This window comes from Lepidochelys kempii, chromosome 23 (assembly GCF_965140285.1).
Source record: "Lepidochelys kempii isolate rLepKem1 chromosome 23, rLepKem1.hap1, whole genome shotgun sequence".
In the NCBI taxonomy this organism is placed as follows: domain Eukaryota; kingdom Metazoa; phylum Chordata; order Testudines; family Cheloniidae; genus Lepidochelys; species Lepidochelys kempii.
The window spans coordinates 5,770,124-5,910,134 of record NC_136402.1 but is presented as its reverse complement, the minus strand read 5'-3'; the positions used below and the strand labels follow the sequence as shown (position 1 = coordinate 5,910,134).

The following is a 140,011-nucleotide window of genomic DNA, read 5'->3' as shown; positions in this document are numbered from 1 at the left end:
GCACTTCACACACTGGTGTAAAGATTTTAAGTGAGGTTTTAGGTGTGGTGGCTAAGGACAGTCAGGAGGAGGCTACAGCTTTGTTATTTTCTGTTTGCTTATTTTGGGAAAGGGAAGAAGGGACAGAAAAGCAGGAAAATGAGTGAAAGAAGTGAAGCCATTACGAAGTTGGAGTTTTTGGAGTGCAGTTTGCAGAAAAAGAGAGAGAGGACCAGAGACTATTGTAACTGAAAGAACTGGAGATAAAAACGAGAAGGGAAGTGAGCAGGAGGAAAGAGAAAGACAGAAGGAGGAAAGAGAAACAGGGCAAAAACACCAACTGGACCTGCTAGAGAAACAGACCCAGAATCCACCAACTCCAGCGATTCCCATCACACCAAAAATCCACAAGTGGAACCATTTATGTTTTGCATACAATGAGGCGGACAATATTGCTGAATATCTGACTACTTTTTGAAAGGCTATGTGCAGTGCATGAAATCCCTGACGCTAAGACAGTTCCTACCCTGATTGCAACCAGTGGTTCTCAAAATGTGGATCGGGACCCCAAAGCGGGTCACAACCCCCTTTGAATGGGGTCGCCAGGGCTGGCTTACACTTGCTGGGGCCCGGGACTGAAGCCCGAGCCCCACTGCCCAGGGCCGAAGCCAAAGCCCGAGAGCTTCAGCCGTGGGTGGCAGGACCCAGGTTGCAGGCCCCCTGCCTGAGGCTGAAGTCCTTGAGCTTCAGCTTTGCCCGCCCCCTCACCCGAAGCAGTGGGGCTTGGGCTTTGCCCCCTCCCCGCACCTGGGAGAGTGGAACTCAGGCAGTCTCGGGCTTCGGTCCCTGCTCCTGGAGTCATGAAGTAATTTTGTTGTCAGAAAGGGGTCCCAGTGCAATGAAGTTTGAGAACCCCTGTTTCAGACTATTGTAAATTTAAAACCACTGTTTTACAAAGAAAAGGAGGACTTGTGGCACCTTAGAGACTAACCAATTTATTTGAGCATGAGCTTTCGTAAGCTACAGCTCACTTCATCGGATGCAAGCTTATGCTCAAATAAATTGGTTAGTCTCTAAGGTGCCACAAGTCCTCCTTTTCTTTTTGCCAATACAGACTAACACGGCTGCTACTCTGAAACCTGTTTTACAAAGGTTTCAGATTACCCCTGAAATGTACAGAGTTAAATTTAGGACTCTTAAGAGGGATATGTGAACAAAATGAAAGATTCGATGGGAAAGTGGGTGAGGGACAAAGGTGTTACAAAAAGAAAAGGAGGACTTGTGGCACCTTAGAGACTAACCAATTTATTTGAGCATGAGCTTTCGTGAGCTACAGCTCACTTCATCAGATGCATGCCGTGGAAACTGCAGCAGACTTTATTTATACACAGAGAATATGAAAAAATACCTCCTCCCACCCCACTGTCCTGCTGGTAATAGCTTATCTAAAGTGATCATCAGGTGGGCCATTTCCAGCACAAATCCAGGTTTTCTCACCCTCCACCCCCCCACACAAATTCACTCTCCTGCTGGTGATAGCCCATCCAAAGTGACAACTCTTTACACAATGTGCATGATAATAAAGTTGGGCCATTGTGAGTATGTGTGTGTGGGTTTTGGGAGGGGGGTGAGAGAACCTGGATTTGTGCAGGAAATGGCCCAACTTTATTATCATGCACATTGTGTAAAGAGTTATCACTTTGGATGGGCTATCACCAGCAGGAGAGTGAATTTGTGTGGGGGGGTGGAGGGTGAGAAAACCTGGATTTGTGCTGGAAATGGCCCACCTGATGATCACTTTAGATAAGCTATTACCAGCAGGACAGTGGGGTGGGAGGAGGTATTGTTTCATATTCTCTGTGTATAAATAAAGTCTGCTGCAGTTTCCACGGCATGCATCCGATGAAGTGAGCTGTAGCTCACGAAAGCTCATGCTCAAATAAATTGGTTAGTCTCTAAGGTGCCACAAGTCCTCCTTTTCTTTTTGCGAATACAGACTAACACGGCTGTTACTCTGAAAGGTGTTACAGGCGTTGAAGGAATGTTGGATCTTGTTGCTCAAGAGCATTTCCTAGGCGTATGTAAGGCTGATGTAACCAGTGTCTATGGGACAAAACGGTAAAATCTGGGAGGAAGCAGACAACCAAGAGCTCCTGTTAGTTCCTGTCCTCAATACAGACACCCCCCACAGGTGATCAAAACCTGTGATATTGGTTTTGTGAGATTAGCCTCTGCAGAACCAGATATGGAGCACGTTCAGGTTGTCCAAATTAATCGCAGGGAATACTTGTGGCCGAAGGATACAGGGGCCCAGATCTCTCTGGTGAAGCAGAGTGTGGTCCCAAAGGCTACTATTTACCTGGCCAAATGACAGAGATTGTGGAGGGTGGGCAAAACCAGATTCCTCATACCCCTAGCTAAAATCCATGTGGGGCGGGAAGATTTGGAAAGTGTTTTGACTGTGTGGGTAATAGAACACCTCCTAGTTGAGATGCTTCTTGGTAATGATTTTTTCCATGTAGCTCAGGTTAAGGTATTTGCCTGCAGCAAGAAGGAGTTTTATGCTGGGACCCCCTGAGGGAAAGGGTAAGGTCTCAGGAACTGCTGAGAGAATGGGAGACAGTGTCCTTGATTCTTCTGCAGCAGGGGGAAGCCACATGCTTCCAGGTGTGGGAGTGGTTGAGACCAACTCCTGCATTGCAGCTGGTGACAACACCATCTCAGGAAGGGGTGCGGGTGTAATGCCTTCCAGGGAGAGAATTCTCCAGGTTGTTAGCTGCCAGCAATCTGCAGATGAACTAGAGACAGACCCTTCTCTAGGGACCATAGGGAGATGTGTCCCAGAGGAGAGCCCAGGGAACGGTGATGGAATCTCAGAAACCACAGGAGTGGGTGAGGATTCCTGGGACATTGTAACACCGGGAAGCAGGCTGCTTCCAAGTATGGGAAGGGCTGAAACTAGCTCCTTTCCAAAAAAAGGCAACACACCCTCAGGATCAGGGGCAGGAGAGATGTTGTCAGTGATTAAGGAAACTATTCCAGTTGTTAGCTGGCAGAATTTTGCAGATGAAGAAGGGACAGATGACCGACCGCCCCTGGCTTTAACAAAGGGTTTAATTAGCCCCCACAACCATCTTTTCCCCACCTGCAGATTAGTGAGCTCAGCCCAAGCAGCCCGGGAATGCAATTCCTTCCAAGGACATGCTCAGTTGAGACCTAATGACATTGACTTGGTGGGCAACAGAATGTAAAGAAGAGCATGGCATGGATTTTATTAACACTACTGAGTTGCTTGTCAATGATCTTGTGACTATACCTGCCTGGGGGCACACATACGTAAAACTCCTGGGGGGGATTCTGGGCGACTGCGGGCATGCATAATTAATGAGGCAGACTTTTTTGATTTTTTGAGCCAAAAACAGCTTCGGCCGAAATGTTGTTGCAGTTCTGCCTTTTGCCCACCAGAGGACGCTGTGTCTGATTCCTACATAAAGAAACAGCGAGGCGGCCGGTGGCCCCTTAAAGACGACCAGATTTATTTGGGCATAAGCTTTCGTGGGTAAAAAAAACAACCCACTTCTTCAGATGCATGGAGTGAAAATTACAGATACAGGCATAAATATGCTGGCGCATGAAGAGAAGGGAGTTACCCTCCAAGGGGAGAACCAGTGCTGACAAGGCCAGTTCAGTCAGGGTGAATGTGGTCCACTGCCAATAATTGATGAGGAGATGTCGATTCCAAGAAAGGGAAAATTGCTTTTGTGGTGAGCCAGCCACTCCCACGTCCTATTCAAGCCCAAATTAATGGGGTTAAGTCTGGGAATGAATTGTCACGCGGCAGTTTCTCTTTCTCTGGTTTTGAAGTTTTTTTGTTGAAGGATGGCTACTTTTAAATCTGTTCTAGAATGCCCAGGGGGATTGAAGTGGTCTCCTTCTGGCTTTTGTATGTTACCATTCCTGATGTCTGATTTGTGTCCATTTATCCTTTTACGCAGAGACTGTCCGGTTTGGCCATTGTACATGGACTAGAGAACCAAGTGTCAACCCTCCATTGCAACAGAGAAAATGAAGATTTTCTGGGTAGAAGTCAGTGTTTGGTTCTGGAAGCACAACATGCTGAAGAATCAGAGAGGACAGTGCAGAACGGGGAAGAATATTGGCAGCATGTGACCTCCAGAGGAAGAAAGAGGAGAACCTATGAACCCCCAATACAGATAGAGGTGTGAAACCGTTTTCAGGCTCTCTGCACAGTTACTACTGTGGAGAAGGATTTGGAAGAGCCCTCTGGGGGAAGGGATCAGAAGGAGACCCATTGGCCGGAAGGCATGGGATGCATTGTCCTGGAGATGCGGGTTCCATGACCACCACTCCCAAGAGGAGGACACGGGTCGTGGTGGTGGTTGGGAACTCCCTCCTACAGGGGATGGAGTCATCCATCTGCTGACCAGACCAGGAGATTCGAGCAGTGTTTTGCTTGCCTGGAGCTAGAATCCAGGATATGACAAAGTGTCAGCCAAGACTGATCAAGATCACGGACCGCTACCCCTTCCTACTTCTCCAGATGGGCACCAATGATATTGCCAAGAATGACCTTGAGCGGGTCACTGAGGACTACGTGGCTCTGGGAAGAAGGATAAAGGAGTTTGAGGCGCAAGTCGTGTTCTTGTCCATCCTCCCTGTTGAAGGAAAAGGCCCAGGTAGGGACCGTCAAATTGTGGAGGTAAATGCCTGGTTATGCAGGTGGTGTTGGAGAGAGGGCTTTGGATTCTTTGACCATGGGATGCTGTTCCGGGAAGAAGGATTGCTAGGAAGATATGGGATCCACCTGACGAAGAGAGGGAAGAGCATCTTCACAGGCAGGCTTGCTAACCTAGTAAGGAGGGCTTTAAACTAGGTTCGCCAGGGGATGGTGACCTAAGCCCAGAGGTAAGTGGGGGAGTGGGATACTGGGAGGAAACACAAGGAGGCGGTTTCAGAGTGGTAGCCGTGTTAGTCTGTATCAGCAAAAAGAATGAGTACTTGTGGCACCTTAGAGACTAACAAATTTATTTGAGCATAAGCTTTCGTGGGCTACAGCTCACTTCATCGGATTAATGCAGTGGAAAATACAGTAGGAAGAAATATATATACACAGAGAGAACATGAAAACAATGGATGGTGCCATACACACTATAGTGAGAGTGATCAATTAAGGTGAGCTATTATCAGCAGGGAAAAAAAACCTTTCAACGGGTCACTTGCTGGAGGATTCTCTGCTCCTTGAAGTCTTTAAACCACGATTTGAGGACTTCAATAGCTCAGACATAGGTGAGAGGTTTATCGCAGGAGTGGGTGGGTGAAATTCTGTAGCCTGCGTTGTGCAGGAGGTCAGACTAGATGATCATAATGGTCCCTTCTGACCTAAATATCTGTGAATTTTGTAGTGATAATCAGGATGGCCCATTTGCAACGGTTGACAAGAAGGTGAGAGTAACAGTGGGGCGGGGAGAGGAATAAGCATGGGGAAATAGTTTTACTTTGTGTAATGACCCATCCACTCCCAGTCTTTATTCAAACCTAATTTAATGGTGTCCAGTTTGCAAATTAATTCCAATTCAGCGGTCTTTCGTTGGAGTCTGTTTTTGAAGGTTTTTTTGTTGTAATATTGCCACTTTTAGGTCTGTAATCGAGTGACCAGGGAGATAGAAGTGTTCTCAGACTGGTTTTTGAATGTTATCATTCTTGATGTCCATTTATTCTTTTACGTAGAGACTGTCCGGTTTGGCCAATGTACATGGCAGAGGGGCATTGCTGGCACATGATGGCATATATCACATTGGTAGATGTTCAGGTGAATGAGGCTCTGATAGTGTGGCTGATGTGATTAGGTCCTATGATGGTGTCCCCTGAATAGATATGTGGACAGAGTTGGCAACGGTTTTGTTGCAAGGATAGGTTCCTAGGTTAGTGTTTTTGTTGTGCTGTGTGTGGTTGCTGGTGAGTATTTGCTTCAGGCTGGGGGGCTGTCTGTAAGCAAGGACTGGCCTGTCTCCCAGGGTCTGTGAGAGTGAGGGATCGTCCTTCAGGATAGGTTGTAGATCTTTGATGATGCGCTGGAGAGGTTTCAGTTGGGGGCTGAAGGTGACGGCTAGTGGCGTTCTGTTACTTTCTTTGTTGGGCCTGTCCTGTAGTAGGTGACTTCTGGGTACTCTTCTGGCTCTGTCAATCTATTTCTTCACTTCAGCAGGTGGGTATTGTACTTGTAAGAAAGCTTGATAGAGATCTTGTAGGTGTTTGTCTCTGTCTGAGGGATTGGAGCAAATGCGGTTATATCTTAAGACTTGACTGTAGACAATGGATCATGTGGTGTGGTCTGGATGAAAGCTGGAGGTATGTAGGTAGGAATAGCGGTCAGTAGATTTCCGGTATAGGGTGGTGTTTATGTGACCATCGCTTATTAGCACTGTAGTGTCCAGGAAGTGGATCTCCTGTGTGGACTGGTCCAGGCTGAGGTTGGTGGTGGGATGGAAATTGTTGAAATCATGGTGGAATTCCTCAAGGGCTTCTTTTCCATGGGTCCAGATGATGAAGATGTCATCAAAGTAGCGCAAGTTAGGGGACCAGAGCTGAGGAAGCATTGTTCTAAGTCAGCCATAAAAAAGTTGGCATACTCTGGGGCCATGCGGGTACCCATAGCAGTGGGAAGCCTCCTGATTCATACTGAGAAAGTAGGGCAATCAACAGGTTATCTTAGGTGCTTGTACATGAATGCAAGAAGCCTGGGAAAAAAGCAGGAGAACTAGAAGTTCTGACACAGTCAAGGAGCTATGATGTGATTGGAATAACAGAGACCTGGTGGGGTAACTCACTTGGCTGGAGCACTTTCATGGATGGGTACAAACTGTTCAGGAAGGACAGGTACGGGAGGAAAGGTGGAGGAGTTGCATTGTATGTAAGGGAGTGGTATGATTGCTCAGAGCTCCAGTATGAAACTGCAGAAAAGCCTGTTGAGAGTCTTTGGGTTAAGTTTAGAGGCGAGAGCAACAAGGCTGATGTCGTGGTGGGCATGTGCTATAGACCAGTGGATCAGATGAAGGATGAGGTAGACGAGGCTTTCTTCGGACAACTAACTGAAGTCTCCAGGTCACAGGCCCTGGTTCTAATGGGGGACTTCGATTACCCAGACATCTGCTGGGAGAGCAATACAGCGGTGCACAGACAATCCAGAAAGTTTTTGGAGAGTATTGGGGACAACTTCCTGGTGCAAGTGCTGGTGGAACCAACTAGGGGCCGTGCTCCTCTTGACCTGCTGCTGACAAACAGGGAAGAATTGGTAGGGAAAGTAGGAGTGGGTGGCAACCTAGGCAGCAGTGACCATGAGACGGTTGAGTTCAGGATCCTGACAAAAGGAAGAAAGGAGAGTAGCAAAATACCGACCCTGGACAGAAACCCAGACTTAGACTCCCTTAGGGAACTGATGGGCAGGATCCCCTGGGAAGCTAATATGAGGAGGGAAAGGAGTCCAGGAGAGTTGGCTGTATTTTAAAGAAGCCTTATTGAGGGTGCAGGAACAAACCATCCCGATGTGCAGAAAGAATAGCAAATAGGTAAGCTTGACTTAACAGTGAAATCTTTGGTGAGCTTAAACTCCAAAAGGAAGCTTACAAGAAGTGGAAATTTGGACAGATGACTAGGGAGAAGTATAAAAATATTGCTCGAGCATGCAGGGGTGTAATCAGGAAGGCCAAAGCACAACTGGAGTTGCAGCTAGCAAGGGGTGTGAAGGGTAACAAGAACGGTTTCTACAGGTATGTTTGCAACAAGAAGAAGGTCAGGGAAAGTGTGGGCCCCTTACTGAATGGGGGAGGCAACCTAGTGCCAGATGATGTGGAAAAAGCTGAAGTACTCAATGCTTTTTTTGCCTCTGTCTTCACAGACAAAGTCAGCTCCCAGACTGCTGCACTCGGCAACACGGTATGGGGACGAGGTGAGCAGCCCTCAGTGGTGAAAGAACAGGTTAAGGACTATTTAGAAAAGCTGGACATGCGGAAGTCCATGGTGTGATGGGTTGGATCACAGAAACCCCCTTGGGAACAGCCAACTGATGTGCCAAGACTATGTCTGCCCCTGCTTTCCCTGCCAGCTTGGGACTCCAGCACCCTGTCTTGTGGAGCCAGACACACCAGTCTGCTCCAGCACAAACCCAGGGTCTGATCCACGTGCCCCAAAGCTGCAGACTTAACTGAAAGCAGCTTAAGAAGTGTTCCTGTCTTTGAAACTTAGATGCCCAGCTCCCAATGGGGTCCAAACCCCAAATAAATCTGTTTTACCCTCTATAAAGCTTATACAGGGTAAACTTATAAATTTTTCGCCCTCTATAATACTCATAGAGAGATATGCAGAGCTGTTTGCCCCCTCTGCCCCCCAGGTATTAATACCTACTCTGGGTTAATTAAGAAGTAAAAAGTGATTTATTAAATACAGAAAGTAGGATTTAAGTGGTTCCAAGTAGTAACAGACAGAACAAAGTGAATTACCAAGCAAAATAAAATAGAACACGCAAGTCTAAGTTTAGTACAGTTAATAAAACAGAAAATAGATAAAATCTCACCCTCAGAGATGTTTCAATAAGTTTCTTTCACAGACTGGACTCCTTCCTAGTCTGGGCACAATCCTTTCCCCTGCTACAGCCCTTGTTCCAGCTCAGGAGGTAGCTAGGGAATTTTTCATGATGGCCGCCCTTTGTTTTGTTTTACCCACTTATACATCTTTTGCATAAGGCGGGAATCCTTTGTTCCTCTGGGTTCCCACCCCTCCTTCTCAATGGAAAAGCACCAGGTTAAAGATGTATTCAGGTGACATGATCACATGTCACTGTAAAACTTCATTACCCACTTGCCAGCCCATACAGGAAGACTTACAAGTAAACAGAGCCATCTACAGTCAATGGTCCTGGTTGATGAGAGCCATTAAGATTCCAAACCACCATTAATGGCCCACACTTTGCATAACTACAATAGGCCCTCAGAGGTATATTTCATATTTCTAGTTTTAGATACAAGAGTGATACATTTATATAAACAGGATGACCACACTCAGTAGATTATAAACTTTGTAATGGATACCTTACAAAAGACCTTTTGCATGAAGCATGTTCCAGTTACATTATATTCACACTCATTAGCATATTTTTATAAAATCAGATAGAGTGCAACGTCACACCCTCCTCCTGAACTTACTGCCAGAGGCTTGGACACTGATCGTGGCAGAGGCAGTTTACCTGAAATTTGTTTTTGGGCTCCTCTCTGGGGCAGACACTCCTATGTCCCCCAAAAGGGAAAGAGACCCTGATCCAGCTGTGGGCTCATAGCTACCAGCTATGACAGAGCTTTCACTGGCCAGCAAAATCCCACCCCTCTTACACTGAGGTTGGGCTTGCTTTTAGCTACAGAGTTCTTGGGCTTTGTTCCCACTGCAGCAGTTACCAGAACCCCCACTTTCAGCTCCAGGATACATGTCTCTATGCACCTTTTCCACTCCATTACAGCCAGTTTGTGCTTCTGGGTCTCAATTTGCTTTGTTTTTTAAGTCCAGGGTTTGCTGGTGGGCAGCCTTTTCTTTTCTCAGGGCAGCCTTTTCCCAGCCAAATTGCCCATCAATTTCCATTTGTTTTTCCTTTAGACCGTCACTCGATGAGCTGGGATACCACAGAGAACCCCCTGCTGCCAGAACAGGCACCCCTCCACTCCTGTCTTGCTAAGTTAGACACTCCAGTCAGCTTCAGCACAGACACAGAGGTTGGGCCACACCCATCTGCAGTTTGCTGAAATTGAGATGCCCTCAGCTCAGGGCATTCTTAGGTAACAGAGATTTTCCCAGTGCCCCATGTTCAGCCTTTCTGGGCAATTTGCAACTTGTGTCATTCTAGCTTCCTCTGATCTTCACTCTTACTTATTTTGCTTCCTTTTCTGTCCCTATTTCCCTTACCTGAAATAAGCCAACAGAAAATAACAAACCGGTAACCACTTGGTCTGTTTTTCAGCCACCACACTTAAAACTCACTTAAAATCACTACCAGTATCTTAAAGCAATTAGCTGTGCACAGATCCGGCCGACTTCGCCACTGTGACAGGTTGGATCACAGAAACCTCCTTTCAGAGTAGCAGCCATGTTAGTCTGTATTCGCAAAAAAAAAAGGAGGACTTGTGGCACCTTACGGACTAACTGATTTATGTGAGCATAAGCTTTCGTGAGCTACCGCTCACTTCATCGAATGCATAGAATGGAACATATAGTAAGATAGATAGATATATACATACAGATAAGTTGGAAGTTACCATACAAACTTTGAGAGGCTAATTAGTTAAGATGAGCTATTATCAGCAGGAGAAAAAAACTTTTGTAGTGATAATCAAGATGGCCCATTTAGACAGTTGACAAGAAGGTGTGAGGATACTTCACATGGGGAAACAGATTCAATTTGTGTAATGACCCAGCCACCCCCAGTCTCTATTCAAACTCAAGTTAATGGTAGCTAGTTTGCATATTAATTCAAGCTCAGCAGTTTCTCCTTAGAGTCTGTTTTTGAAGCTTTTCTGTTGCAAAATTGCCACCCTTAAGTGTTTTACTGAGTGGCCACAGGGGCTGAAGTGTTCTCCTACTGGTTTTTGAAAGTTATGATTCCTGATGTCAGATTTGTGTCCATTTATTCTTTTGTGTAGAGACTGTTTCTAGTTTTAGATACAAAAGTGATACACTTATACAAATAGGATAACCACACTCAGTAGATTATAAGCTTTGTAATAATACCTTACAAAAAACCTTTTGCACGAAGCATATTCCAGTTACATTATATTCACACTCATTAGCATATTTTAATAAAATCATATAGAGTGCAACATCACACATGGGTCCAGATTTAATGCATCCGAGGGTGCTGAGGGAGTTGGCTGATGTGATTGCAGAGCCATTGGCCATTATCTTTGAAAATCTGTGGTGATCAGGGGAAGTCCCGGATGATTGGAAAAAGGCAAATATAGTGCCCATCTTTTAAAAAGGGAAGAAAGAGAACCCGGGGAACTACAGACTGGTCAGCCTTACTTCAGACCCCAGCAAAATAATGGAGAAGGTCCTCAAGGAATCCATTTTGAAGCATTTGGAGGAGAGGAAGGTGATCAGGAACAGTCAACATGCATTCACCCAGGGCAAGTCATGCCTCACCAACCTGATTGCCTTCTATGATGAGATAACTGGCTCTGTGGATATGGGGAAAGTGGTGGTCGTGATATATCTTGACTTTAGCAAAGCTTTTGATACGGTCTCCCACAGTATTCTTGCCAGCAAGTTAAAAAAGTATGGACTGGATGAATGGACTATAAAGTGGATAGAAAGCTGTCTAGATTGTCAGGCTCATCGGGTAGTGATCAACGACTTGATGTCTAGTTGGCAGCCGGTATCAAGCGGAGTCCCCCAGGGGTCAGTCCTGGGGCCGGTTTTGTTCAACATCTTTATCAATGATCTGGATGATGGGATTAATAGCACCTTCAGCAAATTCTCAGCTGACACTAAGCTGGGGAAAGAGGTAGATATGCTGGAGGGTAGGGATAGGGTCCAGAGTGACCTAGACAAATTGGAGGATTGGGCCAGAAGAAATCTGATGAGGTTCAACAAGGACAAGTGCAGAGTCCTGCACTTAGGACAGAAGAATCCCATGCACCGCTACAGGCTGGGGACCGACTGGCTAAGCAGCAGTTCTGCAGAAAAGTACCTGGGGATTACAGTGGACAAGAAGCTGGATTTAAGTCAGCAGTGTGCCCTCGTTGCCAAGAAGGCCAATGGCATATTGGGCTGTATTAGTAGGAGCATTGCCAGCAGCTCGAGGGAAGTGATTATTCCCCTCTATTTGGCACTGGTGAGGCCACAGCTGGAGTATTGTGTTCAGTTTCAGTCCCCCCACTACAGAAGGGTTGTGGACAAATTGGAGAGAGTCCAGCAGAGGGCAACGAAAATGATTAGGGGGCTGGGGCACAAGATTTACCAGGAGAGGCTGAGGGAAGTGGGCTTATTTAGTCTGCAGAAGAGAAGAATGAGGGGGGATTTGATAGCAGCCTTCAACTACCTGAAGTGGGATTCCAAAGAGGATGGAGCTCGGCTGTTCTCAGTGGTGGCAGATGACAGAACAAGGAGCAATGGTCTCAAGTTGCAGTGGGGAGGTCTAGGTTGGATATCAGGAAACACTATTTCACTAGGAGGGTGGTGAAACACTGGAATGGGTTATCTAGGGAGGTGGTGGAATCTCCATCCTTAGAGGTTTTTAAGATCAGGCTTGACAAAGCCCTAGCTGGGATGACTTAGTGGGTGTTGGTGGGATTGAACTAGATGACCTCCTGAGATCTCTTCCAACCCTAATATTCATTATTCTATTCTATGATTCTATGGTAGAGGGGCATTGCTGGCACATGATGGCCTATAACACGTTAGTAGATGTGCAGGTGAATGAGCCCCTGATGGTGTGGCTGATGGGGTTCGGTCCTATGATGGTGTCGCTAGAGTAAATATGGGGACGGAGAAGGCAATGGGGTTTGTTGCAGGGATTGGTACCTGGATTAGTCTTTCTGTGGTGTGGTGTGTAGTTGCTGGTGAGTATTTGCTTCAGGTTGGGGGGCTGTCTGTAAGCAAGGATTGGCCTACCTCCTAAGGCCTTTGAGAGTGCGGGATCATTTTCCAGGATAGGTTGTAGATCGCTGATGATGTGCGGGAGAGGTTTTAGCTGGGGGCTGTACATGACAGCCAGTGGTGTTCTGTTATTTTCCTTGTTGGACCTGTCCTGTAGTAGGTGACTTCCGGATACCTGTCTCGCTCTGACAATCTCTTTTCTCACTTCTCCAAGTGGGTATTGTAGTTTTAAGAATGTTTGATAAAGATCTTATAGGTGTTTGTCTCTGTCTGAGGGATTGGAGCAAATGCAGTTGTATCTTAAGGCTTGGCTGTAGACAATGGATCGTGTGGTGTGGTCTGGATGAAAGCTGGAGGCATGTAGGTAAGTATAGCGGTCAGTAGGTTTCTGGTATAGGGTGGTGTTTATGTGACCATCACTTATTTGCACTGTAGTGTCCAGGAAGTGGATCTCTTGTGTGGACTGGTCCAGGCTGAGGTTGATGGTGGGGTGGAAATTGTTGAAATCCAGGTGGAATTCTTCAAAGGCCTCCTTCCCATGGGTCCATATGATGAAGATGTCATCAGTGTAGCACAAGTAGAGGAGGGGCGCTAGGGGATGAGAGCTGAGGAAGTGTTGCTCTAAGTCAGCGATAAAAATGTTGGCATACTGTGGGGCCATGCGGGTACCCATAGCAGTGCCGCTGACTTGAAGGTATAAGTTGTCCCCAAATCTGAAACGGTTGTGGGTGAGGACAAAGTCACAAAGCTCAGCCATCAGGTGTGCCGTGGCCTCCTCAGGGATTGGCCTACCTCCCAAGGCCTGTGAGAGTGGGGGATCGTTTTCCAGGATAGGTTCCTAACAGCTTGTAGTCCATCCTCATGTGGAATGTTAGTGTAGAGGGCTTCTACATCCATGGTGGCCAGGATGGTGTTTTCAGGAAGATCACCGATGCATTGTAGTTTCCTCAGGAAGTTGGTGGTGTCTCAAAGATAGCTAGGAGTGCTGGCCACGTAGGGCCCGAGGAGAGAGTACAAATAACCAGATAATCCTTCTGTAAGAGTGCCAATGCCTGAGATGATGGGGCATCCAGGATTCCCAGGTTTGTGGATCTTGGGTAGCAGATAGAATACCCCCGGTTGGGGCTCCGGGGGTGTGCCTGTGTAGATTTGTTCCCGTGCTCTAGCAGGGATTTTCTTGAGCAGATGGTGTAGTTTCTTTTGGTACTCAGTGGGATCGGAGGATAGTAGCCAGTAGAATGTGGTGTTGGAGAGTTGTCCGGCAACCTCCTATTCATAATCCGACCTGTTCATGATGACTACAGCACCTCCTTTGTCAGCCCCCTTGATTATAATGTCAGAGTTGTTTCTGAGGCTGTGGATGGCGTTGCATTCTGTACGGCTGAGGTTACGGGGCAAGTGATGCTGTTTGTTCACAATTTCAGCCTATGCACGACTGTGGACGCACTCTATGTAGAAGTCCAGTCTGTCATTTCGACTGTCAGGAGCAGTCCATGCAGAATTCTTCTTCTTGTAGTGTTGGTAGGAGGGTTCCTGTGGGTGAGTTTGCTGTTCAGTGGTGTGTTGAAATATTCCTTGAGTCGGAGACAGCAAAAGTAGGCTTCCAGATCACCACAGAAATGCTTCATGTGCATGGGGGTGGTGGGGCAGAAAGAGAGTCCCCGAGATAGGACAGACTCTTCTGCTGGGCTAAGGGTGTGGTTGGATAGATTAACAATATTGTTGGGTGAGATAAGGATACCACTGTTGTAGCCCCCTGTGGCATGTAGGAGTTTAGATGGTTTACTGTCCTTTTCCCTCTGGAGAGAAGTAACGTGTGCATTGTAAATGGCTTGTCTTGTTTTTGTAAAGTCCAGCCACATGGAAGTTTGTGTAGAAGGTTGATTTTGCTTACTCTGTCCCCATGTCTACTCTAGTAACACCATCATAGGACCCATCCACATGAGCCACACCATCAGGGGCTCATTCACCTGCAGATCTATCTACTAATGTGATATATCCATTGTATGCAGGCAATGCCCCCGGCCATGTACAATGGCCAAACCGGACAGTCTCTACGTAAAAGGATAAATGGACACAAATCAGACATCAGGAATGGTAACATACAAAAGCCAGTAGGAGACCACTTCAATCCCCCTGGGCATTCTAGAACAGATTTAAAAGTAGCCATCCTTCAACAAAAAAACTTCAAAACCACAGAAAGAGAAACCGCCGCGTGACAATTCATTCCCAGACTTAACCCCATTAATTTGGGCTTGAATAGGACGTGGGAGTGGCTGGCTCACCACAAAAGCAATTTTCCCTTTCTTGGAATCGACATCTCCTCATCAATTATTGGCAGTGGACCACATTCACCCTGACTGAACTGGCCTTGTCAGCACTGGTTCTCCCCTGGTAGGGTAACTCCCTTCTCTTCATGTGCCAGCATATTTATGCCTGTATCTGTAATTTTCTGATATATAAAGAAAGAAAATTAAATAAATAGACCCATTCAGCCTGAATACTAACATGTTCTGATACCTTGTGTCAAGTCACTTAAGGGACCCTGGTTAGGTTTAACATTGGAAAGTCTATTCTTACTCTTCAATACAACAATTGAAATCGGGGCTCCAGTTTCTGGCGTATTCTGAACAGGGCTGAGCACACAAATGATGCCCAGTGAACAATCCAAATGGAAGAGTGTGTTGGCATGCTGGCTCTACGTTCAGACAGATTAGGGGCAAAGGGGGCACAGGAGGCGGGCAGGAACACAGTGCAGGGGTTCGGGAATCCATGGGGGCCAGGGGGGTGCCAAAATACAAATTTGCCCAGATGCCATTTTCCATAAGGCCGGCCCTGATTTCAGCTGGCCATGCGGGAGCCTCCCTGCTAGCGTGGGCTGGGCAGGCTCTGTCACCAGAAACACTGTCCCACGGCCGCTGTAACGCTTCGACCCGGTGACCAGCGATCTCAGCTCTACTGAGCTGCAGCAAAAGCCTCTGGACGGAGGCTAATCAGCTTAGTCATCACACACTGGAGAAAGAGGGTTCCGAAGTTGTCTAGGACCCTTAGGCAGAACCCACAGCCCCAAACACCTGCCAACCTCTCTGGCTCTCCCTCCTCTGGGCCTGCCAGGCATCACTCCCTCATCCCAGGGAGTAGCTGTGGCCTACTTGCCTCCAGGCCTAGATTGTTGCCAGCCTCCTGGTTATATAAGACCCTCCAGCTGAGCCTCCTACCAGTCAATTCCCTACTCCCTGTCTCCTTCTCCAGGTGCAGCCGGTGCAGTTAACAGGGCCTCATTTATCCTCTCAGGGCCAGGTTAGCCCCCACAAACTTCTTTTCCTCGCCTGCAGATGAAAGTGAGCTCAGCCCAAGCAGCCCGGGAATGCGATTCCTTCCAAGGACATGCTCAGCTGAGACGTCATGACATTGACTTGGTGGGCAACAGACTGCTGTAAGAAGAGCATGGCATGGATTTTATTAACACTACTGAGCTGCTTGTCAATGATTTCATGACTATAGATACTGGTGACTTCTTTCTCTAATTGTCACTGTAATTGGCAGTGGAAGTCACTAGATTTGTCACTGGAGACTTTGACACTTATTTTCTCACTAGCCAAACCAAAACGTCAGTCAATCTAGTGACAAAGTAGCTAAACTAGAAACACCCAGTGAGATGGGAGAAGCTGGGGCAGACAGAGTTTGTCAGGCCCATCTAGCAGGGAGGCTCCCCCACGACCAGCCGAAATCAGGACCAGCCTTATGGAAAATGGGCACATTTGTATTTTGGCGCCCCCTGGCCCCTTGGGTCCCTAACCCCTGCCCCACTCCTGGGCCCCCTTTGCCCCCAATCTTAGAGACAGCATGCCGACACACTCTTTCCCAACACACACTTTCTCTCTGTCGCTCCCCCCCACACACACACTTCAGCTGAAAAGCGACTGGCAATCTAGTAGGATGCCCATGGAACGATGGGCTCAGGAAACCTGCAGCATGTGACGCTCTGCCTGCCCCATGAGGCATTGCAAACCCTTCTCAAAGCAGCTGCAGCCAGTTGCCCAGTGGGATAGCTACCCACCGTGCACTGCTCTCTGTGTCGAACGATGCAAGAGCTGCTAGTGTGGACGGGCTCTGCCGACACAAGGGGCACAGTGTGGGCATGTGACAGTGCTTTAATTACAGCACTTTCATTACACAACGTGACTTTTGGTGACAAAACTCTGCCATGTAGACATAGCCCAAGAGAATAATGGAAGGAAAAGCCAGGGGCCCATTTACGGGGCACCTCCTAGCCCCAGGTGGGGTCTTCGCTGGGTGTGAAATGTGAGCACTGCAGAGGACAGGGGCTGCTCCCAGCCTGTGCCAGGGAGTCAGGATTTTGTTTGCACACAGAGGCCGGGTGATGAAGATAAGAGAGGGCTGGTGATTATATTAAGGATCTGGAAGCTTTATATGAGGCTGTGACACAGGAATCCCTGGGCGGGAAGGGGAGGGGTTTGGAGACAGATCGCAGGGGACTCAGAAGACCTACAGCCAAGGCTACGATGAGAAAAGGGGGAGATTTGGGGGCAAAGGTGAAAAGAAGGGGCCAAAGCCCAGGGAAGGGTGTCCCGTGTATAGAGAAGTTCCCACTCTGCCTGTTGTACTTATGTGGCCCCTTCACAGTAGTATCTGAGCCTCGCAAGGTCTAACCAATTTCTCCTCCCAGCCCCGGTGAGGTCGAGCCGGGCTGCTCTCCCCATTGTACAGATGGGGCACTGAGGCACACACAGACTAAAGGCCAGATCTTCAAAGGTATTTTGGCACCTAGTGGGATTTTCAAAAGCACTTAGAAGGTTTTGGTGCTTTGTAAACCCCACTAGATACCGAGCTGCATCTTTGGTGCCTAAAAGCCTTTGAAACTCTGCCCTTAAAGCCCTGGCCTGAGCTTAGACAGGAAGCCTATTGGAGAATTAGAACCAGGTCTCTCCACGCTAGCTCCCTATGCACTGGGCAAGCCTCTCTCTGCTGCATGCTGCAAAACAAGGACTCGGATAGATGGGAGCGAACCCAAGGTGGCCAGGTCTCTGAGCCTGCAGCAATCAGCGTGGGGCGATTGGGAAGGATGTCGTGGTTTACAGCGTGAAAAGCAGCCCAGATGTCAGAAAGGATGAAGAAAGAGAGAGAATGATAGTAGATCACTGAGCCCCCCACGGGTGGCAGGTTCTGCCTCAGGCCTGGCTGCAGAGCAATGGCTGTTGTGCAATTTTCCATTTACCTGAAAACCATTGTGTTTTTTCATTCTGTGTTGTGAGTGTGAGAGATGGAAGGAATGAGAAGGTGCCAGATGAGGATCAGAGGTGATTATGCCTCAAATTCTCAGGGTTTCTGCTGTATTCAGGCCAGTTCCAGAACAAAGACCAGAAATTGCATCCACAGAGTCCACAAAGTCAATGATTATTGTCATGATTTGTGTTATTCACTGGGCACCATCTGTGTGCTCAGCCCTGTTCAGAATACGCCAGAAACTGGAGCCCCGATTTCAATTGTTGTATTGAAGAGTAAGAATAGACATTCCAATGTTAAACCTAACCAAGGTCCCTTAAGTGGCTTGACACAAGGTATCAGAACATGTTAGTATTCGGGCTGAATGGGTCTATTTATTTAATTTTCTTTCTATCTATAGGAATTAGATATAGTGCTCCTTTCAGCTCATTTCTAAGTTATTCTCTGCAAAAATACCAGAGTTTTCAGGTTCCTAAGTAGCCCTGGAATCAGAGTTAAAGTTGCCCCCCAGATCCCCACCTACCAAAATCTGAAATGGCGACCCTGGGAAAAGTGCCTCGAATAGACGGAGGAGCTCAGTAGAAGTATGGGGGGAGCGTCACCTGCCCAGGAAATCCCAGCGAGCAGAGAGGCAATTGTGGGTGGCTGCCGTGAAGGAGACGCTGTGACGTTATTGACAGAATCTGTAACCGTATAGATCACTGTTGCAACCACTGTTATATATTTGCAGCGAATATTGTACAAAGGTTGTCGTGTGAGGTGTCTATGGGAAGGTTATGATTTGCTGGGTATAATTATGCTATCTGTATGTGTGTATCATTTTTGTAGTTGAAGTTATGAATATTGGTTCTATACTGTCTGTATTTCAAACTTATGCTATGCTTCTGGGTGACACCCCAGACAAGTTGGTGTCAGCTCTGCCTAGCCTGCTTGATGGCCCATTAAGGACCATCAGCTACACAACTGACCCACTGAGAGAAGGCAGACATGCCTTGGGACTCAGGAAGGCCTGCAGGGACCTGCCTATGGACAGAAATCTAAGGTTTTTTCTTGCTATGTGCCCGAATGCTTGTCCTTGGAACAAAGAAAGCAGAGGCCACATGACAAGAGACTATAAAAAGCTACTGCAGCTCCTCCATCTTGTCTTCAATCCTGCTTCATTGCTCTGGAGGGACTTTGCTACAAACGGAAGCTCTGTACAAAGGACCGAATGACCCATCCCAGCTGTGGATGTTCTCCAGAGACTTGATTTGAACCTGCCGTTTATTCCATCACTGCTACAAGCCTGAACCAAGAACTTTGCCATGACCGTATGTCATTGATTCCATTTAACCAGTTTTAGCTCTCATCTGTATCATTTTCCTTTTATGTGTAACCCTTCTGCCCGTCAGAGTTGGCAGCAACAAGGGCCGGGTTCAATATCTAGGGGATCCATTCCAATAACACAATGCAAACCGGCTCGAGCCCCCACCCAGTGACCTGGGACAAATATATACCACCCCCGCTGGGCGCCTCCAAGAGGCAATACTTCCCCTCTCGCAAGCACCTAGTCTGAGTGTAGCAAAAAGCCTTTTAATAACAGAGAGAAACAATGTGGCATTATGTTGGGGAAACACCATGAACAGGATTCATAACACAACCCATGAGCAAAAAACCCACCCCAAGCAAATTGGGGCACGCCCCTTTCCCTTTGGTTCTTGAGTCCAGCAACCCCAAATCACCCAAAGTCCCAAAAGTCTCTGTCCCTGGTCAGGGCAGCCCCAGAGTTCGAAAGTTTATCTGTGGAGCTTTACCTCCCAACCTGGGTGGAGATGGGACGGGGGTAAGAGGCACCTTACATGATCTGAAGCTGACCACCCCACAGCTCCATAGGCCTTCGCTTCGCTCCACTCCGCTCTGCCAGATGAACTCCTTCGCTCAGCTCCGCGGCCCACAAGCAGCTCCCGCCGTCCCACGAACTGCTCCACCAGCCGGTCCACAAGGCACTCCAGCCATCCCGCAAACTGCTCCACAATATATCTTCAGGCTCCCCCACTACTTAACACAACACTCAGTGATTTCAGCTCTCAGTCAGTTCAGCTCTTTGGTGAATTCAGCTTGCAGTAGGGGAGCCTCAGTGCTGGTGCACCATTAGCCCAAAGTGAGCTCAGCAGCCTGTAACTAGACTCCTAATAGAATCAAAATTAGCTCTGATATTCCACAGTGGAGAGAGGAGGAAGTGCAATTAGCATGTAAGGCCCTCACCAAGGGGCCCATGCCACAAAGTATTAATACTTGTCCCCAGCCTCTCTCCATTCACAGAGTTTTAAAACCCATGACCCTTGCCTAGCGAGTGCTACTTAGTTGATGGTGAGTCCCTCCATCATAACAAAAGGCCCAGTACAGTTCCAAGCACAGTTCCCATAATCAGGGTAATAACAATTTATTCTTCCTGCCCCAATAACAGAGACACTGGGGATCCCACAGCAGCCAAAGTGATCATTTGGGCAGCTATGGCCTAATTCTAGGCAGGGTGGGTGTGCCTATGCAAATGAGATCGGCCCCTCAAGTTCTTTTCCACAACTTGCCACACCTCACCACCAGATGTCAGGGTGGAGCTCATCCTGACACTGCTTACATCTGAATAAAACTTTAGATTTTAGATTCTAAAGGATTGGCAACGGCATGATTTGTGGGTAAGATCTGATTTGTATATTGACCTAGGTCTGGGGCTTGGTCCTTTGGGATCGGGAGAAGCATTTTTCTTTTACTGGGGCATTGGTTTTCATAACCATTCACCCCCATAACGAGTGGCACTGGTGGTGATACTGGGAAACCGGAGTGTCTAAGGGAATTGCTTGTGTGACTTATGGTTAGCCAGTGAGGTAAAACCAAAGTCTTCTCTGTTTGGCTGGTTTGGTTTGCCTTAAAGATGGAGAAACCCCAGCCTTGGGCTGTAACTGCCCTGCTTTAAGCCGTTTGTCCTGAATTGGCACTCTCAGAAGTGTCCCACCAAGGGCAGCATCGTTACAGACATCGAAGAGGAGAAGTAAAATGAAAGATTCTCTGGAGAAACTTGGAATAAAACCCAAGCCAGCCCGATGGGAGATCCAGAGACAGCTCCAAGAAGGAAGCTGTAATATTAACCCTCTCCTAATGAAAACCATTAGTGTGACACTTCTATAAACTCTTCCCAGGCAACCTGAAATCAGGGTTAACAGTCAAAACTCCCCGAAATGTAACCACTGCTGGGAAACAGGCAGAAACAACGTGCAGATAGTCAGTCAGGGTTTGATAGAAAACCTAACAGGGCTGGAATGGGAGCAGAGGACAGGGATCGGGTCCAAGCGGAGACCCACCCCTGGGAGGGGGGACACCACCTCTGAGAAGCTCTGGGGTGGGCAGAGCAATGTGCCATAAGTGGCCCCTGGGCTCGCTTTGCCTGGGGTTGCCCCAGAGTCCTGACGCAGTGCTGGGAAGGCTGGCTGCCCCCTGTTCCCACAGCGTTCCCCATGTGACTGAGCCTCCGGAGTGAGGGGTCACCCAGCCAGCTTGACAGTGGTGTAGGTTTCCGAAGCTGAGCTTTCACACCCCAACCCCCAACCCCCGCATGTCACGATGCACCCTACGGGGGGCAGCCCCATCAGCTCCAAGGGGGAGCGGCAGGTGGGAGTTCAGGGGAGACGCTCACTGGATGGAGAGATCCTGGCACTGCTGAGAACATCGTTAACCCCATGTCGCAATGCCCCATCAAATGCCCCCCGGGAGTGAAATGTGGGCTGACGTTCCCGGTGCAGAATCCTTCCCTCTGCGACAGCCCAGATCTCACAGCCCCGGGAAGGGTCAGGGCTGGGTGTGGGTATTGCCAGGTAACCCCTCTTCTGTGCTTTTGGGGGGGGATATTAGGGCTCCGAAAGAAAATGGGGGAATTGGACTCCTCAGTTAGCTCCAGGCTGCATGGGACTGGATGAGAGACTTGCCCATCGAACAGCTGGCCAGGAGAAGGGCGGGTCCCGGAAAGCTCATTAGCAGGTGGGTGGGTTCGCTGATTGGTTTAATGCCTGTTCTTGGCAGTGCTGTCACCGTAAGCACCAAGGTGCTGCTTGGGGGGAACTGGTTGCTGGTGGGTGCAGAGCACCCACTAATTTTTCCCCATGGGTGCTCCAGCCCCAGAGCACCCACGGAGTTGGCGCCCATGCTCCAGTCCCAGACACAACCCCAGGAACCTCCATCTTGCAGTGTCCAGTTATGCCCACTGGACACTGCAAGCTTATATGAGTTAGTCAATTTAACAAACAAATTGAAATGCACCAGGCTTGTTATCCCAAGGGGACTCTCTGACATGCCTCACACTAAATGCACTGCTTCAGATAGAATAAACAAACAAATTTATTAACTACAAAGACAGATTTTTAAGTGATTATACATCACAGCATAACAAGTCAGATTTGGTCAAATGAAATAAAAGCAAAATACATTCTAAACTGATCTTAATACTTTCAATGCCCTTACAAACTTAGATGCTTCTCACCACAAGCTGGCTGGTTGCCCTTCAGCCAGGCTCTCCCCTTTGATCAGCACTTCAGTTGCTTGGTATGGTGTCTGTAGATGTAGGTGGAAGAGAGAGGAAGAGAATGGCAAACATCTCTCCCTTTTATCATGTTCTTTCTTCCCTCTTGGCTTTGCCCCACCCCCATCCCCTTCAGAGTCAGGTGAGCATTACCTAATTGCAGTCCCAAACTGACCAAAGGAAGGGGAGTGACTTACTCGAGAGTCCAACAAATCCTTTGTTGTTGCCTAGGCCAGTGTCCTTTGTTCCTGTGAGGCTGGGCTGGGTTTGTCCCATCCATGCCCTGATGAGATGTGAACTGCCTCTCTGCTCTTGGGGAGTTTTTTCCTGGGCTTGCTTTAAGCCATGAGGAGACATTTTTCAGCCTCATAACTATATATATGAAATTACAACCTATCACGTTACTATAACATCATTATAACAACAATGCTCAGTGCACCATGAGCCTTCCGAAGACACCCAACATGACAAACTTTGCATCGGATACTACACAATCATTTTACAAGGATGAACATGGGGGTGCTGGCTGTTCCCCCAAGTACAGAGCGTCACACTCAGACACTGTGTGTCTGGGCAGCGCCCGGCCTGACGGGCCCTGATCTCGGTCACTGTGTGTCTATGCAGCGCCTGGTGCGAGAGGACCCTGATCTCAGTTGTGATACTACTCCCCATATTCTTCATAGAAATATTGTTATGATATGAATATGGCATAACTGAGATGTGTTTTATGCAAGATGGGTCATGTGAGATATCCTTGGAAAGGTTATGATTTACAGAATATGATTATCCTATTTGTATGCATGTATCCTTATTATATGTAAAGTTAGGAATATGGACTATGTATCAATTACAAAAGCGTTTGCTCCTGGAGAATGCGCTCCAGATAAAATGCGATCAGTCTGGCTGGTTAGTCAATGGGCCATTAGGGAAAACAATAGGACTCTGAAGATGCTAATCTCCCACCTTGCTGAGAAGCTTCCTGAGAAGCTGCTTTGACACTGCAGGGTTATGTGATCATGTCACCTGGTACTGGACCCCATCTTGGCCTACTAGTATTTTTCCACTAATAGGGGGTCAGGGTCAAACTGGGAAACAAACGATTCCCGCTATGTGTAAACGCAATTTAAGGTAGGGACGTGAGTAAACCCTGACCAAGATGACTGCTGGAAACATCTGAGAAACAAAGACAACAGGGGAAAGAAGTGCTGAGCCAGGGATGGAAAAGGTGTCTGGACGGTGAAAGAAATACCTGGAGTTCTAAGCTGCAAGCAAGAGCAGTTTGTCATCATGAAACTCTGCAAAACTCCTTAAAACAACATTTTAGGGTGAGAAATTACTACTTGTAGCCAGTTTCTTTAGTGTATTAAGCTTAGTTTCCGTGTTTGCTTTATTTGCTCAGTGATCTGCTTGCTATCCCATATCAGCCCTTTAAATCTACCTGTTTTAGTGAATAAACATGTTTTTGTTTATTATAAAACCCAGTTTGTGGAATTCATAGCTGGGGGGAGGGGCAATGAGCTGTGCATATCTTCCTCCACATTGAGGGAGGGAGCAAATTTCATGAGCTTACACTGTACAGTTCTCTGTGCAGCCCAAGACAAAACAATTTTGGGTTTGCACCCCAGAGGGGGTGTGTACTTGAGTGCTGGGCAATTCTCGAGCTGAGTCTTCCCTCGCAGAGCTGATTTCAGGGTCTGTGTCTTTCTGCAGCTGTGTGTATCCCTACTTGTGTGTATGTGCTGGAGGAGGTTGAGGGCCTGGCTCAGCAGGACAGTGTAAGGGAGCCCAGGCTGGTGCAACAGGTAGGCTCAGTGGTACATCAGTTGGCACCCCGGGGGGAAGCGGGCAACCTATCACATAGGTCACTGTGTATCTTGGCAGCGCCCGGCGTGACGGGGCCCTGTGATGGGCGCACGAACTGTCCCCGGAGAGGGCGGGGTTAGGGAACTACCCTGAGCCCAGTGGTAGGGTTGCCAACAGTCCCTTATTACAAGAGACGTCCTTTATCTTTTCATCTCTGTCCAATTAGATTGGGAGCTGCTGAATGATGCAAAAACCAGCAAGAAAGATGCCTGGAGAAGGTAGATGAGTCCTTCTTATTGATGATGCTGATGATAATCTCAGGAGGTGGGGCAGGGCAGAGGTGCTAAGAAAACATCCCCTTGTTGGGAAATACAATGTAGGCATGAGCCACCCTTCCGGGCAGCTCTGCCCTGCCACACCTGCAGGGCCTTGCCCGGCCGGAGGAGGAGCTTGGCAGGGAGCTGAGAGCAGCTCCCTTGAAAGGCGCCAGCGGAGGTGAGCAGGGCTGGGATTGGCAGCTCTGCAGAAGGAGACCGGAGGCAGGCCCAGCGGATGCTCTACCTGAGCTGGTGAGAGGGAAGGACTCTGGGCATTTGCAAGGTCGGAGACATTGCCTCAGGTTTGTTCAGGTCTGTGCTTTTCCCTCTGGCTTGGGGAGGCCGGCAGGAAGTGACCCAGGAGGGTGACGAGGGGCGGGGGATGACACAGAGCTCTCTGGGGGCAGGGTTCAGCTGCCTGCCTTGGGGCCCTGCTGGAGCCCGGGGGACAGGATGGCCCAGGGCTCCCCAGCCAGGCTGGAGGCACACGGGCCGTCCCTGACGCTAGCGACTCGGGACTAGGGAGATCCCCCATCCCAGAGAGTCCTGACTCTGGGGCTTTGGCCGGGCGATGCCTGAAGCCCTTTGCTGGACAGTGGAACTAGGATTTGTTGGACCCTTTACGTACCCCGGAGGGGCTGAACCCGGCCTGTGACCCAGCCGGAAGGCGAGACAGGAGGGGACAAACAGCCGCAGGGAGGGAGCGGCTACCTACAGGGGGCACCTGGTCAGAGAGCGTCTGTCATGCCCTCACCTGACCACTAGGTGGGAGCTGTGGGCGCAGATCCCTTCCCTGGCCCCGATCTCGGTCACTGTGCGTCTGGGCAGCGCCCGGGGTAGTACGGAGAGCCGGGAGCCCTGGGCCTGGGGCAAGATGTGAGTGAGTCAGGCCATGGGTTAAAGCAAATGCTGACAAGTTTGCTGTGCAGTTCAGGTACTTGGCAAACTTGTCGCTCGTGTCCTAGGCACTAGAGAGTTACATAAAAGTAGCTTAGCTGGGACAAATACAGTCAATTTAGTGCCAGATAAAATGGCTGGACAAAATAATGAAGAGGAAGGTTTTGCCCATGGTCTCAGGACCCAGGGGAGGTAACAGACGAATATTGTGACACAGGGAAGGGGGGACGTAAGCTGTTTGTCTCAGGCTGTTACTCTCGGGGAACCTCGCCGTCAGCCTTTGCGTGGCCTAGGGGACAGCGGTGACTCCCGCTGCTGACTGAGCCGCTCCTTGCCACGGGGCACTCGCGTCAGTGAACCGGTAACCACGGAGCCAGGGCGCTAGGACTGTGCCTCCAGGGCAGTGAACCTGGCCGAGGGCCTTTCTCACCAGACAGACCGTGCTGTGGGCTTTCTTTGTGAGTACCATTGAGGTCTGCTGGATTCACATCCTGCCTTGTCTGCTGTTCGTGTTGGTAACATTTGAGCTCCAAGAACAGAAACTCCAGGCAGCCTAAACAGTGTTATTGAGGCAATGACATTCCAGCCTTCAGCACTTAACAATACCTGGCTTGACGGGGCCCCAATCCCGGTCACTGTGTGTCTGGGCAACGCTAGGTTGGGATCTCCAGGTGCTGCCTTAGTGACCTGCAGCTGGAGTTCAGGGGAGCTGGGGCAGGTGGCATGTTGGATCATTTGGAGCAGGAAATGGCAGCCCGGACAGTGGCTGATGTGCTGTCCCCCCGGTGTGGCGTTCCCCAGCTCCCCAGGCCGGGTTGTGCTCTGTGCCCAGCCTTGCCCACGTTGGGATGAAGGTTCTGCCCCTGGGGTCGTGCTGCCAGGCCAGAATCGCTCCCTCCCCTCGGCGCGCAGTCTGTCGGCCCTGGTGCTGCAGGAGCCCAGTTTGGTCTTTAGCAACTGCAGCCCCCTGGTGAAATCCCTCCCCCACTTCCTCCTTGGTGGCTGGGCTCCCGCCAGCATCGGCACGATGGTTTATTGACCAACTACCTGGCCCCAGCCCCCGTCGCCCTAACAGGAGCTTATAGAGAGAAGCAGGTACCAGCGTCCGGAGCTCACTCTGCTCCCAGCTCTGCAGGAACCCAGGTGGGCACATGCCAGCCCCTCTCTGCACCCCACGGGGCGCCGGTCTCCATGGACCAGCTCTGCCCCCCAGCACGGCTCTTCTCCCCGCAGCCCCAGCTGGGCAGGGGGCTGTTAGTACAGCTGGGCCACCACCAAGCCTGCTGCTCAAGGGGCTCTCATGGGGACCGGGGAGCCCAGAAGGAAGGGGGGGGGTCTGGGCGGGGATGGGACGCTGCCCTCAGGTGACAGGCCAGGCTTGGAGCCCAGGACAACCTGAGCGCAGGGGGATCTGCTACCCAAGGGCTCTGGGGGTGTTTGGCTCCAGCCCAGCAGCGCCCCCTCCTGTGACGGCTGTGACAAACACGTGTCCCCACAGGGCCGAGCGAGAGGAAGATGCTGCTGCTGACGCGGGTTGTGTGGCTCTTAGCGCTCTGTGCCGTGGCGCTCGGTGAGTTCGGATCCCCAGGGCTGGGGGTGCGGGGCAGGGCTGGGAATCCCTGATGCAGCTAAGAACCCAGGGGGCGGAAACGCAGGCGTGGAAAATTAACGATGGAGGTGCCCAACTAACTCACCCCCTGGCCTGGTGCCCAGGGTTGGCCTGCCCCTACAGATCCGGAGACGCCCCTCGGCTCCAGTCCAGCCCATCCCTCCGCAAGGCAGGGCTGGGTCGGGTCATTCCCTGCCACCTGTTCCCCAGAGCCCTAGTGTTCATCGGCCAAAGGGGCGAGGCCCCTGGCTCTGCCCACGGGGAGCCGATCCCAGAGTGCCCCCCCCACAGCCCAGGCCGTGTCCCCTGCCAGCCCAGCTCCATCCGAACTGCCCTGGGGCACCCAAGAGCCAGAAAGTGCCAGCTCCCAGCATGCAGAGGGGCAGCGAGCTGAGGCAGTGTGGGGAGGGCAGGGGAAAGGGGGCTGGGGAGGGGGGAGCAGGGGCAGAAAGAGGGTGGGGGAGAGCACGGACAGAGGGGTGGGGTGGGGTGGGGGGAGCAGTAACAACACTAGCTGGTCCCCGGCTCCCACCAAGGCCGTTAGGAGGATTCGTGCTGGGAATGTCCCTGCGGCCTAGACGTCGCCCCCGGGATCGGAGCAGGGCCCATCTACCCCGGTGTCCCGGCTCCAGCAGCGGCCAGTGCCAGATGCTCCAGAGGGAGGCGCCAGACACCCCCTAGTGGTCCATGATGGAATAACCCAGCCACAGCAGAATTTCCTTTCTGTTCCCCCCAGGTAGTGGCCCCAAGCCCCAGGGCAGGAACCCATCCAGTCCCACCCATTGTGACGCTGGCTGTCCTCGTTCTCTGATCCGTTGCTGGATCCTGCTCTTTGCCCAGTGACAGCCAGTGGCAGGGAGTTCCCCAGGCTGATTGTGCCCAATGAGCTCTTTCTCAGGGTCAGATGTTCTGACCTTCCAGTTTCTGGGGCGCTGGACTCCAGGCTGGTCACTCTGTCTCTGAAAGGATCTGGGAGGAGGTGCAGGGGACTGAGCAGTGGGAGGCCCGAAGGATCAGGGGCCTCCCAGATGCAGAGAGAGCAGAAAGGATGCAGAGCGGAGGGGACAGGCTGGAGGGATGCAAATGACCGGAGGGGGAAGAGGAGACAGACAGGATTAGAGCTGCACACCCTGGCTGGGAGCTTCCCCAACCTGGGCTGAGTTCGGAGCACCAGCCCCACCTGCCATCTCCAGCCTAGCCCTTGCTTGGCCTCCCTCCAGCCTCACCTGGCTCCCCGTTCAGCCCTTTGCTGCCAGCAGCGGGTGCCGCTACGGGGCGACCAGGCTCCCGGCCAGGCCTCTCTCCAGCCCCGTCACATTTAATGCAGGGCTGCGCATCCCCCCTGCACCGTGCCCCGCCTTTGCTGGCCCCCACCCCACCCCATTGCTGCGGCCCCGACCTCACTCAGCGCACCAGCCCTGGGCCCGATCCTGCTGCGTGGGCTGGGGCAGGTGGGGGGCACCCACATTAATCGTAGCCCTTTCTCCCCTCCCCCGCATGGCACAGGCTGCCCCCGCATTGTCTCACGCCGACAGTGGGGGGCCCGGCCCCCGAAAAGCAGGGTCCCGCTGAGGACCCCAGTGCCCTACGTCATCCTCCACCACACGGAACGGAATCGCTGCTACTCAGAGACCACCTGCAGCCAGCAGGTCAGAGCCATCCAGGACAACCACATGGACAAGAGGGGCTTGGCCGACATCAGCTACAAGTGAGAGGGGCAGGATGGGGTGGGGGCCTCCCCACAGCTGGGGGCAGACTTGATGCCACTGCCCCAGGCAGCCACAGGGGGGCAGCAGAAACCACACTCAAGGGAGAGCTGGGGCTGGTGGGCATTTAATAGTTTTGACCAAAAAGAGGGAATGGGGGAGGGGTGCACCCAGAGCCCCAGCTGTGGGGGAGGGGTGATGGGGGGCACAGAGCACCCCTGGCGGGGGGGAAGGTGAAATGGGGTTTATACTGAGCCCCTTCCATGGCGGGGGCGGGGAAGCACCCTGTGAAGTGGGGGAGGGAGCCAGGCAAGGTGCTGAGACTTGGGGGGTGGGAACCAGGTTCAGGCTCGGAAGGACCAACTCAGTAGCTCCTATCGCTGTTTCTCAGGCAGTTCCTCGTGGGACCCCGTGGGACCCCCCTCCCACATCCTGCCCAAGTGCTGGTGCAATGTCCCATCCCCTGCCCCACCCCAGCAGCTGCCGCACGTGCTACGGCCCCTCCCCCAGGCCGGGACCAGCAGGGGCTGGTAGACGGGACCAGGCTGGGCTGTGGGCCTGTTTCCCAGTGGCCAGCCCAGACCCAAACACTGCCGTGGCTGCTCCAGCCCCTCCCCCAAGTCCTGCCCCGCCATGAGACACTGGGGGTCGGGGGCAGGTGGAAAACATGGCCGGTGCAGAGATGTGTTTGCACCCGCAGCTCTCCCAGTTCTGCCAACCCTGCCCGCTATGAAGCACGATGGGGGGTAGAGAGCCCCTGGCAGGGGGAGACGGGGGGAGGGGGAGCTGAAGGAGTCCCTGAAGAGCGGCAGATGGGAAGGGGGCAGTCATGGAGCTGGTTGGGGGATGCAGGGCTGCAGGGAGCTCCTGGGTTGTGCCACGAGTTTGGCCGACAGACACCGCACGGCCTGCGCCCTCCTCATCTGTGACACCGCCCCGTGCCGGTGTCCTCAACGCCTTTCACTGGGGCCGGCCTGACGCCCCGCCACAAAAACCTGGCTGGAGATTTTGCTCCGTGAAACATTTTGAGATGGTGACGTCGGAGGATGGAAACCCAGCTGGGAATTTCCCGGGGGGCAGCAGGTCCCAGTGCTGTCCTGCCCCAGATCTGGGCCGGCTACCGCCCTCGCTCGGCCCCCAACTGTGTCCTGGAGAGGCCCAGGGCTGCTTCTATAAGGGGAGTTACACACAGCGCCACCAAATGGCCAAACAGTGCAATACAGGTTAGAGCCCCCACACACATTCCAGTCCCTTTCCTCAGTTTTTTGGGTTTTTTCCTCCATGGCAGAGGATTGAGCTTCTAGTTCCAAGGGTCCCAGGTTCAAACCCGGGCAGGGTCAGCGACGACCTTGGGGGAGCTGCCGAGAGTGACGGGGAGGGGAGGGTGAGGCCGACGTGCCTGTGTGGGTCTCACACTGCGCTCTGCCTGCAGCTTCCTGATCGGCGAGGACGGCAGAGTCTATGAGGGCAGAGGCTGGAGAACGAAGGGGGCCCACACGAAAGTCTTCAACTCTAGGTCCCTGGGACTTGCCTTCCTGGGCACCTTTTCCAGTAAGTGGGTCTCTTCTATAGGGATTTCCCCAGCTAGGCCACGAGGTGAGCTGGCAATCTCTCCTGCCGGGCTCCCGCCCACAGCGGCTCTCCCCTGCTGACCTAACGCCCAGGGCCGGGGGTTCTGCCGCAGGGACCATCTCCGGGTGACCTAGGAATTGGTAACTAATGACGAGGGGTCACTGCTGTAGAGCGACCTGGCTGGCTGCGAGCAAACAAGGTGGGGTTGTAATCCAGCCAAGCAGAAGGGCCGGGATCGGGTCCAAGGAACGCAGGCCAGACCTACAGCCTGGAGCCTGGAAACCAGTGACCCAGAAAGGATCTAGGGCCACGGAAAGCACCTGAGCAGGAGCAGCCCGTAGGACCCTGGAGCTGTAGCAACCTTTGGCGGTACAGGGAGGGGAAGAGTGAGTAGGAGCGGTGGGGGGGGTCACCTGTGTACCCCATCATGGGGCCCATCGCTGGACCCTTGGCTGGCTCTGGTGGCCATGAGGAGTTTGCTCACTGGCTAATGGCCCTCCCTGTTTGACATTTGGGCTGGGGACCATGTCTGGCTTCAGCTCCCGGCCCCTGGCCCCTCTTCTGCCTTTCTCTGCGTGGCTAACTCGCCCGCCAGGTCCTGTATTTCCTCCCCGGGTGATCACCTGGATGGGCTGAGCTCTGCCCGTCCTGCCCTGGCAGCCATTTCTCCAGCCCAGGGATTGTGTTTGTGGCTCTTTTGTGGGCCCCAGAGCCGGGCACAGGATAGAGCATCTGTCTCTCCACGGCCAGACACAGGAGGAAAATCCCCTCCCTCCGATTTCCCTGATCTCATGAGCCCTGCGTGTCCCCACATCACCCTGGGAGCTAGGCTGTTGCTTGTCCATTGTGACCCCTAGATCCAGAGCCCAGCTGTCCAGGTTGCAGTCCCTGGGCTGGAGCTGGGGCCTGTGTCCCTCGAGCTGTAACTGTCCATGGGGCTGGATAAAATGCATTTGGTTTGCCTGGGCTCAGCGTGCGCTGTAGGACGGCCCTGGCCTTGCCAGGCAGAGAGAGCCTGAGCTGGGCACTCACAGAGTGGCTGCAGCTGGGTGCCCCCTCCCAGCTGAGAGCTTGGGGCAGGGGATGGGATTCAGCGAGAGATCTGCCCCTGGGCTAACCCAGCTGGCCTCACCGCCATCCCGCTGGGTTCTTCCACGGTCGAGCTCCCCGTGCGAGGGGCACCAGGAGATGCAGCAGGTGGGTGGGGGGGAGTGACATTGACGTGGCCCGTCGAGACCGGGAGTATGGGGCGGGTTATTTATTCAGGCCACAGTCTGAGCAGCAGACATGGGACAGAGGTCAGGGTGAGATTAACAGGGGGATGCTCTATCCAGCAGAGACAAAGCCCAGCGTCGCCACCCTGAACCTCACCAAGAGACTGATCCAATGCGCCATCTCCAAGGGCATCCTGAGCCCCAACTACACCCTGATACGCGGTTAAAACTGACTATCCCGGCACTGACCTCTCCAGGAGCATCAGCAGGGGGCCCAGGTTCAAAGCCTGAGTCCCTGCAGCCTGGGGGCATCCCTGCGCCCATCGCTGACCCCGCCCGCGGCTTCTGCCTGCTCGAGCAGCACCTCCACCCCCCAGCAGGGGGCGGCCTCCCGCTTCTCGCCCACCTGCTGCCTCCTGGGGCCTGGAGAGCAGGGATCTGAGAGTTGGGGTTACGCTCCCGTCTCCCCTGGGCTCTGCTGCCCTCCCCCAGGGCTCAGATTTCTAATAGCACCTGGGAGCCACCTGCCTCCCACACACTGCTTCCTTCGGCAGACGCCAGGCCGAGCCCCTCACTCCCGCCCGCAACGGGCATGTCAGCTTAGCCCGGGTCCACACACAGCCAGGCCCAGGGTCTTACAGCGTCCAGGGGGGTGGGGCCAAGCCTCAGCTGAGCTCTGTGGCAACGGACCTGCCAATCCCTGGGCAGCTCAGGAAACATCGCCTCCATTCCCGTGTGAAACGACCGAGCAATTCTCAATCCCAGAGTCAAATCCGCCTCTGCCCCCAGCCCCCCCGAGCTCTGCAGCGAAGATTTCATCTGGAATCCCCCAGAAACCAGTCGCTAGTTAACCCCCCACAAAGGGAACCCAAGTGTCCCCGAGCCCTGACACTCGGCTCTGCCTGGCCCCCGCAGGGTCTGGCTCTCAAAGCTTTCAGCCCTCGCCCCTTTCGCCCCGACAGTCCGTTCCCACGAGCCTCTCGCACTGAGGGGGGCAAAGTGTTGGATCTTCACACAGCAGGTGCCGGGGAAGGACCCGTCGGGTGGGTCGCAGAGCCCCACAAAGGGGATTTTAGTTCAAGTGCAATTTGCCTTTACCTCAGCGCCCCGCGGCTTAGTGCTTGCTTTGCTTGGGAGCTACTGAGCAGTGACAATAAACCAGCTTCTAGCACATGAAAAGTTGAAGCGCCGGGAATCATTTCATCTCCTGTTAAACCATCACCACCACCACCCTGCCGCTGGGCTGGGCTGGGCGAGCTCAGAGGGTGTGATTATGGTCTGTCAGATTAGCACTAAGAGGCCCCCTTGGGCTAGGTGCTATACACACAGAACATGAGACAGACAGTCCCTGCCCTAAAGAGCTCACAGTCTAATTAGACAAAGGATGGGAGGGGAAACTGAGGCACAGGGAGGGGAAAAGGGTTTTACCCAAACTCACAGAGCCAGTTAGTGGCAGAGCGTGGAACAGATCCCATGGGTGCAGTCAAGTGCTCTGCCCACTAGGCTGTGCTGCCTCTCAATCCAGAGGGAGGAGGTGGAGAGGAACCAAGGGGGTGCTGGTTCCGCATGGGTCACACACGTCAGGCTGGCAGCCCTAAGCTGAAGGAAGGGGAGGGGAGCTGGGGTTTGCGCCTGCTGATGGGAGCTGGGGCTGCGGCTGGAGACTGGCAGGAGGGGCCGGAGCGGAGGGAACAGCCATGCCAGGAGCAGTGTCCCAGCCCCACAGTGCCCAGGGCTGCCCAGCATGTGGGAAGGGGGCAGCAGCACTGAGGGGTCAGCTCTTTGTTACGAGAGTCGCTGTGGAGCAGCCCCCGAGCGAGGCTGGGAGCCCGGCACCCCAGGGCTGGATGGGCCCCGTAAACAGGAGCAACCCCTGGTGGGCCGGCAGCTGGAGGCCGCGCTGCCGAGAGCGCAAGTCTGGCTCCCCCGCAGCCCCCGGTGTCCTGTCCCTGGCACAGTCCGGGTTCAGCCCAGTTATTCCGGCTTCTGAGCCGTGGGCCCCGGGGGACGCGACCAGCTGGGATCCAGCCCCCTGCTGGGGCAGCTGGAGCTGCAGAGAATGTGTGAAAGCCCCCAGGAAGGGAAGGCCCAGCCCACTGGGCATCGGCCTCTTCAGAGAATGAGACCTCCAGGGGCTCAAGAAAGAGGTTTCATTCTGGGCCAGCCCCAGTCCGGCTGCAGCCACCGACCCTGGCCAAGGCAGGGTCTCTACACAAGCTCCCTTCCCGTCCTCCTCCGGCCCCTGCAGGGCTGCCACAGCCCAGGGCCCGCAAGCCACAAGTTGCCTTGCCTGGTCCCTTGGGTGTTTTGGCCACTGGCTCCATGGAGCTCAGCCCAGGAAGGGCGAAGGATCCTGTAAGGCCCAGGGAGGGGTTGGTCCCCTTGCCAGGGGAGGCTCTGGGCAGTCACAGCCACAGGTACTCAGCCAGGAAGGCAGCCAGGATCTTGCAGAGGTTCTCCACGGTCAGGGGGTGCAGGTTCTTCTCCGTGTCCTCCATCGTGTGCCAGACCCACGGGAAGGGAGTTGTGATGAGGTGCAGCACGGGCACTCCTGCGGCCAGACAGATACACGGACGGTCAGCGGGGATCCAACCTGGGACCTGCAGTGCTAGAAGTGCATCTCCAATAGCTGCCAGCAGTAGTAGGCTGTTAGCCCCATGTGGCCCAGCCACTAGAGGGCGACATGTGCCACATTCTAAACCCACACACGGCCTCAGCAGAAGTAGCCAGGCCCTCAGGCACCAGGGCACGACCTGACCTTACATCCAGGAGCCGCCTGCTCCCCTGGCCTCGCATGGAACAGATAGCCAGGTGCATTATGGGACAGGGTGGCCAGGTCCAGAGACTAGATAGCAATAATGTAACTATAAAGTGTTTTGCCTCCCAGGAGCCCAGAGCCCATATTAATAACACCACCACCTACCTCTTTTCAATAGTGGATCCCAAAGCCCTTTAGAAAGGAGGGCGGTCTCATTATCCCCATATTACTTGTGGGGAAACTGAGGCACGGTGAAGGGAAGGGTTTTGGTCAAGGTCATCCAGCAGATCAGTGTCAGTGCTGGGACTAGGACCCAGATTTCCTGGGTCCCAGACCATTGCTCCATCCAGTAGGCCACCCTGTCAGCATTCACACACAGCCACCTCTGGGGTGGTGTGTGCCAGACAGGCCCACAGCAACGCTTAGCAATCGCACCGCACTTGTCCCCAGTGGGTCCCAAAGCCAGCTCAGCCTTGGGCTCAGCGGGCGAGCTGAGCTGCAGGGACTGATGGGGTCAAGAGGGCTGCGGAGTGGGATTGGAAAGCGCCAGGTCAGTGCCTAGAGCTACATGGGACTTTTCAGCCATAACTTTTCTCACACATTTTTAAAATGAAAGGTTCTTCCCCCCCCCCTCCCCCCCTCCCCAGCTCCCATTCCTCCCAATGGCAAATTTCACCCTGCCCTTGGTCTCTCATTCACAGCAGCTACCCCCAAGAGGCCCTAGGCAGGTCAACGGAGAAATTCTTTCATCAGCCTAGCGCTGTCTACACTAGGGCACAGAGCAGTTTAACTACCATGCTCAGGGGTATGAATTTTTCACACCCCTGAACGATGCAGCTGGGCCAACCTACCTTTCTAGCGTAGAGCAGCCCTCAGGCCCTCTGCAGACTCAGGCAGTTTTGCTGTGTCGGTCACACCCGGGGCAGCTTCCCAGCAACGGGCTCAGGCTGGCTGCAGACTCAGGCAGTGTCCGTCACACCAGGCCAGGGTTGGAAGGTTTTCTTTGCAACTGTGAGGGTTGGAAACTTCCTCTTTGAAGTGAAAGCCCAGATTCTGATGACATCACACCAGCCACATAAAAGGGTCCCTGCGGCCGGATCCAGACGGCACCCCCTACAGACACCTGGCTGCTAAGCCAGGCAGTGCCTTCTGGTTATCCCTCCGCCCGGCATGCTGCGGTGTGACTCCTGGGAGTCAGGAGAAGCCTTGCTCCTTTACTGGGGGAGCAATGGCTGGCAACTCCCGGAGACACCAGACATCCACTCTCTGTAACTGAATATACACACAGCAATGCCTTATCCATACCAACCGTTCGCTCAGGCACCCGATGGTGCTTTCTTCCAAGCAATCATATGCAGCCACCATCAATATCCCACCACATTTTTTAAGACAAAGAAAAACGCAGCGAGTGCTACCCCATGCAACGTACTTCAACGCTTAGCCGAGCGGTCGGCCACAGGGATTGTTCGCCATTTGGTCTGTTCCTGTGCGGCCACAAGGGCTCGATGGCCTACATGGGCACCAGGTGAACCAGGCTTGGGGAGGCTAGCCCCTAGTCCAGCCCATTCCTTCTGCCCAAGGCCCTGCCCCTCCCGCTGAACCCCAGCCCCAGGCCACCTGGCTCCCCCCACAGCCCACTGAGTGGACGGCACAGCCCCCCTCCCGCAGCCCTGGAGCACCCAGTGGGTGGGTGGTGCACTCTCACCCCACCCCCCCACGCGCCAGTCGGGCGGTACTGTACTGCTCCTCCAGCCCCAGAGTGCCAGGCAGTTGGCGCACGCTCTCCCCCGCCTGCACACTAGGCGAGCGAAGCGGCCCCCTTCCCCAGCCCCAGAGCACCGGGTGGGCGGGAGGCACAGCCCACCCCCAAGCCCCGGAGCGCAGGCCAGCCCTCATTAGCCCCAGCCATGGGGGAAGAGCCCCTGCACTGCACAGTGCTGGGAAGCAGAAAGGAGCCTGGGGGCAGGGCAAGGGTGGGGCCACGCAAGGCTGTTTGGGGAGGCTCAGCCTTCCCCGCCTTCAATACCCACCATCCATGACGGCCTGAGAGTCCAACATCGGAACAGAGTTGATGCAGCCATGTACTAGGGGGCCTGCCTCTGGGCCACCTCCACCCCTTGCTTGGTGGAATTTTATCCCGGATGTTACAAGCCACCCAGAGACCGGCGTTCGCTGGAATGTCTTGTGGCATTCTCATGACAGGGGCAAAAAGCATAAGACACCGACTCTCTGCAGACCGGAGTGACCATAAACATCTGCGTTACGAATGAAGTCGTTCAACTTTATGCCCAGCATATAATGTTGGCATTTTGTGCCCAGTCTGAGGGTACAGCAGAAGGGGGAGGTGGATCCTCTGCTTGTCTGTCATGCTGAGATGATGCTGATTCATTGCAGATGACCCTTGGCAGACGCTGCGCTGCCAATCCAATGGAGACCCTCCAGCAGAGAGTTGGAGGAATTAGCGAGTATCAAACCCAAAGCCGGAGACGGCATCGCCAGTTCTGTTATTCGAAGAGCTCGTAGTCACAGATGGACCCGATCCTAGATTTGGCAGCTTTGTCTTTGGCACACTCAGCCCAGCTCCAGCTCTTTCGAAAAGCAGGAGAACCAGTGGCTTTTCCTCACTCCTTAAACCACCACACACCAACCAGAGAAACGGTCTTCGCTCACTTACCAACAATGTGTTATCTCTGCCTGGCTTCCCGGCCCTGCCCCAGGACCCCCGACCCCACCCTGGCAAACATTATGTCCCATCAGGGTGAGCACCCAGTCCATCAGTCTCCAGCAGAGGTTCTCAAACTGGGGGGTCAGGACCCCTCAGGGGGTCACGAGGTTATTACATAGGGGGTCGTGAGCTGTCAGCCTCCATCCCAAACCCCACTTTGCCTCCAGCATTAATAATGGTGTTAAATACGTTAAAAAGTGGTTTTAATGTATAAGGGGGGGTCGCACTCAGAGGCTTGCTACGTTAAAGGGCTCACCACTGCAAAAGTTTGAGAAACACGTCTCCAGGCTTCGCTGAAAGATCAACGCTGCTCTCTGCCTCCCCCTGCTGGAGAGTGAGGGGAGGCGTCTGAGTGACGTTCTAGCTCATTGAAAAAGATCAGCGCCACTCTCTGCCGCCCTCTGCTGGAGAGTGAGGGGAGGCGTCTGAGTGACGTTCTAGCTCATTGAAAAAGATCAGCGCCGCTCTCTGCCGCCCTCTGCTGGAGAGTGAGGGGAGGCGGCTCAGTGACGTTCTAGCTCATTGAAAAAGATCAGCGCCGCTCTCTGCCGCCCTCTGCTGGAGAGTGAGGGGAGGCGCCTGAGTGACGTACTAGCCCATTGAAAAATATCAGCGCCCCTCTCTGCCGGCCTCTGCTGGAGAGCGGGGGAGGCGGCGGAGAGCGGCAGCAGCTGACTTGCGGCTACCAAGCCAAGAATGTTTTCTGGGGGGCTTGATGGGCGAGCCCCTGGTTTCCTCTTCTCCTCTGACAGCTAATCCCAGCCAGCTCCCCAGCACTGCGGGGCGCAGTGGGACCCCCCCCCCTTGAACCCTCCCTGCCCTGTGTCCCAGAGACCCCCCTGGCTGTGTGTGTGTGGAGGGGGAGGGGGATTCTGGATGAGATTTCCCCCGGGGGGGGCAGCCCCTCCGCTGGGTGGACTGGGGTGCAATTAGCCCCCACGCCAGCTGGGTCCCACTTTGCTGCATGTTGGACCCCCACTGTTGTGAGGAAAGGGCTTAACCCCTGCCCAAGGCTCGATTCCCCTCCCCCGGGCGTCCCGATCCTTCTCCCCACTCTCCAGGGGGCCTGATCCTGGCCTTCCTCCTGTCCCCCAAAAAGCCAGATAAATCCTGTCCCCCATTAACCCTGGTACAGTGACTAGGTATATGGCTGCTGCTGGGCTGGCTACCAGGGTGGCTGGGCCAGGAGACTACCCAGGGGGCTGGAGCAGCTGCAGGTTGGAGAAGGGGAGGCAGAGCCTCCTGCCATCTATGTCCTGTGCTCAATGCGAGCACCGGTTACCCAGCTGCAGGAGAAGCAGCGCGGCTAGAGTCCCCGCCCCATCTGTATAGGCCCCGCCCCAAATATGCATAAACCCCGCCCACATCCCAATAAATCCTTCCCCGGAGAGCCATAGGCTGCTCCCACCTATGTCACTCCCCCTCATTTTCAGGCTTCTCCCCTTCATGCAAAGGCCCCTCCCCTCCCCCAAGAAACCCCGCCCTATCGTCTTCAGTCCCCTACCTATCTCGCTCAAAGCCCCGCCCCTTTTCTTCCTAGCGAGACCACGCCCCCAGTCCCGGCCCCGCCCTATCGCATGCCGGCCCCGCCTCTGAGTGCGTTTCTGCTGCGTGCTGAGCCTCGATAGCAGCGATCATGGAGAGGCCGAACGGGGCCGCCCAGAGCGCGGGGTGAGGGGCGGGGTGCTGCCCTCCATCCCATAGACCTCCCCGGCCTCCCATGGAACAGCCAGGGAGCCCCCACCTCCACCCTATAGACTCCCAAGCCCCGCATGGGATCCCCCTCCACTCTATAAATCCCAGTCACCCATGGGACCCCCCTGCACCCATTAAACCCGCAGTCCTCCATGGGAACCCCCAGCCAGGGACCTCCAGTCCCTCATGGGTCCCTCCTCCACCCCATAGACCCCCAAGCCCCCAAGCCCTCAACCCCATAAATCCCACAGTCCCCCCCTGGGACCCCCCCTGCACCCAATAAACCTTCAGTACTTCATGGGACCCCCCTCCACCCCATAGACCCCCCAGTCCCCAACAGGATCTCCTCCTCCACCACATAGACCCCCCCCCAACCATAGACCACCTGACCCCCATGAGAACCTGCTTCCAGCTTTATAGACCTCCCAATGGTATCCCACTCTCCAGCCCCATAGACCCCCAGCCAGGGACTCCCTGCCCTGCATGGGACCCCTCTCCTCCACCCCATAGACCCCCTTTCGCCCCTAGGACTCCCCCTTCTCCACCCCATAGACCCCCCAACCATGGACTACCTGCCTCCCATGGGAACCCACTTCCAGCCCCGATAGACCCCCCCATAGGACCCTCCCCTCCCCTCCATCCCCAGAGGCCTACCTGCCCCCCATCGGAACTCTCATCCTGCCCCATAGATCCCCAACCCCCTGCCCCACATGGGAACCCCCCACTTCCAGCTTCCTAGACTCCCCTCCTCCAGCCCCACCCAGCCAGGCCACCTCCTCCCACAACCACCCTTTGGTTATGGTGTTTGATGATTTTTTTTTTTTAAAGCATTGGGATTGTGCGTGTGGTTTGCCTCAAGAAACAGCCTCAGATCTTTGGAGCAAAAGCCCAAGAGTTGAATTGAGTGTTTTGTCTTGAAAGGGGACCAGTGTCGGATCCCTCAGGATGGGAGATGGGGACCACAATGGGACCCCCTGAGTGTGAACATCGGCTGGGTGCCTATGTGCTGAGGAGGCTCCATAATTACTTTTATTTAATGTAACTGAGGGCTGGCTGGCGTCTGCTGAGTTCTTTCCTTTTGGGAATAAAGGTTTTGTTCGTACTTCGGCTGCGTTGGGGATTGAGGGATTATATTTTACTTAGTTAGAGGATTAAAGAATGGGACATGGGGCCTTTCCCCTCTAGGGGGCTCTGGCTCTGATCCAGCCCCACGATGGGGGCCTGGCTGGCTCAGGGGTGCCAGGACTGAGATGAAAATCTGCCCATATTTTCCACGGGCCAGTTCCTAGAGAAGAAGCAAAGGACTTTCTTGTAGCACTGTCTCCTACGCAGCCCCCGTCACTCAGCTGGGGTCTCTCTAGAGCAAAGAGAAGAACAAGCATTTGGGATCAAATTAGCACAGTACAGAGAAAATTGAAGGGTATCAGGAGGGGCTCTGCGGGTGAGGGATCCCAGTATAAACCGCCTCCACCCCAGAAGCGGCTGCATCTCAGCACCTGGTGAGGGGTCCCTGTATGAAACCTGGACAGCAACTCCTTTCTCCACCACACTGTCCAGGGGTGGCTCTGGCCACACGAGGCTCTCAATGGAACAGACCGAGTCCCCATCCCCACCCTGGTCCCCTGGTGGCATTATTAAGTCCATGTAGCGGGCTACATCGGTGGGAGCTTCATTTTAGTGCAGATGCTTACGGAATTAGGTCTATGGAAGGCAGCATATGTCAACCTAACTGTAGTGTAGACCAGGCCTGTGTGTCTATGCAGCGCGTCCGTCACACCAGGCGATGGGTTGGAAGGTTTTCTTTGGAACTGTGAGGGTTGGAAACTTCCTCTTTGAAGTGAAAGCCGAGATTCTGATGACGTCACACTAGCTACATAAAAGGGTCCCCGCGGCCAGATCCAGACGGCACCCCCTACAGACACCTGGCTGCTAAGCCAGGCAGTGCCTTCTGGTTATCCCTCCGCCCGGCATGCTGCGGTGTGACTCCTGGGAGCCAGGAGAAGCCTTGCTCCTTTACTGGGGGAGCAATGGCTGGCAACTCCCGGAGACACCAGACATCTACTCTCTGTAACTGAACATACACACAGCAATGCCTTATCCATACTAACTGCTCACCCAGGCACCCGATGGTGCTTTCTTCCAAGCAATCATATGCAGCCACCATCAATATCCCACCACATTTTTTAAAACAAAGAAAAATGCAGCGAGTGCTACTCCATGCAACGTACTTCAACGCTTAGCCGAGCGGTCGGCCACTGGGATTGTTCGCCATTTGGTCTGTTCCTGTGCAGCCCCCGGTCTTGGTCACTGTGTTTCTGGACAATGCCCGGCGTGATGGGGCTCTAAACTTGGTTACTGTGTCTGGACAGCGCCCGGTGTGACAGGACCCCGATCTCACTCACTGTGTGTCTGTCCAGTGCCCAGCACGACAGGCCCCTGGTCTCGGTCACTGCGTGTCTGGGCAGCGCCCGGCCCAATGGGGCCATATGTCAGCTGGGGCCTCCAGGTGCTACTATAATTAATGAGATTTATGCACCTGTGGAGTAGCCTCGAGCTAGTCCTTTCCCCCTCCGTGCCTCAGCCCCCTTATCTGTAAAATGGAGACAGCGACACCGGCCATCGCTGAGAAGTGCGAGGTCCTCAGCAGGGCCAGTTGTTTTGGCATCAGTGATGTCTGGCCCTTGCACTGATACCTCTGTCCCAAGGCTCATTTCTGACCACGCAAGGTGTTCTTCCACCACTGGACTAAATCCACCGCTCCCAGAGGCACTAGCTGGGTTAACAGAAGAATTCTTCATCATCCTAGCACTGTCTACACCGGGGCTTAGAGCAGTTTAACTACAGCAATCAAGGGTATGAATTTTTCACACCCCTGACCGACGCAGCTGGGTCGACCTACCTTTCTAGTGTAAATCAGCCCTCAGGCCCCATGCAGACTCAGTCACTGTTGCTGTGTCGATCACACCCAGGGCAGCTTCCCCTTCTCAGAGTGATGGGCTCAGGCTGGCGGCAGACTCAGACAGCATCGCTGTGTCGCTCACACCAGGCCAGGGTTGGAAGGCTTTCTTTGCAACTCTTGAGGTTAGGAAACTTCCTCTTTGCAATGCAAGCCGAGATTCTATGTCACTCCAGCCTCATAAAGGCATCCCAGGGGCCGAATCCAGACTGCACACCATACTGACAACTCTGTGCCAGAGGGATGGTGGAAGATCATCCTGGGACTTGAACGCCCCTGTCGGTTTCTCTGCGTGTATTCTCAGCAGCACCATGGAGAGATTCAGTGAAGGCGGGTGGCTCTCAAACTGTTAGAAACGGGGCTTGGCAGAATTCCCTTTTTTAAGTAACTTGACCGGATCAGACATATGTTTATTTTTAAGCATTTTAAAAGATTTGGAACAACTGAACTGTCCAGTTGCAGGACGTTATGGGGGGACCGTCGGACAATAATTATTGAATGACGGTAGATGTTGAGATTCAAGAAGTTAAATCAATCCAAATGGCATCCCTGGGCCAGCTCTGCTAACACGGGCATTGCAATGTGTTTTAGCACTTTAAGGTGGGACTCGAGTTCTCAAGCAGAATTTGTCCTGAGTTGCCTTTAAACTTCAATTTTCATCTGCCCAAATGGTTTTTCGGGGGTTTGCGTGTGCACGCGGAAATTGACGCTTCCTGACATTTATGGATAAAAATCTAACCTTTCCAAGCCCAGGCATAAGCCAGGTTTAGGCTTTAAAACTCATCAGATCTCGCAGCCCCGACACTCCGTTCCCACAGCCCCTTCACTTCATTGGAAAAGGCTTTGCAAAATCTTCTGCCTGTACTGCCTTCAATAACCAGGAGTCACTGTGACCCACCACCAAAATGCAGCCAACTCTAAGGTGGGACAAGGCAGCTATATAACAAGCCCATGACACAGCAGTTTAGGACAGGAAGTGAAGAATACCAGATCTGAAGCCTCAAGGGGAGTTTAAAGAGGTAGGATGGAATCACCCTGGTTGGTAATTTGCTGGCGACAGGGGCTGACACCCTGCATTGTACAAGGAGACAGAGATCTTTAACCTTAAAGAGTGAACGCCTCCAATCTCGGTGTCTCTGGGTTTGACTAATTTTGTTTCAAAACTTTTTTTGAAAAATACTTCAAAATTCTCAGAGCATCCCACAGCAGGGATGAAAGGTGAAAAGTTCTTTTTTGGTTCAAACTGACTTCATTTAAGTTAACTTATAGACAAAAATCTAAACCAGGGACATCCTTGCCTCCCCATCTGTAAAGCGCCTCCCCAACACACCGGTCGTGAGGATTAACCAGTGTCTGGGAAGCGTTTTGTAAACGTAGAGTCCTGTACTATGGGTAAGTACAAATAACTTTCAAAGTAATTAAATGATCAACATGTCGCTTGACCCGACTGCAATTTTCCCCCCGATTTTTGTTGGGCAACATTTTTCAAAATTTCAGCTTCTCTTCCCGATTTGGGACAGGGAAACGTTTTTGAAACCTCACAAATTTTCCCAGCCCAGACCTGTCTCCCACCCAGTGCTGAGAGGATGGTCTGTGGGATTGTTCTCTCCGGATTCTAACCACACCTGTTCCTACTCTCTAGCAACAAAGCCAAACTTTAGCAGCTGCTGGCGGCAGCTAACACAAGGCCGCTGATCCGGAGGGAATCCCTGCAGATGCTAAAGAAGTGGCAGCTCCAGGGATGTGCTGGGCAGACAGGGTGAAGCCCACCCTGAGGGAAGAGCCTAGAGGGCAAAGTACTAAAGCCAGCTTCTGCAAGCGCCTCAGGAGCGGCTCTCCCACACTCCTCTGGCGGCCCAGGAGGGGTCCCTGGGATGGGTCACGCTGCGTGTGTATAGCCGGCAGTGCGTTGTGAATGCACCCAGGGAAGGATGGGGCTATCCTACATTCACCCAGTGAGGCTGCAGCCCCCTCACGCTCGTTAGCCACACCCTGCTGTCCTCTCAGGCCCAGCCCAGCTCGGCCATCGCTAGCCACTGCTGCTCTGCGGTATCTGAAATAAAGGAGGGCACAGACCATGGCCAGAAAGACACCCAGTGATCACCCAGACCGGAGAACCCCAACCCAGCCGTTCCAGCAGCCAGCCCCTAGCTGGGGGTCGAGCTAGGGCTGAATGTTGAGATGTGTTCAGTCTTGATGGAGAGAATCCAAGTGATGGAGAAATCCCCCCTCCCCCCAGAGGAATTGCTCCAATGGTTATTCACCCTCATTATTAAAAATTTGCACCTTATTTCCACTCTGCATTTGTCTTATGTCAGCTCCCATCATTGATCCCATTTTACCTTTGTCTGCTGGGTTGAGGAGCCTTCTACTCTCAGAACTCTCCTCCCCATGGAGTGCAGACAAACTGGGAAACCAAGTCACCCCCAACCTGTCCCTTGGCTAAACTAAATCAATTGAGCTTCTTTGGTGTCTCGCTAGGCGGCAGGTTTCTCAGTAACACGGAGCCATGCTAGAGGATGGTGGTTCAAAGCCTGCATTCCTATCACAAAACCACAGCCCTAGAGACTGACTTACACCCCCACAAGACAGGCTGAAGGCTCACTGCGCTTTGGGCTCCAGGCCTTTAACCTTCACTAGCCCTCACATTCTCTGCAGATGTGTAAGTGGAACGAAAACTAGCCTGTTGTGTGTCAAATCCCCTCTACTGTTCCCAGCTGATGGCAATTCTCCTTTGGCTCAAGGGACGGGGCTTCGGTGGCATGAGCCAAATTCCATCCCCACCATCGCTGGCGCAGGGTGGAGCAGAGGCACGGGAGGGGATCAGCAGCCGGCGGGAAGTTAGAAAGGTTTATTTACAACAGGGATCATCACACAACACAGCAGAGCAACATCATGTAAGGGGATGGGGCGCACACAGGATCACAACACAAACACCTGCCGCCCACTGGGGCGCTGAGAGGAACCAGATACCACTCAGGGGCCAGCACTGCCAGATTAACCGTGGATGCCGCTACTGTCTTGTTCGTGGAGTGAACCGGAGAAGTGGGGGGACCAGATCCCATAGCAGACAGGGCTGCTGAGGCATGGGGCTTTTAGCTCTAACAGCTGAATGCCCAGTGCTGAGCTGGTCCAAGGCTCCTCCAGGCCCATCAACCAGGCAGGAGGCTTAGAGCAGCTGAGGGACCAATGGCCAAAGGTCTCCTGAAGCCCCGTGTGCTGCCATGAAACCAGATGAGGGGGAGCACAGAGGACGCTCCCCCAGCCACTCAGACACGGGAGATTTCACGCACCAACGTTAAAAGCAGTTCAAGCCGCTGGAACAGCCAGAGACTGAACACTAGCTCGCTCGTTTCACTGTCTCCAGGCACGACCAGCTCAAGGAGCCAGAGGCTGGTGCCTCTCCCTGCTCACTCTCTCCCGGGTGCTCAGATCAGGGGATTGAGCGCAGGGCAGCCTGCTCGCCTAGGCAGGCAAACTGGCCGCAAGGTATCCTACCCTCTCGGCTGCTGTGGTGGGACGTGGTTAGCTAGGAGCAGCTGGTGCAGGGAGAGGGCTTGGCAAGATCAGACCGTGCCACAGAAGCAGGTAAGTGCCGTCCCTGTCTGGAGCTTGCTTGGCCTGTGTGTTAAGAAGCTGCCCCCCTTCCCTCACCGATTGCAGGCTTCCAGCTTCCCCACATCAGGCTGCTAAATCTGAGCTAAACAGGAGAGAGAAGGTGGAGTTGTGGGGGCTAGAAGAGGGTCCCATCAGCCTGTTGAAATCTCCATAGGACCCTCCACTCCGCAGTGGCCTTCCCCTTCCCAGAGGGGGTCAGAAATCCACAAGCCACAGTGGGGCAGGCGCCTCCTAGCTGCCACCAATGTGAAGGGAGTCACTCCCAGGAGGAAATGTCCCATGATCCTTTGCTCCTGGGCTACTTGGGTACAACTACAAAGCCACCTGCCTTCTGTCCAGCCCGTGGGGGTGGGGATTTCTGATGGGAACAAGCTATGGGGGAACTAAGATCCTGAGCCCCCACTCCCAAATATCCACCTTGCTAATCTTCTATTGTCCAGCCTGGAGTAGAGCCCTGTCCTGCCCAGAGACAGCAGGGCAAAGGGTCCCTGTGGGAGAGAGACGTCTTGGCTTGGTCCATGGGAGCACCAAGGGAGGGAGGGCTCCAAGGCCTGGTTGCTTGGCCCACCTCTCCAGGCCCCCCTGCAAGCAGTGTGGAGGGCTCCGAGCCTGGGCCGCGTGCCTGCCCTCCCCCTCTCAGACTCCACTGGCTACGTCCTGGTGTCCAGGTTGTTCATGTACTCCTGCAGGGCCTGCAGCCGGGCGTCGATCTCAGACAGGTCGGCCGACGGCTCATCATACAGGTTCTCTGTCATAGGAGACGAGCATTCGTTGGCTGGGCCCTGCGATCACCGGGCCAGCCCCACACTCTAGTCCCCAGTCCCCTGGTGAGCCGGGACCATGAACGCCATAGCCTCAGGAGTGAGGAACTGCTCAACAGGGAACCTCTCTCCGGCCCTGTGAGCAATATCAGAGGGCTCAAGGCCAGGCAGAGGGAAGCTGGGTATGAGAGGGAACTTTTGAGGGAGGAAAGGTTTGGGGGAAGCCAGGGCATGTGTGCAGGGATCGAAGAAACCGTATCACAGAATATCAGGGTTGGAAGGGACCTCACGAGGTCATCTAAGTCCAACCCCCTGCTCAAAGGGGGACCAATCCCCAATTTTTGCCCCAGATCCCTAAATGGCCCCCTCAAGGATTGAACTCATAACCCTGGGTTTAGCAGGCCAATGCTCAAACCACTGAGCTATCCCTCCCCCATAGTCTGCAGAGAACCGTGGGCTGCTCCAGAAGGATTTGCCTCTGCTGAAATGCAGCCACCTCTGGGGTGGAGTGTGGCAGCTGTTTATATCGGGGCTGGGAGTGAAAGTAGCTTGTCCAGTTGAAGCTCCAAGGCACATGGAATTTGGCAGCACTCTAGGGCTAGGAGTCCTGCTCATGGGAAAAGGGCCAGAGGCCTCCGTAACTGTGGTGGGGACAAACTGAGTGAAACAAGGCATCCAGATGACAGGAAGTCTAAGCAGCAGGGCAACTGCTCGTGCCATGACGGGGCCCTGGGGTCAGCCCAGACTGCGAGGGGAGAGCACCCCCTGCTGAGCCCACACTCTGCAGCCCAGCCCAGCTCACCTTTATCCACTCGCTTGCTCGCAGTGGGGGTGCTGGCCAGGCGTTTCCTGCGGCCGGCATCCGTTCGAGGAGCCTGCAGGGAGAGGAGAAAGCTGCAGGGTCGTCTCCCAGCTGATCCCCCACTCCCACTCCCACCCCGTCCCCGCCAGCGCCCCACTTCATCCAGGAATTACCAGGGCTGTCCGAGACAAAACCAAGCTGACTGGGGCAGAGTCCCGTTCCCTGCTGACACATTTATTCCCAGGGTGCAGGGAAAACGGGACACCTGGGATCTGGACCGCAGCCAGTCAGCGGCAGAGGTGGGAACAGCCTCCAGGTGTCCTGGCTCCCAGCCCCCCTGCTCAAACCACGAGACCCCACTCCCCTCCCAGTGCCAGGGATAGAACCCAGGAGTCCTGGTCCCCTGATCTAATCATGAGACCCCGCTCCCCTCCTATAGCTGAGGCTAGACCCCAGGAGACCAGGCACCCAACCCCCACTTTAACCACTCAGCCCCTCCCTCATCACAGCCCCTCCCCCTCCCAGATTCGCCCGATGCTCTCTGACCTACTCCAGGTCATTTAGCACTGAAGGCAGAGGGACTGCCTTGTAGCAGCTGGGTGGGGAGGGAGACCCCAGCACCCCCTGACTGGCGGCGACTTGGAGCCCTGAGCTGGCTTCCTGCAGGAGGGAAAGGGAACCCGTTGTCTCCACGTCGCCCCCCTCTGGCTGGAGCATGCATGGAGCTGTGAGGAATCATGTCCTCAGCCAGAAGCTCTCAGCATGGGCTCCAGCATGGGCTTTGCCCCCACAGAGAACAGGCCACACCAGCCCCGGGGGCCCCCACCTTTGTCTCATGCACACAGGGATCTGGAGCAAGATGCCTGCTGCCCGGAGGGCCTGTGGGCTGCGGCACAGCCAGGGCGGCACAATGGGGCCCGTGTCCCACCAGGCCCTGGCTTACCTCCCACCCAGGCTAGTTGAGAGGCGCCCTGACAGGGGACAAAGAAACACTTACCCCGGTGGGGCCGTTCCAGGAGGAGGAACTCAATGGCTTCCTACCTCTGGGTGCCCGCCGCCTGCCCCTGCCGGAGAGAGAAGGAAGAAGGCCGCGGTGATGGGGCAGCGCTCCACCAGTTAGCAGCCTGCAGCACCAGGCAGCAGCTGGCTCGGATCCCTGCTCCCGTGGCTAGCAGGGGTGTGCTGTGATGGAGAGGCCAGGTACTTGTCCCTGGGGGGAGTCGTGCCACTCAGACACCTCCCTATGCGGCACCAGGGCCCCACCGTGGCAGCTCCAGGGTAAGCCAGCTCCCGTACCCCCAGGCATCAATCTCTAGTCTCTGGCATCTCAGGAGTCCCCACAGCCACCAGCTCCCACCCGCCGGGAGGGCCTGGCCCAGCTTCCAAGAGAGGCCTCCAACTGTGGGTGCCCACCCCTGGCGCCCCTGAGCGTGGCGTGCTGAAGTGCTGAGTGGCCTGCGTGCTAGACGGAGGCAATGGGAGCTGCTGCTGCTCAACCCTCCAATAATCAGGCCCCAAAACAGAGATCACGTCTCAAAAGTTGGGTCAAAATGACTTGCCAAAGCAAGTAAGTGGCAGAGCTAGGATAGAACCCAGGGGTCCTGGCTTCCAGCCCCCCTGCTCTAACCACGAGATCCCACTCCCCTCCCAGAGCCAGGGAGAGAACCCAGCCCCCCTGCTCTCCCTGTCCCAGTAGCAGATTGTGATTTCGTTACCTTAGGGGTACCGGCTCGGAGTAATCATCCGCTTCGCTGCCCGAGCTTGCTGAAGAGCGCTGGCTGCGGAAGCTCTCCACTGTGAGAGTGAGAGACAGTAAAGGGGAACTCAGTCCTGGCAGGGGGATCTCCAGAGCCCAGCGTCCCTGCCCCCCAAACCCTCCCACACACACGCACTGCTACAACGCACCTCACTGGGGAAGTTCACGTCTAGCATGGGCTTTCCCAATACCTGCTCCAGCCTTTATCAGCTGGTCCCCGGAGAAGGGACACCCCAGGGGCTGGGAGATGTGGCCATGGGGCTCCCAGGCAGTGGCAAGCCCAGTGCAGTATCCCACCCCGGAGACATTCCTGGTCCCAGGACGTACCCGACGAGCTGCGACCGCGACTCCTGCCCAGGCTGTCTCTGCTGAAGGCTGCCAGGCCCCGGGAGTGGGAGCGGCCCCAGCTGCCGGGCGGTGCATCACCCGCGCCCCGCCGGATCCGTCGCTGGCTGCGCCCAAGGGAAGAGGGTTATGTGCAGAAGCCGGCATCTCGCGACCTGAAGCTTCCTTGCCAAAACGGGCTGCCTGCCCCTGAAATGCAGCCACCTTTGGGGTGCGGCAGGCATGCAGCTCGTGGCAGGAAGGGAAGGGGACCGCAGGGAAACAGAGGACTGGGACCCCGAAGCTGCCACCACGGCCCTTGCTAAACCAGCCAAAATCCTTAAATGGGCCCTGGGGCTCCAAGATCTCGGTGGGTTTCAGATGTCACATGGCGTTCCTGCCATTGGAGCCGTGTCAATGCCTCCTGATTAACCCTTGTGGCTCCCACACTCCTGATTAACCCTCCCTCCCTGAGGACGGCGGAAGGGCTCAGATTCGGGGGGGCAACGCCCATCAGAGCACTGGCAAGAGTCCACTTCCCAGGCAGCACAGGGGCCACTGAACGCGGCAGCTAGAGGTGGAAACCCGTGGCCCCGAACACCCCCCACCTCCACCCAGAAGATCAGGGTGTCCCTGGGGGGCAGGGACTTACTTTTTCAGTTCAGCCTCCTTCTGCTTCCGCTCTTTGGCCTTCACAAAGGCCGTGGGGTCGAAGCGTGGCGGCCGGGTGCCTGGGAAAGGGGAGACCGGCAGCGGGGTCAAGGGCGGGGGCTGCTGCTGCCACACCTGGGATCTGAGACGGGGAGGGAGGGGCTGCTGCCGCCTTGCCTGGGATCCAAGATGGGGGTGGGGTAGGGGTGCCAAGGGCAGGGGGTGTTGCTGCCACCCTTGAGATCTGATCACCCTGCAGTGCAGGGTGAGTAAACGAGAGCCCTGGGATGGTCTCCCTTCCCAGAATGGGCACAGCACGGGCAACAGCAGCCCTGCCCAACACAGTCCCCTCCCCACCTTGATGGGGCAAGACGGGTGTTTGGTCCCCCTGGTCTATTCAGCTCTCGGCTGAGGCTGCTGACTGGGGCTGCCTGAGGTGGACCCCACGCCGGTTGGCTAGGAACTGGGCTGAGGCCCCAGGCCCCCAAATCTCATGTCACACTGGGGACCAAGGCCCAGCACGCTGGTCATCACAGTGAGAAGTGGCTCGGAACCAGCCACCTGGAGGAGAAAGGCTGGGTAGACCCTTCCCCACCCCTCCAAACTGTTCAGCATTCAGCTGCAGGAACTGGGGCGGGAGGGGGATTGCTACCTCCCCCGCATCACTGCATGTGACCAAGGTTCTCACCTTGCTTGGAGACATCTCTGTCGGAGCGTGGGAAGGACAACCTAGGGTCCCCAGGCCCTGTGATCTGGGCAGGGGACCCGCCCAATGGCTCCTCTCCTACCCCCTCACCTGTGGGTGATGGTGACTGGCGAGGGAGTCGGGTCTGGCTCCCGCCACGCCCTTCTCTGGACGTGGAGCGTGGCCGGTTCACTGGCCAGGCCCCGCCACACTCCCGGGAGTTGGAGCGCTCCCTGGAGGTGGAGCATCGCTCCTCTCGGGCCATGGCTGCAGCGCTGCTCCGGCCCGGGGCAGCGTGACTGAAGCCACGGGAGGACGCCGATCGGTTCTGAGGGGATGGGCCGGTGGGGGTTAAGCGCCTGGAAAAACAGGAGGGAGCAGTCAAAGTCCTAGATGTGAAGGACAGACGGGCCTGTTCGGGTCATCCAATCTGGCCTCCTGCCTCACACTGGCCACAGAATCCCCCTAGGTATCCCTGCATCCAGCCCAGATCTGACAGTCGCCACAGCAGAGATATCCAATGTCAGTGAAAGTCTCCAAGCCCTGGAGCACTCCCTATCCCCATCACTGGGTCAGTGGTTCCAATGGTCAATTCCCCTCCCCGTTAAACACTGGCGCCTTATTCCAAGCCTGAATCTGCCTAGCTTCAGCTCCAGCCACTGATCTTGTTCTGCCTTTGTCTGCTGGACTGAAGAGCCTCCCCTCTCAGAAATCCCCCCCGTGCCACAGGTTCACTGCTCTGTGCCGGCAGCTCTCGCCAGCCCTGACAAACTCACTGCACAGACCAGATGATCTGTGTCTAAATGGTGCCATGGGAGGTATCACGCACAAACGGTAACACGCTGGTCCTGAAAACCAGGGCGTAGTGGGGGCACGAAGGGTTATCAAAGTGCATTAGATTTCCGAAAATGCGTTCGGCAAGCAACACATAAACCTAATCTGCCCTAGACAAAGGAACGTGTATTTGCTTGTCTGACCAGCCTGGTGGCCAGGCAAAGGCAACACACGGTCATTTACATATAAGGTAAACAAAGCTAACGAGCAGGAAGAAGACAGCCTGACACCTAGGCTCCAGCAGAGAAAGGGGTCTGGGCTTACTCGCGAACAGCACGTTTCCAAGGTTTACTGGGCTCTAACACGTGGGGGAGGGAACTCAGGAAGCCAGGCTGAAGGAAGACGGGTGAGAAAACGTCTTTGAACAAACATGTTGAAACATCTTTGAACAAGTCTCTCATGACTTAAGTTAGACTGAAGCCTTAGAATTGTATTCTTCTGTTTGGTTGTAACCATTTGTGTCTTTATGCCTTAGACTTGGTATCCCTTAAACTGGTGTCCTTTTCTTAATACACCTGTTTTATTTTTCCCATAACCCAGCTCAGAGCTTGGATTGAAACAGAGGATTTGTTAACCCCACTAAGGTAACAAGCGGCTGTGGACGGGCTCTTTAAAGGAGCAGCGAGCTTGGTACGGTTCTGTGAGCATGACAGTAAGGAGGAAGGGGGCACTGCAGAGAGACATCTCTGGGGGACTTGGGAATGGGGATCACTGGCAGGGCCCGGGTGAGTTTGCCGGCGGGGCAGACATGCCAGCGTGCCCGGGAGCTAATACAGTTTAGCAGCAGCAAAGCTCCCACTTGCTGAGGCCGAGAGGGGTAACACAGTAACTTACAGCTCTGGGAACCCCAGAGGCTTGTCACACCTGCCCAAGGAGGTGCTGACAAACTGGGATTGCGTCACCTCTGAACCATCTCGGGGATAAACTAAACAGATCCAGCACACAGCTCTCATGTTCACAGGCAGGTTTTCCAGCCCTCGGCTCGTCCTCATGGCTCCTTCTGAATCCTGTTTAATCCTTTCGGATGTGTGGACACCAGAACGCGACCCACGCTCCAGTGATGGGCTCGCTAATGCTGGATACAGACATGGCCCTGCCACCCCACTCCTCCTCAATATCGCCCCCCCTTAGACCACCAAGGGTCATGCTCCCCGCTTAGCCCCAGCATCGCCCTGGGAGCTCCTGGTTAGCTGGTTCCCACCATGGCCCCTTGATGCTTTTCAGAGTGACTGCTTTCCAGGACACAATCCCCCAGCTCACAAACATGATCTACATTCTGTGTCCCTAGGTGCCATCAAAAAGATGCAGCCACCAGGGCTGGCTCTGCCCTGCAGAAGCCCCACTGACCCAACAAGACAGCCGTGACTAAGGACTGATGTCCCCCATCCTCCTTACCCTGTCCCCTAGCAGGAGATCTCATGCGTCAGAACATATTACAATCCCTGCAGAGTACGGGAAGGAATCTTCCAGCATCACACAACTGGCCAGACGCATTATGGGGGTTTGATCCTTCCTCTGTAGCATCAGCGATCCGCTAATACCAGGGGACCAGTATTTAAAGCCAGTGGGCAAAACCTGGGCTCGAGTATCAACAGAGGGGCCAGGATCCTTAGACAGGTGAATGAAAAGCATCTCCTTCAACCCCGCCTAGGGTCCTGATCCAGCCTAGAGCAGCTGGCATCACTCACCCTTTCTTGTATAAGGCCAGCTCATTGGTCAGACTCTTCACTCGGACCCGGAGGCTCCTCTCCGATGCTTTCACCTCCGCCAGCTGCAAGGAAGGGGAAGAAATCTCATTTCTTCAGCTGCTGGACATGCTCTGGAACGGGCCCACGAAATCGACCCAAAAGACAGTCTTGCAGCGCAGACAGACAATGGAATCTGGGCAGGGCTACATGACTGCCAGCAACATTCCCCTTCACTTCCTGCCCTGAACTGGGGTGCCATGGTGTTGTGTTAAACAGCTGCCATGGTCCACCCCAGAGGTGGCTGCATTTCAGTGGTGGGCAAGTGAGCCCTGTATAGAGTCAAGGGCTTTGGAATCGTCGGGTATACGGTGCTATGTAAGATCTCAGGGTAATAATTATTACTAGGGCTGTCAAACAATTTTAAAAAAATTAATCAAAGTTTTAATCCCACTGTTAAACAATAACAGAATACCATTTATTTAAATATTTGTGGATGTTTTCTACATTTTCAAATATATTGATGTCAGTTACAGCACAGAATACAAATACTTGATACTATTTTTTATTACAAATGTTTGAACTGTAAAAAAGATAACCGAGGCATGGAGAGTGGTAGCAACTTGCCTAAGGTCACACAATGAGTCAGTGGCAGAGTCAGGTTTAGAACCCAGGAGCCCTAGCTCCCAGCCCCCCTGCTCCAACCCCACTTCCCTCCCAGAGCTGGAGCTAGGACCCAGGAGTCCTAATTCCCAGCCCCCTGCTCTGACGACTAGACCCCACTCCCCTCCCATGCTGCTTCCACTAAGGGTCGTCTCTCCTTCAGATCTTCGCCTTTAGGAAGCTCTAGCTCCACAGCTGAGGAATTTGGAGTCCTGACTTCTCGTCTATGGGGGCGATGTCACACCAGCATTGGGGGAAGGGCTGGAGGAAGAGAAAAGGGGCTGTCGCACCAGGAGGCGTGTGGGGAGGCCGTCATACCAGTGCCAGGTTGGGTGCGGGGCCCTACCTGGGCAATGCTGTTACACCATCACCTAAATGGGGACGGAGGGGGGGGTTGCCCTGGTGCCAGGGCCCAGCCGAGGGGTTCACTACCCCACCTCGTCAGCCAGCTGCCGGTTCTCCTGCAGGCGCTTGCTGGCCGCTCGCTGGTGCTTGGTTCGCTCCTTCAGCAGCTCCTCCTCCAGGCTCTGGACAATCTTCTTCAGGATCTTCACCTCCTTCCCGGCGCTGCTCTTGCTGGAGAGCTTCAGATCCTCCTGCAGCCCGAGCAGGGCCGACTCCACCTCCTGCTTCTCCTCCAGCACCCGGCCCAGCCTGAGGAGGCAGAGACACGCACAGGCAGGGCTCAGGGGGCGCAGCGGGCAGAGAAGGAGGCAGGGGATCAGCACTGCCAGTAGGAGGCGCTGTGACACATGACGCTTACTGTACATAGCAAATCCCCTCATGGCAGCAGACCTCAGAGCACTGGACAAACATTAATTCACACTTAGGTCCCGTTTTACAGAGGGGAAACTGAGTCACGGAGAGACGTGGTTTACTCCAGGTCACCCAGTGAGTCAGTGGCAGAGCCCAGAACAGAACCCAGGAGTCCTGGCTCCCAGGCCCTCTGTAGTAATACCCAGACCTCTCTCCTCCCTTAGTGTCAGTCTGAAGCACGGAGCTGGTATTCTCATTTGCATAGTGGATCGGCTGGGACAGCTGACTGTGCCCCAAGTCGTCCACAGGGGCAGCTGCTCGAGACAGCCTGGGGGGAGGAATCAGCTCAACGCCGAGGCTCCCGTCACCCTGTCCCTCCCCTCACTCACTCATCCCGCAGCCGGCGGATCTCCGCATCCCGGAAATCCCTGCCTGGTTTGGCCTTCAGCACAGCCAGCTCCTCCTTCAGCTCCCTGATGACCTTCTGCAGCGCTACAGGGTCTGGCTTGCCCACATAGGGCAACGGGAGGGGGTAGTGGATCCTGTGGAAAAGCAAGAGGCAGGGGCAGCTGGGATCAGCACGTGCCCTGAGGTTGCTACAGTCACATGGCTACACATCCCCCTCTATCACCCCTCCCCTCCAGTTAGATTAATAGCTAGAATTAATTAGACTAGAAGATCACAGTGGTCCCTTCTGCTATTAATCTGACCCCCTAGTTAACCCAGCCAGAGACCTGCCCTGAACTAATTCCACTTTGAGCTAGAGCAGATCTCTCTGACAAATATCCAACTGTGATTGAAAATTGCCAGGGATGGAGACTCCACCATGACCCTTGCCAAGCTGTTCCAATGGCTAATTACGGTTAACAGTTTGAGCCTGATTTCCAGCCTGAATTTGTCTAGCTTCAGCTTCCAGCCATTGGATCCTGTAAGACCTCTGTCTGCTACCTTGAAGAGTCCTGAACAAATATTTGTTCCCCAGGTAGGTACCGATAAGACTGGGATCAAGTCACCATTAACCTTCTCTTTGTTAAGCTAAACAGATGGAGCTCCTGGAGTCTCTCACTATAAGGCAGGGTTTCTAAGCCTTCAGTCATTCTTGTGGCTCTTCTCTGACCTCTCTCGATTTATCAACATCCTTCTCGAGTTGCGGACACCAGAGAGGGACATGGGATCCCAGCAGTGATCGCATCAGAGCTAAATCCAGAGGGAAAATACCCTCTCTGCTCCTACGTGAGATCCCCCTGGTGATGCAGCCCAGGACTGCGGCAGCCGTTTTGGCCAAGGTGTTGCACTGAGAGAGGCCTTCACCTGATGATCCACCACTAAGCCCAAGCTGCTGCTGTCTTCCTAGTCCACCCACCGCTCCGAGCTGCCCTTACCTGTCAAACTCGACGGAGTAGATGAGGATGAGATAGCGCTTGGAGCTCAGCAGCGAGGACTTGGAAGCAGAGGGCGCGTGCCTCGGGCCCACCCCAATCTTCCGGCTCCTCAGCGCCTCCAGGTCAGTGTAGGTGAGGAGGTCCAAGGTGACCGACTCGCTGCTCTGCGGGGGGGAGGGGGCAGGAGACGCGCTGACTCAGCGGGACGCACCAGCCCAGTCCTTCGTGCTGCACTCACAGTGAGGGAGGTGGTGGTGGGGATAGAGTGTGGCTGGCCATGGGGCTGCCCCGAAAGAGGACAGCTCCCACCATGCCACTCTGCACTAGAGCGAGTGACAGCAGTCCAGCGGGATGGGGTGGGCATGCGAGGCAGCTGGCTGTTACAGCCAGCTCCATTTTTCCACAGAACAGGAGGGACCCTTGGGCTCCTAGTGAGCTGTCCAGTGAGACCCATGGCAGCCCAGATCCCCTTCTCCCATTGCCTTTGGGCCAGGTGCATGTGCCCCAGGGGAATGTTAGCCATGAGCTCTGCAGGCCTCACCTGGCTCAGGGCAGACTCCAGCATGCTGCAGAAGATCCCAAACTGCTTGAAGTTCCCGGTCTTGTGAGTTAAATCTTCAATGACTGGGAGCAAATGAAACAGGGAGAGACCGTTGTCAGGCAAGGTCAGGCTCAGCTCCCCCCAGGAGTCTGGGACTCCCAGCCCTCTGAGCGTATCACTGGACTGCACTTCTTCTGGGAACTGGAAGGAAACCCAAGAGTCCTAGACACTCCCCTGCTCTATCCACTAGACCCCACTCCCTCTCAGAGCTGGGGATAGAACCCAGGAGTCCTGGACTCCCAGCCCCCTGCTCTAACCACGACACCCCTCCCGCGGCTGGGGATAGAATCCAGGAGTCATAGAATCATAGAATATCAGGGTTGGAAGGGACCTCAGGAGGTCATCTAGTCCAACCCCCTGCTCAAAGCAGGACCAATCCCCAATTTTTGCCCCAGATCCCTAAATGTCCCCTGGCCCTTGTTGCTCCCTCCCCCAGCTGATACAGCCCTCACAGGGGGTGACCCATGTAATGGGCTTGGCAGGACACTCACAGGCAGCATCAAACTCTCCTCTCCACTGATCAGTGGTGAGCCGGTCCTCCACTTCCACCTCCAGGACGCTCCCGTTCACAGTCATCCTCACAACGTGCTCCGTGCCACGGAAGACGTAGTCAGCCTGAAGCCCCTGCAGCTTGGCCATGGTGAGCCCTCAGTGCTCTGGCCCTGCGTTCCCAGGCAACCCTGCGGCCAGAGAGGGAGTTCACAGGAATTGAGATTGACACTCAGGAGCCCGGGACTAGGATGGCAGGGGGCTGTGGGGTGGGAATGAGAAGCATGAGGAGAGTGGGGGGCGAAGCCCAAGGCTGCGGGTCAGCATTGTGGGGCATGGCAATGAAGGGAGCCCAGGGCTGGGATGCTAGGGGGAATGTGGGTCAGGATTGAAGGGCATGGAAGAGCTGTGTGTGGAGGGAGCCCAGGGTTTGGGCACAGGTGGCTGCAGATTGGGCCTGAGGGGCGCTGGCAGAGCTCCGGGGGGAGGGTGGGAGGAGGGGGGAGCCCAAGGCTGGGACAGCAGCAATTGAGTGAGGGAACAGGGTCGGGACTGAGGGGCAGCAGCCCGTACAGCACCACGCTGCAAGTTACACTATCCCGTGGGAACGGATCAGATGTCAGGCCTAGCTGGGCCTGTGTGTCTGTCTCCTTCCTCTGTTAGTTCAGGACTTGCTCCAGCCACCCATGGCAGAGTACCCCATGCTGGGGAATTCCATCCCTCAGATCCAGAGCGCTTTCCGCAAAGACTCGGCCTGTTCAGATAACACACACGAGCCCCGGACTGTCCTGTCACTGGGCGTGTACAGCCTACTCCACTAACAAGGTGACTGTGATCCTTGGAAGTGTAAGCAGGGGAATAGCAAGGTGTAGAGTCTCTAGGTGATGTCTTTGGCTTTAGTGAAACCAAAAGGATGCTCACAAATTGGAGAGGGTTCAGAAGAGAGCTGCTGGACTGTTTCCAGATCTGGGGAACCTGCCTCATAGCAAAAGATTAAGGGCTTCTCTATGCAGGGACACTCACCGAAATAGCTCTTCTGGTGTAGTTATTTGAATATAAGTCTCCCCATCAACACTTTTGTTTCCAAAATACAAATGCCTTATTCCAATATATCTTAATCCACTCTTATTCCAGAATACGAGTGTCCACATGGGGATTTACACCAAAGTCACTACTCCAGAATCAGTATTTCAGTAAGTGCAGACAAGCCCGAAGGAAGCTCAATCTGTTTAATCCAAGATTAAGCGGTGACTTGACCCTGGTGGTCGGCACCTCCAAGGGGAGGAGATCTCTGAGAGTAGGCAGCTCTTTATACCAGTTGACAAAGGCAGCCCGAGATCCAGTGGCTGAAGCTGGACAAATTCAGGCTAGAAATAAGGCACAATCTTTTAACAAGGAAGTTAACTACTCACTGGGACAACACACCCAGAGACAAGAGAGATTCTCCATCACTTGGAGTCCTTTAATCAAGCGTGGGTATCTTCTTGAAAGATCTGCCGTAGCGCACACCAAAATGGTGGACTTGATACAGAGATTACTGGGGGTGTGATGCTCCCGCTGGGGCTCGGCAGGAAGTCACACTGGATGAACAGAATGGTCCTTTCTGGCCACAAAATCTACAATTCTGTTCACCAGCAGGAAGCACAGGCCAAGCCCATGAGCCGGCGCAGCGGCAACGTAGATTAGAACCACTGCGCACATGCGCCGGGGAGCGGAGTTCCCCGGCAGCGAGGGCTGTAGCCCAGGCAGGCTCAGGTGTTTTTCAAACTGCGTTGTCTGACTGTACTACAGGTCCCACCGCTGGTCCTGGGAAGTGACAGCAAAGGCAATGTTTGTCCAACCTGCTCTTACAAAGCTCTAATGATGGAGATTCCACAATCTCCCCAGGCAATTTATTCCAGTGCTTCACCACCCTGCAACACAGCCTGGTACAACTGCACTGACCCAATGCTCTAGGACAGAGGTTCTCAAACTGTGGTCTGCAAGCTCCATTCAGGTGGTTCATGGATAGTTCCCTCTCAGGTGCATGCCTGGGTGACCGCAGACAAGAGAATGAAGGGTGGGGGAGAGAGGGAGAGACTTCTCTCCTTCCCAGCCCCAGCTCAAGCTCAGGGGCTGCTGTGGTGGGGGAGAGAGGGCACAGCCATCGCATTAGAAAGGTAAGACTACTGAGATTAAAATACGAGTTGGGAGCTTTTATTTGTAGAACCACTTTTATCCAAAGCGCTTTACAATAATTAGCTAACGGTACAAACAACATTTGGGAAGACCCTTAAGTGCTCCACTGAGACCCGCAGCAATTTTCAAGTGGTCTGCGAAAAAAAAAGTTTGAGAACCACTGCTCTAGGGCCGAGCGAGTGGTTGGGTGCTTGCCGGGGCTGCTGTCCAGCTGGGAAAGCAGCAGACCTGACAGGGCTATGCCAGAGGTTCCCAACTCTTTCCATACCAGAGTCCACCCTCCCAGTACAGCAAGGGCCAGAGCTCCCCACCCCCTGCCGCCTCTGCTCCCAGGAGAACAACCCTTGGAGGAAGCTGGCTGCAGCTTCTCCCAGCTGAGAACAGGCTGGCTGCATCCGAGCTGTAGCCGTGATGGCTCCACTCACTCTCAAAGCCAGGTACAGAGGCGGCAAGCAGGGCTGCTGCTGCCCCACCACTAGGTGTAGAGGGAGGCAAATGCCACCACGGAAAGGGCAGAGCTGCTGCTCTGGGGCTGCCTCCTGGCTCCCACCAGCCCAGAGGGGATCCGCCACGCAGCACTGTCCCCCACCTGTCACACAGCTCCATCCTGACCCACACGGCTCATTTCTTAGTGGACGTGACTAGGAAGGTGCATGGAAGGCCAGAGTATAAACAGGGGCTTAACAAGCAGCGTGCTGGGGTCAGGATGTCTGTCATAGCTACGATACGCAGGAGCACGCTGGTGCTACGGCCCATGGAAGAGATGAACCGGGAACGTTATACCTGGACAGAGCAGGCTGTACGGGGACCGGCTCCCCAAAAGTGACCGTGCTCATCCCGAAGCCGGTGACGCCGTGTACCGCTCTGAACGCAGGTGTTATTAGAGTTAGTAAAAACGTCGCAAAAAGAAAAGGAGGACTTGTGGCACCTTAGAGACTAACCAATTTATTTGAGCATAAGCTTTCGTGAGCTACAGCTCACTTCATCAGATGCATACTGTAGAAAATACAGAAAATACTGGTAATAGGGGTGGGGGGAGAGAAAACCTTTTGTAGTGGTAAACACCCATTTTTTCATGCTTTGTGTGTATAAAAAGATCTTCTACACTTTCCACAGTATGCATCCGATGAAGTGAGCTGTAGCTCACGAAAGCTTATGCTCTAATAAATTGGTTAGTCTCTAAGGTGCCACAAGTCCTCCTGTTCTTTTTGCCAATACAGACTAACACGGCCGCTCCTCTGAAACCAGTAAAAATGCCGTAGTAGGTGTAACTTTGGTGCGCCCTCTACCCGCCCCCTTCATTTGCGTCTGATAAGCTCAGCATAGCTTCGCAGCAGGCCAAATAAAGGCACCTGAGTCGGACCCAGTTCTTGGGGAACCCCAACAATGGCAAATGTGGGGGCAGGTGGTCAACCCCCCCCCCAAAAAAAACCCAACCCCTCACCCCTGGCTGCCCCAAACCCTGGTACCGTGGGGTGCGGAGAGGTGCTGGGTGAAGAACAGGGACTCGGGGGGGGGGGATACCGGGCAGGGGAGCCCCATGGCAGGGAGGTGCACGGGGGGGAGCAGCAATGGGGGACCCCATGGGAAGGGGTTTAGGGAAAGGGAAGCTAGGGGACAGGAAATAGCAATGCCCTCCCCGGGCATGGAGGGAAACTCGGGGGGAGGGGGGGATCCGGAGGTCACAAACCAGGAGGGAGGTCACGTGCCAGGGAGTCCCCATGGGGGGGAGGGAGTTCCGGGGGGGGGGACGCTATGGGGGAGGGGGCACCAGGGGATCACGTGCCAGGGGATCCCCACGGGGGGAGGGGGTTCCGGGGGGCTCCCCCACGGGGGGAGGGGATGCAGGGGGATCACGTGCCAGGGGATCCCCACGGGGGGAGGGGGTTCCGGGGCTCCCCCACGGGGGGAGGGGATGCAGGGGGATCACGTGCCAGGGGATCCCCACGGGGGGAGGGGGTTCCGGGGGGCTCCCCCACGGGGGGAGAGGGTGCAGGGGGATCACGTGCCAGGGGATCCCCACGGGGGGAGGGGGTTCCGGGGGGCTCCCCCACGGGGGGAGGGGGTGCAGGGGGATCACGTGCCAGGGGATCCCCACGGGGGGAGGGGGTTCCGGGGGGCTCCCCCACGGGGGGAGGGGATGCAGGGGGATCACGTGCCAGGGGATCCCCACGGGGGGAGGGGGTTCCGGGGGGCTCCCCCACGGGGGGAGGGGATGCAGGGGGATCACGTGCCAGGGGATCCCCACGGGGGGAGGGGGTTCCGGGGCTCCCCCACGGGGGGAGGGGATGCAGGGGGATCTCGTGCCAGGGGGTCCCCACGGGGGGAGGGGGTTCCGGGGCTCCCCCACGGGGGGAGGGGATGCAGGGGGATCTCGTGCCAGGGGGTCCCCACGGGGGGAGGGGGTTCCGGGGGGCTCCCCCACGGGGGGAGGGGGTGCAGGGGGATCACGTGCCAGGGGATCCCCACGGGGGGAGGGGGTTCCGGGGCTCCCCCACGGGGGGAGGGGATGCAGGGGGATCTCGTGCCAGGGGGTCCCCACGGGGGGGGAGGGGTGCTGAGGGGGCACTATAGGGGAGGGGGCTCGGGGGATCACGTGCCTGGGGGAGTCTCCACGGAGGGGGCCGATACAGGCCCGGGTCACTCACCGCCTCGGCCGCCGGCTCAGCCCAACCGCCGCCTCCCCTGACAGGACCCTGCCCCGCAGCGCCCCGCTCCGCTCCCATTGGCTGCCGACAAACCGCCGCCGGCGGGCCATTGGCTCGAAGCCTCTGTCTGTCACATGCAAGGCCCGCCTCCTCCGCCAAGCCTGCGCGGCCACTGGTTTTCAGCGGCCGTCCATCAACCGCAGAACCCTCCCACCCCTCGCCGACTAACACTCAGAGTTTCCATTGGGTCCCCACTGGCTGCCAATCCCCCTCACAGTCCCGCCCACTCAGAACCCGCCTCTTTCATCCAGCCCAGCCCGATCATTGGCTGTTCTTCGCCGTCAGTCCCAATGTACTTCTCGGGAGCCGGGAGCCGCAGGGCGAGGGCCTCTAGTGGCTGCTCGGCGCATTGCACCCGGCCTGGCCCCTGGAGCTCCAGGCGGGCGCTTTGGAGCGCGGGGTTGTGAGTTCGAGCTCACCGAGGGGCCGCTCCTCTAAATCCCTGTCCTGGCTGTCTGGGCTGGGAACCAAAGCGGGATCAGAGCATCAGCCTCGGCGGAGCGACTGGGGACAGGATAAGAGATAGTGCAGATGACACTGAAGTGGGAGGAGTGGTAGATACGCCGGAGGGCACCACCAGGCTGCTCCCCAGCTAGCAAACCCCTGGGAGAAGGGGTTTCCCACTGGGAATTCTCATGGCCAGGGCAGCCCTGTCACCCCATCACAGGCCCATTGTATGCTCAGAGATCTGAGTTCTCTTTAGTAACAAGCCTCTCACCTTCCTGGCTACCGAAGACAACTTCAAAGTGTATAACGGCTCCAGTGACCTCTGCCTGAGTCTGCAGCCAGCCTGAAACAGGAGCTCCAGCTCTTTTGTGTGAGTTGTTAACAACTGAGGCTTAAAAAGGTCACAGTTCTCAACTATTTTGCTGCTGATTAAACCTGCACACTATGCACATCAGCGAGTGACTGGGCAAAACTGAAGCTTATAGATGGAGCTTGGGTTGTGGGGGCAGAGCACCACTTTCCTCCCCCACCATCCCATTCCCTGCATCTCTGTCACACGCAAGGATGTCCTGGCTTTGCGGTGGCCAGCACAGTATCTAGGCAATTTGCTAGGGAAATATCTCAGGTTTTAGGGTGATTCCCTTGGGAGATGCTGCTTTGGATTTGGCCCCATTGTGATCTGATCTAGCATCCTTGCAGGGACCCCTGTCACCCCTCAACCCCCCCACCCCCCTCAGAAAATTAGAACAGCCATACTGAGTCAGATCAAAGGTCCATCTAGCCCAGTGTCCTGTCTTCCGACAATGGCCAATGCCAGGTGCCCCAGAGGGAAGAAACAGAACAGGTCATCATCAAGTGATCCATCCCCCATTCCCAGCTTTGGGCAAACAGAGGCTAGGGGCACCATCCCTGCCCATACTGGCTGATAGCCATTGATGGAGCTATCCTCCATGAACTTATCTAGTTCCTTTTTGAACCCTGTTATAATGTTGGCCTTCACAACATCCTTTGGCAAAGAGTTCCACAGGTTGACTATGCATTGACTTCCTTTTGTTTGTTTTAAATCTGCCTATTTATTTCACTGAGTGACCCCTAGTTCTTGTGTTACAAGAAGGAGTAAATAACACTTACTTATTAACTTTCTCCACACCAGTCATGATTTTATAGACCTCTATCTCATCTCCCCTTAGTTGTCTCTTTTCCAAGCTGAAAAGTTCCAGTCTTATTAATCTCTCCTCATGCGGAAGCTGTTCCATCCCTCTAATCATTTTTGTTGCCCTTTTCTGAACCTTTCCCAATTCCAATATATCTTTTTTGAGATGGGGTGACCACATCTGCATGCAGTATTCAAGATGTGGGCGTACCATGGATTTATACAGAGGCAATATGATATTTTCTGTCTTATTATCTCTCCCTTTAGTGGTTCCCAACATTCTGTTGGCTTTTTTGACGGCCGCTGCATGCTGAGTGGATGTTTTCAGGGAACTATCCACAATGACCCCAAGATCTCTTTCTTGAGTGGCGACAGCTAATTTAGACCCCATCATTTTGTATGAATAGTTGGGATTATGTTTTCCAGTGTGCATTACTTTGCATTTATCACCACTGAATTTCATCTGCCATTTTGTTGCCCAGTCACCCGGCTTTGTGAGCTCCCTTTTTTGTAACTCTTCAAAGTCTGCTTTGGACTTAACTGTCTAGAGCAGTTTTGTATCATCCGCAAATTTTGCCACCTCACTGTTTACCCCTTTTCCCAGATCATCTATGACTATGTTGAATAGGGCTGGTCCCAGTACAGACCCCTGGGGGACACCACTAGTTACCTCTCTCCATTCTGAAAACTGGCCATTTATTCTTACCCCTTGTTCCCTATCTTTTAACCAGTTACTGATCCGTGAGAGGATCTTCCCTCTTATTCCATGACTGCCTACTTTGTTTAAGAGCCTTTGGTGAGAGACCTTGCCTGAGAACTCACCCGTCCTTACATCTCTCTTGCTATTGGGGCAGCCGAGCCCCCCAGCGCCCGTTAATCTTTACCTCCAATGCATGCAGCCACCCCTAATATGGCTCTCTGTGGCAGGACACATTCAGCTCCTCTGCTGGGGCATGTTTTCTACATCACAATATGGGGTGCACAGGCTCCAGGGACCATGCTCCCTAGCAGAGCTCCCCACTCTACCTTCCCCCTCCTCCTTGGTCTCCCCGCCCTCAGCAGCCATCCTCTCAGCATCTGCCCAGCCCCAGAGCAGCCCTGCTCCTCCGAGCCCCTTGGAAAACAGTAGCCAGTTTGGGGCAGCGGGGTCACACCAGGGCAGAGGGGGCAGGGCCGGGACATGTAGGGATGGGAGAGGCAAAGCCAGGGCTCCTGTTGGGGTCTTCTGGGCATATCGGGCTTCATAGCCAAGCAGCTGGGGGGCCCCCTCATTGTAGCTGGTAGAGGAGACTGAAGAGGGTCCCGCTGAGGGAGAGGAAAGTGGGCCCACAGCAGGCCAGGGCACTGAGTGTGTGGACGCTGGGATGCTGCTTCTGGCCCAAGTTCCTTCACTTGCTTGCGGGGGAAAGTTAGTGAGTCAGGCTGGTTTCTAGCAGGACGGGAGTCAAGATCCCCCCAGATCTCCAGGGAGTGCGAGAGGGAGTGGGGCCATGGAAACAGAAATCCCTTCCCACCAAGGAGGTCCCCAGCAGTGCAGGGCTGAGAAAGCTTCGCAGGGGGCCGTGCACATGCATCTCCCTCCCAGCCGCCGCCCAGAATAAAAGCGGGGAGACAAGGGGCTCACCCTCGATTGCTAGCCGGAAAGGAGATCTCTCCCAGAGCCACGCAGAGGAAAAGCCGATCAAACACACAACCGGCTGCTAGAGCAACAGTGCTGTTTATTAAACAGAAGGGAAAGGGGATAAGGGAGTGTTTCATTTTTTAATGAAAAATAACTCTCATAAACAAACCCTCAAATCTCATAACACCGAGAGAACAATCCCTCCCCCCCCGCAACATGTTGTAATAACAAAATCAGTTAAAACATGACGTAGCTGCGTATTTTAGAATTCAGTTCTTTTTCTGACATGATTTTAAAGTAAACCTCACATTTAAAAGTCCTCGTGATTCCTGTGATGCGTAAAACAAAACGAATAACACTTGGTCGGGAAAAGAAGTTTCAAACAAAACAAATCTACCAAAGACAAAAGCCTTGCACCCATCTACCCCGACGGATGCTGCCTCGTCTGCAAATGCTGAAAATTAAATCTCCGCATGAGTTAGCAGGCCAAGGGCAAAACTACGAAACTTCCGGTTCGTTGGCACTGGTTCTCTTCCGCCCGAAGTCAGGGAAACGGAAACCAGGCTGCTGTGGGGATTTAAAGAAACCAGGGCGACTTTCTGCGTGGCTGAGTCAAATCCACCCTGGACTTGAAACGCAAACTCGGAAACAAATGGTAGAAAATAGACTTCAGTTCCAAGCCCCTTCTGGTGGCTCCCTGGTGAAAGGTCCCAGGGTGGAGGTGGTTTCTTCCCCTGCCGTTCACCGTCTCACTATGAAGCCAGCCGAGTTGCGCCCGCCTTTGCAGTAGAGGGACTGCTTCTCTTGATTGTGCGGGCAGTATTTCAGCGTGTGGGCCCCATCGCCCGTGGCACCACACACCGGGCACACGTAGTTGCGCAGGATGGGACACAGCACGATGCCATCGGCTTGCTTCAGCAAGTGGGAGGAGTAGACCCTCTTGGACTCCCCGTTGTGTCTGCAGAAGTTGCATAGGAGTCTGCCGGGCGTCTGAGGGGTGGCCGCCCTGTTCTGCCCACTTTGCGGACAGCTGCTGCCATTGCTCCTGTTCCAGCCCGATGACTTCAGGCTCGAGGCATCCCCCGGAGGCATTTGAAGGGGGGTCCCTGGCAGGCAGAGATCTGCAGTCTCACAGGTTAGGAGGCTCCTGGACCCCCTTCTGTGCTCCTCAATGATTTCGCCAAGAACCTTTGACAGGTTCAGGTAGTCCCGCCACATGTTGAAGTCATGCGCGATCGTGACAGGTGGAGAAGCTGTCCCGGAAAGCCAGTCGGGAAGCATGGTGCTCATCAGAGAAGCCCCCTACTCTGCAAAAAGCTCCTCGACCCCTGCTCCTTTAATAGGCGTGGCCTGCAGTAGGCAGCATTGCCAGCAGGCTGCACTGTGCCCATCCAGTGCAAGGAGGTGGAGTCTCCAATTTAAAGGGCCGGAAATCAAAACAGAAAAGCATCCCACACCGGAGATTAATGAGCTAAATATCAAGCTTCAGCTATAGCAAATCTACTGGGCATCAGACGCACCCCTCTTCTAGAAAACTGAATTCCAGTTTCCCTCCCTTCTGCTCCAGAAGCTCACGTCCCACCCAGGGGCAGTCCGTTATTTTTTGCCAAGGTCCAAATTTCTTGGTCCAGGTATAGTCAAGATCCAGACTCCAGAGAAAATAATAAAAATAAACCAACAATAATAACTACCTGAAAGGGGGTTCCAAAGAGGATGGCTCTAGACTGTTCTCAATGGTAGCAGATGACAGAACGAGGAGTAATGGTCTCAAGTTGCAGTGGGGAAGGTTTAGATTGGATATTAGGAAAAACTTTTTCACTAAGAGGGTGGTGAAACACTGGAATGCGTTACCTAGGGAGGTGGTAGAATCTCCTTCCTTAGAGGTTTTTAAGGTCAGGCTTGACAAAGCCCTGGCTGGGATGATTTAACTGGGAATTGGTCCTGCTTTGAGCAGGGGGTTGGACTAGATGACCTTCTGGGGTCCCTTCCAACCCTGATAGTCTATGATTCTATGATTCTATGATCATCATAAGTAAATAAAAAGATCTCGAGGTCCATTCAAAAGTGTCTGCTGGTCCGGAGTTGACCTGGGGTTTGCCTATTGACTGCCCCTGGCCTCGGGTAACGCTGTCAGCGGCTACGATCGAATGTGGGATCCCTTGACCTTGATGTGGGAGCCTCTACTGCCTGAGCTAAAAGCCACCCCTCTCTTAGCGGCGGTTGAAGCAAGCTCATCCCTAGAGCCCTGCAAATCTGCGGATCGCCGCTTTATAGCCACAAGACTATGTCTGCGGGCTCCTGGCTTGGATGCAGAGCTACTCAGGGATCTACTCATCAATCTGTAGCTGGCCTAGCCACCACTTGAAGGGGGCGGAGTGCCACACTGAGCAGGCATGGCTTACGCTGGTGTCACGAAAACATCCACAAAAGTCTCAGATGTGGCTGCTTTTTATCTCACTCAGATTTAACCATCAAACCGAGTCTGAACAGCATTAGTTGAAAGCTTTTTAAAGACTTTTAAAAATGTTTAAAGAGGCCTTTTCTGCTCCAGCCTGTTAACACTTTTCTGTTTTCTTTTTAAAAAAAAAACCCAAACCCCACACACATATCTGCTAAAACCTGCCCTCATCAGTTGCAAAGATTGACAGAGATGCTAAAGGGAGGAGGGCCGTAAAAAGTAATGGACATGGTCACTTTCCCACCAGTCCCCTCCTTAAGGGAAACTGACCAGCATATCTGTACCAAAGTAGTTATTCCACTCTAGGTATTCCAGCATAACTCCAAGGCAGAGTAAATATTCTGGAATAAAGTCATAAGAACATAAGAAGGGCCATACTGGGTCAGACCAAGGTCCATCTAGTCCAGTATCCTGCCGTCCGACAGCGGCCAATGCCGGGTGCCCCAGAGGTAATGAACAGAACAGGTCATCGTCAAGTGACCCATCCCCTGTTACCCATTCCCAGCTTCTGGCAACCAGAGGCTAGGGACACCCTCCCTGCCAATACTGACTAATAACCATTGATGGGCCTATCCTCTATGACCGTATCTAGTTCTTTATTGAACCCTGTTATAGTCTTGGCCTTCACAACATCCTCTGGCAAGGAGTTCCACAGGTTGACTGTGTATTGTTTAAAGAAATACTTCCTTTTGTTTGTTTTAAACCTGCTGCCTATTAATTTCATTGGGTGACCCCCACTTCTTGTGTTATGAGAAGGAGTAAATAACACTTCTTTATTTACTTTCTCTACACCAGTCATGATTTTGTAGACCTCTGTCATATCCTCCCTTAATCGTCTCTTTTCCAAGCTGAGAAGTCCTAATCTTATTGTGACGAAGCGGGACTGTTCTTAATGTTTCCTCTGAATAGTGTGGGGGTGCCTCAGTTTCCCCTATGCAGTTCTTAAGTCTCTAGGTGGTAGGATAAGGGTGTATGATCATTGCAGAGCCCTAGAGGGCAGGTGTGTGCAGGGATCTGGATACAGAGAATGGCCAACACCCTGTTTCCTGGCAACTGATGGCTTGGCCCTTCCCCCCTGTAAGGTGAGAGCTAAAGGGGTTGGAGAACAAAGGAATCAGGTGACCTCCTGGGCCGGGAAAGGGACAAAGCCCAGGGGAGGAGGGGCTGGAGGGAGTTTCAGTTTGGGGCTGGCTGGGACATGGAGTGAAGTGCACACGTGGTTGTCTGGCTCACTGCCCCCCAAAATGGACCCAGCTGAGGGGTCCTGTTCTCTGCACCTACAAGCTCTGGTTTAGACCATGTTCCTGTGGTCTAATAAACCTCTGTTTTACTGGCTGGCTGAGAGTCACGTCTGACTGCGAAGTTGGGGGGCAGGACCCTCTGGCTTCTCCAGGACCCCGCCTGAGCGGACTCGCTGGGGGAAGCGCACGGAGGGGCAGAGGATGCTGAATGCTCCGAGGTCAGACCCAGGAAGGTGGAAGCTGTGTGAGCTGTGTGTCCTGAAGACAGTCTGCTAACAGAAAGGAGACTTCCCCAGAGTCCTGCCTGGCTTCGTAGGGAGCAGTTCCAGAGCATTGCCCGGGGACTCCGTGACACTTATTAATCTCTTTTCATACAGAATCTTTTCCATACCTCTCATCATTTTTGTTGCCCTTTTCTGAACCTTTCCCAATTCCAGTATATCTTTTTTGAGATGGGGCGACCAGGTCTGCACGCAGTATTCAAGATGTGGGTGTACCATGGATTTACATAGAGGCAATATGATGTTTTCTGTCTTATTATTAGGGCCCGACCAAACTTACAGTCCATTTTGGTCAATTTCATGGTCATAGGATTTTAAAAATGGTAAATTTCCTGATTTCAGCTACTTAAAGCTGAAATCTCAGGATGTTGTAATTGTAGGTGTCTAGACACAAAAAGGAGTCTTGGGGGGTTGCAGGGTTATTTTAGGGGTTGTGCTACTGGTACCCTTACTTCTGCACTGTCTTCAGAGCTGGTCAGCTGTAAAACAGTGGCTGCCGGCCAGGAGCTCAGCTCTGCAGGCAGGGCAGAAGTAAAGGTGGAAATACTCCTAAAGTAAACTTGCGACCCCCCCCCCCCCCCGCAACTCTCTTTGGGTCAAGACCCTGACTTTGAGAAACGCTGGATCTCCCCCGTGAAATCTGTACAGTACAGGGTAAAAGCACACAAAAGTCCAGATTTCACGGGGGGAGACCAGATTTCATGGACCGTGACATGTTTTTCATGGCCATGAATTTGGTAGGGCCTTACATATTATCTACCCCTTTCTTAATAATTCCCAACATTCTGTTAACTTTTTTGACTGCCACTGCACAATGACTCCAAGGTCTCTTTCTTGAGCGGTAACAGCTAATTTAGACCCCATCGTTTTGCATGAATAGTTGGGATTATGTTTTCCAATGTGCCTTACTTTGCATTTATCAACATTGAATTTCATCTGCCATTTTGTTACCCAGTTTGGTGAGATTTCTTTGCAGTCTGCTTGGGACTTAACTATTTTGAGAAGTTTTGTATCATCTGCAAATTTTGCCACCTCCCTGTTTCTCAGTTGATTTTGGAATAGAGTATGCATACAAGGAGTTATTCCGGAACGCCTGAGTTATCCTGGAATTTCTATTGAGTGAAATAGTTATTCATAGAATCATAGAATATCAGGGTTGGAAGGGACCTCAGGAGGTCATCTAGTCCAACCCCCTGCTCAAAGCAGGACCAATCCCCAATTTTTGCCCCAGATCCCTAAATGGCCCCCTCAAGGGTTGAACTCACAATCCATAGTTTAGGAGGCCAAAGCTCAAACCACTGAGCTATCTCTCTCTCTCCCCCCCCCACCCCGGGGGGGGGGAATATTTATTTATGTTGGAATAAAGTGATTTTTTGTTGTTGAATAGACTGTTTGGAGGGGGCATATTACAGAATACCTGAGTTATACCAGAATTCCCCATGTGGACAATGCCTAGGAAAAGACAGGGAAATTAAATGCAAAAAAGCTCCAGAACGAATGCAGGTTAAAATATCAAGCAATCAATATTAGGACATTTGAGCAATTAAGGTTAAACCTTAAATTTAGCCAGCTCGCATGATGTGTCGTCTTGTTTTCCTCATTCAAGAGAAACTGTCCTGACCAGCTCATTAAAATGCTAACCTTGCCAAGGAAAACCAGAATAGAAAAAAACACTTTTGCAGACTCACAGCTGGGCCAAGTTAGCCTCTGTCGAGGCACCTCACATTCTGGAATAGTCCAGTTTGGGGCTCAATCCTGCAAACCCACATGTATGCAACATTCTGTCCAGGAGGAGCCCCATTGACTTCAGAGCAAAGTGCGGCACCCGGACCTTGGATTGGTTGGCATTTCAAGGGTGTCTTGCATTTAATTTCCCTGGTGCTGCCCTCTCAGTGCTCCCTCTGCTCTACCCTGGCCTCATCCTGGTCTGCTCTATCTCCAGTGTCAGTTCTTTGGGTCAGAGACCTTTTGTTACCCTGTGCAGATCAAGTGCAATGGGGCCCCCATCTCAGTGGGGGCCTTAGGCACGACCCTAACAAGCCTGATTAATAATAACCTGCTTTCGGCATTGTTTTGGGGCCTCTGGTGTTTTTCTGTTTATGTGTCTATTGCACCTGCCCCCCCCCCCCCCGTGCCGGTGCCGCTCTGTCTGGAACAAGTTGGAAGTTTGTATCTTTCCCTGGCACCTCCCCTCCCACAGAGCTCTAGGGAGGTAAGTTACAGGCCCCTGACTGCTGCGTGAAACTGACCAGAGCAGCTGTTCTCAACCTTTCCAGATGACTATACCCCTTTCAGGCACCTGATTTGTCTGGCGTACCCGCAAGTTTCACCTCACTTAAAAACGACCTGCTTACAAAAGCAGACATCAAAATACAAAAGTGTCCCAGCGCGCTATTCCTGACCTGCTGCTTCCTTTCTCGTTGTGTCCGTATGACGTTTTAGTTTGCACCGACTTCGCTCGTGCTGTTTACGTAGCCTGCCTGTTGTAAAACCAGGCAAATGTCTAGATGAGTTGATGTACCCCCGGAAGACCTCTGCGTATCCCCCTGGTGGAGAACCACTGGACCAGAGCCAGGAGACGCAGACAGTTCAGGGCTGGAGCTGCAGAGTGAGCAAGGGCTGACATGCCTGGTCCGTCTGGGTGGGTGGGGTGAAGCTCAAAGTGTAAACAAGCCAGACAAAAAGCCCCCTGTGACAAAGTGGGGATTTTCTGTGATATGTTTATGACGCCGATGTGTGCCTCAGTTTCCCCCTAAACTTCACATTGTTACCCAGTGGAGGGCAAAGGGCTAAGTCTGCTTTTTGGAGGGCAGGTCAGGACACGAGGTGAGGAGGGGGCACACTCATGGGGTTCCTCCACCAGATCGCTTAAAAGCCACAGATCCCGTGGAGTTGTGACACACACAACCCCCCCCAGTCACTTGATTTTTGACTGTGAGGCTGGATCAGGGCCAGTGAAAACACAGGGCGGGGGCTGAGAGGGGGTGTCTCATGGTTGGATTCTCCCCTGAAAATCCACCGGGAATTCCCCTGCTGCTGGGGTGGGGGGGCAGGAGGGGGATAGAGCACCCCTGTCCTTGGCTTCCCTGCCACAGGCATCTGTAGGGTCCCGCATTTCAGGGCGGGGCCCAGTGGGGCGTTCTAACCCCAGGAGATTGCTTGAGGAGCCCTGAAGGGACTACCCCCTGCCCAGACCCGGCTGGTATGGATGCAGATGGGATCCAAGGGTTGCGTCCGATTATAGGGGACTGGCACCTATGCACTGGGGGGACTGTGCCAGGGCTGGGCCATGCTGGGGGCAGCGTTGCAGCGGGCAAAGCTCTTTAAAGGCCTTTGTGAGGGTCTGAGGCTCGAAGAGAGACAGCAGAAGGCGGATCTTGCAGACTGGGCAGAAAAGGGAGCGAGGCTGAGCCATTTGGGGAAGAGGCGCGACCAGACACGCACGATCGGAGGCAGGCCTTAGAAAGGGTGATGCCGCCACAGGAGACTGACCAGAGGCAGAACCAAGTGCCAGCCCCAAAGCCGTGCCCAGTGGAGCAGCCCTGGCAGGGCAGGTGGGCGTCCCAGCAGACAGAGGCCAGAATGGCCGAGCGAGAGAGTTTGGGGCCCTCTCCCCGGGGAAGAGGGGGACAGGAGAGCACCCACAGCCCCCTGAACCCCAGCCGGACCGAGCTCACTGCTCCCACAGGTGCAGCTTGAGAGAGAAGTGCTGTCCGTGGGCCCAAGCAGCTTGCAGACCCCGGTGCAGGAGCAAGGGCGCAAACTGGAAAGGCGCTAAGCGTTGCTGCCAGAGTTGAACCAGCCCCAAAGTGCGGAGGGGGAGGTTTCCGGGGTGCAGAATAAAGGGGCTCTGAGTCACGCTGCGGTTGCGACCCAAATGAGGGGCTATGTAGGAACATTTGTGGGGGCGGGCTGGGGCATGCCAGCTGTGGCTGAGGTTTCTGAGCCTAGAGCGGCGGGCAGCTGGGAAACGGGCGGACGACAATGCGCGCAGCCGGCCGGGTTCCAAGAGGAAACCCAAGGGGAGCCGTTCCTGGATGGGCCCCTGGAGGGGGCTCCCCAGAGATGGGAAGGGGGAACCCCCAGCAGCAGAGATCTAGATGCTCTGACTGCCAGGGGACACGAAGGGGCAGAATGCCCAGGGCTCAGGGACCAGGGGGCTGGCAATGGCTCACAGCTGTTCAGTTACTGCCAGCCCAGGCAAAGGGGCAGCCGGCACCCCGAATCACTGGAGCTAACAGGGAGGCAGTTCCCCAGGAGGGGCCACAATCTGCAGGATGCTGAGTTCAGTCCTCAGCCGACCGTGACTATCTCCCGCTGCTTGCTATTTCACAGGTTCAGGGAATTTAAGGCCGGAAGGAGTCATCCTGTCCACTAGGCTGACCTCCTGTCTAGCCCAGGCTCGCATCTAGACGTTCACCCGCTCGCTCCCCCGTATGCCGAGCTCAACGACCCTAATTAGACGCCAGCGTTTGGGTCCTCGGCAGGCTAAACTCTTGTGTGCCACGTGCAGGGACCGGAACAGACCCGAGACCTGCCCAGATCCATGCCCCACCCTGCCGGAGAAGGGGAAAAACCCCAAAGTCCCTGCCGATCTGGGGGAAAATTCCCTCCCCACCCCAAACCCAGCAAATCAGTCGGGCCCTGAGAACAAGCTGCAGCAGTCAAGCCGCCAGAGAGGGGGTTCTCTGGACCACCTGCAAGCAGTGAGGAGTAAAGGGGGTTGGGAGTCATTTCAAGAGTGGAAGGACAGCCTGGAGGTGGGGAAACTGAGGCACAGCTGGGTGTTGCTGTAGCCAGAAGTGGGGAAACTGAGGCAGTTGAGTACTGCCCCACGTGGCTCCTCCCAGAGGGTGAGATGAGCACAAAGTCAGTGTAAGCAGCCAGGAGGCTGCTGCCTATAACAGAGGAACCTTTCCAGAGGGCAACCATGGATCTCATGGGACCCCCTTAGTAAGGGACCCCAAATCACTTCCCACCATGGGTGGGATGGAGAGCGGAATTTGGCCCCAGGGGTGTCAAATATTCACCCTTGGGTGTGAAAACAGATTCCTCAGACACCCTCAGCCCAGGAGTGGGGCCACCTCCCTGGGAAGGATGGGGGCGGGGCCCTGGATCCAGGACCTGACCAGCTCTGCAGCGGGCCAGGCCTCTCCTAACCACCCTGACCAATCCAGGGGGTGCATCCCCATCCCCAAGTGGGGAAGCCCAGTGCCCAGTCGGTGTGGCTGGCGCCCTAAGGCACCAGCCATCGTCGCACTTCATGATCCATAGCAGACGAACACGGGTGGAGGGGTTTGCAGGGTCAGATCACAGTTCAAACCCAGAGGCTTGGGGGTAAAAGGGGCACATGGGTTGCGTGAGAACACCCTATGTGTCACCCATCCAGTGCGAGCCACAGGGGGAAATCACCTACGCTGGAACTGAAAGGATGGTCTGGTGAGTAAGGTACCACCCTGGGACCCGACAAACCAGTGCTCAAGGCCCTGCTCTGCTATAGATGCCCTCTGTGACTGTGAGCAAGTCATTGCCGTGCTGTGCCTCAGTTTCCCCATCAATATGATGGGGATAATGGCCTTGTCTCACAGAGGGTATGTGTGGCTAAGTACCTTAGAGTCTTACAGATTGTGAGCTGCCCAAATACTATGGTGATGGCCAGATAAGCACCCGAGATAGGAAGGAACCTCTCTGTAATGACTGATGGATGTGGTCAGCTGGTTGGGGTGTATGGTATGACGTTTGAAAGAGGTGTTAGGATCTTCTGGGGTATCCCTCAGCTGACCCTCTTCAGAGGGGGAAGAGATGGGGCAGTTTGGGGAATGGATCTGGGTCCAGTTGGGAATTCCTGTTTGCTTTAGGAATCACAGCCCTCCGGGGGACTGGACCCTCTGGGAAGCTGATATCACGCCATCAAGGGGCTATCAAGGCTGATGGGACAACAGGGTTGTGCTGTCTCGGGGCCAGGAAGGAAGGGGTTAAGAAGCCCCTTTGCAAAGCTGGTGTTCCTCACTTTAGCGGCCAGGTGGTCCCCCAGGAGTCACACTGCAAACCGGTCTGAGCCCAGGAGGGGGCCTTCAGAGCCCCAGGTGGCACCACAGCCAGGGCCGGCTAGCAAGGACTTTGGATCTGATGATGCCAGTGACTGGCCACTAGGGTGCTCCACCAGTGATGGTTGTTACTTTGTTAGATGGCTCCGTTTCCTGGCCAGCTGCTTTCAAAGCAAGTCACCTGGCCCTGACCCCAGCCCCGGACCCAGCATCAAGGGGCCAGATTTGGCCTTTGCCCAGTGGCCGACTCTCAGCAAACCCTGATGAGTCGGATCTCACAGGATCATAGAAATCTGGGGCTGGAAAGGAGCTTGAGAGGTCACCTCGTCCAGCCCCCTGCACCGAGGCCAAACCAAGCCCACCTAGACCAGCCCTGACAGGGGTCTGTCCAGCCTGGTCTTAAAAACCTGCAGTGACGGGGATCCACCCTGCCTCCCGTTCCAGAGCTGAACTCCCCTTCTAAAGTGTGTCCTCAGAGCCAGCTTCACTCTTCCTTGCTGCAGAGTAAGCCCATCGCCTCTTGTCCTACCTGCAGTGGACATGGAGAAGAATCAATCTCCGTCCTCTTTGTAGCCGCCCTGAACGTATTTGATGACTGTTCTCAGCCCCCCCCCCCCCCCCCGGCTTCTTTTCTCAAGTTTTCAACCTTTCCTCACTGCTCAGGTTTTCTCTTGGATCATTTGTGTTGCTCTCTCTCCAATTCATCCACATGAAGGGCGGCGCCCAGATTTGGACCCAGCGCCCCCGCTGAGGCCTCACCAGTGGCGAGTAGAGCGGGACAATTATCTCCCGGGCCTGACAATACCACACTCCTGTGAATACACCCAGAATGATGCTCAGCCTTGTTAGCCGCTGCTTCACAGGGTTGATTCGTTCAATTTATGATCTGCTAGAACCCCCCAGGACCCTTTACAGCAGTACGATCGCCTAGCCAGTTAGTCCCCATTTGGTGGCTATGCATTTGATTTTTCCTTCCTAAGTAATTGAAACATGGGCACAAGTGTCTGTTTAGGGTTACCACCTGGCCAATATTTGACTGGTCTGGTTGGGTTTTTTATGGATTTGCCAGTTGCCAGAAAAAATAATTTGATCTGCAGCGTTGTTTTTTTTTAACGTGGGTCTAAAGATTTGCATTATTATCCCAAGACAAGGGGATTAGCTAATCTTAACAGTTGCTGTGTCCAGCTAAAGATGCTAAGACGTTGCCGTTCAAAATAAGACACTGCTGGAAACTACAAAATCAAAGGGCAAATACAAATTCAAGAGATGGACTCAATGCGTTTTCTTTATGTATAAAATTCCAAATAGGACTGGTGATTAATCGCAGTTAACTCAGGTGATTAACTCGAAAAATTAATTGCGATTAAAAAATTTAATCGCAATTAATCACAGTTTTAATCGCACTGTTAAACAACAGAATACCAATTGAAATGTATTAAATATTTTTGGATGTTTGTCTACATTTTCAAATATATTGATTTCAATTACAACACGGAACACAAAGTGTCCAGTGCTCACGTTATATTATTATTTTGATTACAAATATTTGCACTGTAAAAATTATAAACAAAATAGTATTTTTCAGTTCACCTCATACAAGTACTGAAGTGCAATCTCTGTATCGTGACAGTGCAATTTACAAATGCAGATTTTTTTTGTTACATAACTGCACTCAAAAACAAAACAATGTAAATCTTTAGAGCCTACAAGTCTACTCAGTCCTACTTGTTGTTCAGTCAATTGCTAAGACAAACAAGTTTATTTATGTTTATGGAAGATAATGCTGCCTGCTTCTTCATTACAATGTCACCTGAAAGTGAGAACAGGCGTTCGCGTGGCACTTTTGTAGCCGGCGTTGCAAGGTATTTACATGCCAGATACACTAAAAATTCGTATGCCCTTCATGCTTCGGCCACAATTCCAGAGGACATGCTTCCATGCTGATGACACTCGATAAAAAATAATGCATTAATTAAATTTGTGACTGAACTCCTTGGGAGAGAATTGTATGTCCCCTGCTCTGTTTTACCCGCATTCTGTCATATATTTCATATTATAGCAGTCTTGGATGATGCCTCAACACAATGTTCGTTTGAAGAATACTGTCACTGCAGATTTGACAAAACGCAAAGAAAGTACCAATGTGAGATTTCTAATATACAGCACTCGACCCAAGGTTTAAGAATCTGAAGTGCCTTCCAAAATCTGAGAGGGACAAGGTGTGGAGCGTGCTTTCAGACGTCTTAAAAAAGCAACACTCCAATGCGGAAACTACAGAACCCGAACCACCAAAAAAGAAAATCAACCTTCTGCTGGTGGCATCTGACTCAGATGATGAAAATGAGCAGGCGTCGGTCAGCTCTGCTTTGGATCGTTATCGAGCAGAACCCATCATCAGCATGGACGCATGTCCTCTGGGATGGTGGATGAAGAATGAAGGGACATATGAATCTTTAGTACATCTGGCACATAAATATCTTTATGTGCTGGCTACAACAGTGCCATGAGAACACCTGTTCTCACTTCCAGGTGACATTGTAAACAAGAAGAGGGCAGCATTATCTCCCGTAAATGTAAACAAACTTGTTTGTCTGAGCGACTAGCTGAACAAGAAGTAGGACTGAGTGGACTTGTAGGCTCTAAAGTTTGACACTGTTTTATTTTCGAATGCAGTTATTTTTTTTACATAATTCCACATTTGTCAGTTCAACTGTCATGATAAAGAGATTGCATGACAGGACTTGTATGACGTGAATTGAAAAATACTATTTCTTATGTTTTTTACAGTGCAGATATTTGTAATAAAAAAATAATATCAAGTGAGCACTGTACACTTTGTATTCTGTGTTGTAACTGAAATCAATACATTTGAAAATGTAGAAAACATCCAAAAATCTTTGACTAAATGGTATTCTATTGTTTAACAGCTGCCGTGGGGGGGCAATGGAACCCTGCAGCTTCCAGCCACAGGTCAGGCTCGTGGCCCTGGAGCTCCCAGCCACCTGGTATCTGCCCAGCCACTTTCCTAAGATTTTGTCATGGATATTTTTAGTAAAAGTCACAGACAGGTCACAGCTTCCCTGAATTTTTGTTTATTACCTGTGACCTGTCCCTGACTTTTACTAAAAATATCCATGACAAAATCTTACCCTTAACTATAAGTGGCTGTTGAAGGGGGATGGGTTGCGGAGTTGCCTTGTGGTTGGGGTTTGAGGTTGTGGCAGGCTGGCCTTGTGGGGGGGGGTACCTTTTTTTTGCATTTCAAAGGTGGTAATGCTAGCGTAGATCCGAAGCGTCTCCACTTTGGGGATGGGACCACATTCTGATCTGAGCCCATTGGTGTAAATCCAGAGTGATTCCAGATTTATGCCAACATTACTGAGAGCAGGATTTGGCCCTGGTGGGGAATGGGGGGGCAGGAAAGGGGGTGACTGAGACCCAGGAGGATAGTAGGAAATCCCTCGGGAACCTGTAAGGCTATCTCCCTGCTCACCCCGACACTGCTATATGCCTCACCCCCGTGCTGGGGGGGAGGGGGGGCAAGGGGTGGGCTGTGCTGAGGCTGCCAGTGAAGGGGCCAGCTAATGTCCAGTCGGGAGCTGGGCTGAGAACTCACAAACTCGTTTCACCCACAGGCTACCCCCCAGACACCCCGATGGGTGTGGAAGCTTCAGAGCCAGACACAGGCATTCGATAGTGAGCCAGCAGGGGATCCGATTTAATGCCCTGGCGCCGGTGGGCTCTGCGGGGGGGGCGGAAAGAGAGGGCCATGTGCTCCAGCCCCTCTCGGGGAGGAGCACATACAGTGCTGGATTTAGGGCCTTCATTTTCGAGGCCCCCCCCCAGGACCCAGCCAAGAAAAAGAACATTCTCTCTTGTCTCCCCCCACCCCTGTTTTTCATCCTTTTTTTCTTTATCCTTCTCTTATAAGACAAGTCATGGGAAGTAAATGAAAATAAAGTGAGGTACCTTGATTGGGGCAGGGGTTGGGGTGCAGGAGAGGGTGAGGGGGGCGGGCTCTGGGCTGGGGCAGGGGGTTGGGGTGCGGGACGGGGGCAGGGGGGCGACACTTACTTCGGGCGGCGTGGCTCCCAAAGCGACCGGCACAGCCCTCTGGCAGCGGCTCCTAGGTGGGTGTTCCCGGCCAGCGGGAGCCTGCGGAGTTGGCGCCCGGGGCGGGGGCAGTGCGCAGAGACACCCCCACCCCTCGCCAGGGGGCCGCAGGGACATGCCGGCCGCTTCCGGGAGCGGTGCAGCGCGGTGGGAGGGAGGCAGAGCGGGCAGGGAGCCACCTTAGCCCTGCTGCTGGCATGTCTCTGCGCGCCCCTTGGGGGCAGGTGGGCAGCGGGCAGCACACGGAGCCACTTCCCCCCACCAGGGACGTGCCAGCAGCCGGCCGCTTCCGGGAGCGGTGTGGGGCCACCGGCCACGGCGTGCAGGCAGCCTGCCTGAGCCCTGCTGCACCACCACCCGGGACTCGGGGGCAGGTTGTCAGATGAGATTTGTCCTGCATTTTGGGCGCCCCGGGCCACCGCACGGTTTGTTTCATGGTAAATCCGCTCCTGAGCATATGGCCCCCTGCCCTGTCTCACTTCCTCTTTGGGGTGGGGGGAAGGGCATGGCTAATGCAGACCAGGGCGTCCTATTGGCCAGAGGAGGGACACAAGTGTTGGCTCAGCAGCCCTGGCCCGGCTCATCTCCAGTCATCAAAGGTGCCCTGGCACTTGCTGAACGGCTTGAACTTGTGCACTGCTTGGCCGCCCCTGCCTCACCCCAGAGGTGGCTGCATTTCCAGTGGGTAAAGCCAGATTTCTGCTCCGTTTCTGCTGCTGTGACCTGGGCTGACTCCACTGAGCGGAATGGCTTTGCTCCGGTTTCAGAGCCCCCTTTGCTGGGCCTGTATGCTTGGCCTTGCCTGGTGACAGTTAGCGTGGCCTTGGGGCTGCTTTAATTCATGCTCTGCCTCCTATGGACCCTGGGGGACAGTGAATAGCCACAGGACAGTGTGCTCCAGCCATGCCCTGATTCATTCTCCTAGGGGAGAGGCAGGGCCAGGGAAGCCGAACGGGCTGAGACGAGATATTTGAGCTGGAACTGGCTGGATCAGCACCCATGAAGGACGGCCCCCTGGAAGATCCAACAGAAAAGCCCAGGACGGAGAGGGCCGTTAATGCATAAAGACCGGAAAGCCCCCGCAGCCTGACTGGGTGAACCCAGTGTGGCTGGGGACCACAGGGCCGAGGTGCTGAGCACTGGGCTCCCAGCCACACTGGGTGCATCTAGGCTGGAGCTCGAGGTGCCATTTCCAGCCCTAGGAGACGTCTGGGGATTCTCCCTCCTGGCTGCTGGGCAGACGCACCCCAGAGCCAGAGATGATGGCTGCATGCCAGCACCTGTGCTTGGCTAGCCCCCCAGGGTAAAAGGAGTTTGTCTGCCAGCGGAGGAACCCCCTCTCCCTGAACAACGGGGCCTTGAAAGCAATATCTGGCTGGCAGAGCCAGGCCTGGGTATGTTTTAAGCATAGACCAGCCCCAAAGGGACCAAGGCGTAGGGCAGCCCCCGTAAATCCATGACTGGACAATCCTCCAGGAGCCGTTCCTGCCCCGTTGATGCTGCCGGAGGGGTCTGAGAAACGGCCCCAGAGACGCCAGGGTGCCCCGTAACCAGCCACCCCACAAAACACGGCCTGCACATCGCAACCGTTGGCAGACGGGAGGGGAGTTTATTCCGGGCCAGCGCTCCCGCTGGCTTTGTCCATCGCGGAGGGGGTGTGGCTCCCGGCTCCCCCGGCAGGTGGCTCGCCCCTCATGTGTGGAAAGGCTCTATATTTTCTTCTCTGCAGAGAGACATGGGTGGGAAGGGCATAGGGAGAAGGGGACAAGGGTCAGGAGTTGGCTGGAGACATCCCCATTCTGCTGCGGCAGCCGGTGGGGCTCGTAGGCTAGTAAAGTATGTCCCATTCCCAAGCTGTGATTCAGTATCCAAAAGGGACAGTCGAGGGCACTCTCCCCTCACGGCCAGTGCAGGCCCCAATGCCCCAGTGTGACACTAGGGGGCGCTGTGCTGCAGGGAGCAGGGTGGGGGCTCAGTAGGGGGCGCTCTCCCCTCACAGTCAGTATACCCCAGTGTGGCATAGAGCCCGAGCTCCAGATGATAATGCTGCTACCCCAATTTACACCAGCTGCGAATCTGCCTTATCAAACATAGGTTCTCCCTACTGCGGCCAGCTCTCTCTTTGGGTGCATCCACATCCACCCTCTTGAAGTTCCACTTGGACACAGGCTTCTGCACTTCCTGTCCTAAAGCACTGTGTCGCTGTTAAACAGCTGCTGGGCCCCACCCCAGAGGTGGTTGCATTTCTGTGGTGGGCAAGCCATCCCCACGTCTCCCTCACAGAGAAGGTTAATTAGGGAGCCCCAGATGGTTGACCCTATAAAGCCAAGAGTGGCCACCACGCCTTTGGGGGAGACTCTCCTGCCAGCCTGCAGAGCGCATTGCGAGGGCTCCTGAGGGCAGAGGATTCAGGGGGGAGTTTGATGCTAATTGGATCTGGTGGGTTTGAGCCAGGGGAGATGCCTTCCGGCTCGTAGCCCTCAGCACTGGTCTGGAAACTCCAGCTCCGAGTCTCCCATCTGTTGCTAGTGCAGGTAGGACTGCTCCTTGGGGGCCTCCGGACTGCGCTCCCAGCCTCCCACCCCTAGGAGGCAGCGCACGGGGATGCCAGGGCAGTGTGGAGCTGGACTGGGAGGAGGCGGGCTGTGGGGACAGAAATAGAGGGGAGCAGGGCTGCTGCCGGCTCAGTGCTGCTGGGGGGAGAGTTTAATGGGGAGTTCAAACCTTTTTCCTTCACGGCAAGTGCAGGCACCTGGAAGAGGACACACAGGACAGCAGGGGTCAGCTGGCTGCAGGGATCTTGGCGCCGTTCATCTCCTTTACCCGCCCTCTGCCCCTGCCCCCTATCCTAGAACCCCCAATCCCGTCTATATCCCAGTTTGTCCCCCTGCCTGTCCCACTCTGCCAATCTCCCCGGGTGCCCTGCAACGTCACCATGGGCAGATCCCCAGCTGGTGTGCTCTGACGCCGCTCTACAGGAGCCAATAGCGCGGTGCAGATTTACCCCAGCTCCGGATCTGCCCCCACGGCTTAGCGAAATCAGGGCCATGCTCTGGCCTTTTCTGTTCCGCCTCCAGGTTCTGCGGCCGGGGAACCCTTCACGTGCAAGCAGCAGTGACGCGTACGCCATGGTCCCCCTTTCCTTGAAGGTCCCCATGATATTTACAGAGATGCTGGCAGGGCGAGCGAGCCCTGGAGTGAAAAGAAACCAAACCAACCCCCAAGGTTTTAGGGCCTCGAAAACCGACCGGAAACGTTGCTGGAGCTTTCCAATTCCAACGGCAACGTTTCGGCCTGAGATCACGTCCGCGGCTCTCTGGTGCCGGCAGCCCCAGCATCACAGCCTCAGGGGTTCAGGCCGCCGAGCTCGGCCCTGGAGTCCGTGGGCCCCCTCGCAAGGGGGAATGCCCAACGCCTGAGTGAGGGGCCCGTTGCCTGCCCTTGGAGGGGCCAGTATCGATGTCAAATAGACTGTGGTGGGCAGCATCCAAGTCTTGGATCAGTCACTGCACTGCAACGCAACTCGGGAGAGCTGGCTTCGACTCCCAGCTCTGCCCCAGACCTTGGGGAAAGCACAGCCATGCTCTGTGCCTCAGTTTCCCCACCCCACCCTCTGTCTATTCAGACTGCAAGCTCTTTGGGGCAGGGCCTGGCTATCACTGTCACCTTGTCCACACACTGAAGTCACATGGCTTTAACTCACTGGCTGTACGTAAAGGAATACAAACTCCCTAGTTATACTGGTAGAAACATTCTTCTCCCGGGACAGCTATCTCCATACGGGAAGGGGGAATCAGGGATCTGGGGATAAGGAACCTTTCTACCAGCGTAAGGGTTTGTCTACACTGCAGGTGGGAATGGCCCAGCTCTGATGCTGTAGGAACTCCACCTCCTGGAGAGACCGTCTCTAGGGCGATGGAAGCATTCTCCCATGGACTGAGCTGTGTCTACACTGGGGGTTCGGTCAGCAGAGCTACGGCGTTCAGGGGGGTGCATTTTTCACACCCCCTGAGCTCTGTAGCTCTCAATGTGAAGTGTAGGCCAAGCCTTGCTGGGTCTCTAACAGGGGTTGTATCAGTGTAGCAAGATGGGTAAAAAAAAAAAATCACATCCCTAACCCATGCACAAAATCTGTATATAAAACAGGCTCATGTATCTGGGCAGCGCCCGACACAGAGAGATCCTGAGCTCGTTACTATGTGTCTCTTCAGTGCCCGGAACAGTGAGCCACTGATCTCAGTTACTGTGTGTCTGTGTGTCACCTGGCATGACAGGGCTCTGATCTCCGTCAGCGTGTGTCTCGGCAGCGCCTGGCGCAACGGGACCCTGATCTCGGTCACTGTGTGTCTGGGCAGCGCCTGGCCCGACGGGGCCCTGATCTTGGTCACTGTGTGTCTGGGCAGCGCCTGGCACAATGAGGCAAGTCATCCTACTCCTGTTAATAAGTTAATTTCAGACTCTGACTCCTACTGGACCTGTGAAAATTGGATTTTGACCCCCACCAAATACCCAGCCTGCCCCACAAAACATCGTCGGGTCGGACTAAGCAAACTGAAAGGCCTCTGACTCCTGGAAAGGGTGCATAAAATCCAACCCTTTGCTCCCGCCTCCCCAGTTCACTCTGGTAGGCGCTGATATGCCAGGTCCTCAGCTGGTGTGAATGGGCCTAGTCCCCTTGGCTTCAGTGCTCATCTGAGTTCCAGTAGAAGGGGGTTTGGCCCCCGCGTCGGGTACTTACACAGCTGCTCTTCCAGGATGTAAATGTCGTCTTGCTGGAAGAGGAGAAAGAGAGCTGCTGTCCTTAACCAAACCCACAGGTTGGCTTTAAGCGTCTTTATCCACCCGAGTTCTCTGCCCCTGCAGCACATCCCAGGACAATGGGGCGTGGAGAGCAGAGCGCCCCCCTGTGGCAACACATTTCATTGCACTGCGGCTATTCTCTGCCTCCCAGGGCCCATCGGGAGCAGAGCATGATTTAGTGCAGCCTGAGGGCTGCTCTAAGTGACACTGGGGGCAGGGCCCAGAGTACAGGGAGGTCAAAGTCACTTTACCCCCTAAGCCAGGAACAGGATGGGGGAGCTGGGAAACAGCCCCAGTATCTCAGTAAATGCCCCCAGGCCGTCTGGTGCGAGCTCTCATCCTGGCTCTTGATGGGTTGGTGTCTCTGCAGGGTGCAGGGGTGCTACATAGAGGGTCCTAGAGCAGGAATCACAGGGTGCAAGGAGGGGCATTTAGGCAGGGCAGGGGCATTTAAAGGGGCATGCACACAGCAGATGAGCCCAGGGCTCACCTGAGGGTGAGGGGATGGTGTGTTAGGGCCAGAATGGGGCTGCCCATAACCCATGGTAGGATCAGGCCTGGAGGGTTGGGGTAACAGGGTGGGGTGGATTGGTGTGTGGAGCTGGTAGGATGCCAGGCGGTGCCAGGGCCATGTAGCCTCCCACACGGGCTGAGCCCAGGGGCAGACCCTACGCCAGCCCACAGAGCCCCGCTCACCAGGCTCTCCTGAAGCTCCGTCAGCTGGATGATCTTCTGCTTGATCTTGTCGTTGTCCCTGGAATTCAGTGCAAACGTCCACGATCACGTCCCTCCTGCTCCCCATGCGAGGGGCGCTGCATGCTGGCGCCTGGATGGGGCCACCCCACACCGCCAATGCTGACCCTGGCACTGCTGTAGGGGGCGCTGTGCTGCAGGGAGCGGGGCTCAGCAGGGGGCGCTCTCCCCTTACTGTCAGTGCAGGCCCCCAGTGTATGGGATTTTGTAGCTGGAAAGCTCTATGCCTGAGGGCGAGGGCGCTTTCTGCTACCCCCCCATTCTTCCCTTGAGATGATGCCCAGGGAGTTGTGACACTCCTCACTCAGCTTCCATCAAGGTTAGATGCCTGTCACCTCTTTTAATAGCTAGATAGTCCTGACTGCCAGCCCCCTCTGCTCTAACCCTTAGACCAGTCACATCTCTGGGACACACTGAATTGGCCCCTTGGTATCATATTTATTCTACTGCCATCTGGACCTTAAATAATGACAATCCCTAGCTCCCATATAAGGCTTTCCAAAGGAGGGCAGTGTCATTGTCCCCATTTTGCAGAGGGAGAAACTGAGGCACAGAGTGGGGACATGACTTGTCCAAGGCTGTCCAGGAGGCCAGAGGCAGAGCCAAGTCCCTTTGAGTCACAGTCCAGAGCTCTGGCCACTAGGTGGCCACAGACTGGCCATGATTCCCCCTCCCCCCCACAATCATCTCTGTAATGTTCAGCCCCTTTTAAAATCGGGGACCAGATCTGGGGGTAAATGGGTGAACCTGGGGGGGATCTGGCCCAGGGATCAGGGAGGGACGGGATGGTCACGTACCTGAGAAGGATTTCCTCTGTTGACTTGAAGACTGGGGCAGGGGGATGAAAGAGTGAAGCTGTTACCAACATGTGTGGTATCGTACAGAGCCAGCTGCATTCAGCACCCCCAGCGCTGGTCACATGGCCAAGACCCAGGAGCGGGTTAGTCTCCAGCCAGGAGCAGGGTCTAGTGGCCAACATAGGTTTTGTTCATAGATTCCAAGGCCAGATGGGAGCACTGATCATCACCCCCCCCCCCCCGCTCCTGCCCCCAACAATAATTCCCGGAGCAGATTTGTTAGAAACACATCCCAGCTTGATTTAAACAGGGCCAGCACTGGAGAATCCACCCCGAAAAATTTACAGAGAAGCGTGCTGGGTTCCCCAGCACTGACCATTTTAAAACCAGGATTGGATCTTTTTCTAAAAACCCTGCTGTTGGAATTATTGCAGGGCACGTCTCTGGCCTTTGTTATCCAGGAGTTCAGATGAAATCAGTGGTTCTCCACCCAGGGTACACGTCCCCATGGGGGTACGCAGGTGCATCAACTTATCTAGATATTTGCCTCGTTTTACAACAGGCTACCTAAATAGCGCTAGTGAAGTCAGTGCAAGCTACAGTTTCATACAGTGACTGGTTTCTACTGCTCTGTGTACTACAAACTGAAATGTAAGTACCAGATTTATATTCCAATCGATTTCTTTTAGAATTAGATGGGGAAAATGAGAAAGTCAGCAATTATTCAGTACTCGTGTGACTGAGACACTTTTGTATTTTTAGGTCTGATTTTGTCAGCAAGTCGTTGTTAAGTCAGGTGAAACGTGGGGTATGCAAGAGAAACCAGACTCCTGAAAGGGGGAGAGTCGCCTGGAAAGGTTGAGTGCCACTGGGCTAGATGATCACAACTATCCTTCTGGCCTTAGAATCTAGGAATCTACAAAAAATTTCCAGCTGAGCATTTGTCTGTCAGAAAATGCTCTCTGACCTCAGACCTTTCCTCGGGATTGTGGCAGACTTTCATTTCAGAAGAAAATGGAAAGGCCAAGTTCTGACAAGGTCCTTATAGCAGCGGGACTGTCCGTGTCCTCGTTTCTGGATTGATTTGATTTTATAGTAGCTGTGAATTACCAACATACTGCAATATAAAACAAGAACTGTCGAGAGGAAGAGGCGAACCTCGTCCCGTTGCCACAAGGGCCTTTCAGAACCGTTTCCGTTCCATTTTTTAGAGCTATTTGACATGATGGATTTTTTTAAAGGTCAAAATCAGAACAAAACCTTTTGATTTTATTCAAAAGGAGCACGTCGGCATGCCTGACGTGATTTTATTTTTTTAAATTTCACACAATGGGACATTTCAAAAATGTTTGTTTTCAAATTTTGAAACGTCGGCATCTCCTGTGGAAGGGAAATCCCAAGCTTCCATCTGCTCCAGCTTGTGAATTCCAGGCTGCTCTGTACAGGTCTCTGGTACAGTCTGTACAGGTCTCTAATGGTACCCTCTAATGGGTAGTTGGACGCCCAGCTTGGCTCCCATCAGAGCCAAAGGAACGGCTACCATTGACCACTGTGGGATGGGCCAGTAATCTAGGGACAGAGTTAAGAGGCCCCCAAAACAGGAATGCAAACCCAAGGGCAGAGTTCATAGATTCATTGATTCCAAGGCCAGAAGGGACTATTGTGATTATCTAGTCTGACCCCCTAGATAACCCAGCCAGAGAACTTCCCCTCAAATAATCCCTAGAGCAGATCTTTCAGAAAAACATCCCAGCTTGATGTATGTAGAGTTGTTATAGCCATATTGGTCCCATGGTATTAGAGAAACCGTACTGGTCCAATAACAGATATTACCTCTCCCACCTTGTGTCACAGACTCACAGGTCGTGCCCACTCTTGGCCCCATGTGGTCTCAGGAGGAGGACCCCCGAGAAGGGCTGTCTCACTGAAGGCCTGGCCTCCCTCAGCACAGTACATCCAAGTCTCCCCTGCATCCAGGTGGGCTCTGCCTGCTCTCTCTCCTGAGCCCAGAGTCCCCCTGGATGCAGGGGAGACTTGGATGTGCTGTGCTGAGAGAGGCCAGGCCTGAGGGCCCTGAGAGTTTCCTGTGCTGGGTTCAAATGCTCAATAAACCCTCCTGTTTTATGCTGGCTGAGAGTTGCTCCGGTCTAGAGATCAGGGTTACTTTATTCCCTTTGGGAGTGGAGGCCCTGGGGGTCCAGAGCGAGTGGACTCCCTGAGGGGGCCCACGGCGAGAGACAGGCGTGCTAAGGCTCCGAGAGGTGTGGTTCCAGGAGGTGGAGGGGCTTAACCCCTGAGAGAGAGTGGACCCCTGAGAAGCGCTGTCTCACTGAAGGGGGTTCCCCCCAGGGGCCAAGAGTGGGCACGACCTGTGAGTCCGTGACACCTTGTCTCTCCAATCTTGATTTAAACAGTGAGGAAGAATCCACTGCGACCCTTGGTAAATAGTTCCAACGATTAATCACACTCACTGCTCAACGCTGACGCCTTATGTCCAGGCTGAATCTGTCTAACTACAACTTCCAGCCATTAGATCGTGTTAGACCTTTCTCTGCTAGACTGAAGAGCCCATTAGTAAATATTTGTTCCCTGTGTAGATACTTATAGACTGTAAATGTATAGACTTAACTGTAGTTAAGGTTGTGTAGGCCCCAGAAATAGTAACCCAAACCCAGGGCAGAGTTAAGGTTATTCAGGCCCTTCAGTAGTAATATGATAGCTACCATCATACCAGGGCTTGAACCAGGGACTTCCAGAGCTAAATGCATAGCAGCTGCAAGTTGAGCTAAGCGTCTCAAGCCAGGAGGTGTAACAGACTCCTCGCCTCTGTGAACCAGTACAGCACATGCCCTGCAACACCCACTCACCAGTGGGTGACAGTCACCCAAACCCAGGGCAGAGCTGTGGTTATGTAGCCCCCAGAATAGTCCCACAAACCCAGGTCGGCCACTGATGTCTCTGCCTCAGGTGGGTGCTGGCGGACAGCAGGGCTGGAGAGCTCAGGACAAAGGCAGAGGGAGGTCTGGTGCCCTAGTTAGAGTCCAACGTCGTCTCTAACCCCAGACAGGACCATTACCTACTGATCATGCCAACCTGGAGGCCTCAGCTAAGCCCAGGAGACCCCGACGGGCTGCATCCTCTCACCTTCGTTCTCCTCCTTCAGCCGCAAATTCTGTAGGGACAAGGGCAGACAGGCCAGCTTAGCGACAGGGGGAACGGCTGCTGCGTTTGCTACCGGCCTTGAAGAGCACCCGGCTCTGGGGGCGTGGACCCCCGTCTGGGCATTAGCTGGGGGCTCTGCCAGGTCTGACCCTCAGCCTGGGCATTGGCCATGGAGGCCATGGGGTTCTGACGGGGCCTTCCCCAACATGGGCATCAGCCACAGAACTGTCTGGGCATTGGCACTCTGGGGCTACAACTCAGGCATATGAATTAAAGCTGCCAGCCCAGAGCCCACCAAACCCACCCTACCTCCAGCAGGGTGAGAGGAGCCTGGGCTGCTCCCGGGGCAGAGGCCAGGTGTCCACAAGGCTGGAGCACTCACCATGTACCGCAGGTTGGCGTTGGCTACTTGCAGGGATTTAATCTTCTCCATCTGGGGGAGGGTCGTCCGGGAGGGAGAGAACAGAGGTAAGTAGGACTGTATGGGGAGCCGGGTTAAAAGTTCCCATATAACTCCCTCCTCCGCCATGTCTGAGCCATTATTACTAGAAGGGGAAACTGAGAACACCAGTGGATCCAGAGCAGGAGCGGGGAATACTCACTAGGGCTTGATTGCGCCGTTCCAAGGAGACCATCCTGCTGCTGCCCCTCCCAGCCATGCTGGAGTGCTGTGCAGAGAACAGTGGGGTGGGGGGTGTCAGATCAGCCCTGAACCCCCACAATTATTCTGCTGTGAGCATCTCCCCTAATCCTTCAACAAATGGGCAGGTCCCAGGACACAGCAGGGAGCTGCTGGAAGCTCAAGGAAAAAATTCATCTCTGAGTTTGCCTCAGTAGTACACGATGCAGTGGCAACCTCCAAGTTCTCGAGCTAAGTAGAGCTTGGGTAGGCTGGCTGTTCTCAAAGGAGAACCCAGGTTGCTGTAACCCGATTTAGCAGGTGTTGGACAAAGGGGAGCTGTGCAGTGTGGGGGTGCTCTCCAGTGATTCCCCCAGTGTGGTACTAGGGGCTGAGTTCCCCTCCCAGCCAGTGCTGACCCCAATACAGTAATAATTCAGTGATGTGAATTCATGCCCAGGAGGGAGGCCGGTGCTGCTCTCAGCTATGGCCCTTTGTTGTCTCTTTACAGTCAATCACTGAGCTTTTTGCTCCCTGGAAGCAGCGACCCTGCAGGATGGGGAAGCGGCTGGATCTGGGGATGGGGACAGAGCTCTTTGCCCTTTGGCCACCAGCTTGGCCCCAGCCCGTGAGGGACCCAAGCCACTGTAATCTGGTGGCCAGTTGGCCACTCCTATGACAGGACATTGGGTCTTGGGCCAGCTCCCTGCAGTTCAGATGTCCGTGTCACCGAGACCAGCAGCCATCAGTGACTCCCGGTCTGAGACCAATCGAACAAGGGACTTTCGAGAGTGGGGCAACCTATTGGGCCATCCTGACCCACATGGCTTGGGTCCCAGGGAAGGGCCCTTCCTGTTAGCCTCGTCCCAGTGAATGCGATGGAGATGCCCCCTCAGGGCCCATCCCCACCTGGAGCAGGATCCCAGCAGAGATGGAGACACCCCCCTAGCCCGTCCCCACCAGGGGCAGGATTGTCCCCGCTAGCCTATTCCCCAGGGCTGGGCCCAGCCTGGTTCTGAACAGCCCAGGGGATGGGGCTCCCATGAAACCTCTCCCTGGGGCCTGCAAGACAGTTCATTACCTGGCTGCCACCTCCCTGGCCCAGCCCCTCTGCGTGGTCGCCCCCTGCAACCAGGGACCCCCTCTGAAGGTTCCTTCCCTTGTGATGTCACCCATGATGTCATAGGGCAACCAGAGGGAGCTTGTGGCTGGTGGTTCTCCCTGGAGGGGGAGCAGGGGAGGGGACACAGGCGGTGGGGGCCTTGGGAGGCAGAGGATAAAGAGCAGGGGGCAGTGAGGAGTTCTGGGGGGCAGCCGCTTGGTGCCCCATGTACAAAGCGATTTTGGGGGTTTCTCAGCCCAGGGACAGGGGTCCCTACCACAGATACCAACTTTACAGTGTGCCACTGAAGGCCCCCATCCCCTACAGCCCCCGCACAGGCTGGGCTCCCCACCACCACGCTGGAAGGGGGGGCCCTAGGGCAGAGGAGGGTGTCTGGGGGACACACAGAGGACTCAGTCTCCAGGACTCTCAATCCATCCCCAAGGCCTGGGGGGGACCCCTGCAATCGCTGGAGAGTGCTCCCCATGGCAGGGGTGTGGGCAGCCACCCAGGGCATCTTGGGGTGAGCCCCAGTGAACACATTTCATGGAGGCAGCCAGCCAGGTGAGAGCCAAGCCACCAGGGACTTTCCCAGGTCCATTCCCAGCCCCCTTGGGCCCCTGGCTCTCCAAGTGGACTAGCTCAGCCCCTGGGTCTGGCTGCCTTCCTGCCCTCCATGCCCCTCACCCCACCAGCAGGATGCGAGTGACCCCAGTCTCATTCAGCCAGGGAGGAAGCAGCCCCCAAACACCTGGGCCTTGTTCATGTGCAGCGACCGTACTGTGGGCAGCAGTGCCGCCTTCCCACCCAAATGGGCCCATCCTACCATGGCCAATGCCCCATTAGCCCCGTTGATTTCCGGGGCAGGGAGAGGGCGGGAGGGGTCTCTCCCGATCGCTCTGAGGAGGCGCCGACCCGACACCGCTGAGCCTAACTGTTGGAGTCAGTGGGGGTCAGATCCCAGCTGGTGTCAATGGGCGTCTCTCCATTGGAGTCAATGGGGCCAGATCCCAGCTGGTGTCAATGGGCGTCTCTCCTTTGGAGTCAATGGGGCCAGATCCCAGCTGGTGTCAATGGGCGTCTCTCCATTGGAGTCAATGGGGCCAGATCCCAGCTGGTGTCAATGGGGCCAGATCCCAGCTGGGGTCAATAGGCCATAGCTCCCCTGGAGTCAGTTTACCCCAGATGAAGGCCTGGGTCACTCTGTTTAGCAGGGTCCGTGTCTCTTGCTCCCACCAGAGTGCCAGGCTCATAGCTGAAGGGGGGTGCCAAGAACCCCCCAATGCCCTCTGGCCCAGCACGGCCTTTTGGGACGGAACCGTACACTTCCAATGTCACCATCTGTAAAACCCAGGGGCTCCTTATGGCGTCTAAGTGCAAATTCTGGTCTCGTTGCTTGGCCTGGGCTGCCCCCCAGTAGCAGCTGCACTCCCGTGGGGCTGCAGCTGGGTGTGTGCTTTGGCACCACGGAGCCCTTCAAGCGCCTTGTTTTCACTCACCTGCCGGCACCGTTGGCCCGTGGCCCTCTGCTGCTTGGGGATCCAGCCCCTGGCCTGTTGGCCTGACGGTGCCTGAGTCTCAGTCCTCCTCCAAATACCCACCCGCACCCCACCTCCATCTCCAAACCGACTCCTGCCCCATGGGTCCCTCCAGTCACAGGTTGGCCTGGTGACTTTATAACCCATGTCCCCCCTGGCCACTTTACTGACCTCATTGTGGGCTTCTTCTCCTTCTGCCCTGCAGGGGGCGGTACAGCACCAGCTGGGCTCCATTCTGCCCTGCAGTGGAATCCACCAGTGGCATCGAGAGCCCAGCTGCGGTGCCAGCCCCCAGGGGACTGCGGAGCAGGTCAGAGATTCCCCCCTCGCCCCGTTTTGCAGGTCTGACATAAGCACCCAAACGAAGCGCAAGGGAGCATTGGTGCCGCCCGCTGGCACCGGGCAGGGTGGGGATGGCTCACAGACAGCACAGATGGGGAGGGGAGGTGCTGATGGAACCGCCCAGCATGCTGGATGGAAAAACAATGGTGGGTGGGGTCAGAAGGGGGCTCAATCGAGTTTGTAGTCATGAGGATGAGCAAAGGCGGGAGGGAATGGGCCTGCCATCCAAGAGGGTGTCTCTCCTCCCCCCCGCTGCCAGTCAGAAGCCCCCGTCCTCCAGGAATGGAGGGTGGGGGAGCAGGACCCTGCTTTTGCCGCCCACCGAGGCTGCTGCCTTCTCTGGATTCCCACTGCCAGCAACCCCAAACCAACACCCCAGCTGACCTGGCTGGGAAGGATCCCCCATCACCGCTGGGTGCTAAGGGGCGTATTCGCTCCCCGCCCACCCCAGGGGGCTGGCACGGCTGCACATGTAACTGGACAGAGACACGTGATCCCCTGGCAATCATGCCATTGCAAACCCCTGGGGTGCTGGGTTAGACAGGGTAGTGCCCCCCAGGGAGAGAGCATGGCTGGAGGCTGAGTTACCCTGCAGGGCTCTGGGATGTGGCACATGGTGACAGCAGCAACGGGCAGGGCCCCCGTACCCCTCACTCCAGTTCTTGCCCCTCATTTTCCCTGTGACACCCCTTGGGAGCCCACGCTCTCCTTGTTCCAGCCTGGGGGGCAGCCATGCCAGACACGCCCCCCGCTTCCCAAGTGAGACTGGAACCAGCTATCCCAGGCGACCACTGCCCATTGCTTCTAATGCCACCCTTAGCCTCCCCCATGTACACGAGCATCATCGATGACTTTGGCCCACCCCTGCCCAGAGAAGGGAAGTGACTTGGTACCATTACATGGGGAGTCGGTGGCAGAACTGGGAAAGAACCCAGGAGTCCTGGCTCCCAGCCCCCTGCTCTTACCACTAGACCCCACTCCCTCTCAGAGCTGGGGAGAAACCCCAGGAGTCCCAGCTTCCAGCCCTCCTTGCTGCTAGCATTGGACCCCACTCTTTCTCCTCTCCCAAAGCTGGGGAGAGAACCCAAGGAGTTCTACCTCTCTGGTCTGTGCTTTAACCGCAAGGCTGCCCCTCCCTCTGGGCACCTGTAGGGGGAGCTGCTGAGTGAGCTTGGAGCATGGCTGCTCTCAGCTCTGTCCCAAGGGTCACTGGTGCCCTGGGTTTCCAGCGGTGTGTGTGGAGTGGGAGGGATGTGGGGGACGCAAAAGGCCAGGGTGGGGGTGGGGACTGAAACCCTGATCAGGGCAGCCCATGCAGGGATGTGCCTCGCGCTCTCAGAGCCCAGCCCTGCAGCTGAAAACCCACCTCTCTGTCTGGCCACAACCAGCTGGAGGCGGAGTCCTCAGCCAAGGTTGAGACAGCAGGTGACAAACCCCAGCCCCAGAGCAGGCAGCTGTCACGGGGGTTCCATGGAGCACATGGCTAGGAGTGGGGGCAGGGGTGGGTGCCCTGCTGCTGTCTGGGACCTGTCATTGCTGGGCTGAGGAGGGTACCAGCCAGTGTCAATCAGCTGTAGCTCCATTGGAGTCAATGGGCCAGATCCCAGCTGGGGTCAATGGGCCTTAGCTCCATTGGAGTCAATGGGCCGGATCCCAGCTGGGGTCAATGGGCCTTAGCTCCATTGGAGTCAATGGGCCGGATCCCAGCTGGGGTCAATGGGCCTTAGCTCCATTGGAGTCAATGGGCCGGATCCCAGCTGGGGTCAATGGGCCTTAGCTCCATTGGAGTCAATGGGCCGGATCCCAGCTGGGATCAATGGGCCTTAGCTCCATTGGAGTCAATGGGCCGGATCCCAGCTGGAATCAATGGGCCTTAGCTCCATTGGAGTCAATGGGTCGGATCCCAGCTGGGGTCAATGGGCCTTAGCTCCATTGGAGTCAATGGGTCGGATCCCAGCTGGGGTCAATGGGCCTTAGCTCTATTGGAGTCAATGGGCCGGATCCCAGCTGGGGTCAATGGACCTTAGCTCCATTGGAGTCTAGGGGGCCAGATCCCCAGCCGGTGTCAATCAGCAACAATTCATCTACTTCACTGGCGTTCTGCTGATTCCCACCCATGGAGGATCTGGCCTGGAGTCCTCAATATGGCAGCAATCGGCAGCACAAAACACATTGATCAATCTGCTCTGGAGTGCTACCAATAATGCTGTGGGGCTCTGCCCCTCCCCACTGCCTACCTCTGCCCCCTCCCGCCCAGTGGCATCCTGGCCTGGGATGGGGCTCAGGTTCCCCCCCATCCCACAACCCTGCCAGCCTCGCTCCATTAGTAATGGGTTAAAAGTGTTGTGAAATGCAAAGAAAAAACGACAACAGAAGACGGAAGTGATGCCATGAATGAACATTTATCATGACAGAAATGAGTTAATAGTATTAAGCACTAAAAATGCTGACTCCACTAAGCACAAGTTAATACACAACTTTACACACACAAACCTACCGGAACACTCAGATTTCGCTACTTAGCCATGGTAATGGAGGTCTTGGCTCTTTAAAACAATGACACATAGTCTCGACCCTTCCCTTTAACAGATCGCACCCCCCCACCCCGCACCCACGCCCAGAAAAAAATAATAAAAAATGATTCAAATAAATAGGTTGTTAAAGAGAGAGTCAATGGAGAGGGAGAGAAAATGACCAGAGGCTGTTGCATAAAATGAGCTGGGCTTGGAGGGTTCCAGAATTCTTCTGCTGGGGGGCCGGGGAAGCAATCAGCTGTCTCCTCAGGATGGGCTTTGCTGTCCAAGAAAAATTCAGGGAGTTGAAGGCCAGAAGAGATCATTAGATCTCAGGCCCTTCGCTTTCACCCCATTATGGAGCCAAATAACTTGCGTTTGACTTTGACTTAAGCATCTAGATCTGGCCGTTGTTGGGCTTGTGGGCGCTGCAATGGCTATTGGGGTGGTGACCCAGTCGCCAAATCCTCTCTGCTTCCCCCGTTCTAGCCACTAAAAATCCCGCTGCCCTCGTAGAGGAAACAGATCCCCGGACACCTGGCTTCCTGAGCCCACTCTCCTAGCACCTAGACTGTCCTAACTCCCGGAGCTGGGAACAGCACCCAGAAGTCCTGACTCCCAGCCCCCTCCCCCCCACTCAAACTACTCAAACCACCCACTTTCAGTGCAGGAAATGCGTCAGCAAGGCCTGCCCAGTTTTGTCGTCCCTGCCTCACCTCGCTTCCCTGTCCCCTTGAGAAGAAACGAAAGCAGCTATTCTTCCTGGGCCTCCGGCCTTCCCCAGAATGAATACATCAGCCTCAGCTGGGGCCTGTCAGCACAGCCACCTGGGCATCAGCAGAACCACTGGATTGACCCCAGCTAAGAAGCTGGCTCATCGATGCGCCAGGGAGCCAAGGAATGTCATCTGTTCAGAGAGACCCTCCTACATGAGCTCAGGGCTGCCAGTGTAAATAGGCGTCAGTCCATTTGCAACAGCTTGATGGCAGGAATGGCTGTGGGGCTGACGCTCAGGGTCACAGGCCAAGCTTCCTTTCCCTCGGGAGCCTCTGTCTCAGAGACAGCTTCGCCCTACGCTCGCGGTCCAAGCCCAAACATTTTTATGCACCAGCTCCTCTTGGACGTCAAACAGAAAATGTTTTCCCCTCTGACAATTGAACAAAACTGAGTATTTACAATGAAGCAATGAGATTAAAGGGAAGGGGGGAAAAAAATCATTCCCCACCCCTCATCCCTGGGAAAAATGAGATGATCTCTGATCGTCCAGGTTAATAGCCGATGTGCGGCCATTCAACAGTCTTTGCTTCGCTTCCTTTCTATATCGATAGCTCTAGAAAGAGAATTATCAGATATAGAATTGCTTTGTTGGTCTTTTTAACATGGAAGATGGGGGGGGGGAGTCCAGAAAACAGATTTGATGGACACAGAAAAGGGGGGTGGGGAGGAGTGGGGCGTTAAAAAGTTCAAGATGAGGGTGGGGTGGAGGTCAGAAGTTCAGGAGACGGTGGTTGGAAACAGGATGGCTCTCCGCAGCAGCGACAAAAATTCGAGATGAATCCCGTTCAGATGAGGCAGAGTTTGGTGACAGGTTGTCTCTGAAAAGCAACCAGCTTAGAAATGTTCTCGATGCAGAGAAGATGAGTGTGGATTTAGAAAAGCAGTCCCGAGGTAGCCGGCTACTGTGTCTTTAGTCCCTCGCTGATTAGCTTTTTGATATATAGATATATATAGTTGGCCTATATATATTTATAGAGATTTGTGTGTTGCGAGTGTGTCTGAACTCATCGATGTGTATGGAGGGGTGCTCCGAATGGATGTCCGGACAGAAATTAAAAGGGAGTTAGGATGATCGGGAACTGCTTGGCACTGGAGGAAGGAGGCACAAGAGACAAACACAGGGGTCGGGGACAGAGGTGTTGGTGCCTCCTTCTGCTCTGGTCAATATCACGTTCTGGGAGATCAAACAGTGACATGGTAAATGGGAGGGAACAGGTACTGGTGAGCAAATGGAAACAAGACAGGGGTGTCTGTCCCCCCCCTCCCGGCTGAGATCCTGCCCCCTGGGGCGCGTGGTACACTCCCAGAGAGATGCCGTGTCCTAAAGAGTTCACGCCCAGCACAGGGGGACCTGGATCAGGCTCAGAGCAAATCCCACCAGCTCCTTCCCCAACTCCAGCCCCTCCTGTTTGAGTCTCAGACTTTATTGCCTTTAAATACAAGAGGGGTAGGGAGGGGAGGGTGCCAGGGCTCAGCAAATCAGATTCACCCTCCTGCCCCGACAGCGCCCCCCACGCTCTGCTGAGGGTGGAGGCCGGGGAGAGCGGGGACAGCCTGGCTCTGCCTCCACCGCTGCTGCCCTTCCGAGCGGGACGGGGAAGAGGAAAGACGACTTCCATTTGGCACTGCGAAGGCTCCCGGAGCCAGAATGGGGTGGGGGCGAAGCGGGTCCAGGAGGGAACCATCACATTCAAGAACCGCTGCTGTTTAGATGGGGGGAAGGGTGGGAAAAGGGAGAGGGGACCCACATCCAGGCCAGGCCCAGCCCCAGTCCCTGGCTGGCACTCCCCTGGCAGCGGCCGGCTTGGGAGAGACCTGGGAGGAAGAGGTGGCTTCTGCACCAGTTGGGCAAGGGACTGATCTCCCCAAAGCCTCTCCAAGCTCCCCACATGCCAATGGGGAATTGGGACCCCCACAGCCCTGGCTTTGATGCATGCGGAGGCATCAGGACTAGACAAAGCCTAAACTACAGGGACTGCCAGGGGCTCACATCTTGGCTAGAGGGGCCAGCAGGCTGGGTGAGCGCCCCATGCGTGGCGTCCCGCGTCCAAGCAGCCCCCACCCAGCACTGGCAGCAGCCACAGGTTGATTTCCAAGGGTCCCAGCTCATCTCCCGACCCATAAATTACAGCCTCTGCCTCCCTCCCCCGGTCCCCGTACCAATGAGCCACCCGCTGGCGCAGAACGAGCTAAAAGTGGCCCCGACTCCACTCTGGCAGCTCAACGCCCAGGGTGAAGGTGCAGCCCGCAGAATGCAGCCCCGGACCCCACCCCCTGTGCCACAAGGCAGCGGTGGAACGGGGGGGATACAGGACACTGCAGTGGCATCCCCGGGAGGCGGGACACAACAGGGCCAGCAAACCATTGTCGACGGAGATGTCTCACTTCCTAGTCACTGAGGCTATAGCCCAGAGACCTGGGCCCAGGTTGCCCAAGGGATTTAGGCACCTGCAGATGCAGCTAGGTGCCTAAATCCCTTTGAAAACCTGGCCCAAGGACTCTCTCTTTTAGTTTATTATGCTTTTTTTTATTATTTTATTAAATTTTCTTTAAAAGCCACTAAGAAAGGACCCAGGGTTCAGATCCGCTAACATGATCTATCGTTTATGTCTCTTTTTCTATTTTATTTTTTTCCCTTTTTTAATTTTTTTTTTTAAATCTTGTAGAACATCTAAAAACTTCATTCCCCCTCCCCCCACCCCCTTTTTAATAGCTGCATGTTCTCTATAAATAAAAAGTTTGGCACTTCAAAAAAAGTTTGGTCGGGTCTTTTTCAGATAGATGCCGCATAGGGAACGGATCCCCTCAGGACTAGCCTGGAATACTCCATATTAGCCCCAAGATGCTACAGATTGCTGCAGTATTTTGGGGCAGTCCTGGTGAACACTAGTATTTTCTAAGGGTTTGCTTTGAGCAATAATACCACCTAGTTTTTGTATAGCCCGTTTCTTCTGTAGAGCTCAAAGTGCTTTGCAGAAGAGGTCGCTACCTTTATTCCCATTATACAAATGGGGAAACTGAGGCAAGGATCTGGAAGGCTCATTGTCCCCCAGCAGGCCGAGCTGGGAACAGAACCCATATCTACTCCAATTCTCCACCCATTCGTCCACACTGCCTTTACTGATGAGCCACAAACACTCCAGTATTTGAGTAACAACCCCGCCAAATGCTGCACCTTGAAAGAATGTTACCACAGCACTTGGAGATCTTATTGGTGAATGCTGTAGTAACGATTTACAATTGGAATCTTTTATAAGGGTATCTTACAACATTCTACAGGAATGACCCCAAAATACAGCAGTATCATTGATTAATAGCCCCCAAAAGCTACCTAGTGCAGTGGGGTTATGACCGTATTCGGGGGGGATACTGGAGTATAACAGTAGACTTACAGCATTCTGCTGATGATCCCAGACACTACGGCACTATAAGGTCCTAGTCCTAACATGCTACAATTCATAGTAATGTTCCCGCAGCATTTTGCCGGGTTAATGAACAATGCGATAGTATCATTAGAAGTGCCTCCTAGCACTCTACAGGAAGGATCCAAAATACTCCAGCATCACAGAGTAATAGTCTGAATATGATGCCCCTTCATAGTCCCATTGCTGCAGTATTTGGGGCTGGAGTGTTTTTGATTCAGGTATCCTAGCATTCTGCAAGGAGCATCCAAAACAGCACGGCACTGTAAAGTGTTAGCCCCAGATGCTACATCTCCATATCGGGTTAGCTCCGACAGCGGGGGGGAAAATGTCATGTAAATTTCACTGGGATTTGGAAAGTATTTTTGTCCCGTCATGTTTGGAAACGGACAGATTTTTCATTTTCCTAATTGCCTGGGTAGTGTTTTTAATAGCAGCAGCCACCTTCTGTGTCTGGACAGCACCTGGCACGAGGCCGATCTGGTCCATGACTGGGACTCCCAGATGCTACCCTCCTACACCATCAAATTTTTGGTATTTTTTTAAAAATGGGCAATTTCAGGAAAAATACATTTTTGATGCTGCCTAATATATTCCATCTTGCAAGGAAGCCGGCCACCCAAAGTGGCTGGATGAAGACAATGGCAAGCCAAAATGAGGGCACGGGGGAGAGTTCGTGAAAAATATCTTGCGAAAAATTCCCCCCAAAATTAGACATGTCAAGAAAACCAAAATGGTTTTGTGTTAAGAACTTAAAAATAACTCCCATTTTTGGTTCTAACCAACTGTGACTGATTCTATTTATTACAGTATTTGGGATAGTATTGAAGAATGCTGGAACATTTCACTTTACAAGGGTATCCTTATATCCTGCTACAACAGCGACTGAAAGCTCGACAGCTCAGGTTAATGCTACTGAAGTATTTTAGCCAATACTGTAGCATTTTTGTACAGGTGCCTGTAGGAAAACACTCCAGGTTATCCTAGTGTTACTGAAGTATTCTGGAGTGTTGTAGTATTATAGGATATTGCTGTGGTACTTTTAAAAGGGTATATTTATGAAAACATACCCTGACTTATCATACTCGAGTACTTTGGGGTGTCACTGTAGTGTTTCAGGATATGACTGTAGTACTTTTATTCGGGTATCTTTATGAAAACATTTCAGGCTATCATAGCGTTACTGTGGTGTTTTCAGATATGGCTGTGTATTTTTAATGAGGATGCCATGTTAAACACACCCCAGTATTACCCAGCAATGGGGTAGGTTTTCCAGCATAGCCTTGAGCCATCAGAGTAGTTTTGGGGTTAAATCAGGTAATCCCTCTGTGACCCGGTGTGCCCTTTTGCAGCCTGCCCTGACCTTGGCATTTCCAGTGAGGGCTGCCCCAGGCATGCCGGGTCACATAGGGCTGCCCCAGGCACGTCAGGTCACACCCTCTATGCAGGCATGTATCGAAAAAGACAGACAAATATTTTGGCACAAAAACACCTCCCTACCCCTCCTCCCGCCGCCCTTTGCAAAGTTTGATATGCAACACCCCTACCATAGGCTACAGCAGCACGTTTTGTTCGACACAAAAAATCCCAGAACCATTCGGGCCACTCCCACAGCTAGCAGGAATGGGCGGAGCTCCCAACATGGGCGGAGCAAGGCCTATTTACTCCAGTGCAGGATCTGGCCCGACCCATGTAAAAGAGCCAAGTCTCCTGGCCCTGCCTCTCTGCCTCTCATCTCACCTCCGAGATTCAGTGCAAGATGCTACTTAAATATTGCTTCCTTTTTAGTAGTAAATATTTTCACATTTGTTTTGTTCCCTAGTTTAAAAGGTTACAAACCCCCCTCCCTCAGCCCTCGGCTAACGAATGGAAAATGATTGATGTCTGCTAGCTAACATGGAGGGGCCCCTCTGCCCCCCAAATCCCAGACCCACCGCTAGCCCCTTCCCCTGAGTCTGTCCCCAATTCCTGTCTGACTGTCTACCTTCTGGAGCAACGTGGACATGGCTGCCCTAAGGTGAGCTGTGGAGCCTGCCAAGTGCCATGCAAAGCAAATCCGCCTGTGCCAGAGCTGAAGGCCAGCTGGGGGTCAGGAAGAGATTTTTCTTCTCAGGGTAAAATATTGCACAAATCCACAGATCGCCACTGGGGTCAGGGGTGAACGGCCGGTGTCACATGGGGAGGGGGCTCCTTTGGGCTCCTGGCTGGGGGCGTTACGGGGTAAGTGCCAGTGTAAGGCGGGGAGGATAATGGGATAAGTGCCGATGCTAACTGGGGTTGGGGTGGGTTACGGGGTCAGATGGGGAGGGGGATCCCTAGGGCGGGGGAGGCAATGGGGTTCCTGTGAGGGTCAGACGGGGGAAGGGGTCTTCTAGGGGCTGTGATTGCATTTGGACCTATGAAGCAATTAAGTGGATGGCCCATCTCCCCGGGCACAGGGTCCCGACTTGAGGGGGTCTCTCCGAGCACAGCACTGGAGCAGAGCCGCTCACCGTCCCCACCTGCCACTGGTAATATGCTTATTTCATTCCTGCCTCTTCCAATGCTCATGAGTAACCCCCTCCCCGCCCCCCCGCCGCGATACCAATCCGGCCCCAGGCTCACAAACAACCCTCCGGAAACAAACCAGCATGTTCAGCCCAGGGCTTCTGAGCAACCCTACAATAACAATCCAGTGTATATAACCCAGGGCTTCTGAGCAACCCTACAATAATAACCTGGTGTATATAACCCAGGGCTCCTGAATGACCCTACTATAACAAGCCAGTGTATACAACCCAGGGCTCATGAGCAACCCTACAATAACACACCAATGTAAGAAGCCTGACACACAGGAGCAACATTACAACTAACAAACCAGCCTGTTCAGCCAAAAGCTTCAGAAGGATCCTACAATAACAAGCCAGCCTGCAGCAGAGCACCCCCGGGCCACCCTACAACAACAAGCCAGTACAGACAGGGGTGGGAGCAGGTCAAAAGGAAAACAGCCCTGTTTCCAGAAGCCCTGGAGGGCCCTGCCAAAAGCGGTGCATCAAAAAGGGGTCAGCTGTAAACACGGTGCGGAGAATGGCCCCACTGATTTGATCACAGAATAGCTACCGGATACCCTGGCACTAGCCCAGGGGCTTCAAGGCCTGATCCCAGTGCTAGCCCAGGGGCTAATGGATACCTCGGCACTAGCCCAGGGCTATTGGGCATCCGGCTCTCATGGACTGCCCTGAGTCACTGATATGTGAAGCAAGGTCCTTTCCACGCTGCCCACAGGCTGCACTGGCAGCAGGAGGAGCCCTTGGCCGGCTCAAGGTGATAATACTGCTTGAGGCATCAAGGAGATCCTGGGGGAGGCGGGGGTTCTAAGGAAGAGGGAGAGGAGCAATGTTCCTTCCCTGGAGCAATGGTGGGGGGCAGTCGTGAGGTCCATGGTGAAGATGGCAATATCCGCCCCTGGTGCTGAGAAAATAGCCATCGCCCCAGCCGGGCTTTAATACTGAGTGGTAGCTGCGGGGAGGCAGCTGCCTAGTGCTTCACTTTCCTGGCCGTGCCAACCGCCCAGGCCCTGTGCGAACGGCGGCGATGGCGGGGTTCCCTGTCCCGTCGCTGCTCCAGCGGGATGGGCTCGGCCGCTCGCGTTCCCGGGGGTTGTGTGGGGAGAGATTCCTCCCTAGATGGATGTGACACCAGCATTTACAGAACACCTCGGAAGGAAAATAAAACCCCACCCGGACGGTTTGGCCCTGTCTGTCACAGGAAGCAGGCTATGACATCACAGGAAGCAGCCTGACGTGTCCCAGGCAGGTGTTTATACCACAGCAAGTAGCCTCGTACATCACAGGAAGTAACATACTACATCACTGGTGATGTCACAAGAAATAGCCTATCACATCACAGGAAATAGCCTCCTACACCACAAGAAGTAGCATACCACATCACTGGTAGACACTTGTGGTGCCACAGGAAGTAGCCTATGACATCACAGGAAGTAGCCCCCTACGCCACATTACATCACATACTACCATGCATGTCACAGCTTCATGTTCTGCTCCTTATCTCCCCACCCTCCAATCACCCGGTCTGGCAGACGCTGCCGAGCGAGACGACAAAACCCAGCCCTGTGGCTACTCCGTGGACAAACTCCCACCCCACTCCCCACGGGCACAGCCCAACCACCTTTCCAGTTACGCCCTAGAGATATGTTGCTTCCTTTCTGGAGGAAGATGGGGAGTGCATCCCCCCACTTTTGCTGAAGATATGAATAACTACCCCCCCAACCCACAAAAACCACCCCCAGTCCTAACTTAACCCCCCCGCTCCCGCCCCGAGTTCAACACAATTTGACTATCTACATGCAGAAAATAAAATGCATCAGTGAAACGCCGCGTTGCAGCTTAAGTTCAATAAGACCCAGCTAACAGAGGGGGTATGTGGGGGATTTACGGCAGCTGTGGCTCATGCCAAGACCCCGTTCCCCACCCCCCCTCGTCTCAACACGGGTCCAGATCGGCTCCAATCACCCCTCCCCCAGTTATGGATCAAAATCCAATTCCCCCCAGTCTTAAAGGGATCCACTCCCCAAAGTGCGATCTGCTCCCTGAATAGAGAGAGCAGGGGATGGGGTGGGGTCTGGCTGGGGGGGAAGGAGGGGCAGAAAGAAAATTTGTAAAGAAAGGAAATAAAGAGAAAATTTGACCCATTTTCTTTTTCTATTAAAAAAAAAGAAGTGCAATATATACATATCAGACAGAACGCACGGCAAGGTCCGCGGGCCGATCCGGAGATCGCGTCTGGATCGGAGCTGGTCATTAGATTGGGGGGGGGACCTCTCCCTATTGGAGAGGATGCATGTCTGGGGGCGTGCGGGGGATGGGCAGGGTAGGGGATGGGGGGCCTGTTGGTTTGTTTGTTTGAAATTTAAAATGGATTTCTCCCTTTCGTGGCTCCCTCCGGCCCTACCCTACTTTCTGCGGGTTGGTAGCTCGCACCCCCTGCTCGTACGTCACTCGCTGGCTGATGAGGTACTGGGCGGCCTGCGTGGCTGCCGGCGTGCCGGTGATGGTGACTTTACGGTTCCTGGTGCCCGGGATAAACTCTCCCTTTTTGGAGATCTGGATCCGGGCGCCCGTCAGCTCCTGATACTCCACCAGCGTCTTGCCCCCTTTGCCCAAGATGGCCCCCACCAGATTCTCTGGCACTGCGATCTCCACCATATCCTTGGCACTCTCCACCAGCTTCTCCGTGGCCAGGAAGGAGCTGGCCACCAGCGGCGAAGCCGTGCCCAGGTAGCCGTTGGCCGCCCCAGTGGCGGCCGCCAGGGAGCCCAGGGTGAAGGCCCCCACAGCACCGGCCGGCGTGCTGGTGCTGGCGGAGGCGTCGCTGGCGTAGGAGGCCAGGAGGTTGGCGGCCGCGGCCGCGGCGGGATTGGCCCCAGCCGCCACGGCGGCCAGCACGCCGGAGGCGGCGGCAGAATTGAGCCCCAGCCCCAGCGAGTTGGTGTTGTATCCATAACTGGCCAAGGTGTTGAGGGCCGTGCTGATGGCCAACAGGTCGCTGCCGGAGAAGCCCGGCAGGGCCGCTGGGAAGGCCCCGACGCTGGCCAGGCTGGTGTGTCCCAGCAGGCCCGAGGCGGTGGCGGCGGCGGCGGCAGCCGGCAGCACGTCCGTGGAGTTGGCGTAGGGCGAGCCGGTGGGGTTGGAGTTGGCCACGGGGCCGGTGATGTTGGCGTAGCTGATGTTGAGGCAGCTGCTGCTCTGCGGGTCCTCCTGGATTTTCTGCACAATGATGTCCACCGCCTTGCGGATCTGCTCGGGCTCCCCGCTGACCGTCACCACCCGCTCCTGCAGGTTAATGCCCTCCGGCTTCTGGCTCAGCTGCACCCAGGCCCCCGACTGCTCCATGATGGCCTTCACCGTGGCACCCCCTTTGCCGATGATCAGCCCAGCCGTGCTGTTGGGGACGATCAGCTTGGCCTGCCAAGGGGAAGAGACGGGGGGGGGGGGTGTTAGCGGGGGTGGGGAATGAGCTCCAGCCACTTCCATTGCCTTTTGCCAGCGGTGAGCTGCAGCCCCGTCTGGGGTGGGGTGTGGGGCTGTTTATACAAGGACCCCCTAGAGCTGAGCTGCAGCCCTCTCTGGGGTTCCATATGACATACAAGGATCACTCGTCCCCCACTCCCTGCAGCACATCGCCCCCTAGCACTGCATGGAGACAAGCATGCTCCAATCTCCATGGAGGAGCCTAGCAGGGGTGTCGTACCCACTCAGAGAGCTGGGCGACTCCCAGAGACACATGGGCTGAGCTGGGAACGGGTGCTGCCCAGACACTGCCTGCCAGAGCTGGGTTCCCCTTCAGCACCATGGAGAGCAGTGACAGCACCCAGCACGCCCAGACCTAGGCACACCCAAAGCTCGGTGCACCCAACATCCAACACACCCAGAGCTCGCTACACCCAGCCCTAGGCACACCCAACACCTGGCACACCAAAAGCTCAGTCCACCCAGAACCTGGCATGCCCAGCCCTAGGCCCAGCCAGCATACCTAGAGTTCAGTACACCCAGAACCCGGCACACCAGAGCTCAGCACACCCAGAGCTTGGTACAACCAGAACCCAGCACACCCAGCCCGAGGCACCAGCACCTGGACACCCAGCACCTGGCACACCCAGAGCTCAGCACACCCAGCATCCAGCAAAGCCAGCACCCAGCACACCCAGCCCTAGGTACACCCAGAGCTCAGCACACCCAGCCCTAGGTACAACCCAGCCCCAAGAGGGAGTCAGGGAAGGGCTGGGAGGATGATCTTGGCTTGGAGGGCCTCAATCAGGCTGCCCTTGGGCCCTCCCCAGACTGGCCACCTGCACCTGGCTCTGCCTGGGAAGGGAAGAGGATGCAGCCTCCCCACCCTATTACTTAACCACAGCCCAGGAGCAAAGGAAAACACCACAGCAACTTAGCCGAGAAAATCTCTCATGTAACAAACTCTGATGCAGGCCCTGACCCTGCCGTCGGGCTAGACTAACCCACAGGAGAGACCTGCAGCTTGGCTTTGCCGGTGACCCTGAGCCCTGACCTTCAGCCATAGGCGCTGACTCCGTGGGTGCTCTGGGGCTGAAGCACCCATGGGGGGAAAATGGTGATTGCTGAGCACCCACCAGCAGCCCCCCTATCAGCTCCCCCCTCTTCCCCAGCGCCTCCTGCCTGCTGGCGTCCCCAACGATCAGCATTTCCCACTCCCTCCCCACTTCTCCTGCCTGCCCGCCCGCCCGAACCAGATGTTTCAAGGCATGCAGGACGCTGGGGGGGAGGGAGGAGGAGTGATGACGAAGCACACTCGAGGGAGGTGGTGGAACGGGGCGGGAAGAGGTTGGGCAGGGGCGGGGTGGGGGTGTAGCCTTGAGGAATGGGGTGGAGTTCAGGTAGGGTCTGGGGCAGAGCCAGGGGTCAGGCATCCCCCAACAGAGTGGAAAGTTGGTGTGTGTGCCCGCAGCCCCTTGCTACCCCAGCCCTGGGCTTCCCCATGACACCAGGGTCTTCAGCGGAGCTGGGGGTAGGGAGATCACAGCTGGGGTAGCAGGGGGCTGCGAGTCGGGAGTGAGGGGCACTGGCAGAGCTGTGGGTTGGGGAGCCCAGGGCTGGGGTAGCAGGGGGCTGTGAATCTGGAACTGACCACTAGGACTGGGATGGGGGGACTGTCACTAGTTCCTTCTAACAGCTCCCTCCTCTGCACATAAACCACCCAGCTCCATAGGAGGGGAGTGCAGTCCAGTGGTTATAGCAGGGAGCGGGGGAGCTAGGAGTCAGGATTCCTGGGTTCTAGCCCCAGCTCTGCCACTGACTGGCTGTGTGAACTTGCTCACATCCCAGCGCTGCCCTGTGACTCAGTTTCCCCACCTCACTGGGGCATATGGCTCAGTCTGTGAAAGCTTGTGCAGGGCTGTGAGATCCTGACGGACGGGAGCTGGCCCCTGCCATGCGGGAAGTGGGGGCTCCCTGGACCCAGTTCAGGGAACCTCTGAGGGCTCAAGGGGCAGTTTGGGGCTGACAGCCTCCAATGGGGGACAGGGGAGGACAGCGAAAAGGGGGGAGAGAGGAACAGGCAGGAGGGGCTGGCGAAGGTGCACTCAGTCCCGCCAGCACACCCAGAGCTCAGTCCACCCAGCACCTGGCTTACCTAGCACCTGGCCTGCCCAGCTCTAGGCACACCCAGCCGATCTCCCTCACACAGACAAACTCTGCTCAGGGCCACCAGCCAGGACAGAGCCCCTGGCGCCCCACTCAGACCCCACTGCTGCCAGACCCCCCGCCCCAGAGCCCTCCCTCTCTCAACACAATGGTGGCAAGGCCCTGCCAGGCCAGGCAGCCTGACACATCACAGAGCCTGCCCCCTGCTGCCATGGCAAGGGGGCCCTGCAGGGGTGGGAGCTGCTCTCCTAGGCCAGACCGGCTCCTGGGCACCACCTGGCTCCTGGTATAGACCCCATGCCCCCTTCCAAATCCCCAGCTGCCACCGCATCCTGGATACCACCCAGCAACAGCCTCCCTTGCAACCCCCGCAGCAGCTGGATCCCCGGCCTCAGCTCCACCCTCCCCGCCAGGATCTGGGCACAGATTGGTGCCATGCAGCTTAGTTGCAAGCCAAGGGGCAAAAAATAGAACCCAGGAGTCCTGGCTCCCAGCCCCTCCCCTCCACTGTAACTACTAGACCACACTCCACTCCTGGAACTTCTGAGCATATGTTTCCTCCTACACGTTTCCTCCTTCCTCCTGCAGCAGCCCATGGACTTTCCAGAACCTGCTGCCCCCCCACCCCCACTGATCCCTTCAGGCCAGGGATCCATGAGGGGAGCAGGGGGTGCCCCATGGTGCCAGCTGCTCCCGTCCCACTGCTCCTCAGCACAGAAATTGTCTCCTGCTCTCCCCTGCCTGGGCCGGGAGCCCTTTGCGGGCAGCCAGGCCTGGGATGGATGGGGGTGCCTAAAATACAGCCCAGAGGGGCATCTTGCACTGGAAAACAGCTTTCCCTGCCCTGGCCTCCAGCGCTCCCCCCTGCCAGCACAGGGTGAGCCATGTCCCCAGGGGTTCAAAGGGGCAAGAGACCCACACTGCGTCCTGTTCAACAGGAGATTTCTTGGCAGATTTTAGCAACCCCGGCTTCTCCCAGCGGGGGACGCTGTGGGGAGCAGGGCGGGAGCACTGGCTGTGGGAGGAGCTCCCGGCTATGCCAGCCCCAGCCTCTCCCAGCGGGGAGTGCTGTGGGGAGGGGGACAGGAGTGTGCCGGGCAGAGGGAAGAGTCGGACTTTTTCCTGCTCTGTTTCTTTGACAGTCAGGAAAGTAAAGCGAGCCCTTATTGCCTTTGAAGCAGCCAGGCCTGGGCGGGAGTGGGGGGTGCTGACCCAGTGCACCCACAGCTCCATCCCTGTCAAGGGACTGCCCGGGGTGACCTGTGCTGTGGGAGGAGATGGCGGGGGGTGAGCAGGAGGGCTGCAGACTGTGACCAGGCCTAGTCCCCTGCCTGTTTCCTGCAGACAGGAGGGACAACAGGATGCAGGTTACAAGGGCAAAGGGGCCTGGGGGAGCGAGGACATGGACGGTGTCAATCCCATTTCCCTGGTGGGAGGGAAAGGGGAGTTAAAGCCAAGAGTCAGGATTAGAACCCAGGAGTCCTGATTCCCAGCCCCCCTGCTCTAACCCAAGAGACCCCGTCCTCTCCCAGAGCTGGGATAGAACCCAGGTATCCTGATTCCCAGCCCCCCTGCTCTAACCCAAGAGAGCCCGTCCCTTCCCAGAGCTGGGGAGCAAACCCAGGCGTCCTGGACCCCAGTCTGTGGTCCTAACCCCTAACCCGCAGAATTCCCACCTTGCTGCAGTCCTATTGACCCTGGAGGCTGGGCTTGTGATTCTGGGGAAACAGACCAGAGTAGCTATTGCCCTGTGGGGGAATGGCCTGGAGGGGACAACACTCCCCCACACCCGCCCAGGGGAATGGACGGAGTGGATGTTCCCTCCCTGGCCCCATAGGGCTGGACAAGGTGAGCTAAAGGAGACATGAAGTCATCTCTGCACACTTTCTTCTTGGAATGACAAGGCTGTCCTGAGGGGACCCTGGTGTCCGGGCAAAGGCACATGGGCCTCAGTCTGGACATGGCACATCCTTGCACTGGATGGTGTCACTTGAGGACCTAAGGGAGGGGGTGGGGATTGGGGAGAGTCTACTGGGGCCTTTGTGACCAATGGGGATACCCTGCAACCCCCTCCGCCTTCCTACAACTCTTAGCGGCAGAAGAGGAAGAGATGCTCTGTGGGATAAGTGCCCAGAGTGCACCGCTCTGTGGGACCCCTGGACCCAATCCTGATCCACAACCCAGCTCCGGGGCTCCTCCCCTCCTGTAGCTCTGCCAGGGCCTCTCAATCCCAACCTGCAGCCCCCTGCTAGCTCAGTCCTGGGCTCCCCCACCACAACTCTGCTGGTGCCCCTCAATCCCAACCCACAGCCCCAGGCTCCCCCAAGCTCTGCCGGTGCCCCTCAATCCTGACCCAAAGCCCCCAGCCCAGCACTTCCCCTACCTTTCCCAGTTCTGCCAGTGTCCCTCAATCCCAACCCGCAACACCCCACTATCCCAGCCCTGGGCTCCCCCCACACACAGCTCTGCCAGTGTCCCTTTCTCCCAACCCGCAGACCCTGGCTATCCCAGAATGCAGCAAATTCCCCACTAAAAAAGAGACCCAACCAACTCACTTCACGTGTGACCAGAGGCAGGATCTGAACTCAGAACCCCAGCGATGGAGGTTGGTGGGGGATGGACTATGAAACTCCACTTGCCCCCCAGCAATCGCTGCACTAACCCCTGGGCAGTGTTGCCCTAGCCCCACGCTACAGCATCCCAAAGACACCAAGGCCTTTGTGGCTGCTGATAGGTGCGTTACAACCTCTGCATATTACAGTGGGTGTGCAGGAGGGTGCCTACCGCCCCTGCCCTGGCTGCTGAGGGCAGTGTGTGCTGCTGACAGCCCCTGTGTGGTGACACTGGGCAGCGCTGGCTGGGATTTGGGGAGCTCAGGACAATCGCAGGGTCTGCCCGTGTCCAGCCTCCCCCGCAGAGTCCTGGCTGCTCCCTGGGGGCAGGGGCGGATTCCTGGGGCCCCTGCCCACACCTTCCGTCTGTGGTCCCACCCCCGTGCTACCTCTTCCGCCTGCGGCCCTGCCCACAGCCCCACCCCTTTCTGTCTCTTCCCTGGGCCCCGCCCCTGTTCCATCCAGGGTCCCCCCATTCTGCCCCCGCACTGTTGCCCCACAACCTGTTTGCTCCTTTCTGCCCTCCCCCCAAGACTGTCCCCCCGCTCTGGCCCCGGGGCCTCAGCAGGGAGTGAGACCTCACCCAGCCCTGCGGCCGCGGCAGGGAGCAAGAGCTCCTCCAGTCCCGGGGCTGCAGCCAGGTCCGGGCGCTGGGGCTTCCCCCACCATCCCCAGCACTTCTGTGGGGGATCAGGGTCGGGGCGCTGGGGCTTCTTCCGCCCCACCTGCGCAGTGCTTCTGCCAGGGCGTGGGTTCAGGTCGCTGGGGCTTCCCCCACCCCGCATGGCGGCCTGGGCTCTGGGCTTCCGCTGCCCAGCGGTGGATTTTTTCCGGGGCCCTCCCACTGGCCCAGTGGCTAATCCACCACTGCCTGGGAGAGTGTCCAGTCCCCCGGATCTCACCTGCTTGGCACGGTCTGGGTTCATGGTGGTCTGCGGCTGCAGGATGTTGACGGACTCCGGCTTCACCACGGACTGGGGGATCTCGCGCACCTTCTCGGCGATGAAGTTGTGGACGGCGTTGAGGGCCTCGGCTGTACCCTGCACGAGGCACACCCGCTCTGTGGTGCCTGGGGAGGGGAGAGCATGGGCAGGTTAGCACCCAGAGTTCTGGGCACAGAGGGCACCAAGCTGGAGAGGGATGCGCTGATGTGGGCTTGCAGGGAGGTAGCATGCAAAAGGGGAGAACAACTGACACTAAAGGGGTGAGTGTGCAAATGGGAAGTGAGTGTGTAAGGGAACTGATACCAAAGGAATGGGGGTGATGGAGGAAGGTGAGTGTGCAAGAGGAGAGGACATGTGTAAGAGGGCAACAACTGATGCCAGGGGAATGAGAGTGTGAGTGGGTGTGCAAGGGGACAACTGATCGCAAAGGAACAAGTGTCCAAGCAGGCAAGTGTGCATGAGGAGGATGCATGTGTAAGAAGGGAGTGAGTGTGTCCGCTGAAGCTTTGACAAGCCACCACTGCCTTGGCCTCCCCTCACCCAACCAACGCCTGCGTCCCATCCCCCTCCAGCTCTCACCCAGCTAGCGCCAGCTCCAGAGGGGCCCAGCGTGGCACATAGAGGGTTAACATGTTCCTGCCATGCCCCGCCAGCTGCTGCCTGTTTAAAGCCAACAGCTGGCAGGGCTGCCAATGAGGGCCCCACACCCCCTTTGCTCCCCCCGGGATCCCGGCCATTGGACAGAGCTGGTGTCAGCCCCCCCCCCCAGGGAAGGGAGCTCTTGGCACCCCCCATCTCCCTTGATTCCCAGCCTTTCACCTCCACCCTGTGACCTGTCCTATCGGCTGATGGGGAAACTGAGGGGGGTTGGGACTTGCCCTCCCCAAGGTCACACGCTGAGCCTGTGGCAGGGCTGGGGATCGAACCCAGGAGTCCTGACGCCCAGCCCCCCTTCTAACCACTAGACTCCACTCCCCACCCAGAGCTGGGGGGAGACCCCTGGTGCTCAGGGTCTAAGGCTTTGGGGCTGGGGGTTCTGGTTCAATCCCTGCCGAGCATTCATTCCCCATGGTGGGGAGGTTGATCCCCAGGGTGTGGGGTACGGCCCTGGGGGGAAAACGCCCTCGCCTGGTGCCAGAGCCATTGCACGGGGGAGCCACGGCAGGGAGGAGAGGGAGGGAAACCAAGGATTTTTGGTCTCTCTCCTTCCCCACAACATCCCCCAGCCCATGTCCCCCCTCCCAGCTCTCTCCTCCCCACATCCCAAACCCTCTTCTCCTCTCCGGCCCCTCCCCACGTCCCCCTCCTTGGCCCACATCCCCCTCCCCATATACCTCTCCTCTCCCCGCATCCCTTTCCCCACTTTCCATTCCCCATGTCCCCCCTCCCCACATCTCCACCTCCCCCTTCCCCTCTCTCTCCCCTCCCCACGTCCCCCTCCTTGGCCCACATCCCCCTCCCCATATACCTCTCCTCTCCCTGCATCCCCTTCCCCCTCCCTATATCCCCCCTTCTCTTCCTCCTTCTCTCCCCCTATATCCCCCCTGCCCCTCCCAGTTTGCCCCTCTGCATGGCCCCCCTCCCCCTCCTTCCCCACATCCCCCATCCCCCTCATTACCCCCGCCCCTCGCCATGCCCCCTCCCCCCCAGGGTTTCCCCCAACCTCCCCCCCTCAGCTGCTGCCTCAACAAAACAGGCACAGCCAGGTTTCCATGGCAACCTGCAGCGTTTTGAAACCCCCTCCCCCCCCAGCAGCCGTGATGGAGCCGAGGGCTCAAGGGCCTGTCGCCATGGCAACCGGCACCCCCTCATCTGCCATCCGCCAGTTACCTGGGTGATGAGGGACCCTTTGTCCCCAGCAATGAGCCCCCCCGCCGCGGGGTGCGGCGAGGGGCCCCAGGCGGGAAAGGGAGGAGGAGAGCTGGTGGGGCGGGCCCAGTTGCCCCACAGCGAGGGTTGGGGCCCAGCGCAGGCTGAAGAGCCCCTCCCCCCGGGGCCTGGCATCAGGGGCTCAAGGATCCGGAGGGGTGGGGGGCACAGCACGAGGCCCGGCTCCATCCCCACATCCCCCCATCCACACACAGAGGTTCGGAGAAGACAGGAGGGAAATGGGGAGAGGGCCCTGAATGAGTCAGGGATCCTCAAGTTGGCTCAAAATGTAACCCCCTCCCCATCCCATGACCACCCCCAGCCTCTCCGAGCCAGCCAAACCGGCAACGCCACTGCCCACCCTGCCAACCCCCAACTCTATGGCCCACCTCGGCAACCACGGCCCATGGCACCACAGCCAACCCTCACCAACCACGGCCCATGGCACCATAGCCCACCCTTGCCAGACACTGACACTATGGCCTAGCCTGGCCAACCATAGCCAATGGCATGTGCCCACCCTTGCCAACCATGGCCTATGGCACCATGGCCCACCCTCATGAATCATAGCCCATGGCACCACGGCCCACACTTGCCAACCACCAACATTGTAACATTAGGGCCCACCCTTGCCAAGCATGGCACCACTGCCCACCCTTGCCAACCATGATGCTATGGCCCACGCCCATTCTCACCAACCACATCCCATGGCACCACGGCCCACTCTCACCCTCACCAATCACAGCCCATGGCACCATGGCCCACCTTTACCAAGCACCAACACCATGGCACCATAGCCCACCTTCACAAACCATGGTCCTCGGCCTACCCCCACCAACTACGATGCCATGACCCATGCCCACTCTCACCAACCACCAATGCATGCTCACCAACCACAGCCCACAGCACCACGGCAGCACAGCCCACGCTCAATACTCCATCAGCATCACAGCCCATGTGCGCTGCAAACCACCTTCACTACACCACACACCTCCCTCCCTGCAATCCACCGCTAGCACCAGAGCACAGACCACCAACCGCCACGAGCACTGCCCACCACCCTCCCCAAAGCATCAAAACCACAAACCATAACAGCCATCCGCACACTACCGGAGGCCACTTTCACCAACACACAAACCACCAGTCATCCCACATCTCTTAGTAGTTAGAGCAGGGGCAGCTGGGAGCAGGACTCCTGGGTTCTATCCCAGCTCTGGGAGGGGAGTGGGATCTAGTGGTTAGAGGAGGGGGGACAGGAACCAGTACTCCTCGTTCTATCCCCAGCTCTGGGAAAGGAGTGGGGTCAGTGCAAGCAAGTCATGGCCCTCAGAGACTGAGCACAGGTTCTGGAGACCAGAGTGACTGAACTGGAGATGCTGAGGGAGCCAGAGAGGTACAGAGAGGAGACTTTCTGGAGCACAGCAGAGTGGGTCCCACTCCCAGTCTGTGCTGCGGAGGAGGGAAGGAGAACATTAAGCTGGAGTGGAGGGAAATGATCCATCACTGGGACCCTCCTTCCAGACGCACTGAGGAGACCTCTTATCCCTGCCATATAAGACAATAAATTTGCATGCTAAGATCTGTAAATCTGTATTTATTCTACACAGGTTCAGAACATTCTAGGAGGTTAGTGAAAAATGAATCCATATATGGAGGAGTGGGAGGGGGAGGGGACCCCAGTTATTAGGAAGAGCCAGGTCATAGCGATGTGGAAGTCGATTGTTAGAAATATGGATAGTTGTGTTTGACTGGGAGAACCGCACAGTGCATTGCCTGCCGGGTGTGAAGGATGCAGAGCCCATGAGACATCTAGACAGACTTATGTACAGTGCTGGGGAGGAGCTGGCAGTACATGTCGGTACCAGTGACACAGGGAAAGGTAGGAGAGAGGTCCTCGCGGCCAAATTTAGGCTGCTAGGTAAAAGGTCCAGGAACTCCATGGTAGTATCCTCTGAAATGCTTCCTGTTCCATGCACAGGGCCGGTTAGACAGGCAGAGATGCAGGGTCTCAATGCATGGATGAGACAATGGTGTTGGGAGGAGGGGTTTAGGTTTATTAGGAACTGGGGAACCTTTTGGAAAAGGAGGAGCCTATACAAGGAAGGATGGGCTCTACCTAAATAAAAACGGAACCAGATTGCTGGCATGTAAAATTAGAAAGGTCATAGAGGAGGTTGTAAATTAAGGGCTGGGTGAAGGCCGACAGGTGCCTAGGAGCACACGGCTCAGACAGAGACATCCCTTAGGGGAGGATTTATCTAAGTGCTAGTAAAGAGGAGAGGGTAGAAGTCGGTAAAGAACAGGCAGGAACTGGAGAGAAACAGTCGAAGGAAAAAGAGTCCCATTCAATTACATCACAGGAAGGCAGACAACTAAATACTGGCAAATTTTGTAAGTGCTTATATACAAATGTGAGAGGTTTAAATATTAAGATGGGTGAACTAGAGTGCCTGGTATTAAATGAGGATATTGCTATAATAGACATCACAGAAACTTGGTGGAACAATGATAATCAGTGGGACGCGAGTACAAAATACATAGAAATGACAGAGTAGGTCGTGCTGGTGGGGGTTTGGCACCACTACATGTGAAAGAAAGCATAGAGTCAAACACAATAAAAATCTTAAATGAATTAAACTGAACCATCAAATCCCTATGGATAGAAATTCCATGCTTGAATAATAAGTGCATAGCAGTAGGAATATTCTACCGATCACTTGACCAGGATGGTGATGGTGACTGTGAAATGTTCAGGTTGATTAGAGAGGCTACAAAAACAGAAATCCCAAGAATAATGGGGGATTTCAACTATCCCCACAGGGATTGGGTACAGGTCAACTCAGAATGGGAGGCAGAGATAAAATTTCTAGACACCATTGATGGCTGCTTCTTGGAGCAGCTAGTCCTGCTGGAACCAAGAAGGGGAGAGGCAATTCTTGATTCAGTCCTAAGTAGTGCACAGGATATGGTCCAAAAGGTGAATATAACTGAAACCAGGGCTGGCCTTAGACTAAATGGTGCCCCAGGCAAGGAGCGTCTTTTTGGCACACCCCTCCCCATTTGTTAAACTTTTGAATGCCTTATTTTTATTGCATTTGAAGCCCATTTAATGACTTTGATACACGATTTGCATGCCTGATTTATCCCTGTCCTATAAGACGATAAATTTGCATGCTAGGATCTGCAAATCTGTATTTATTCTACACAGGTCCAGAACATTCTAGGAGGTTAGTGAAAAATGAATCCACATAGGGAACACCTGAAATATGTCACTTCAAACATTCTATTTCCCTTTTGTCGCTAACAACAAAAACAGCACCCCGAGCTTGGCTCACCCCAAGCCCGGCACCCCAGGTAGACTCTTGGATCTCCTGCCCCTAAATCCGGCCCTGTCTTAATCACTTGGTAACAGTGACCATAATGTAATTAAATTTAACAGCCTTGTAGGGGAGAAAATACCAAAGAAACCCATCACGGTCACATTTACCTTCAAAAAGAGGAACTGCAGAAAAATAAGGAAGCTAGTTAAACAGAAACTAAAACAGTCACAAGAGAGAAATGCCTGCAAGATGCATGGAAACTATTTTTAAACACCATAATAGAGACTCAACTTAAATGTGTAGCCCGAATTAAAAACAAACAAACAAACAGACAGTAGGATAACCAAAAAAATACCTCCCTGGCTAAACAGCAGAGTAAAAGAAGCGGTTAGAGGCAAAAAGGCATCCTTTAAGAACTGGAAGTCAAATCCTACTGAGGAAAATAGAAAGAGCATAAACTCTGGCAAGTCAGGTATAAAAGTATAATTAGGCCGGCCGAAAGAGATTGTGAAGAACAACTAGCAAAAACCTCACAAATTAACAGCAATATGTTTTCAAGTACATCAGAAGCAGGAAGCCTACTCAGTGGGTCCACTGGACGATCAAGGTGCTAAAGGAGCACTCAAGGAAGACAAGGTGTTTGTGGAGCGACAAAATGAATTCTTTGCATCGGTCTTCACTGCAGAGGAGGTGAGGGAAATTCCCACACCTGAGTCATTCTTTTGACATGACCAGTCTTAGGAACTGCCCCACATTGAAGTGTCAGTAGAGGAGGTTTTGGAACAAATTGATGAATTAAAAAGTAACAAGTCACCAAAATCTAAAGTAATGCCTATATATATATATATATATATATTAAGTTCCAGAGGCAATTACAGACTGGCAATTACAGACTGGTAAGCTGTGACGAAGTGGGACTGTTCTTAATGTTTCCTCTGAATAGTGTGGGGGTGCCTCAGTTTCCCCTATGCAGTTCTTAAGTATCTAGGTGGTGGGGTAAGGATGTATGATCATTGCAGAGCCCTAGAGGGCAGGTGTGTGCAGGGGTCTGGACACAGAGACTGGCCAACACCCTGTTTCCTGGCAACTGATGGCCTGGCCCTTCCCCCCTGCAAGGTGAGAGCTAAAGAGTTGGAGAACAAAGGAATCAGGTGACCTCCTGGCCCCGGAAAGGGGAAAGCCCGGGGGAGGGGCTAGAGGGAGTTTTCAGTTTGGGGCTGGCTGGAGACATGGAGTGAAGGGCAGACGTGGTTATCTAGCTCACTGCCCCCCAAAATGGACTCAGCTGAGGGGTCCGGTTCTCTTCACCTACAAGCTCTGTGTTAGACCATGTTCCTGTCGTCTAATAAACCTTCTGTTTTACTGGCTGGCTGAGAGTCACGTCTGTCTGCGAAGTTGGGGGGCAGGACCCTCTGGCTTCCCCAGGACCCCGCCAGGGACGACTTGCTGGGGGAAGTGCACGGAGGGGCAGAGGATGCTGAATGCTCCGAGGTTAGACCCAGGAAGGTGGAAGCTGTGTGAGCTGTGTGTCCTGAAGACAGGCTGCTCCCAGAAAGGAGACTTCCCCAGAGTCCTGACTGGCTATGTAGGGAGCAGTTCCAGAGCATTGCCCAGGGACTCTGTGACAAGCCTAACTTTGGTACCAGGCAAACTGGTTGAAACTATTGTAAATAACAGAATTATCAGACACATACATAAATCATAGAATAGTAGGACTTAAGGGACCTGGAAAGGTCATCTAGTCCAGTCCCCTGCACTCAAGGCAGGACTAAGTATTATCTAGACCATCCCTGACAGGGGTTTGTACAAACTGCTCTTAAAAATCTCCAGTGATGGAGATTCCACAACCTCCCTAGGCAACTTATTCCAGTGCTTTACCACCCTGACAGGACGTTTTTCCTAATGTCCAGCCTAAACTGCCCTTGCTGCAATTTAAGCCCATTGTGTCTTGTCCTGTCCTCAGAGGTTAACAAGAACAATTTTTCTCCCTGCTCCTTGTAACAACTTTTTATGTACTTGAAAACTGTTATCATGTCCCCTCTCAGTTTTCTCTTCTCCAGACTAAACAAACCCAGTTCTTTCAATCTTCCCTCATAGGTAGGGTAACCAGATAGCAACTGTGAAAAAACGAGACAGGGGTGGGAGGTAATAGGCACCTATATAAGAAAAAATCCCCAAAACAGGGACTGTCCCTTTAAAAACGGGACATCTGGTCACCCTACTCATAGGTCATGCTTTCTAGACCTTTAACCATTTTTGTTGCTCTTCTCTGGACTTTCTCCAATTTTGTTCACTTCTTTCCTGAAATGTGGAGACCAGAACTGGACATAATACTTCAGTTAATGGCCTACATAATATCTTGGGGAACAGTCAATGCAGATTTAGTAAAGGGAAATCATGCCTCACCAATCTATTAGAATTCTGTGAGAGGGTCAACAAGCATGTGGACAAAGGCGATCCAGTGGATATAGTAAAAAGAGAAGGAGTACTTGTGGCACCTTAGAGACTAACCAATTTATTTGAGCATAAGCTTTCGCGAGCTACAGTTCACTTCATTGGATGCATGCTGTGGAAAATACAGAAGATGTTCTTATACATACAAACCATGAAAAAATGGGTGTTTACCACTACAAAAGGTTTTCTCTTCCCCCACCCCACTCTCCTGCTGGTAATAGTTTATCTAAAGTGATCACTCTCCTTACAATGTGTATGATAATCAAGGTGGGCCATTTCCAGCACAAATCCAGGGTTTAACAAGAACGTCTGGAAATGGCCCACCTTGATTATCATACACATTGTGAGGAGAGTGATCACTTTAGATAAGCTATTACCAGCAGGAGAGTGGGGTGGGGGGAGAGAAAACCTTTTGTAGTGGTAAACACCCATTTTTTCATGGTTTGTATGTATAAGAACATCTTCTGTATTTTCCACAGCATGCATCCGATGAAGTGAGCTGTAGCTCGCAAAAGCTTATGCTCAAATAAATTGGTTAATCTCTAAGGTGCCACAAGTACTCCTTTTCTTTTTGCGAATACAGACTAACACGGCTGTTACTCTGAAACCAGTGGATATAGTGTATTTGGGATGTCATGGGATAAGAGGGAAGGTCCTCTCCTGGATTAGTAACTGGATAAAAGACAGGAAACAAAGGGTAGGAATAAATGGTCAGTTTTCACAGTGGAGAAAGGTAAGTCCCCAGGAGTCGGTACTGGGACCAGGGCTGTTCAACACATTCATAAATGATGTGGAAAAAGGGGTGATCAGTGAAGTGACAAAGTTTGCAGACAATACAAAACTAATCAAGATAGGGTCCAAAGCTGACTGTGAAGAGTTAGAAAGAGACCTCACTAAACTGAGTGACTGGGCAACAAAATGGCAGATGAAATTCATCATTGATAAATACAAAGTAATGCACATGGGAAACCCTAATCCCAACTATACATATAAAATGATGGGGTCTAAATTAGCTGTTCCCACTCAAGAAAGAGATCTTGGAGTCATTGTGGATATTTCTCTGAAAACATCCTCTCAATGTGCAGTGGCAGTCAAAATAGTGAACAGCCTGTTAGAAACCATTAGGAAAGGGATAGATAAGATAAAGATCATAATGCCTCTATATAAATCCATGGCATGCCCACACCTTGAATACTGCGTGCAGATCTGGTTGGCCCATCTGAATAAAGTTATATTAGAATTGGGAAAGGTAGAGAGAAGGGCAACAAAAATGATTAAGGGGCTGGAACAGCTTCCACGTGAGAAGAGATTAGAAAGCCTGGGACTGATCAGCCTGGAAAAGAGATGACTAAGGGGGGATATGATGGAGGTCTATAAAATCATGACTGGGGTGGAGAAAGTGAATGAGAAAATGTTATTTACTCCTTCCCATAACACAAGAAACAGGGATCATCCAATGAAATTAACAGGCGGCACATTTAAAACAAACATAAGGAAGTTCTTCTTCAAATAATGCACAGTCAACCTGTGGAACTCACTGCCAGGGGATGTTGTGAAGGCCAAAACTATAACTGGGTTAAAAAAGGAATGAGATAATAGGAGGATAGGTCCAGCAATGACTGTTAGCCAAGGTGTACAGGGACACAACCCCACGCTCTGGGTGTCCCTAAGCCTCTGACTGACAGAAGCTGGGACTGGATGACGGGATGGATCACTCGATAATTGCCCTGTTCTGGTCATTCCCTCTGAAGTGTATGGCACTGGCCACCTGGGCTAGCTGGCCCATTGGTCTGACCCGATCTGACTTTTCTTACATTCTTATTGATGGGAGCAGGCGGGGCTGGGAGTCAGGACTCCTGGGTTCTATTCCCACTTTCATCTAGAGATTGTATCCTTCCTTCCTTCCTATCCTAAAGCACAGCATTGCTGTTGGTGGTTAAACATCTGCTGGGTCCCACCCCAGAAGTGGCTGCAGTCGTGCCCTCTTCCCCTGCCTCATGGTGTGTGTGTGTGGGGGGAGGAGTTGTGGACTCAAGGGGCACGAGAAAGGTTTTATGAGCTATTGGGAACATCCATTCCACTGTCTGCCCATTGGGCAGGGGTTCAGGAAGGCCCCCCTCAGGGCTCTTCCCCCAGCACCCCAGGATCAGGTTTCCCCAGATTGTGACAAAGCTCCGCTGCTTACCTGAAAACAATAGGGCCTGTCCCAGCCAAGGCCTAATTAACGCTGGATAAATAGGAAAGGGTGTGGTGAGTGCTGGCCCCTGGCCATGGTCTGGGGCAGAGGTCACAGGCAGTCGAATGGGGCAGGGGAGAGGCTGTTCCTGGGAATCATTTTTGTCACCCCCTCTTGGTACCAGGTGCTCCTCCCTCCCGCTCACCTGGGGTTACCCCTGGAGGAGGGGGATGGGATGGGGGGGCACAGTGGAGAGTTCCCAGGCAGGGGTGGATGATGGGGGAGCGGAGGTGCAAGGGGGCACAAGGAGGGCAGGGTATGAGGCAGGGCAGGTGTGGGGGGAAGGCGTGCAAGGGGATGTGGCGGTTCCACAGGCTGGCACACGATTCTGAGAGTGCGAGCAGGGCACAAGCGTGTGTAAGTGGAGGCTGTGCCAGTGCAACAGGTGGGAGGGGAGGAGGTATGGGGGCTTGCCCCAGGGCAGAGCCAGGGATTAGGGGCAGGGAGGTCTCAGGACAGAGCTGGTGGTAGGGACAGAGGGGTCTCAGGATAAAGCTGGGGGGGGTAGGGACGGGGGGGTGTCCCAGGACAGAGCCGGAGGAGGGACAGGGGGTCCCAGGACAGAGCCGGGGGTGCAGGGACAGGGGGTCCCAGGACAGAGCCGGGGGAGGGGCAGAGGGGTCTCAGGATAGAGCTGGGGGGGTGGGGGGGGTCCCAGGATAGAGCCGGGGTGCAGGGACAGGGGGTCCCAGGACAGAGCCAGGGGTAGAGATGGGGGGGGTCCCAGGATAGAGCCGGGGTGCAGGGACAGGGGGGTCCCAGGACAGATCTGGGAGGCAGGGGGTCCCAGGACAGAGCCGGGGGTAGAGATTGGGGGGGTCACAGGACAGAGCCGGGGCACAGGGACAGGGGGTCCCAGGACAGAGCCGGGGGAGGGGCAGGGGGGTCCCAGGATAGAGCCGGGGGAGGGGCAGAGGGGTCTCAGGATAGAGCTGGGGGGGTGGGGGGGGTCCCAGGATAGAGCCGGGGTGCAGGGACAGGGGGGTCCCAGGACAGATCTGGGAGGCAGGGGGTCCCAGGACAGAGCCGGGGCGGGGGAGGGACCAGCGCGCACAGCTCTGGCCTGACTTATCAAGGGGAGCATTTCCTGCAATTGAAGCCATTTCCCTCCCAGCCTGGCCCAGCCCTGCCCAGCTTCCTGCTTCCTCCCCTAGCCCTGCAGCTGAGGGTGGGGGAGGCACCCAGGGCCCTGCAGGCTGCAGAGAGCCGCTGTGGTGTCCGTGTGGCTCCCTCCTCCCTCTCTAGGCCCCTGGGATCGGCCACACCAGCCCCTGCCCGTGGGTTAGGGGATCTTTCCCCTCCCTGGGAGCAGGTGGGGGGACCCTGCCACCCCACTCCATGAGACTTCCAGTGGCCTGGAACTGCCCCCTTCCCCCCACGGGTATCCTGGGCAGGCCAGGCTGGGCATTCAGCCAACAACTGAAGAAATGGGCAGGGATTAGCAGCACTGCCAACCCCAACAGCACCAGTCAGACCCCGAAAATCACGAGACTGGCTTATAAATCATGAGATCCTTCCCAAAGGTTTGCTTTTCCCCCTGCCTCCGCCCAGCGCATGCGGGACTAGCCCGGGGCTGCCTCCTCTTGCATCTGTACGGGAAGGAAGAGGAGCTGGGGTCCTGCGGCAGGAGCGCTCATAATCATGCAAAGAGCCACTCTGGAGCAGGGCCCGCAGGGATCATTCCCCGTCCCTTGCCCTGCCAGGCCACGGGGCAGTCACTTGTGCCCATGCAGGACACTTTGCACCAGTGTGAAAAAGTCACTCGTCTCCCCTAAATGGTCCCCTGCCCCTGTCTGGAGGGGAGGGGGAACCACCGCATGGAACGTTAAAGACTCGCTCACTGATGAGGACCATCACGCCTGGAGCTGCCCAAAATCAATGAACACCCCCGGCCTTTTGTGACCCTACGATTGCCTGACCTCCTGCTGCGCTCCTGCCAGAAGCCCTCCCTCACGATGGGGGGATGCAGAGGAAGATGCTGCGATCCTCAAAGCAGCAGCAGAGTCCAGAGGAGGTGCTGGAGGAAGCTGAGAAACCCGGGCCAAGCGCCAAGCAGCTGCCAGGGGAGGCGATGTACAGCCCCGGCAGGGGAGGTGTATTGAAGTGTCTCCCCAAAACAATGGGCACCCCAGGGCAGTGGGAAGAGGTGGGTCGGGGAGCTGACAGTGGGACCCAGTGGAGCCCCCGTCTCAGACTGACAGTGGGAGCCCACAGAGCCCCCATCCCAGGCTTATAGCAGGACCCACTGGCATCCCCGGTCCCAGGGTTGACAGCGAGAGCCAGCAGAGCCCCCAGTCTGGGGCTGACAGAGATTTTTAACTAAAATTAAGCCTAACTCATGTCAATTTGCGAGAGTTGGAATGTCTGGAGGTGACTCCTGTGAAGCCATTGCTAACTGGGGGAGAATAGAGCCCAGGAGTCCAGGTTCCCAGCCCACCCCCCCCCCCCCCACTCTAACCACTAGACCCTCCCTTCCCCCCGAGCTGGGATAGAACCCAGGAGTCCTGGCGCCCAGGTCCCTGCTCTAACCACTAGGCTGCCTTCTCACAATCCCAGAATCCCCAGCCTCCTATATGCAGACCTGATCAAGCCCTTCATGCCCTCAGGGTTAGGAAACGCCCCCTCAGGACCAGACCCCAGACTTCCCTTCCCTATGCATCGTGGTGGTGGGGGATGGTGCCTCTCCCTTTCCCAAGGGATTGGAACAACTCCCTTTCTCCTGGGGAAATTACCAAGCAAAAAGCTGCCCCCTCCCCTCTCCAGCCCCTTGGCAACATCCCCCTCATCCCTGGAGATTTTCTGCCCAATAATCCCCCAGTCAAGAGCAGGAGATGCAGAGAAAAGCAGCTTAGCTGGGATGGCCTGGCTTTGTGTGCCCCGCAATCAGGGCACAGATTATGGCTGGGCCAGGGCTGCCAGCTTCCTCCCCACCATCCAGCAGCACCTGCTAATCTTCCGTGCTTGACCTGAAAATGAAACTTAGTGGGACTGGCACAGTGCATTCCCCGGGGGCCGTGGCTAAGTGCTGCAGAACAGAACCCAGGAGTCCTGGCTCCTAGGCCCCCCATGGAAATCAGGACACTCCACCTATCTCCCAGAGCCAGAAAGAGAACCCAGGAGTCCCGATTTCTCATACCACTGCTGAAACTACAACACCCCATAAGAACATAAGAAGGGCCAGACTGGGTCAGACCAAAGGTCCATCTAGCCCAGTGTCCTGTCTCCCGACAGTGGCCAGTGCCAGGTGCCCCAGAGGGAATGAACAGAACAGCTAATGGCTAATAGCCATTGATGGACCTATCCTCCAGGAACTTATCTAGATCATTTTTGAACCCTGTTATAGTCTTGGCCTTCACAACATCCTCTGGCAAGGAGTTCCACAGGTTGACTGTGCGTTGTGTGAAGAAATACTTCTTTTTGTTTGTTTTAAACCTGCTTTTTTGTTTGTTTGGGTTTTTTCATTTTTTTAGATCTCAGTCTGCTTTGGACTTAACTATCTTGAGTAATTTTGTATCGTCTGCAAATTTTGCCACCTCACTGTTTATCCCTTTTTCCAGATCATTTATGAATATATTGGATAGGACTGGTCCCAGTACAGACTCCTGGGGGACACCACTATTTACCTCTCTCCATTCTGAAAACTGATAATTTATTCCCACCCTTTGTTTCCTATCTTTTAACCACTTACTGATCCATGAGAGGCCCTTCCCTCTTATCCTATGACAGTTTACTTTGCTTAAGAGCCTTTGGTGAGGGACCTTGTCAATGGCTTTCTGAAAATCTAAGTACACCATATCCACTGGATCCCCCTTGTTCACATGCTTGTTGACCCCCTCAAAGAATTCTAATAGACTGGTGAGGCATGATTTCCGTTTACAAAAACCATGTTGACTCTTCCCCAACAAATTGTGATCATCTACCCAACTCCGATCCCAGGGCGGGGACCAGAACCCAGGAGTCTACCCACTCTAACCACTACACACCACGCCCCTCACAGATTCACAGATTCCAAGGCCAGAAGGAACCGCCGTGATCAGTCTGACCTCCTGGATAACACAGGCCAGAGACCTGCCCAGAAACAACACCTGTTTGAACTAGAGCCGATCTTTACCGCAGATCCAATCCTGATTTAAACATTTCCAGGGATGGAGAAGCCACCAGGACCCTTGGTAAATTGTTCCACGGGTTAATCGCACTCACTATGCCTTATTTCCGGTCTAAATTTGTCCAGCTTCAACTCCCCGCCATTGGCACATGTTCAACCTTTGCTAGACTGAAAAGCCATTATTAGATCCTTGTTCTCCGTGTCGGCACTGATAGATGGAGACCAAGTCCCCCCTGACCCTTCTCGTTGTCAAGCTAAAAACACTGAGCTCCTGAAGTCTCTCGCTCTACAGCAGGTTTTCTAACCCTTCAATTGTTCTCGGGGCTCTTCTCAGCAACTTATCAACATCCATCTGGACCAGGATCCCAGCCACGGTCGCACCTGGGTCAAATCCAGAGGGAAAATCACCTCCCTGCTTCTCCTGAGATTCCCCTGTTGATGCAGCCCAGGATGGTGTTCGCCCTTTTGCCCACAACTAGAGACCACTCCCCTCCCAGAGCCAGAAGAACCCAGGAGTCCTAGTTCTGGAGGAATTCGCCTGCCCCAGCTCAGTCCCCTGTTAAATCTTGGTGCCTTATTCCCAATCTGAATTTCTCGCCTCAGCTCCAGCCACTGGCTCTTGCTCTGCCTTTGCTCTCTGCCTCTGCTCTCAGAAACCGCCCCCCCCCCCACCGCCGCCCCCAGGGCAGTGCTGGCTACCTGGGATCTGGTCACCTCTAAATCTTCTCTGGGGTAAATGAAGTAGAGCCAGCTCCTCCAGTCTCTGGCTCGGAGGCAGATTCTTGGGCCTGTTGCTCTTTTCTGACCCCTGGCCGAAATGTCAGGATCCTTGAAGGGCGGACACCAGAACTGGCTGCAGTAACCAGCCTCAGCAGGGCCAGCGCCCTGCTCCCCCTCGCCATCCCCTGCTCGCTCACCCAACAGCCATGCTGTCTGAGAGGGGGGAGCCGCCCCAGGTGTAGTTGACACAGTGACACCACCTGAGTCTGCAGAGAGCCTGAACCAATTGCTCCAAGAGGGCTGCATTTCCCCATTCTCCTGAGGGAGCCGTTATCTCTGGAGCCTGGTGACAGCAATTTCTGTCCTCATACTCAGCACATTCCTATCATGACTCCTGAGCCATTTCCAGAGCTGCTGCTTGCCCCCACACAGTCCCCTGCCTTGCAAGCCAGACCGGCAGCCTTGCCTCCGAGATGTACGACCTGCATTTGTACTGTTCCATGCAAGGGGCATTTTCCCCCTGGCCTCTCAAAGCCAGGCATGGGCTGGCCACCTGGATGGCATAAATCTATCCCAGCCAGCGCTCTTTGCCCACCTCCCCAGGACGGATCGCAGGGGTCCGGAGCCCAGGCATCAAGGCAAACCTGGTCCTCTCCTGTCCAGCCGCCACAGCAGGGGAATATCACTGGGGGAGAAGGTCCCAGCCTCCCCACCACCACCTCAGTTATCAACCCTCAGATCTGCAGGGATTCACAGGAGCCCCTGGCCCACCTCACCTGGGTAGAAGTCCTTAGACTTGGAGAGCTTGATGGTGGCGCCCGTCTCTTTCTGCAGCTGGACAATGGTCTGTCCCCCTTTCCCGATGATGGAGCCGGCCGCATAGCTGGGGATCAGGACCTTGAGGAAATATTCGCCCTCTTCTGGAGGAGAGGGAGGAGAGAGGCAACCCATTAGCAATGCCATGCCAGGATGGGGCAGTGGTGGGGGATATCAGCCCCCAACGAGAGCTCTGTGGGGCTAGACACCTCCTCTGGAGGCCCCCCACTTTTCCCAACCTGCCCACTGACTATTCCCTGAAAGGGTAGGGCAGCATCTGCCCTGACCCTGTAGCGTATCAGGCTATTACTGGGGAGTACTCGAGTAATAATGCCAGCAGTACTGGAGTAATTGTGCCAGCAGTGCTTAGCTCTTAGCCAGGCTTTTCATCTGTCAATTTCAAAATACTCTCCAACGAAGCAACAATACCACCGCCCCCATTTCACAGCAGTGGAAAACTGAGGCACAGGGAGGGACCGGTCCAAGGTCAGTGGTAGAGCTGGGGATAGAACCCAGGCGTCCTGACTCCCAGCTTCCCCTGCTTTAATCACTAGACACCACTCCCTTCCCAGAGCTGGGGAGAGAACCCAGGCGTCCTGACTCCCAGCTTCCCCTGCTTTAACCACTAGACACCACTCCCTTCCCAGAGCTGGGGAGAGAACCCAGGAGTCCTGGCTCCTCATCCTCTTCTGGATTTTTAGAGCACCCAGCACAATGGGGTGGTGGTCCAAGACTGGGTGTCCTTGGCTCTGCTGAACCGCTAAGAAGAAACGCCATCGCTCGGGCGTTACACAGAGAGGTGCATTCAAACCACCATGGGGGCCTTATCCAGGGACCCCCTGGGGAGAGAACGAACTACACGTGTGACAGATGTCAGTCACACAGCTCAATGTACGACTGGAAGGTCAGGTCCCCCCGAAACAGGTGTGAGATAAGAATAGAATTGATGTTAAGGGGGCTGGCAGGAAGCTGTTGCAGTCGCGGTACCTGGCCACTAGTGGGAGACATGCGCCCCCCCACGCCCATGCACTTAACCAGCATGTTGCATTTGGGCCAGAGATTAGCCATCACAAAGAGACGTGGGGCTGTCGTCTCATTGGGAAGGTGGGACGGGGGCATGCTCCCAGCTGTAGACTAATGATACCTCGCTCTTTCTTCAGTAGATCTCAAAACGCCTAACAAAGGAGGGTAGCATCATTGTCCCCATAGTACAGATAGGGAAACTGAGGCATGGGGGGGGAGGGGGAAGTGACTTGCCTAAAGTCTCCCAGCAGGCCAGGGAGGAGAAGCCAAACCTCTTGCATACCAGCCCCATGCTCTACCCACTAGGTCCCACTGCCTCACTAAGCACTATGCGCCCACGCTTCTCCGGGGTGGAGGAAACAGCGAGATCCGCTGACGCCATACAGGATAGTTACTTTGGGGGCAGGGCATGAGCCGTGATGTGCCTCACTCAAGCCCAAGGTCTGGGTCTGTATTGCTACCCGCATCCCCGAAACCTCCAGCAGCAATTCAGTTCGTTCCGTTCTGCCATTACCATTACCCCAGCACCTGGGCACACACCAGCCCAGCCCCCACACCAGCAATGCGGCTCATGTATGAAGGATGAAGAGGGACGAATTCTCGCCTGATCAGGGGGGCTGGGCATGGGGGAAGCAAATGAAGCCAACATGAAGTAAAAAGCTAAACTACCTAGGAACTTAGACACAGTATTGGAAGGGGCCTGCATTGTAGGCTAAACAAGCCCAGCTCTTTCAGCCTTCTCTCGCAAGATCAGCTTGCCAGTCACCTGATCAGCCTAGCAGCCCTGCTCCAGTGGGAACTCCTCTGTCTCGAACAGTGCTGGACACAGTCCCTGGCTCTCCGTGGGACATTTCATCTGGAGCTGCTCCATGGTGGCTTTTTCCCTCAACCAGTATGTTGCTCTCTGAAATAGCTGCAGATCCAAGGCAGCTGGTGCTGGGGCGAATGACCGAAGGGCCACATGCAAATGACTCTCTTCTTTGCACCACCCCCTGCTAGGTTGCGTGCGCAACGCACGTGAGGGTGACAAGATGTGTAATACTTGCACAGATGTACTCTTACCACATCAGCATGTGGGTGTAAATTATGCATTTATACACACATGGATATTGGGGGTGTAATTATAGGTTTGAAGGCCAGAAGGGACCATTTGATCAGTGGCTCTCAGCATTTCCAGACAGAATCATAGAATATCAGGGTTGGAAGGGACCTTGGGAGGTCATCTAGTCCAACCTCCTGCTCAAAGCAGGACCAATCCCCAATTTTTGCTCCAGATCCTTAAATGGCCCTCTCAAGGATCGAACTTGCAACCCTGGGTTTAGCAGGCCAATGCTCAAACCACTGAGCTAACCCTCCCCCCAATGACTGTACCTCTTTCAGGAGTCTGATTTGTCTTGCCTACCCCCAAGTTACTTAAAAACAACTTGCTTACAAAATCAGACATAAAAATACAAAAGTGTCCCAGCCACACTAGTACTGGCCAATTGCTTCCTTTCTCATTTTTACCATCTAATTATTAAATAAATCAACTGGAATATAAATATTGTACTTACATTTCAGTGTACAGTACATAGAGTGGTATAAACCAGTCATTATCTGTCTGACATTTTAGTTGGTACTGACTTTGCTAGGGCTTTTTATGTAGCCTGTTGTAAAACTAGGCAAATATCTAGATGAGTTGATGTACCCCCTGGAAGACCTCTGCATACCCCCCAGGGGTACGTATACCCCTGGTTGAGAACCACAGATTTGGATAATCTCATCTGACCTCTTGTATTATGCAGGCCAGAGAATCCACTCAGTGATTCCTACACTGATCCCAGATCTGGTGGTCGAGCTAGAGCAGAGATTTTAGAAAGAGACACCTGGCCTCCAAGCGACGGAGAAATCCCCTTGTCCCTGGGTCTGCGGTTACACAGGTTAATTCCCCTGCCTGGGTAAAGTGTGCCCCGTATTTCCAGTGTGAATTTCCCTTGTGTCTGCCGCAGCCATTAACTCCCGTTCTGCCTCTGTCACTGATAACACACACTGCAATCCATCCACCCGCAGGGGGGCACAGGCATCATGGCAGCCAGCATTCAAGTTCTGCAAAGCAGCTTAGGGATTTGAGTTTTCGATTCCTAGTCACTGTCGTGGGGTTACTCTCCTCGCTCAAGGTTAATGTTGCCAAGAACTGGCCATTGAAATCCCACAGGGAAATTGCAGCCCATGTGGACATGGTATGTGTATCTTCAGTGGATGGGTGCGCATATGTATTGAGTGTGTGTTGAGTGTGTGAGTGTGTGTTGAGTGTGCGTGTGTGTGTACTGAGTGTGTTTGTATGTGTGTGTGGTGAATGTGTATCTTGCATGTGATCATATACAGTATGTGTGTATTGAGTGTGTGCGTATTGTGTGTGGGTTGAGTGTATATCGCATGTGATTGTGTTGTGTGTATTGAATGTGCAGTGAATGTCTATTGCATGGGATTGTATACATGTATGTCGCATGTTCATGCGTGTACTGAATATACATTGTGTGTGAGCGTATTGTGTGTATATTGCATGGGTTTGTACATGGGTGTATCGAATGTGTATTGTGTGCATTGACAGGTTTCAGAGTAGCAGCCGTGTTAGTCTGTATCTGCGAAAAGAACAGGAGGACTTGTGGCACCTTAGAGACTAACCAATTTAATTGAGCATGAGCTTTCAGGAGTGTATTGAGTGTATATTGCATGCGATAGCATACATGTGTATTGAGTGCATGTAAGCCGAGTGTGATATATTGTGCATAATGAACAGAACTTTTAGATGAGACATCTGATGAGCCAATCGGGACGCAGAGATCTACATATTTTGCTACTTGACTTCACATAACTCTATTATTGGCTGCTGGGGACCCAACCAGGAGGCAGCCTCTGCCTGCGCAATCCAATTGGCTAGCACTGTCCCAGGGCTTGGCTCTGCTGAGCTTTGAGGCCTAGGACAATAGGAAGTCCCAGAGTGGCCAGCCTGGTGCTCTCCTCGTTAATGAGGCCCGTCAGTCCCACAGCACAGCTAGATCCATTGTCCCCCAATCTGCCTGGGGCCTCCTCCCCTCTCGCCTGGACTAACAGCTCCCAGATCTGATGGTCCATGCAGAATGGGCTGCTCCCACGGTGCCAACTAAGCACCCATCATCTCAGCTACTCGTTAAATAATTTCCTCATTACTATTCCAGGTTAGCATAATGACCCCCTCTCCCCCTCCGAGTCATCAGCAGGCTTCGGATTCGGGGACCACAGCACAGCCCTCTGCCACTTCTGCTAAGGGAGTCGCTCCACAGCTGGCAGCAGTAGCAGGCTGTTATATAGATTGTCCACTAGAAGAGGGGGTGTGGCACATGCCTGGTCGCTGGGTTACATCAGCCACTGCTGTGGCTGACTCTGGGATGTGAAGCTGGTTATCAGTGGGAGGGGAGGCATGACCATGAGGCCACCAATGGGAGGGGAGGTGTGGCACAGCCCACCAAGACATCTCTTTGAAGCTGAGGTCCATACTCCCGCTAAAGTCTGGGCTGTCCAGGCCCAGAGCTAATTCCAGGTCTCATCCCGCACAGAGAGTGAGTGGTGGGGTGCCCCTCCCCCCACAACAGTAGGGTGTTGCCTGGGGATCGGCCATGCCAGTGCATCCACTGAAATCTGCAACAGACTGGCAGGGAGCACAGGAATGAATATCCCGCCACAGGGCCCATCTGGCTTAGCGTCCCATCTCCTACAGTGGCCACCACCTGCAGCTGAGGGAGAAACCCCCAGGCAGGCAATTGTGAGATACTGGCTCATGGCCTGGGAAGAGGGAGGGGCTTTTCCCCAACTAACCTAACCCATTCCCATTATCCTGCTACACTCCTGGCGCCAATTGCATCCAGTGGCAGGGAGTTCCACAGACAGAGGGAGGGAAGGACTGATGGACACAGAGATGGACAGAGACATGTGCTACAAGCTGGCAGGTCAAAGCTCTATTGTTCTCTTAGCCACCCCTCCCGCCCCCAAGCCTCCAGTTAGAACATAAGAACAGTCATACAGGTCCAGACCAATGGGCCATCTAGCCCAGTGTCCTGTCTCTGACAGTGACCAGTGCCAGGTGCTTCAGAGGGCATGAACAGAACCCAGCAATCACTGAGTGATCCATCCCCTGTTGCCCATTCCCAGCTTCTGGCAATCAGAGACTCAGGGACAGCCAGAGCATGGGGTTGCGTCCTGTGACCATCTTGGCTAATAGCCATTGATGGACCCATCCTCCCTGAACTTATCTCATTCCTTTCTGAACCCTGTTATAGTTTTGCCTGTCACAACATCCTCTGGCAAGGAGTTCCACAGGTTGACTGTACATTGTGTGAAGAAATACTTCCTTTTGTTTTAAACCTGCTGCCTACTAATATAATTGGGTGATCCCTGGTTCTTGTGTTATGAGAAGGACTAAATGACCCTTCCCTAGTCACTTTCTCCATCTCAGTCATGATTTCATAGACCTCCGTCATATCCCCACTTAGTCATCTCTCTTCGAAGCTGGACAGTACCAGTCTTTTCAATCTCTCCTCATACAGAATCGGTTCCATACCCCTAATCACTTTTGTTGCCCTTCTCTGAACCTTTTCCAATTCTAAGATATCTTTTTTGAGATGGGGTGATCAGAAGTGCCCGCAGGATTGAAGGTACCATGGATTTATATAGTGGCATTATGATATTTTATCTCTTGTTATCTACCCCTTTCCTAATGGTTCCCAGCATTCTGTTGGCATTTTTGACAGCCGCTGCACACTGAGTGGATGTTTTCAGAGAACTATCCACGATGACTCCAAGATCTCTTTCTTGAGTGATAACAGCTAATTTAGACCCTGTCATTTTGTATGCATAGTTGGGATTATGTTTTCCCATGTGCATTACTTTGCATTTATCAACATTGAATTTCATCTGCCGGATTTCTCCTGGCCCTGTCTCTCCCCTGGACTCTTTCCAGTTTATCCACATTTTGCCTGAAGTGCGGCACCCAGAATTGGACACGGGACTCCAGCTGAGGCCTCCCCGGTGCCGAGCAGAGCGGGACAGTTACCTCCCATGTCTTACATACGACACGCCTGTTAATGCCCCCAGAATGATATTAGCCCTTTTCGCAGCAGTGTCACTTCGTTGGCTCATATTCAATTTGTGATCTGCCATCACCCCAGCTCCTTTCCATCTGCGCTGTTGCCTAGCCAGTTAGTCCCCCTTTGTATCTGTGCCTTCGATTTGTCCTTCCCCAGTGCAGTTCTTTGCACTTGTCTGCATTGAATTTCATCTTGTTCATTTCAGACAAATTCTCCTATTTGTCAAGGTCGTTTTGAATTCTAATCCTGTCCCTCCCGAGTGCTTGCAACCCCCCCCACCACCCCTCCGCCCAGCTTGGTGTCATCCGGAAAATTTATAAGCAACCTCTCCACTCCGTTATCCAAGTCAGTCATGAAAATATTGACTCGTACCAGACTGGACAGAGGACTGACTCCCCCCAGATGCCTTCCCGTTTTGACTTCGAACCATTGATAGCTGCTTTTTGAGTACGATCCTTCCACCAGCTGTGCACCCCCCCCCCACCGTCACTTCATCGAGAGCCACCTTTCCCTCATTTGCGAATGAACCCTGCAGTGAAGGGACTGTGTCAAAACCCTTCCTGAAACCAAGATATATCCAGTGGCAGATGAGCCACTGGGCTGACGGGGCCCGTGCCCAGGGGCCCTGGCCAATTGTGGGGCCCTGGAAAAAAACCCACCACTGGCTGGCGGAAGCCCGGAGCCCTGGGAAGAAGCACCAGGCAGGCGGGGGAAGCCCCTTTTCCTGACCTCTCTCCTCCCGGCAGAAGCGCTGGGTGGGCAAGGCGGAGCAGGGGAAGCCTCCACGCCATGACCCTGGTAGCAGTGCCAGGCAGGCAGGGGAAGTCCCTGCGCCCTGCCCCCACTCCTCAGCAGAAGGGCAGGGTCGGGGAGGCCCCCACACCCTGACCCTGCTCCCTGGGAGAAGCGCTGGGCAAAGCCCCAGCAGCCAGACCCAGCTGCGGCCCCGGGACTGGACGAGCTCTCACTCCCTGCCATGGCCTCAGGGCTGGGGGACCTCTTGCTTCCTGCCATGGCCTCAGGGCTGGGGGAACTCTCACTCCCTGCTGTAGCCACGGGCCATGGTGGCAGGGACAGAGCTTCTCCAGTCTTGGCGGGGGGGAGGGTTGAGGGGGGCGGAATGGGGCAGGATCATGCGTGGTACAGGGGTGTGACGGTGGGGGGGAAGGGGCAGAACAGGGTGTGGCTGTGGGCGGGGCCGCAGGCAGAAGGGGCGGGACCATACGCGGAAGGGGAGGGGAGGGCCCCCACACTTGCTCTGACCCAGGGCCCCACTGCTTCCCCGATCCACTAGGCCTGTAACCCTGTCAAAGAAGGATATGAGGTTTGTTTGGCATGATTAGTTCATCGTGGCTATTGTCCTCCAGGTGCAAACAAATAGATTGTTTAATAATTGATTCCAGTATCTTTCCCAGAATCAAAGCTAGACTGACTGGCCTATAATTCCCCGGGTCCCCTTTGTTCCCCCTTTTAAAGCTAGGTTCTGTGTTTGCTATTCTCCAGCCCTTTGGGACTTCACCTGTTCTCCGTGAGTTCTCCAAGATAATTGCTAACAGTTCTGAGATTGCTTCAGCTAGTTCCTTAAGTACACTGGGATGAATTTCATCAGACCCTGCCAGCTTGAATTCATCTACCTTATTTCAATATTCTTAACCTGTTCTTTCCCTATTGTGGCTGGCATTCCTTCCCCCCGATTGTTACTATTAATTGTGTTGAGTATCAGGTGAAAATTGAAGCAAAATAGGCATTAAACACCTCCCACTTCTTCATGTCGTCCATTGTTAGCTCTCCTTCCTCTCTGTGTAGAGGATCTGCACTTTCCTTCCGCTTTCTCTTGCCCCTAATGCAATTAAAGAATCTCTTCTTATTGCCCCTGCCGTCCCTTGCTAGGAGATACTCATTTTGTCCCTTAGCCTTCCTGATTTTGTCCCTGCGTGATTGTACTGTTCTTTTGTACTCCTCCTTAGCAATCTGTCCATGTTTCCACTTCTTGTAGGATTCCTTTTTGATTTTCAGGGCTTTAAAGTGGAGCCATACTGGCCCCTTACTGTTCTTCCTAGCTTTCCTTTGCAGTGGGACAGTCGGCAGTGGTGCGTTTAATATTGTCTCATTGAGCAGCCACCAGCTTTCCTGACCTCCTTTACTCCTTAGTTTTCCTTCCCAAGGGACGTCACCTACCAGCTCCCTGAGGTTGTTAAGAACTGTTTTTTAGAAGCCTCCCATCCTTATTCTCACTCACTCCTTCCCTTCCTTGGAATCATGAAATCTATCATTTCACGGTCACTTTCACCCACATTCTCTCCACCTTCAGATTTGCTACCAGTTCCTCCCTGTCAGTCAGAATCCGATAACTGCCCTCCGGTTACGTCCTCCACGCTCTGAAACAAGAAGCTGTCCCCGGTACAGTCCAAGAACTTATTGGAGAGTTTAAGGTCTGCCATGTGACTTTCCCAGCAGAAGTCTGGGTAGTTAAAGTCCCCCTTTACTACCAGGTCTTGTGTTTTGGATACTCCCCCATCCACCTCTATAGTAGACCTCTATCGTAACGTCACCCTGATTTTTCCCCTTATACGCTAGGTACCTCCTAGTTCTGCTACTTGGAAGTAGCAGGAGAATGCCTTGGCCCTTCTACCCAGCCCCAGATACCCGCAGGGCTGTGACTGCCCGTCTCCCAGCCACCAGCAGGGCCCACACTGCTTCATGCCAGCCCCTGTCCAGAACACCATTCAGAGCTGGGACTCTGGGGCCCATACGGGGAGTGTAGGCGCAAGACCCCGTGTCGCCCATCCCCCAGCAGGTGTCTGCCCCGCCCTGAGATACTGGCATATCTCCAGCTCAAGCCTCCCTGAGCTGCCAAAGAGCCGGCTTGACGGGGATGCTTCTCAGCCCAAATCCACTTAAAGAGGCACCTCTGGGGTAGATTAAGCCAGTTAAGTAATTACAAGAGGCAATGAATTCCGAGCCGATCCTCGCAGAGCATCTGCCTCCACCAGAGCCCTGGCCATGGACTGGGACCCCCCCTGCTCTGCGTCAAGGGGGACCCTGATCCCCGGGAGATTTGAACCTGAATCTGCCCCTCCCCCAGGATTTAGGGGCCTCCTGATCGGGGTTCTGCCATGTCAGGTCAAGGATCCTAGGTCAATATCGTGGGCGCTGGCCCAGTCAGTGGGAGCGGTCCTCAGAACCGCCACTCAGCACAGACGCTTTAAGAAAGCCAATGTTTAGCCCCAGATACAGGATGGAGGCAGGGAAGACCGATTAGGACCCCTGTCCCTTTAAGGCAGGGGCTCCACAGCCCTCTGGGCGTGCGAGGTACATCCCAAGAAAGAAATTTCAGGTCACGTCTCCTACTCCCAGCTCTGAGAGGAGAGTCGGGGCCAGTGGTTAGAGCCAGGGGGCCTGGGAGTCAGGACTCCTGGGTCCTATTCCCTGCCACTGTGCAGGTGGTCAAGCACCCCTGATATTTTTTCTGCCCCCCTCAATTTGTTTTAAGCAAAGGCACCATATTCTGCTTGCACCGGGGGAAGTGCATGAGTGTGGGGAAGGTGGGTTGGGGTTTCTGCTCATCATTAATTAGGTCTATTACAGAAGCTCCTAGAGTTCAGGGCCCCCTAGTGTCAGGCACTGCCCAGACACAGCGTGACCCACAGGAGCTGGAACTAGGGGTGCAGATGGTGCTGCTGCACGCCCCGGCTTTCAGCCATTTCCATCATATACAGGGTTTACAGCTTGATTCAATGGCTCTCAACACACCCACTATACACATTGTTCCAGCACCCCGGCAGGAACCGAGATCAGGGCCCCATCGCACCGGGCGCTGTCCAGACACACAGTGACCGAGGTCAGGGCCCCTCTTCCGGAGGGCCCGTGCCAGTGTGCGCCAGGAATCCTGCCACCCCTCCAGCGCCCAGCACTGCTGCCCACACTGCGAGGGCTGAGGGAACCCACCCAGCCCATCCTTTTGGGAGCAGTCGGACCAGCCTCGCTGCTGGACAGGGTCCCGGAGCAAAGGCTTTTGGGAAATTCCCCCAGTGCCTCGTGGAAGAGCATGGCCCAGCTCAGCCAGCTGGGCCCCATGGACCCTCCCAGCCATGGTGGTTCTGTGGGCCGAGCCGGTCTCAGCCCCAGGGGATGGGAACCAGGAACTCTGGCTGATCCCAGCTGGCTTGCTCCAGCCTGGCTCCAAGGCCCTGTGCCCGCCTCGCTCACCGCCCTGCCCTTGGCTTTGGTCTTCCTTGCCCAGGGTCACCAGGTGAACCCATCACCACGATGCCCTCACTGCAAACCAGGCCAAGATCCCTTCCCCATCATGCAACGGGGCTGCCAGTGAGAGACGGCCACACCGGCCCTCCCTGCTGAGGGAAAGGACCCTCAGGCCAGAGGGCATCCTGCTGTCCCATCCCCTGGCAGCAGCTTGGACCAGGGCCAAGGGCCACCCAGGTGCTTTGAGGGGTTCAGCTAAGATGAAGCCCGGTTTGCAGGGGACCTCTCTCCCCATGGAACCTGGGTTTAAGGGGGACCCCTTTCCCCACAGAGCCTGGGTTTGCAGGGGATCCTTCTCCTCAAATAGTCCGGGGCGCTACACACCAAACCCCACCCCATTTCCACTCTCCCCTCCCCCCCCGATCTTTTCCCAATCAGACCCAGGACTCCCCAGCGCCCCTTGCACCCCCCACCCCAGCTGGCTTGGAGCCTTCACCGGGATCCCTCCCCCTGCTCGGCTCTTGCGCATTGCCCTGGCAACCGGCCTCCTTTTGCCAATGCAGGCCAGATTCCAACAACCCGACCTGTCTCTACATCACGGCCCCCAATCAGAGATCCCCCCACACCTCGTCGTGATCAATCCGACCCTGCCACGTCCATCCTTGGTGAAAGAACAGAGACGCCACAATGCAACCGGCCCGAAAGGGATGGAGAAACCAACGGCCAAATACCCGGGTAACAGCCCAGATCCTTGATTCAGTGTCATTTCATTTCCCTCAGGGCCAGTCATTCCAGCCCTTCCCGCGGAGCTAAGATGCCCCAGTTCTTTTAGCCTGGTGTCTGGTCTTTTATCGCTCTAATTCACGCCTCGCTTTTGGAAATCTCCTCCCTGCCGGTACATTAGCCCCATCAGTACAGCGATGATAATCCGCCGGGCCGATTCCCCAGAGGAATCTGCGTTCAGCTGCAATATTTATCGCTCCTCACCAAAAGGCCAAATGCAAACAGCTCTAAATGTTAATTACATCACGAGGGTTATGGTGGGTGAGCGTGGCTGCAAGTTCACACACACACACACCTGCACCATCCTGGGCAACAAAGACACGCCACTGCTGAGACCCAGCAAGGTGGCCCTCGGCTCCGACCCAGTGCCTGAAATTTCAGCGCCGTCCTCCACCTGGTGCTGAGGATTTCAGCCCCTGCCAGTTTCCTCTTTCGTGGCGGAAAACATGGATCTGGGTGGCTTTGGAGAAAGGGCCTGTTCGCATGGGGCTGGTGGCGAGCTGAATGCGGCTGGGCCGCTTACTGTTTGCGTTCTGGCACCGGTGGGGGAAGACAGACAGCTCCGGCATCTTGGCCCTTTGCAAAGAGCGAGCCGCTCGATGGATATGTATTGTTTGCAGAGCCTTTCCCCGCCCCCCCCGCCGGCCCTGCCCCACTCACGCAGTGTCTTTCAAATACCCCAGCTGCCACCCTCCCTTGCCCTCTGCCGGCATCCACGCCGCTTCCTTCCTGCCCTCTGCCCCCTTCACATCCTCCAGCAAAGGCTGGGAAGATCTGACAGCTTTGCCATCCTGCGTGTGTGTTTGTGTGTGTGTGTTTGTGTGTGTGTGTGCGGGTGTCACCCCCTCCCGTCTTCCCCCACCAAGCCGCTATCAAATGGACAGTTATTCTCGCCTCCATTTTGACACTGCAGCTGGATATAGATATGTCTGTTGCAATTTTTTTGTGTGTCGCGGGGGGACGGACACACAGGGAAAAGGGAGGAGAGGGCTGGGATTTTACATCTCCTCCCCCCCCCCCTCCGCCCAGCTCGAAGGCTGCAGATGCTTGCCGGTGCCCAGCATTTCACAGCAATCGGATTATTATTTTTTAACGCTAGGATTGCGGGGGGGGGGGGGGGGGGGGGGCTCAGTCCCAGGTGGGGAATCTGAGCAATAGGGTTTACATGCTAGATGGAGGGGGGTGGCTTGGGCAAGAGGGGGGCAGGATGGAGGGGAAATCTCCAACCATGGGGTGGGGGGGCAGGATGGAGAGGTGGGTTCCCTATCCGTAGGGTGCAAGGCAGGATGGGGGGAATTGCCTATCCTTGAGGTGGGGGGGATGGGCAAGATGGAGGGGAAATCTCCATCTGTGAGATGGGGGGCAGGATAGGGGTAGGATCACCATCTGTGGGGTGGGGGGAAGGATGGGGGGTGGTATCCCCATCTGTGGGGTGGGGGGAAGGATGGGGCACATCTCCATCTGTGGAGGAGGCAGGATGGGGGGATCACCATCCTTGGAGGGGGCAGGATGTGGGGTGGGGATCCCCTCTCCAAGTGGGTGGGTTGGAAGCAGAGAAGGGGATAGTTGGGGGGCGGATCGGGTTGGTGTGGGGAAGGGGGGGTGGAGCAGGAGACCCCTGTCCTTCGGGCGGGAGGTGGGGGTGGAGCGGGGCGGGGGGCCAGGCTGGTGTTCGCGGCGGGGGGGGGGTGGAGAATCTGCCCTGGCAGCACAGGTCCTGCAGTGAGAAGTGGGGTGCTGCAGACTCCCCCCTTTCACCCTCCCCCCCCTGCAGCTTACCTCCTGTGTTGCTGCGCTTGGTGCTGATGGCCTCGGTGGGGGTCTCCAGGGGCCTCTTCCTGGAGTCGGGGGGGTCCGATTCCATGTGGGGGGGCGGCGGCTGCTGGGGCTGCTGGTGGGACGCCGAGAAGATGCCGTTCTGGTGCACGGAGCCGCCTGCCATCATCTTCATCCTCAGGGCGAATCTCCCACCCCCTGCTCGGGATCCGGCCGCCTAGCCAGGAGGAGGAGGAGGAAGAGGGAGGATGCACGGGCGCGGGGGGGGGTGGAGTAGAGAAGGGAGGGGGAGGAGGGATGCACGGGATGGGGGCAAGGGGGTGCACTGGGGTAGGGACAGAGGGGTGCACGGGGTGGGAGCAGAGGGGGGTGCACGGGGTGGGGGCAGAGCCTAGGGGTGCTAGGAGTGGGGGACAGAGGGGTGCACGGAGTGGGGGACAGAGGGGGGTTCAGGAGGCGGGAAGAGGGGGGTTCAGGAGGGGAGAATGGGGTGCACGGGTGGGGGACTGAGGGGGGTGCACAGGGGGGTGCACGGGGGGGGTGCACAGGGGGGTGCACGGGGGGGAGAGGAGCCTCCAGATGCAATTGACAAAGGAGGGCAGCTCCAGCAGCCGGGCTCAGGGGGGTGATACGAGCTCCCCCCCCCCACCGCTTCCCTCTAGCCCCCAGCCCCCACGGGAAGGAAGGGGGGTGCAAGGCGGGCGGCGGGGGCTTGGGGAGGAACAAACACAAAGGAGGCAGGAAGAGAGGGATGGAGGCGGCGGGGAAGGGCGCAAAGGACCCTCCGCTCCCCCCCAGCAGAAGGGCTCCGCGGGCTGCCCCCCGGGGGCAGGTGGGGGGAAAGGCGGCGGAAGGGTTGAGCAGGTCTGGAGGGAGCTGGGGCGGAAGGGCCGGCCGCGGGCACAGGCGAAGGGCTAAAACCTCCCGCGATCGCTGCAGCCCGAGGCGGAGAGCGCGGCCGCCGGTCCCCAGTGCAGCATCCTCGCCCCAGCGGCCCGGCTCGGCCGAGCTCGGCCCTGACGTCGGAGACGCCCCCGCCCCTCCCCCCGCCCCAGCACATTGGCTGCCGGCCCGGCCCGGCCCGACCCAGCTGCCTGCGGCTCCTCGGAGCTGG

The 140,011-nt window shown here is 54.6% G+C and overlaps 4 protein-coding genes across 6 annotated transcripts; all 4 read right to left on the bottom strand.

The window, feature by feature from the left end:
- Window positions 1-44,517: 44,517 nt before the first annotated feature.
- Window positions 44,518-61,590, bottom strand: CCDC61 (coiled-coil domain containing 61). Of its 2 annotated transcripts, none has more exons than XM_073321581.2 (14): window positions 61,515-61,590; window positions 56,691-56,879; window positions 56,140-56,222; window positions 55,599-55,762; window positions 54,606-54,758; window positions 53,898-54,114; window positions 52,801-52,883; window positions 50,390-50,637; window positions 49,595-49,673; window positions 48,946-49,070; window positions 48,578-48,656; window positions 47,860-47,926; window positions 46,863-46,935; window positions 44,518-46,047 (listed from the first exon to the last, which is right to left on the bottom strand). In XM_073321581.2, exons 2-14 carry the CDS (start codon window positions 56,836-56,838, stop codon window positions 45,950-45,952), a joined length of 1,617 nt encoding a protein of 538 aa, XP_073177682.2. In that variant the 5' UTR covers window positions 56,839-56,879; window positions 61,515-61,590; the 3' UTR covers window positions 44,518-45,949. The 2 variants fall into 2 exon arrangements, with proteins under 2 accessions (XP_073177682.2, XP_073177683.2); XM_073321582.2 differs by having other exon boundaries at window positions 61,467-61,552.
- Window positions 61,591-64,916: 3,326 nt separating this feature from the next.
- NANOS2 (nanos C2HC-type zinc finger 2) lies at window positions 64,917-66,514 on the bottom strand. The gene has a single exon (XM_073321872.2). It carries the CDS (start codon window positions 66,083-66,085, stop codon window positions 65,537-65,539), a length of 549 nt encoding a protein of 182 aa, XP_073177973.1. The 5' UTR covers window positions 66,086-66,514; the 3' UTR covers window positions 64,917-65,536.
- A 13,914-nt stretch (window positions 66,515-80,428) lies between these two features.
- Window positions 80,429-88,978, bottom strand: LOC144929658 (uncharacterized). Of its 2 annotated transcripts, XR_013634908.1 has the most exons (7): window positions 88,830-88,978; window positions 88,379-88,457; window positions 85,286-85,316; window positions 84,432-84,489; window positions 83,674-83,707; window positions 81,660-81,687; window positions 80,429-80,658 (listed from the first exon to the last, which is right to left on the bottom strand). XR_013634908.1 is itself a non-coding variant. In XM_078849993.1 (4 exons), the coding sequence occupies exons 1-4, from the start codon at window positions 85,465-85,467 to the stop codon at window positions 81,620-81,622; spliced, it is 342 nt and encodes a 113-aa protein (XP_078706119.1). In that variant the 5' UTR covers window positions 85,468-85,482; the 3' UTR covers window positions 80,429-81,619. The 2 variants fall into 2 exon arrangements, 1 of the variants encoding a protein (XP_078706119.1); XM_078849993.1 differs by lacking the exons at window positions 88,379-88,457; window positions 88,830-88,978 and having other exon boundaries at window positions 80,429-81,687; window positions 85,286-85,482.
- Window positions 88,979-103,078: 14,100 nt separating this feature from the next.
- Window positions 103,079-139,199, bottom strand: NOVA2 (NOVA alternative splicing regulator 2). Its single transcript, XM_073321847.2, has 4 exons — window positions 138,901-139,199; window positions 125,971-126,114; window positions 110,449-110,615; window positions 103,079-104,723 (listed from the first exon to the last, which is right to left on the bottom strand). The coding sequence occupies exons 1-4, from the start codon at window positions 139,070-139,072 to the stop codon at window positions 103,707-103,709; spliced, it is 1,500 nt and encodes a 499-aa protein (XP_073177948.1). The 5' UTR covers window positions 139,073-139,199; the 3' UTR covers window positions 103,079-103,706.
- Between the last annotated feature and the right edge of the window lie 812 nt (window positions 139,200-140,011).

What these genes read in the sequence shown, in the direction of transcription:
- CCDC61 (XM_073321581.2), bottom strand. Translation starts at nt 56,838, where the DNA reads ATGGCCAAGCTGCAGGGGCTTCAGGCTGACTACGTCTTCCGTGGCACG. An exon ending in ACCGGCAGCTGGCTGACGAG is followed by an intron (nt 52,884 to 53,897) that starts GTGGGGTAGTGA and finishes CCTTCCTTGCAG; the next exon opens with CTGGCGGAGGTGAAAGCATC. An exon ending in AAGGAGGCTGAACTGAAAAA is followed by an intron (nt 49,071 to 49,594) that starts GTAAGTCCCTGC and finishes CCTTGGGCGCAG; the next exon opens with CCAGCGACGGATCCGGCGGG.
- NANOS2 (XM_073321872.2), bottom strand. Translation starts at nt 66,085, where the DNA reads ATGAGCACCATGCTTCCCGACTGGCTTTCCGGGACAGCTTCTCCACCT.
- LOC144929658 (XM_078849993.1), bottom strand. Translation starts at nt 85,467, where the DNA reads ATGTTGGCCACTAGACCCTGCTCCTGGCTGGAGACTAACCCGCTCCTG. An exon ending in ACAGAGGAAATCCTTCTCAG is followed by an intron (nt 84,490 to 85,285) that starts GTACGTGACCAT and finishes ACTGAATTCCAG; the next exon opens with GGACAACGACAAGATCAAGC. An exon ending in CGGAGCTTCAGGAGAGCCTG is followed by an intron (nt 83,708 to 84,431) that starts GTGAGCGGGGCT and finishes CTCCTCTTCCAG; the next exon opens with CAAGACGACATTTACATCCT.
- NOVA2 (XM_073321847.2), bottom strand. Translation starts at nt 139,072, where the DNA reads ATGAAGATGATGGCAGGCGGCTCCGTGCACCAGAACGGCATCTTCTCG. An exon ending in CAAGCGCAGCAACACAGGAG is followed by an intron (nt 126,115 to 138,900) that starts GTAAGCTGCAGG and finishes CCTCTCCTCCAG; the next exon opens with AAGAGGGCGAATATTTCCTC. An exon ending in GTCTAAGGACTTCTACCCAG is followed by an intron (nt 110,616 to 125,970) that starts GTGAGGTGGGCC and finishes TCCCCTCCCCAG; the next exon opens with GCACCACAGAGCGGGTGTGC.